This window comes from Ranitomeya variabilis, chromosome 6, assembly GCF_051348905.1.
Source record: "Ranitomeya variabilis isolate aRanVar5 chromosome 6, aRanVar5.hap1, whole genome shotgun sequence".
NCBI classification, from domain to species: Eukaryota; Metazoa; Chordata; class Amphibia; order Anura; family Dendrobatidae; genus Ranitomeya; species Ranitomeya variabilis.
The window spans coordinates 515,178,925-515,323,103 of NC_135237.1; the positions used below are offsets into that span (position 1 = coordinate 515,178,925).

General features: G+C 42.0%; 2 protein-coding genes across 2 annotated transcripts; both read right to left on the reverse strand.

The window, feature by feature from the left end:
• Positions 1–15,486: 15,486 nt before the first annotated feature.
• Positions 15,487–102,372, reverse strand: CDH17 (cadherin 17). The gene is made up of 17 exons (XM_077270965.1): positions 102,143–102,372; positions 96,090–96,173; positions 82,487–82,627; positions 78,545–78,683; positions 77,102–77,260; positions 70,660–70,847; positions 62,722–62,853; positions 61,078–61,228; positions 52,278–52,493; positions 43,739–43,815; positions 42,967–43,158; positions 42,642–42,886; positions 29,225–29,355; positions 28,090–28,332; positions 26,938–27,054; positions 24,013–24,129; positions 15,487–15,772 (listed from the first exon to the last, which is right to left on the reverse strand). The coding sequence occupies exons 1-17, from the start codon at positions 102,185–102,187 to the stop codon at positions 15,663–15,665; spliced, it is 2,487 nt and encodes an 828-aa protein (XP_077127080.1). The 5' UTR covers positions 102,188–102,372; the 3' UTR covers positions 15,487–15,662.
• A 6,911-nt stretch (positions 102,373–109,283) lies between these two features.
• GEM (GTP binding protein overexpressed in skeletal muscle) lies at positions 109,284–117,747 on the reverse strand. The gene is made up of 5 exons (XM_077270966.1): positions 117,617–117,747; positions 115,869–116,205; positions 111,578–111,654; positions 110,419–110,623; positions 109,284–109,703 (listed from the first exon to the last, which is right to left on the reverse strand). The coding sequence occupies exons 2-5, from the start codon at positions 116,194–116,196 to the stop codon at positions 109,426–109,428; spliced, it is 888 nt and encodes a 295-aa protein (XP_077127081.1). The 5' UTR covers positions 116,197–116,205; positions 117,617–117,747; the 3' UTR covers positions 109,284–109,425.
• Between the last annotated feature and the right edge of the window lie 26,432 nt (positions 117,748–144,179).

A 144,179-nucleotide genomic window follows, 5' to 3' on the forward strand; every position in this document is an offset into this window, starting at 1 on the left:
GTGTAATAAACCCTTTTAATATCAACCCCTTTATAGTTATATATAAATGGTTGTCTGAGCTTGGAAAAATGGTGTCACTTTTGTTAATAGGCTGTGTCTAAAACCAAAATAGGAGAAGAAAGGGAATTATCACACTTACTAACCCAAGCAACATCCACTGATAAATCTACCAAACGCCTCCTCCAATAACCACCAACTCCTATCCTCCCAGCCATGCAGCATAAGCTAACTCTGATGATGTGTGTCAGTCAAGACCCAGATTATAAAGGGGATAGGAGTAGCTAATCGTGCTCGGCTGAAAGCATAGCTCTCAGATCTCCCTGCAGAGCAAATTAATCCCTGCACTGCCAAAAGAAACGTACACAGTTTAATTGAAGAAATTTTAAGAAATTGAAGTGCAGTGCCCCAGAGTCCTGGTCGCTGCAGTAATGTCGCTCTTCCAGGGGGAGTGATGTTACGTCTGATGGTACTAAAGGAGTTCACCTGACCAGGTATCACAGTCACACACTACACTTCACACTCCAGTCCACTAGGGGGAGCAAAGGTGCTATTTACTAGGCCACTCCTCACACTCTGGTAAAACTGGTGGGTTGGATAGGAAGTTAGTCAGAAAGCTACCTGGGTTCGACCCAGAGAAGACCTGTTAGGCAGACAGGGGGAGAAGGAGGAACATCTGAGCTGCAGACAGAGGTCCCTGTCAGGGGTGGGATCCTGACAGAGACAGAGCACGAGATAGAACGTTACGGAGCTGCGCCTGCACTTCATTGCGGCAGCATCCTAAGAAAGGACACAAAGCGAAGTATATTGTGGAGAGTGAGAAACGAGATCACAGCACAAGGAGATAACACCGGGAGTACTTCTGCCTTAAGATCGGCAACATCCTTCTGAGGTGTGTAGCCGGTGGCCGGAACACCGAGGGAGTAATAGCTCTACACATTACTTTGAAACATGGCAGGGCAGTTAATTCCAAGTTGGCTGTCCAACCTTTACACCTATGAAGACAACGGAAGCAAATTGTGGGAGAGGGGCGTCACTAGGGTCCCTATAAAATAGCTCCAGGCCTACCCCATCATACGGGTCGTCCTAGCCATACCATCTGGGGGACGGAGAGAGAACATCAGAAACATCTACGAGAGTTGTGAGGACTATCCCGTGGTGCTCAGCAGGGAGGTACTACAACACACAGGCGCTAGTAGGAAGGCTACTGATTTCCACCTGCAAAGGGAACTCTGGATGTGCCTTCGGACCGGCTGGACTCAGCCAGCCCTGTGAACAGTGCTCTGGACTGTGGACGCTGAAGTCTTCAGTAAAAGGTAAAGAGACTGCAACCTTGTGTCCTCGTTATTTACTGCGACCTACCATCACCATCTACTCTACTGGGAAGCCCTGGGGACATACTTCACCTGTGGGAAGGTATACCATCTAGCTGCTATAACATCACCCCAGCGGACCCCTCAGCAGCGTCGGTCATCCTGACCAAATACCACAGGTGGCGTCACGAACACCGTACAAATTTCACCTTTAATTGGGCGCCCCTCAGAAGGGCCACGGACCGGGTCGGGCCACCGTGACATCCCCAGAACTGAGACAGAGATAGACCCGGTACCGGGTACCCCATTGCCCTTATGCGTGGGGGCGATCCAACTTTGGCGTCACAAACAGGGTCTACTTAAGCCTGAAAATCAGGTCATGTGTGCCTAAGAACTGTATTGGAACTGTGATTTACTTGAGACCGTGTATTGCCATTTGCCGCACAAATTCCCGCCAAAACCGCCGCCATTACAGCGCCACGAGGAGCGCAGGAGAAGAAGGGCATGGAGTTGTGGGCGTGAACGAACTGAGAAGCGCGAAGAACAATGGCCGCCCAGTCTAAATATTTCTGTACCTAGAGGACGTGTCCGTCAGCAGCCGAGATCCGCCTCCTGATCCTCAATGGCGGGCGGAGACAATGAAAACGGAACCGCCCATGAAGGAGAGAGCGGGAAAAAGACCAGGAAGGAGCCAGCCACGTGAAGGACGCCATGGCCAGCCGCCCAGGACCAGAGCATGGGGTCAGAGCAGAGGACTCCCCCAGCCTCCTGGAGAGACACTGCGGCCAGGCATCACCCGTTGTCCCTGACTTCCTGCAGGCCAGGGTGGAAGAGCTCAGCGACCAACTCCTGGGGACGCAGCTGAGCACTGAGGCCGGGTGGAAGAAGACCTTCATCGGGAGCCTCCCCAGATGCTGTCATGTCGGACACTGTTCAGACCAGGTCGTCTGACAGACAGCGGTAATTCTGCGTTTGACCACTGTTTGCTCATTGGCATCGGCTAGTTTTCGTCTGGCTGCTCCGGGGTTAATTTATCTGATCCTCGGATTGGAAGCTGGGCCATGCCCATTACCTTTAAATGGTTCTCCTGATCTTTGGGCGTCGCTGATTATAGCTTCTGTCTTATCCGTAGTTATCTCGGTCTGGAGTGGAGAGCTGGTTGTTGGAGAATCGTTGCTGGTGGTGTATTTTCCTTGTCTTATTTACTCCTTCCTATATTTGTATTTATTTTGCCCTGCACCGTTATAGTGTATTCCTGATTGACTGCGGCGTGGTGTATATTTTCCTTTATCCTTGTTTGTTATAACTGTGGGTATTGGTCTATTGGTACACTGGCGTGGTTATGGGCCTGAGGAGAGGTCCTGGGTACCAGCCTCGGACATTCATGCGGATCGGCTGGTCAGGTGTTTTCATCGTCGCCATCCGGACAAGCCGGGTCCTATAAGCCGTGAGGGCCCTAGGGTCCCTCGTAGAAGGCGGGGTACTGTCATGCCGGACACTGTTCAGACCAGGTCGTCTAACAGACAGCGGTAATTCCGCGTTTGACCACTCATTGGCGTCGGCTAGTTTTCGTCTGGCTGCTCCGGGGTTAATTTATCTGATCCTCGGATTGGAAGCTGGGCCATGCCCATTTCCTTTAAATGGTTCTCCTGATCTTTGGGCGTTGCCGATTATAGCTTCTGTCTTATCTGTAGTTATCTCGGTCCGGAGTGGAGAGCTGGTTGTTGGAGAATTGTTGCTGGTGGTGTATTTTCCTTGTCTTATTTACTCCTTCCTATATTTGTATTTATTTTGCCCTGCACCGTTATAGTGTATTCCTGATTGACTGTGGCGTTGTGTATATTTTCCTTTATCCTTGTTTGTTATAACTGTGGGTATTGGTCTATTGCATTCACTGGGTGGTGGGCGGTGGTATTCAGTCTAGGGCTGAATTAGGAGTCAGGGTGAGGGTGGAGGCCTGAACATGCACACCTTCAGTGTAAACTTCAGGTAGAGGGTCAGACAGGGTTTCCCTAGTCTGAGGGAAATTGCAGGGGCCCGGGTTATTAGCTCTCGCCCTCCTTGTATCCCCGTGACAGATGCCTGTCGGCAGCCTCGTCTGGGCCGGAGCAAGAAAGAAGTTCCAGCGCTCCGAAGCCAGAAAGCAAGGCCCTGCCGGAAAGCGAGATGCTGCAAACAGAGATGACAACGCTGCAGCACAAGGCCCTGCAACCAGCGTTCCAGACCCCAGCGGATACAGAGCGGGCCGGCACCGGAGGGACCGCATCTGAAGCAGGTATGAAGAACGACCCTGCCCTTATGACCGACACCACTCCAGCGACTGCTCGTGCCACCGCTACTGACTCCGTTCCAGTGACTGATCTTGCAGCAGCTGCTACCTTTGCTTCAGCAAATGCCCATACTCAAGCTACGCAGACCTCCATCGCTGCTCATGGCTTAACACTCCATGAAAGACAAACCAATGGTGTTTATCCAGCTCCGGGTGTAACCCTGGACCTCACCCTTCCCAGGCCAAGAAGGGTTATGTGCCAGGTGCAGCCCTGGAAGCCATCCAACTAAACCTCGAAATCCCGAAAACTGTAAATAGTTAACTGTTCCTTTCCTTTTTTGCTGCTAAAACCCGTCCAGGGTTATCCTTCTTAAAGGGATCCCTTAGTTTACCCCGGATCCCTATTGTTTCTAAGTTTTGCACAAGTTAAGTTTTCTACGTTTATCAAAGGACTGCCGAATCATGGACGGTGAATGGTTCACAAACTGTCGTTGTATATAGTTTGCACCTTCTTAAAGGTGCTCCCTACTGGTTTTACAAAGAAGAGCTTTTTGAAGAGACTGTTCTGGATTACAGCGTGAAAGTTCTTGCTTGAAAGTTAATAACTGACTTGTTGAGTGTTTGCACTACCTCAGAAGAGACTTGATTTCCTCTTAAAGGGAATGTTTAGTTGTTGCACTTCGCCTGAAAGTGATAATGTTGCCTTAACTAGTTAGATGGTAATAATGTTCTTACATAGTAATATTATGTAGTTAGGAGTAGGAATGTTAATGATGTTCTTTGAATAAAAATTGAAGTTAAAGTAAATATTAGAATTTTATGAGAGGAAGCTAAGGGAAGATGCAGTAGGCCCGTAGGGGTAGACAGACAGTCCTGCATACGTAAAGTGGAAGAGAAATAAAGAGAATGTTGATTTGCACTTTTGAATTTTATGGTATACCTTTAGTGGGTACACGCCCTTAAAGGAAAAGTACTGTTTTTGTAGATAGTATACCTGTATGGGTAATAATGATTATTCATAGTTAGTTAAATAAGAGTTATTTAAATTTATACGCACAATGTAAATATGCTTTTGTTTGCAACGTTCAAGTGATCTCACCTCACATAAAGGGAAGCATTGTTATATTTACTTGTTAACAGCATTCCAAAAATGTAGTATGTCTTTTGCTAACATGTATTGTTGTTCTTCTTTTCCCAGTTCGGGAGTACTGGATTTAACGGGGGGGGGGGGGAGTGCAGCACCCCAGAGTCCTGGTCATTGCAGTAATGTCGCTCTTCCACCAGGGGGAGTGATGTTACATCTGATTGTACTAAAGGAGTTCACCTGACCAGGTATCACAGTCACACACTACACTTCACACTCCAGTCCACCAGGGGAAGGAAAGGTGCTATTTACTAGGCCACTCCTCACACTCTGGTAAAACTGGTGGGTTGGATAGGAAGTTAGTTAGAAAGCTACCTGGGTTCGACCCAGAGAAGACCTGTCAGGCAGACAGGGGGAGAAGGAGGAACATCTGAGCTGCAGACAGAGGTCCCTGTCGGGTGGGATCCTGACCGAGACAGAGCACGAGATAGAACATTACGGAGTTGTGCCTGCACTTCATTGCGGCAGCATCCTAAGAAAGGACACGAAGCGAAGTATATTGTGGAGAGTGAGAAACGAGATCACAGCACAAGGAGATAACACCGGGAGGAGTTCTGCCTTAAGATCGGCAACATCCTTCTGAGGCGCGTAGCCGGTGGCCGGAACACCGAGGGAGTAATAGCTCTACGCATTACTTTGAAATACGGCAGGGCAGTTAATTCCAAGCTGGCTGTCCAACCTTTACACCTATGAAGACAACGGAGGCAAATTGTGGGAGAGGGGCGTCACTAGGGTCCCTATAAAATAGCTCCAGGCCTGCCCCGTCATACGGGTCGTCCTAGCCATACCATCTGGGGGACGGAGAGAGAACATCAGAAACATCTACGAGAGTTGTGAGGACTATCCCGTGGTGCTCAGCAGGGAGGTACTACAACACACAGGCGCTAGTAGGAAGGCTACTGATTTCCACCTGCAAAGGGAACTCTGGATGTGCCTTCGGACCGGCCGGACTCAGCCAGCCCTGTGAACAGTGCTCTGGACTGCGGACGCTGAAGTCTTCAGTAAAAGGTAAAGAGACTGCAACCTTGTTTCCTCGTTATTTACTGCGATCTACCATCACCATCTACTCTACTGGGAAGCCCTAGGGACATACTTCACCTGTGGGAAGGTATACCATCTAGCTGTTATAACATTACCCCAGCGGACCCCTCAGCAGCGTCGGTCATCCTGACCAAATACCACAGGTGGCGTCACTAACACCGTACAAATTTCACCTTTAATTAGGCGCCCCTCAGAAGGGCCACGGACCGGGTCGGGCCACCGTGACGTCCCCAGAACCGAGACAGAGATAGACCCGGTACCGGGTACCCCATTGCCCTTACGCGTGGGGGCGATCCAGAAGTGCTTCTATTCAGCGCAGGAGTAGGAACAATCAGACCCTGTAGTCTTCTGGCTCCTCTCTGTCGCTGTAACCCCGCGACAGGTAGTTAAAATTAAATGGGGTCTATACTTTTTGTAACGTTGTATAAATCAATAGTACCTTTGAATATAAGAAAGTTTGTAATATATCTTATAAGAGAAATCTTCTTTATCCTCTTCCCTCGCACCCTCCATGTCTCTTGAACTTATCGTTCACTCAAAAAATAGCTCAAATCAGTCTTGCTTATGATGGACTGCAGCACAATGAAGCGTCAGATTACAGACCATTTTGGAGTCTTTGGTGGAGGAGAAGGAGAGAGGAGCAAAGCCAGACATAAGTGCAGAAACACATGGTGCCATAGCTTTATAGCAAGTATAGTTTATGCCAGAGCTGGAGTTACTGCTACACTGCTCAGTACTGGTGTGTAATTTACTGTTTCAGTCTATAAGTTCTCAAAGAAAAGAAGAGCAATAATCCCTCATCTCTCAGTGTTTGGGAGACATCATGGAAGCTAGTTATTCTTAACTAGGTCCGTGTCAATTGCGATTTAGAGATAGAACCCGCAGAGAGGGAAAATGGTGAAAATTACATGATATAAGTCGTGAAATGGCCATAAATATTGTTTTTCTCATGTATACACATATTGCAGCTTAATCTGAAAAGTTACATGCAAGTATAGTTGTCCATTAAGTTTGCTGTTCACTATATGTTTACTGACGTTTACTATCTATGTTTCCAGTTCCCTGTAGTAGCTGTTTTAGCCAAGATCGATGTTATTTCCAATGTACCTCAATTAAATTGTATTTAACCCTAAAAATGTTTGCATATTGTTAGGTTGACACTAAACATGACTATGACTACAGTGAATATAAAAAATCTACATTCAAATGCCAGATTTTTGTCAATTATAAAATCATACCAAGAAGAATTATTTTAGTACTTTTTCCACCTTTAATGTCATCCTTAATCTGTACAAATCCATTGAGAAACAAACTGAAATCCTTTTGACCGGGAAAATAAAAATAATAAATCTAAAATTATGTGATTACATAAGTGTGAAGAAAACAAGGTTTTCGTATCATGTTAGCCAGTTGAAAAAAAAATTAATTGTTCTCAGTGGAAGAAGCAAAGTAATAATCTTGTAGGTTTGATACCTTTTAATGGATAACAAAAGTAAAATAAGTGACCTGACATAATAAATGAACATTTACTGGAAATGCACAACAGAAAATGCAGCATTATTATGCAACACTGCAGTTGTAAGGTGGCCAGCGAGGTTGTCGTGGCAACGAGCTGTAGTGTTCCCACACCCTGGCGCCCCACAGATGAAACATAATGTCCCTTCTGCTGTATTCGCAGTATGCGCAATAGAGCACTCACATTTACTGTCGGAGTCCCCTCTGCTTCCATCATTCCAGCTTCAGCTCCAAGAGTCTCACAAACAGCTCCACAGACAGAGTCCATTCTTAACAGGTTAACTTTACTTATCAGCAGGGTTTTCAATACAGATGCGGCACAGTGTATACAGAGTGACATATCTTTGGCTTTCCTGTCTTCCTCGCAATCGCTGCTCTTCCTGGACAATCCCTGTCCCGTCTTGACAATCACTGCCCTTCCTGGACAATCTCTGTCCTGTTCCAGCAATCACTGCTCTTCCTGGACAATCCCTGTCCCATCTGTGCCTTTAGGCCCACCAGCTTCCTACCATTCCCTTGTTCGGCTTCAAAAGGAAAAGGTACCAGGCTCGCCATCTCAGCTTCACCTGCCCCGGTCGTAGACCCCAGATCCTCTTTGGGTTGGTTACTATTCAAGCTGGTGACTGCCTACAAGATACTCAGCCTTGGGCCCCTTCTTGCCAAAGCAACTCTATCCCCATGGCTGTCCGACTGTCCTTATGTGAGCAGGTTGCAGGATGCAGTAATGGACAGGAGATGGAGCAAGAGTTAACTTGGTTTACTGGAACCTGGGTATACTCCATGTAGGGAGGAGGTAGGATAAAACTGTGGTTTAACAGTTGGTATACGGGATTGGGTAAAGTATATAATAGAGATAACAACAGTTCTCAAGGGTTAACTTATCAGTCTTATCAGACTGTTGCCTGACTGAAGAGTCCACAATCAGTACGGTGGCGCCAACACGGTCAGCACGGGATGGATCCGGTGTCGTCCATGAGTCGAATCCCGACGGCAGCGGCTTGTCCTCAGCGTCTTTAGTGAGTTTCTTGGTCTGGGGTTTGCTGCGCGGGGTGCAGTACAGTCCACAATACTAACGGAGCCTAACGTGGCTCGAAAGATGTATACCGGGGGTAAGAGCATAGTTGTCGGTGAGTCACCCAGTCCTTCTTAGCGGTGCGCATGTGTTACTCATGGACCCGGAGCGTCTGGGACCGCTTGTCGCAGGAGCCAGTGGGCACACGGCAAGATACTGGTCACAGTCTTTGTGAGTTACTGCAGGGAAGCACGAGCACGGGCGTGCGCTATTTTGGGTCTCAGTAGTCAGAGCACTCTCTTGTCCCTACCACGAGCTGTTTCTTCCCGCCAAGTCTGTCTGCTTATGCGCATGCTCAGGCTTTTTCTTAGTAGCCTCGCCCTCTGCTCTGTCATGCAAAGGTCAATCCGGGTATCGAAGCTTTCCCTCGGACAACAGAGGGGACAGCCCCGACAGCTCTGGACCCGGCACAAGACCTGTACCCCTTGTCCAGTCATTCTTCTTACACTTACTGCTGCATCTGCACCGAACACTAACCAGGAAGTCCCTGCCCTAAACCCTATTGCCCTGCCCTACACTACTCTGTAAACTCCTCCCAGTCTGGCAAACCCCTATGCTGACTATACCTAAGCTAATACTCTTTTTCCCTATATCTAATATGCCCCCTCTATTCTAATCCCACTATAATCCTATACTACCTTCTATTCTATGCCTAATTCTGTACATAAACACACATTAAATACATTTACATTGCAGTACAGAGACACAGTAACATTACATGAACACATTAACATTGGTAAACGATAAGGTACCGCACGTGATACATGTGAACAGTGTGCAAAGAGGGGGAGACATATGATGACATTTGTCACCTCCTTACACAGTCATACCTAATAGGCAACAAGTAAGAGAAACTCCACAGACTGTGATTGAAAGTAGGATTGTATTCAAGCACCAATCAAGTCCCCCCTAGCACAACAGCAAGGAGCAAAACTGCCAGAAGACCACAGGTACAGTCAGATGTGTTATTAATTTGTTATCTCACAAACCCACTAATCTAGAACTCTATGTGCTTTCCAAAGGTCTCACATTTTGTCCTACAAAACCTCTAGACAAAACATAAATATGTAGTGACATGGAACATTATTTCAGGAGACTGAGATTGAATGAGTTCTTCTTTCATGGTAAAGGTGACTTGGGGCTTCTAAGTAGCCAAATACAAGTCAGACTAGAGGACAAGAAAAAATCTGACTGGACACCACTATGACTGGCCACAAAACCACTATGGACCAATATAATGACTCATTTAGACATTTGGTGCAGACCACAATATTGGATAAACAGAGAAAGGAAACATCTAATATCAGTGTGCAGGAAAAAGGCAATTCATAGCCTGAAGAATAACAACGAGATCACTATTAAGCCTGGGGACAATGGTGACACCATAGTCCTCCTCAATACATTAATGCATTAAGCAAGCTCACAGAGAGCTGCCAGACAGACAGTACTATACCCAACTGGATGATGATCCAACTCTAAAATATATGAGGCAGGTTAAAAGGGTTTTCAGAGGCCTGTACAGATTCCATAAACCTTTTGGACTTTATACCTGAGAATCCTGTAAAGGTGGAGAAGATTCTCTGAAAACACTGTTATTGTATGGTATTTTATGTGAAACGTATTTTACTGTATGTGTTTTACCACCTTATGGGCCGCACTGTACCGTCAGTCAGGGAGGACAGTGTTAACTGTAGGGCCAGCCCATAGTTGATGAGAAGTTGAGTTGGGGCTGATAGAAAAGTTCCTGGTTTTATCTAGAGAAGAGATAGGAGTCTCAGAGCTGTATCTTGGTGTGTGCTGAAGACAGCCAGCATTGCGAAGAAGTATCAACCCTTACAAAAGACAAGCAACAGGGACAGCGGAATCACTTCTCAGCAAGACATGTTGGGGAACCAGACCTGGAGATCCGCAGTGAAGCAATATGTGGTCAGCCAGGCAGGAGCACGTCAGTAAGGTGGTAGCTAGAGAGAGCTCCCTTACTTCGTTCACACTTAGTGTTCTTAGGGTATAGTGGTCACAATGAAACACATTGACCCATGTGGCCCTCTACTAGGAAGATGGTGATCCTCAACGTAGCCTGCTGTACACCAGCAATGTTCACCACATGTTATGTGGCACCGTCTATAACCGCCTCATATGTGCCTCTGTCCTGGGAGACAGACAGAAGAAAATATATTCAAGGACTCTACCTGCTACTATCTGTATGTAGTTCCAACACTTAATAAAGAAGAGTTTATTTTTCTAAAACCATCTGGCTTATTCTACAAGAATGCGAAGGTCCCCAGCTCCAACGTGACACTGCAGAATCCACCTTGAGGTCAGGATCACACACAGCGAGATACGGCCGAGTATCACAGGTTAAAACCAAGCTCTGGCACCGGCACTCCAGAGCGGAGCGTGAGGCCGCATAGCAATACATGGAGCCGCACGCTCCGCTCCGGAGTGCCGGTGCCAGAGCTTGTTTTTAACCTGCGAGACTCGGCCGTATCTCACTGTAGTGTGACTCCGGCCTGAAAGTGAGGTTTACCGTAAAGAATATTAGTGCACACACCCAGGGACCCCTAAGTAAGGTGTTTAGATGCACAGAGATAGATGTCCGCAGAATTCCCCCCTTACAATCCTAGAATAGGAATTTTCTATATTCCGCCCAAGATTAAAAAGCCAGGCAACCCAGGGAGGCCAATCATCTCACGGGTGGGAACACTCACTGAGAAAATCTCAGGATGGGTAGAGAATGTTCTTAAACCACTGATAAGAAATGCAGCCAGCTATTTACAGGACATCACGGACCTTTTGAAAAAGCAATCTATAATAGTTCCCTCCCCAAGCGAGAAGACAAACTGCCAAAAAACATCACCATATCCTACACAAACTTGACTGGCTAAAAACATATTGAAAGACCCTCCCTTGCTATGCTATAGACAACCTCCAAATTTAATAAATATTATGGTCCGAACTTAGTTCAATGCAATCTAATACACCAAGAGGAACCTATCCTTGCAATGTGAAGATTTCCAAAACCTACACTCATGTAATGAGTTAGTTATACCTTGCCTGAATGAAGAGACCTACAAAGTCTTGAAAGCATGTTTTGGAACATCACTTATTTTATTTTTGTTAGCTATTGTTAGCTATCATAACTAAAGGTATCATAACTAGAAGATTATCATTTTGATTTTCCCACTAAGAACAATCAATCTTTTGACATACTGTAAGTGTGAACACCCTCTTATAATTGGGGATGTGGTTATGTTCAGAATTAACAAGTCACATTTGAACTCGTGTGAAATAGTAGTCAGCACACAGCTGCCATCATTTACAGTGATTCCGATAAAAAGTTTAGCTGTTCTAGTTGGATTTTCCTGCCAGTTTCTTATTTTCATTATACAGCAAAACACGTGCTCCATAAACAGCTTACAATACAGCAAAGGGATCTCATAACTGAAATTAATCAGGAGAAGGGTACAAAAAATTTCCAAAGAATTTCATATACGATGGAATTCTGTGAAGATAATTATCAAAAACTGGCTTAAATTTGGCACAATGGTGACATTACCTAGAAATGGAATGGATGGAAGGCATTAGAGTGACCGTGATACTGCATTAGAGTAAGAATCCAGACTTCAGGATAGTTTAGAAGTAGTTTTAATACACATTTCAGGCTTGGAATGAGCCCTTTTTCAAATATAAAATAGTAATAATGTGGACCCCTGTTATGTGCCACCTTGCATACCATTCTACTCTATGTACACTTTTGTCTCTTTTTTTCTATTATCTAGAACTGGACATGTCTCAAAATTGATGAAAAGACAAGAGGAAAATCGGTGAAGAAGGCTGCTATTAGGCCTAAAGCACCATTTAAGGAGCTGCAGGAATTTCTACAAGTACAGGTTGTGTACTGCAGGTGAAAAAAATCTCCTATATTTCTCATATTCTGGCCTGTGAGACAGAGTGACAACATGGAATCTTTTTCTTACAAAGAAAAACATCCAAACCCAGTTACATTTTGCCAAAACCAACATCAAGTCTGTCAAAAGCATGTGGCAAAATGTATAATGGTCTGATAAGGCCCAAGTTGAACTTTTTGTCTATAATTCCAAAAGGTATGTTTGGTACAAAGCCAACACTGCGCAGCACCAAAAGATCATCATACCCACAGTGAAGCACGGTGGAAGCAGCATTATGGTTTGGGGCTATTTTGTGGCAGCTGGAACTCTTGTTTTTGTCAAGGTGGAGAAAATTATGAACAGTTACAAATATCAGTCAATTTTGCAATGAAACCTTCAGCTAAAAAGCTGAATATGAAGAGGAATTTAATCTTTCAGCTCCACAACAACCCTAAGCAAACCTCCAAATCACCAAAAGAATGTCTCCAGCAAAAGAAGTTGTAGGTTTTGAATTGCCCAGCCAGAGCCAAGAACTGAATGCAATTAAAAATTTGTGGGTAACCTGGAGAGGATGCTGTACACAGGATATGCCTCAGCAATCTGACAAATTTGGAGCTACTGCAAGGGAGAGTGGGCAATCCTATCTGTGCCATGCTGATAGGCTCCTTCCTAAAAAGACTGAATGCTGTCATAAATTCAAAATGTACTTCAACAAAGTATTAATTAAAGGATGCGCTATTTATGCAACAATATTATTTTAGTTCTTTATTTTTATGTTTCCACCCGAAAAGATTTTAGTTTATTTCCCAATTGTGAATTGTACAGATTATAGGAGATATTAGAGGTGGAAAAAGTTCTGAAAGGATTCGTTTTGGTATGATATTTTTTACATGACAAAAGCATGGTATTTTAACAGGAGTGTATAAGCTTTTTATTTGCAATTTATATGAAAACTAAAAAAAAAAACCTGGAAATTTCAAGGCACATACTGAGATCTTCTATGCTTATTTTCCCCGTCATTTTACAAGTATTTAGAAAAGAAGAACTGAATTTCAAAATGTGAGAAAGGTCACAACTGCAATCTTCATACTTTCCATGGGCCTCATCATTTTAGCAGTTTGGCAGCAAGTCTTGGCAAGCGTCCTCGAAGCAATAATTTGTGAAGCTAAAGAAAACTATCAGAGGTGTTTGAAAAGATAAAGTTTCATATCCAACTAATGAGCCCGAGCTCTGAAGGGAAGATTTTCCACAACACAAAGATCATGTGGTTTACCCTTGTAGTGTAGGAGAATGTACCTATGAGGATGTTTTACCTGCCCTACTAATGATCTGAGATAAAAACCAAAAACTGAAGGGCACAAACGCCATCTCCTATTTCTTTCTAAGGTGGAATGTTTTCAGGGGCCGCAACAAAGCTGTGTGTTTTTCTATGTAGATGTGCAAATGTTTTTTGTTTTTTTTTTTACTTTTTAACTTTTGACCCTCTACATCCAATAGCTGTTAAAAATATCATTTTTTTAAATAAGCTTTTTTCATTATACAGGAAAGATAACACTTTGGGGGCTATTCATTAAGATTAGCCTAAGTGAAGTGCTTGCTGGGGGCTGGCATACATTTCTGGACTACGTTGTGCCACTTTATAGGTGTAAGTTATGATGAATTTGACAGGCGAACGTAATCACTCCCCATCCAGCCCATTTTACACCCATGCCATGCCCATATTGTCATAGTTGGCAAGGACTAGCGTATAGATGCCAAAAGTTTGAATATTTTTGTGCAACTGCCAAGTTACCTCAAAATACTTTGACTCCCACATTATGCAGTTTGCATAATATGATACCCTGACAGTTGCCCTACACAAAATCAAGACCTCACAGTTCCTCCACACTGTATGATGTCCCCAACCAAAGTTTCTCCACACATATTGAGAGGATCCACTGTGCCCTCTACAAGTACTAATATATATATATATATATATATATATATATATATATATATATATACACTCACTGGCCACTTTATTAGGTACACCTGTCCAACTTCTTGTTAACACTTAATTTCTAATCAGCCAATCACATGGCGGCAACTCAGTGCATTTAGGCATGTAGACATGGTCAAGACAATCTCCTGCAGTTCAAACCGAGCATCAGTATGGGGAAGAAAGGTGATTTGAGTGCCTTTGAACGTGGCATGGTTGTTGGTGCCAGAAGGGCTGGTCTGAGTATTTCAGAAACTGCTGATCTACTGGGATTTTCACGCACAACCATCTCTAGGGTTTACAGAGAATGGTCCGAAAAAGAAAAAAAATCCAGTGAGCGGCAGTTCTGTGGGCGGAAATGCCTTGTTGATGCCAGAGGTCAGAGGAGAATGGGCAGACTGGTTCGAGCTGATAGAAAGGCAACAGTGACTCAAATCGCCACCCGTTACAACCAAGGTAGGCCTAAGAGCATCTCTGAACGCACAGTGCGTCGAACTTTGAGGCAGATGGGCTACAGCAGCAGAAGACCACACCGGGTACCACTCCTTTCAGCTAAGAACAGGAAACTGAGGCTACAATTTGTACAAGCTCATCGAAATTGGACAGTAGAAGATTGGAAAAACGTTGCTTGGTCTGATGAGTCTCGATTTCTGCTGCGACATTCGGATGGTAGGGTCAGAATTTGGCGTAAACAACATGAAAGCATGGATCCATCCTGCCTTGTATGGAGCATCTTTGGGATGTGCAGCCGACAAATCTGCGGCAACTGTGTGATGCCATCATGTCAATATGGACCAAAATCTCTGAGGAATGCTTCCAGCACCTTGTTGAATCTATGCCACGAAGAATTGAGGCAGTTCTGAAGGCAAAAGGGGGTCCAACCCGTTACTAGCATGGTGTACCTAATAAAGTGGCCGGTGAGTGTATATATATAGAAAAATCCTAATCGCCTAGCCTCCGGTCTCTGTTGTGTGCATGCTGAGGTTGTGTTGAAATCAAGATGTAAGAAGGTGGGGGCAACTCATGGGCCCTATAATGGCCACACAATCTGCCGCTAATGGTGTGCCATTGCTATTAACATCTCTTCTTGCCCAATCTCTTGCCTCTATCTCTGTTTTAAATCCATAAATTGCTTACCCATCAATCACCATCAGGCCACCTCAATCTGTTAGTAATATTTCAGATTTAAAGTCAATCAATTGTAAAGGACCAGATAACTTCTTTTCCAACTAAAATTATAATTATGGTGAAAAGAATTGAAATATTCTCATTATTCTCCAAAACAATGTTCCATTTATTAAAACACATACGGTAACTTTCTAATAAGTAAAAACATGCAGAGTAATAAACAGCCTTGTAGTCTTGTAGCGCGCCCCTTCAGGTATCGGAATGGAACTTTCAGGAGTTCAGACCTTGGAATCTTTAAAAAAATTCTAACAAGCTTTCTCAAGAGCTCAGGTTTACAGTCTCTGCAGGATTGGTAGCATCACCACGGCTTGTCTTCTTCTTCTTCTGCTTTTGGTTCATTGATATGAAAACAGCCCCAACTATTATACCTGGAAAAAAGAGAACTAGTTAAATACAGTTCTGGATTTAGGGTTTCTTGCTCATCTGACTTCTCCCAAATCACATCTATTGAGAGAAGCCAAACACGTCTAGTTGGCATATGATCGCAAATACGCAAATCACATACATCCGGTCATATGAAATCCCACTCACACCAGGGATGCCAATGAGTCGTGACAGCATGCACACTGTATGGAGTGGCGATTCGGCAGTCTACAGTCACATAGGATTACTGCGGATTTTTATCCCAAGCTTGGACAACTCCTTTACTATATATTATGTACAGTCGGTAAAATTACTTATTTTGTCCAGTTTCAGGCAACAACTTAATATTACCAGGATTTTTCCTTGAAAGGGTTGTCCATTAGTGATGAGCGAGAGTGCTCGCAACTCCTCGATATTTGATCGAGCTGGTTACTTGATCGGGTATAGCAGGTGCTTAAGCGCCATGCTCGAGTCCCCGTCACGCATGTTTTGTGGTTGTTAGAAAGCCAATAAACATGCAGGAATTGTCTGTCATATACGGTAATGCCGTAGCCATGTTGGCTATGGAGGAGTGGTCCCCCTATGACGAAGCTACATACAAAACAGCGAAACGAGCATAAGGGATTCACGGGGGCCTCGGTTCTTGGGCTGGCCTTGCCTTTGGCACTCTATATTTGGAATGTTCTGCTTATTTCCACTCTGATTTTACGTGCACTATTGCACTGTATCTGTTATGCTCCTTACATATTGTTACTATGTGGGACTGCCATCAGTGTCACTCATTTGAAGTCTGACCTAGCCTTGCATGGACGCATGTGGCTATTGGACCTACATGGATATTTATATAGGTTTCAGGCTGTTTACTGATTATATACCAGCTGCATGTGACAGCTCTGTCCATTGTCTTTGACCATTTTTTATATACTGTATGTGTGTTTAATAAAGGATTTTTTGTTAAATTTGAAACACTTTAGACTAGAAATTGTTCTCCTTTGTATATCACAGACTGTCATATGGAGTTTCTTCCAGGGTCAATTAGGATTTAGTTTTGTCCTATAATAATAATAATAATAATAATCATCTTTATTTATATAGCGCCAACATATTCCGCAGCGCTTTACAGTTTAACAGTTTCAAACACAACAGTCATAGGTAACAACGTTAACAATACAATAATAAAGCAAAATAAGACGCCCCTGCTTGTGAGAGCTTACAATCTACAATGAGGTGGGGGAGATACAAAGTACAGGTGTGTATTTACAGTGATGTATTTACAATGATGGTCCAGCCATCTTCAGGGGGTAAGGGGTGGATGGAGATAGTGAATGGGCTACACACACAAACATAAAATGACCTTGATTAGTTAACGTGGTAGGCCGCTCTGAACAAATGTGTTTTGAGGGAGTGCCTAAAACTATGCAAGTTGTGGATGGTAATAATATCTTGGGGTAGAGCATTCCAGAGGATTGGCGCAGCACGGAAGAAGTCTTGGAGTTGGGAGTGGGAGGTACGGATTAGAGCAGAGGTTAGTCGAAAGTCATTTGCAGAGCGCAGCGGTCGGCTAGACCGATAGACAGAAATGAGGGAGGAGATGTAAGGGGGTGCCGCACTGTGGAGAGCTTTGTGGGTGAGAACAAGTGCTTTGAATTGTATCCTGTAATGAATGGGCAGCCAGTGTAATGATTGGCGAAGAGCGGATGCATCTGAGTAACGATTAGCTAGATAGACAAAACTGGCTGCTGCATTAAGGATAGACTGGAGAGGGGAAAGTCGAGTAAGGGGGAGGCCAATTAATAGAACATTGCAGTAGTCCAGGCGGGAGTGGATTAGGGCGACAGTGAGGGTTTTTGTTGTCTCCATGGTGAGAAAAGGGCAGATTCTAGAGATGTTCTTTTAGGTGTAAGCGGCACGAGCGGGCAAGAGATTGTATATGGGATGTGAAGGAGAGATCGGAGTCAAACGTAACACCCAGACAGCGTGCCTGCTGCCGGGGTGTTATTATGGTGCCACCTACGGAGAGGGAAATGTCAGATTTAGGGAGGTTAGTAGATGGTGGGAGCAGAAGAAGTTCAGTTTTGGAGAGGTTGAGTTTCAGATAGAGAGAGGACATGGTGTTGGAGACTGCAGACAGACAGTCAGTGGCGTTCTGTATTACAGCGGGGGTAGGGTCAGGGAATGACATGTATAGTTGTGTGTCATCAACATAAAGATGGTACTGAAAGCCAAATCTGCTGATGGTCTGTCCAATTGGGGCTGTGTAGAGGGAGAAGAGAAGAGGGCCAAGGACTGAGCCCTGAGGTACCCCAACAGTGAGAGGAAGAGGAGATGAAGTGGAGCCAGAGAACAGAACACTGAAGGAGCGGTCAGAAAGGTAGGAGGAGAACCAGGAGAGAGCAGTGTCCTTAATGCCTAGAGACTGGAGCCTAGAGAGTAGGGAGGGTGGTCAACAGTGTCAAAAGCTGCAGAAAGGTCGAGGAGAATGAGCAGAGAGTGGTGACCGTTACATTTTGCTGTCAGAAGGTCATTGGTCACCTTGATGAGTGCAGTTTCTGTCGCATGTAGGGGGCAGAAACCGGACTGTGAAGGGTCTAGGAGGGAATGAGTGGAGAGGTAACGGGTAAAGGTACCTTCACACGAAACGACGCTGCAGCGATAGCGACAACGATGCCGATCGCTGCAGCGTCGCTGTTTGATCGCTGGAGAGCTGTCACACAGACCGCTCTCCAGCGACCAACGGTGCCGAGGTCCCCGGGTAACCAGGGTAAACATCGGGTTACTAAGCGCAGGGCCGCGCTTAGTAACCCGATGTTTACCCTGGTTACCATCGTAAAAGTAAAAAAAAAACAAACAGTACATACTCACCATCTGATGTCCGTCAGGTCCCTTGCCGTCTGCTTCCTGCTCTGACTGAGTGCCGCCGTACAGTGAGAGCAGAGCACAGCGGTGACGTCACCGCTGTGCTGTACTTTCACTTTCACTTTGCGGCGCTCAGTCAGTATGGGAAGCAGATGGCAAGGGACCTGACGGACATCAGATGGTGAGTATGTACTGTTTGGTTTTTTTTACGTTTACGCTGGTAACCAGGGTAAACATCGGGTTACTAAGCGCAGGGCCTGGACTGACCCAGACTTCTTAACCCCACCAGATGACAGAAGCTAATTCAAATGTTCCTTTTGTTTCTGGTGAATTCCTGTGTACCACTTCACACTCAAAAAAGGGTATATAGTTCATGGCTTCCTTTTCTTGTCCTCCTCCTCCTCATACACCATATCGACATGTGGCTCATGCTCCAAATTTTTTATTGGGTCATCATGCGGCCCTCGCTCATAATTTTTAGAGGGTAGAAAGGCAGCTCATGCTCCTAATTTTTAGAGGGTTATCATGCGGCCCTCACTCATAATTTTTAGAGGGTAATCAGTTGGCCCTCGCTCATAATTTTTAGAGGGTAGGCAGAGAACCCTCACACATAATTTTTAGAGGGTCATCAGGCGGCCCTCGCTCAATTTTTAGAGGGTCATCATGGGACCCTCGCTCATAATTTTCCCAGGGTGTGTATGATGCCCTCCTTCATAATTTACACAGGATGTGCATGAGGTTTACCTCTAAAATTCTCTTACATATATATATGTATACTGTGACAGATAGAGGCTACACTGTTGATTTAGAATCCAGTGGCTATAGGGGTTAAAATGGTTATAGCAGACAAGGAGTGGTTAGCTCAACCCCAGGGGATATTGGAAAAGTTGTTATTGTGTCCAGGACATCCAAGAGAAAGGTGTGTGTTAGAGAGTCACCTGTCACACTGAAATCAGACAAGCTGTATAGACCAGTTCTTCCAGGGAAGCAATTTCTGTAATCATAAAAACAATCAGGACAGCCAGGAGCATCTTTATTACCTCAAGATAGAGGTGAGAGAGCTAAAGCACCAGACTCATCCCCTCCCCACACCTCACTGCATGAGCAAGGTATAGTTCTGCTTAGGTTAATACACAGTGTATGTGAAGAGAAGTTATTTGAGAAGATATTATATATGTTATATATGTTGATGAAGCATTGCATCAAGAGAAGTGATTCTGTGTGATGGAAATAAGCTTTAATAAAACCCTATAATCAACTCCAGCTCTTAACTGTGTCATAACTGTATGGTTGTAAACCGTTACCTCCCCTCTACTTTGAAGATTTATAATTAATGGGCGCCCTGAGTAAGATTTCCCCAGGATTCCAAAAAGAACTCATGTTTCCTTTGTATTGCCCTCATATTCTGAGTGGCGCGCATGCAACAATGCTCCCTGGATGAAATGCTTTTCAGCCCTTGCACTTAGTGCATAGGCTTTATGAGTCTTGGAATTCCACTACTACAATGTTAACAGAATGAGTATAATGCCCTCCTTTGTGTCTATACAGGGTGTATCAAAGTCCCTCTTCCTACTAATTTTTTGCCATTCTTGCACTGTCTGAATAGGCTTTGTGAGTTTCAGAGCCCTCCTTCATAAATTAAACAGGTTTATCTGACCATGTCACACTTACCACATTCCCAGATAAGGTAGCAAAATGTTAAAATTACATTTACCGGTGACTACCGTTGGGTGTAATTTTATTTTAGCGCCTACTATGTCATCTACTGCATTCATAGGCGACTGAGAAATACAGTGAGCGATGGCCCAGCTATTAAGACGTGGAGCATGCATTTCTTTTTCTCTTTTTAATTTTGCCTTATATACAAGTCATTATGCAAGAAAAAATGTTTCCTAACATTTTTTCCTGTAAAATCCATTTTATCTTCAGCTTTGTTTGTTTTATTGTCATTCCGTAAAAGTGGTATAATACTCTGACAACATTGCTACTAGCAGTGACCTGGGAGTCAGAGATGTGTCCAAGCGTCTTCCCCATGCTGTTCCCATTCTATTTGAGCGCTGTTTCCATCCATTTCCGAGATTTTCGCGCCCCCCCTCCAGCCCTCCTGCTAGGGTCTTCCAGAAAAATGCTCAAGTTTCCCATTGACTTCCAATATACTTGGTACTTGAGTTTAGCCCGTCTGAGCGTCTGACAAGCTCAATTCAAGTAGCAAGCACTTCAGCTTTTTAGTGCTTGCTCATCACTATTATCCATCTAAAAAAATATGTTGTTAAGTCTGCTTAACTCAGTAAGTTATACAACTTAGTTCATGTCTAAAAGTTTCTCCAATCTTCATCTACAAGATCTGACACTATCAAGTCTTCTTAAAGGGGTTGTCCATAATTCGGAAAATCTTCTCAATCACTATGTTTCCCCCAACTAAAATAATAAAGTAATAATAGAATCCACAGCTTCACTTCTTTCGGATGTCAATTACGTCCAAAGGAGGGGAAGTGAAGTGGCCACTGATTGGCTGCAGGGATCGCGTAACATAACAGTGTCACACAAGCCCCGGGGAGCCAGTGCCAGAACCGGAGGTGAGTATAATTGTTATTATTTCACTTGTGGGAGATACAGTGGGGAAAAAAAGCATTTACTCAGCCACCAATTGTGCAAGTTAATGATGTCAATTATAGGTCTCTCTCATCTTTTTAAGTGGGAGAACTTGCACAATTGGTGTCTGACTAAATACTTTTTTCCCCACTGTATAGTGATTGAGAAAGGGTTGTCCGAGTAGTGGACAACCCTTTTAATGACTATGTTGGAGACAGGACATCATTTTCTGTGTGAACATGAGGAGTCACCAGGACCCGAACTTGTAGCTGAAGAGCCAGGTACCTTCCAGACAGGAACTATAAGTACTGTTAACAGATTTTGTTTTATCTTCAGTCCCCTCATCAATATTGCAGCAACTGGAGTCTTGACTTTACAAATGTGGTAATTATTTTTCTAGATCAGTAGGTGTCCTAGAGGTGTTATCCATTCCAATCAAACATTTTTAGAATATCCAGTGGATATGCCATAAATGTCTAAGATGGGAAACGCCTTTAGGCTGGAGTCACACATAACGTATAAAAAAAATCGGTCGGTTTTTCACGGCCGTGAATCGCACAAATGTTTCCTGAACAGTCATCCATATGTCATCCGTGTGCAGTGCGAGCATGCGATTTTCTCGCATGCGAAATGGACATATGATGGATCCATGGCCTCAAACATTCGTGAAAACATATATACAGTCTATACATATATAGAAGAGTTCAGAAATCAATATTTTTTGGAATAACCATGATTTTTAATCACAGCTTTCATGCGTCTTGGCATGCTTTCCACCAGCCTTTCACACTGCTTCTGGCACAAAAATGTAAGCAGTTCTTCTTTGTTTGATGGCTTGTGACCATCCATCATCCTCTTGATTACATTCCAGAGGTTTTCAATGGGGTTCAGGTCTGGAGATTGGACTGCCCATGACAGGGTTTTGATGTGGTGGTCTCTTAATTTTTGCCAGAGCTGTATATGTCAGTGAGACATTATATATATATATATATATATATATATATATATATATATATATATATATATATATATATCTTTATATTTCATACACAGTTAGATAACAGAATAGCCGATAATTCAATTCAGGATATGACACATGGTTTATATACAGTGTATTTTTAACCGATTAATACCTCTCCATTATTAACCAGGCTTAATGTCACCTTACAATAGCAAGGTGACATTAGCCCCTTATTACCCCATATGCCACCACTACTGGGCAGTGGGAAGAGAAAGGCTAAGTGCCGGAATAGGTGCATCTCTACAGATGCCACTTTTCTGGGGTATCTGGGGGCAGATGTTTTTAGCCGGGGGGGGGGGGCAATAACCATGGCCCCCTCTAGGCTATTAATATCTGCCCTCAGTCACTGGCATTCCCTCTCTGGTGGAGAAAATTGCGCGGGATCCCACGCCAGTTTTTTTCGTTAATTAATCATTTAATTTAACGCCTACAGCTCCAAAATTTTACACACACACACTACTAACATTATTAGTGAGGGACATATATAAATCTAACGGATATGCAATGGTTTACTGTATGTAAACCATGTGTCATATCCTGTCGGGTTCTGTAATGATTTTACAGAACCCGACAATTGAATTATCGGCTGCTATCTAACTCTCTATGAAATATAAAGATATATATATATATGTATGTCAATGACATATATATATATATATATATATATATATATCTACCTTTACTATAGGTAGACATTTATTTTATCTATTCTATTTTAACCTATCAGTGTGATTTTACATTACACCGCACTGAATTGCCGGCTTTTCTATAGGACACCCGTGAGTATTTCTCGCAAGTCACACTGATGGTCCGTGTGGTGTGCAAGTTCTTCTCGCACCCATAGACTTTCATTGGCGAGTCTCGGCCGATATACAGTGCAAATCGCAGCATCCTGTGATTGCTCTCGCACGTATAATACTGCCGAGAAGACAACGTATGATGGGAGCTGCCCCATAGATTAACATTGGTCCGAGTGCTATGCGATTTTTTATCGCATAGCACTCGTCCATATTACGCTCCAGTGTGACTCCGGCCTTAAAGGGAAGCTACCATCAGAAAATGACCTATTGTTTAAATCAAACTTAGGTGTTTCATGTAGATTTTAAACATTTTTGGTGATTTTTTTAATATCATTATCTTTAGTTTAATAAATATTTGATTTTTTTTTTGTGCCAATGGGGATTTTTTTTAGACACATACTTCCTGCCCTTTCTGGATGATTTTTCAGGAGATTACTTATCAGCAGAGGCAGGGCTATAATAACTGATAACACCTCCATAACAATGTAAAAGCTCCCCCTGCTTCCCCTCCCTTTACAATGACTTTTGCACATATTCATTTGATTCTTCAATACAAAAAATAGCGTCAGAGAATGTTCATTGCTGCTCATGTTCATGTGTTGTTTCCTGAAACTTGAAATTAGAGTCTAATAAGCCCCTGTGGCCGGTGTGAAATCAGTAAGATTTCTAATTTTTATTTTAAAAAAAATTTCAAACTGTTACATGAAAAAAAAAAACCACATTGTCAACATTATAACATTAACATTTAACATTAATATTTTAAAGAAAATACAAAAACTTGGTTTAAACAATAGGATATTTTCTGATGGTACCTTGAGTACATGGTTTTCTGCCGAATCTATGAAAAAAGGCTGTAATTGGCCAATACTAAACCGTTTTATGATTCTGATTTTACAGAAAGACAGGAAGTATTTCCTTGAGAAAAGATCATTTCCAGCATGGTCAAACGCATGACAAATCATTTAGGTAGACTAACCTATTACTGCCAGAGTGCCAAATAATATTCCAAGAGCCAATCCAATACTTGTTGTCCCAGAAATTTCTAGTGGCTCAATCTCACACTGGTTGTTAGACGTACAAGTGCAGATACGAACTGCAAAAGAAGACATGTTATCGATACAAGGTCTTAATATAACCAGGTTATCTTTCAGTGAAGCCAAATCTTGTAGCAAATGTTTAATTCTAACCTTTTATCTAAGTTATTAGCAGGAATTTTACCAGTTGTAGCGGCAGGTCAGCAGGCACCTCCAATCTCTGACATGACAACTAATTTTTGGTTATTGTGTCGATACTTCTGAAATTTTAAAACGTCCATTGTCTAGATCATAGGAATCAAAGTATTTGACACCTAATGGGTTAACTTTTATCAAGTCCAAGTGGGTGTTACAAATATTTTTCCACTGGTACCATGTACTTCTCCCTGTATGAATTGCCCAATCATAAGCCGGCACCAACACTGCAGATAATGAACATGCCCCCTATATCTTAGGTCCCTCAATGTGTGAGATGTAAAAGTTCTGATCTCCTGCTCTATTCTCCTCCTGCACTGTCAGCTCTGCTGTACTGTCCCTTCATCCACACTGCCTGTCTGGAGATGAGTCAGGAGAGGAGTTACATTTATGTCTATTTTGCTAAAGTCATTTTGCAACCACTCTGCAATGAGAGCACAATCCTGTGTGAGATGCAATTGCACCCAGCTCTGTTCTCACTCCAGAGCAATTACAAAATTGTGATTTCGACAGACATAAGTGTGAGACACCTTCAGACCAACACTGTGAGGAGATATGCAGTACAGCAGAGCTGACAGTGCTACGGGAGAAGGAGATCTGTTAAAAGGGTTTGGAATGTGACACAGCTAAACTCGGCTGCACTTTCAAATTATGCAGGAGTTTAGACCAGGCGATCGGAGCTGTATCAGTATGTCTCATATACTGAGAAACTTAAGCTATTGTGGGGAGTGTTCTTTTTCTGCTGTGTTGCTGTCTGCTTATAATTGATTAAATCATACAGAGAGAAGAAGTACACGCCTCCAGTGAAAATTATCTGATAGCTTTTGTTAAATCCAAGTGGATGTTAAGTCATTAGATGGCAAAAACTTTGATTGCTAATGTCTCCGCAATGGACAGGGGAAGTAAAAAATAAAACATTTTATTCCATATTATACTATGTGTAAAGCTTAACATGAAAATTTTGGTGAAACTTCCTCTTTAAAGACCTGAGTCATAATAGCATATATAGAAGACCAGAGCCATACTATTACAACGTTCAGAAACAAATGTTATATAGGCAATTTAACTTCCTAAATGTTGTGGTCAATATTGACTAGAGAACAGTGGGCCTTCTTCTGCAATGGCCCCAATATGCTGTGCATATTATATGTCTATCTCAGGTTTTGAAAAAGCCAATGGTTACATAATTTGTGCATTTTTTTATGTGACATTTAGGCTGCATTCACACATCTATGTGTCATGGACTGTGATCATGAATCGCCCACAGGTCTCCCTACTCGAATAGAGCAACCTTACATTCATTCATTAGGCTACCAAATTCAGGTCAGGAGACACACAGGTAGTTCATGCATCCAAGGGAGGACTGAGGCAGAAGAGGCAGATAGTTTTGCATGTAGTAGTGGGCTCCCTTTCCTCTTGTGCCATGTGCAGCTGTGCAGGTTGACTATAATATGTCCACCAATGCATACATTGCTATCTGTACTTGAACCGTCACACATGGAAGTGTGAGTTTGACCCTAGTTTGTTGAAATTATACACTACAGCACTTTGTGAAGGACACTTTGGATGGAACTCTATATCACAAATGGATTGTTTTGGTTAAACCCAACGTGTACATGTATTCCACGAGCAGTACGTTAACTGTAATAAGAATTGTGTAATGCTCCGTTTTCTCAGCTGTGACACTGCAGGACAATAAAATACTTGCTGCCATGATTCACCACAAATTACAACCGATTTTGCGAGATTTAGAAACAGAACATCTAGAACTCAGATTATTTGGGGGGAAAACTTAAACAAAAATGGACTGTCTAAAATGTAAATTCAGATTCTGGGCTAATCCAGCATCTTGCAATCTGCCATGGCATTTAAATATTGAGTATGGTATGCAAGAATAAGAGGGGTACCCCAAAAATCCTTCATGAACTGGAATTTTAAGCATAGTATCATAGGACTAATAGAAGGCATGTTGTCTAATACCTCTATAATCGCAAAATTATCAACATCTATCCCAGCTAGAGACCCCTAGCGATCTTATTTCTGTATTATATCCATGTTGCTGTAACAAAAATTAAATAATATTTAGTGTTGGAGATACGTTTTTATGACTAGATGCGATGAGTTTTGTTCGCCACTTTTGTTAGAAAAGTTCTTAAACTTAATGGGGAAGATGTGCTTATCCTGTCCGCTAATTAGACAGCATAAATAAAGCTGTCCATAGACAAGATAACTGTTGGCCAAGCTTTCATTCGGGCAGAACGTTATCTCTTCCGCCATACACAGGAGCCTATGGCAGGATGAAAAGTAAAAGGTGCTGACAGGCTACTATGGCAGCGGCTTCCTTCCCCTGAAAACAAAAGTGTCGCCCATTGAAATTTCAATTGCCCATTCCTTCTTTCTCCCTACATAATTTGCTCTATGAGAGTCAGGAGGCTCTATATACATTAGATGGTTAGAGGGTCCCGCTGAAATCAGTAGGTTCCGACAATGTTCTTCAAATGAAAACCAGCTATTAGGTGGCTTAGCACAAGAATTTTGGCACATGGCTCATTTGAGTTGGGAAAAAGTGTCTAAAACCCATGCACATGGAATGCATTCTTTTTGGAGTAAATTGTGCAGAACTTTAGTGCATTAAGTTTAATAAACATCACCCAGTGGAATTTTTTCCTTACCTGGTACAGAAACATCACTTTCCCGTGGTGGTCGTCCATTGTCCCTGATAAAGACTGGAACATAGATAGTTTGTTTTGGAAAGTCTGTATGTAGCATGGTCAGACGAGCAGACGTAGCTGTAGGAAATGTATAGAAGAACCTTTAGTCTCATATAGTACTACTCTCAAATTTTTTTTACATAACTAACATGTCTGGTTGGGAGCATTTAATAATGAATAGGACTTCTGCCTGCTCCGCAAGTCATCTCTACCTCGGTCTCCGCATAGTTACTCTGATCCTTCTCATTCAATGATTCCCCATCCTGCCTGTCTGAAAGTTTCTCTCAGTTTTGTTTCTATACTTGGCTTCTAAAAATTGTAAATTGAAGTCAAGTTGAATATTTTTTTGTGTGGTAGTCAAACCAATTGGGTTTTTTCCAGACCATTTGATGACAGGCTAAATACAAATTATGATTATTTGATGGTCTGTCAGCTAGCCAAAGAATCTCACCTTAGCTTTAGATAAAAATTGTGATTTGCTGATAAAGGGATCCCTATATTAGGTAGAAAAGGGCCTATATATTAGGGAAAAAAAGTCCTAAAAAAGATTTGTCAAAGATTTTTTTTAAATGTTTACAACCCCTGAGAAGCTATATTGGCCCAAAAGATCCTCTGATGGAACCAGGCGTTATGGGGTCAATTCATCAAGACTTACGTTTTGTACACCAGCTTTGATCCAGATTGCGTTAAAGTAAATTATGTCAAATTCATTAAGAGAGGCGCGCATTTGACGCATCCCACAGCCCGATGTGTTCAAACAGAAATATACTCTATTCATAGACTTGACCAATGTACCCCACTTTTTTGGGGTCAATTGTGGTGAATTTGTACAGCTCCTCCACAGCTAAGCTTTCCCACATTTCAAAAAGTTGGCAGAGGAGGCATAAAAAGATGTGGGTCTCAAAGTGATCGAAGAATCAAGTCATATTTGCAATATTGACTTGAGGATGAACAGTAGAAATCAGTTTTGGGGGTAAATTCAGGGACCCTAACTTTATGATGTGTCCTGTGTACAACCCTAACTTCAACGCTTTATTACCCAATTAAAAGTGGACCCAAGGACGCTGTTTTGACTCACTGCACTTTTATGCGATCTGGTTTCATGCCACTTACCATTCACATATTGAATGTTCCAATCCTTTGCTGTAGTTTGATTACCACCAAGACGAAATTTCAGTGCAATCCCCCAAGCAGGTCGATCATCATCTGTACCGCTAAATTCAAATGACTCTGGTTTTGTTAATGGATAACAGAAAAAGATATCTCCAAAATAATCCTTGGCCAATCGAGGACTATTGTCATTGACATCATTCAGGTACAAGTAGAAACTTACTTGTGACCTCATTTTTGAATTTTCTGTTAAAAACATAAATGTATAAAGAGTTAATTATCTGTGATCTGACTTAAAATGGGAAGATTTACTTTATAGAGGATATGCCGTGCAGTTGCGTCCTTCCATAGCTTTACTATTCACTCAACATGTTCCCATGTGGTTGGTGCGAGATGACCAGCTTTGAAAATAACCATAATTTTGTGATTGGAAGTTATTCATGCTAGCTGTGTCTATGTGGGTCACAAGGGTGGACACATGTGTAAATGGTCACTAGGTCCTGGTCCTACATCTAATGGCTCTTAGGACCAAATGGGTTCGATCTGCTTTTTCCATCATTCCCATAAACTTCAGTGAAGGGACCCTGCTAATGTACTTAAGCATGAACATCTCTTGGTTTTGATCTGTTTGGACAATGCATCCATGGTCTGGGACTCTCGGCAACCATGCACAAGTACTTGGCACAGTTCATTGGTGCAACCTGTGCACCCGTAAAGGACCTAAGGGGTTAGTGGGCACTTTTCCACCTCCAAAGCGGGAGGAATTGTGCATTTTTATGAACTATTGGACTGAAAAGGACCCATTTTCTGTTCTTATACAGGGGTCCTCATCTGTTTATGTCCACTCCTGGCACAGTTGATGCTGGGGAAGGTTTAGGAGAGTCTCTTGGATTTTTCTCCAGTAACTTATAAACTAGTCCAATCCCCAAATCTCAGTTTCGATACGGAAATTATTAAGTCATTAAACCCCAGCTGTATAATGAAGGCCAATGGTTTAGTGGCTCAAAACCCTTTAATGAATCTATAGGGGCATTTCTCTCCATGAACCACATGTGTTAGAGGGGCTACATATATAAATATAATCTTGTCAATCTCATATTACATATACAATGATCATGAAGTCTTGCATGGGGCTTACTTGATTCTGTAGCAACTACTTCCACTCTATATTGGTCGGCCCGTTCACGATCCAAATGGGCATTGGTGTAGATATCTCCAGTTTCTTTATTAATTCGCAGCCAATTAAATGTATTTTCTCTCAGTTCAAACCTGGTGAGAAATGTTGAAATGCAATGTGAGCGTACCAAATGTTATGTAAGTAAAGAAGGTCATGGTTGTCCCCAAAAAATTTGGCAATAATACATGTTCTAAAAAGAAACTATGAAAAGTCAGGACAGATTCTTATACCAATGGTTAGTAGAAGAGCAAACTATGGCCACTAGTTGCCTGGAGTCAGTGCCAACCAAGCTTTTCTTAAAGATAGCCACAGTTCTCATATATAAACTCGTTAACTACAGTAGTAAGATCATTTTTAATTTGTGCTTGTTCTTTCCATATTTCTGCTCTGTTTTAGGATACATAGTGCCAGAACTCACAAATGATGGCAAGTATTGACACCTGACAAACCCCCTTATAAAAACTCAACACGGCGAGTTGAGTTAATGCCAAAGACCTCAATTTTTGTCTCATCTGACCACAGCACCTTCTCCCAATCACTCACAGAATCATCCAGGTGTTCATTGGCAAACTTCAGACGGGCCTGCACATGTGCCTTCTTGAGCAGGGGGACCTTGCGGGCGCTGCAGTATTTTAAACCTTTACGGCGTAATGTGTTACCAATGGTTTTCTTAGTGACTGTGGTCCTGGTGCCTTGAGATCAATAACAAATTCTCCCCATGTAGTTTTAGGCTGATCTCTCACCTTCCTCATGATCAAGGATACTCCACGAGGTGAGATTTTGCATGGTGCCCCAGATCGATGTCGATTGACAGTCATTTTGTATTTCTTGCATTTGCTTACTATTGCACCAACAGTTGTCGCCTTCTTACCCTTCTTCTTACTTATGGTTTTGTAGCCCATTCCAGCTTTGTGCAGGTCTATGATCTTGTCCCTGACATCCTCCTAAAGTTCTTTGGTCTTGCCCATGTTGTAGATGTTAGAGTCTGACTGATTAATTGAGTCTGTGGACAGGAGTCTTTTATAAAGGTGACTATGTAAGACAGCTGTCTTTAATGCACGTAACGAGGTGATTAGGAGCGTCTACCTAGCCTGTAGGAGCCAGAACTCTTAATGGTTGGTAGGGGATCAAATACTTATTTCTCACTGCAAAATGCAAATAAATTTATATAATTTATACAATGTGATTTTCTGGATTTTATTTTTGATATTCTATCTCTCAATGTTAAAATTAGCCTACCCTTAAAATTATAGACTGTTCATGTCTTTGTCAGTGAGCAAACTTACAAAGTCAGCAAGGGATCAAATAATTATTTCTTTCTCTGTATCTGGAACATTTAAGTCATATTATTAGGATATGCCATAAATGGCAGATACAGTCGATGTTATTGCCACATTCTTGCTCGGCAAATTTTCAGCAATCTCAGAGAAATTGTCAGAAAAAGATGCATTATCAGCCACCTTCTCCATTCCATAAGTGCACAGTGTGGGGCCTCATTGTTGAGATAAGTGGGGGCCTACCAAAGGGACTTCAATTATTGGGCATTCATGCAATGTCTATCAACATGCCATGACAGTCTGAGATTAAAGGCTGAGTCACACATAATGATATCGTTAACGATATCGTTGCAACGTCACGCTTTTGGTGACGTAGCAACGATCCCCGCTAATGATCTCGTTATGTGTGACAGCGACCAACGATCAGGCCCCTGCTGGGAGATCGTTAGTCGATGGGAATGATCAGGACCATTTTTTGGTCGCTGATCACCCGCTGTCATCACTGGATCGGCGTGTGTGACGCCGATCCAGCGATGTGTTCACGTGTAACCAGGGTAAATATCGGGTTACTAAGCGCAGGGCCGCGCTTAGTACCCCGATATTTACCCTGGTTACCATTGTAAAAGTTAAAAAAAAAAACAGTACATACTCACATTCTGATGTCTGTCACGTCCCCCGACATCCACAGGGTTAAAACTGCTTTCGGCAAGAGCGCTGCTATAATGCACGCGCTGCTGCCGAGAGCTTCCCTGCACTGAATGTGTCAGCGCCGGCCGTAAAGCAGAGCACAGCGGTGACGTCACCGCTGTTACTGCCGGCGCTGACACATTCAGTGCAGGGAATCTCTCGGCAGCAGCGCGTGCATATTAGCAGCGCTCCTGCCGAAAGCAGTTTTAACCCTGTGGACGCCGGGGGACGTGACAGACATCAGAATGTGAGTATGTACTGTTTTTTTTTTTACTTTTACAATGGTAACCAGGGTAAATATCGGGTTACTAAGCGCGGCCCTGCACTTAGTAACCCGATGTTTACCCTGGTTACCCGGGTGCTGCAGGGGGACTTCGGCATCGTTGAAGACAGTTTCAACGATGCCGAAGTCGTTCCCCTGATCGTTGGTCGCTGGAGAGAGCTGTCTGTGTGACAGCTCCCCAGCGACCACACAACGACTTACCAACGATCACGGCCAGGTCGTATCGCTGGTCGTGATCGTTGGTAAGTCGTTTAGTGTAAAGGTACCTTAAGAAATTCTTGCATTTTAGGCAGAATCTGCAAATGGGGCTCAAGGCAGATATGAACAGAGCCTAAGAAACTCAACCAGGTCTTTCTATTTTATACTTTTATGACAGATTTGTTGAGCTAATACTTGAACACAAATCTCAGTAGACATAAAGTTGTGACATTATATTCTGTGTACTGCTAATTTGGTGTATATTCATTGTTTATGGCGCTAATGGAGAAAACCAAGCACTGTTCCTGGCTATTTCTGGTAGCCCCATTGAAAATTAGTGGAGTTGAGGCTGAGAATGCACGCCTCTGCTCCATTCAAGTTGGGAATGCAGAGCTCCATTCTCTTGATCGCGTGATGTTCCTAGTGGCCGCAATCCCAGTGATCAGTAAGTTAAACACTATTCTAAGAACAGGGGATAGCTTGTTTTTTTGGGAAATCCTTTATTACAGCATTTACTAACTATGTATTTGCTTTCCTGCTTTCTACTGAGAGGGGATATAAGGGTATGTGCAGACGATCAGTAAACGGTACGGGTTGGACGCTGCGTACTTGTGTAGCATCCAACCCGCAGCATCCAGATGTTACAGTATAGTGGACTGGATATCAAGAAAAATCCTATGCCCACTATGCGTTCAGAGATGCCCGTGGCTCACCCTCGGAGAACTGACATATGGCTTCTTTCTCCAGACTGCAGCATGTCTATTTCTCTTGCGGAGCCTCTAGTCTCCACAAGAGAAATTTCACCCATACAATGTATTGGACTCGGTGAATCCACACGGTTCAGTGAACACATGCAGAATCACCTACGTTCAATAGATGGCAGCACTTTGGACCCAGCGGACATGTGGAGCGCCCGCCAGGACCGTGGGGTACTCGGCACCGGGTTCGTTGGTTCTTAGGGGTTGTCACAGCAGCAGTAACCCGGTCCGTGGCCCTGGGCATCCAATAAAAAGTGATGTAAAGGGGAATAAAGTTTATTGGGGATTAGTTTGTGACGCCACCCATGGTGTTCGGCAATAAGAAGATGGCTGCGATTCAGGTACAATGGGGCAGTTGGTGATGCAGCTGAGATCTTACAGTTCTCCATGGGTAGAGATAGGCCCCAGGGCAGTTAAAGCGTTAAAGTCAATGATGAGCTGTTGTAGTGCATGGCAGATGACGCAACAAATAATTCTGAGGACACAGCAGGGTGCAGTTGTCACGTTTTACTCACAGTCTCCAGATTACAATCACCAGCCGAGTGCTGTGTCCTCTGAGCCAGTGGTCCAGCCAGCTCAAAGGTAATTTGGGGAGCACTTTTCCAGGACCCCCTTCTTGTGTACCTTTCTCAGCCGCTTTCCTGGGCTGGCTCTTGCCCTTCCTGCCCTGCGACTCACGCACAGTATCCCAAGCCAGCAGCCTCGGATCTGTCGGGCGACGTACTCCTAGTCCCCTTGATCCTATGTGGCCGCCTTTTCAGCGAATGTGTGCGGATTTGGCTATGGCACATACAGATACCACAGCCTCCGGTTTGCTAGCTGAGTCCTACAGTCTCTCCACTAGTCTGGGTCCGGTCCCCTACTGCGACTTGGTCCCTCCACCAGACTACTTTCGACGTGGATTAAGGCGCCATGGGTGTATTTTTCACTTCCCTGGTTCCTAGGACCCCTTCTTACTTTAGGAGCTTCTCTCCTCACCTCTGTACTCCTCTCATACTGACTGACTCTCTTCCAGAATCTTCCTGACTCCTCCTACTCACACTATCTCCACCTCACTCCCGTTTCCATGACAAAACTTCACTTCAGACTGTCACTCTACCTACAGGTCTCCTTCCTCCACCCACAACCTTTATCTAGTCTCCCCCCAGCCTGAAATAGGGCCCTCCTTAAATAGGGTCCGCCCAGATCCCCTGGCCTGGAGTGGTTGGCTGCTAGCATGTGGGTACCAGGTAGTGTCCCCTCCTTACCTCTGGCTGAGGTGCAGTACCTCTGTGGCGACTGGACCCTCAGGGGCGCCACACATGCGATATACGTCCAAAGCAGTGCCACTTCCAGATCGCGGGCACATAACCTAGTTGTATCTAGTCTTGACAATGCTCTATAAAGTAAATACATTTGCACCTGTAAAATGTTTTCTGATGCTTTGTTACAATGGGGCTGATTTACAATGCTATAACATGTAGTAGAGATCTGGTTTAGGAAGAATTTAGATGTCAGCGTATCATTGTATGACATCAGAAAGATGTGAAAAAAGAGTGGACCCTCTGGGTCACGGCACTGAGGCTCCAACGGATGAGCGAACCTGGGAACAACCCTTATACAGGGACTGTGAGGAGCAGGCCCGAGGGAGTCCGATGCCGCAACAGCTGGAACCAAGAGGGATGGCTCAGGAGAGAAAAATCACAGGACAGGGTAACAGCGATGCTAGTGTGAGAGAGGAAACAGGAATACAAGCACTGCCAAATAAACAGGACAGAACAGGGAACGGGCCAGAAGCACGTATGGAATGCACACGATAATCAGGTGCCGCCTGTTGTGAATTAGACTTTTTGGCTCCCTCTTGTGGTTACTAGTGATATGACTCTGGGATTTTCTTCCCTCAGTTTGTACCCAGCTGGGTCGTTACTTCAGGGGTGTTGCTATATAAACCTCCTGGAACCTTAGTCCAGTGCCTGGCATCGTTGTAATCAGACACATTCTGTTTGCTCCTATCTGCTGGTCCTGGTTCGTGCAAAATTAAGCTAAGTCCTGCTTCTTTGTTTTTTGGGTTATTTGCTTGCTCTCATTTTTGTCCAGCTTGTACTAAATGTGATTCCTGATCTTGCTGGAAGCTCTAGGGGGCTGGTGTTCTCCCCCCGGGCCGTTAGACGGTTCGGGGGTTCTTGAATTTCCAGTGTGGATATTTTTGATAGGGTTTTTGCTGACCATATAAGTTATCTTTCTATATTCTGCTATTAGCTAGTGGGCCTCTCTTTGCTAAATACCTAGCTCATTCTTATGTTTGTCTTTTCCTCTTGCCTCACCGTTATTATTTGTTGGGGGCTTGTATCCAACTTTTGGGGTCTATTCTCTGGAGGCAAGAAAGGTCTTTCTTTTCCCTTCTAGGGTTAGCTAGTTCTCCGGCTGGCGTGAGACGTCTAGAACCAACGTAGGAACGTTCCCCGGCTGCTGTTATTTGTGGTGCTAGGATTAGATATATGGTCAGCCCAGTTACCACTGCCCTATGAGCTGGTTTTTTGTGTTTGCAGACTTAGAAATTATTTCTGAGACCCTCTGCCATTGGGGTCATAACAGTATGCCAGGCCAACATTGAATGTTTAATGCATTGCAGAAGTGGGATAATAAGAAAGGAAATTCTGAGGTTTTTTTTTGTTTTTTTTTTCTTTCCTCTCTTCCTCCCCTTTACCTTGAGTGGCTTGTGCTTGCTGCAGACATGAATGTCCAGACCTTGATTACAAGTGTAGACCAGCTGGCAGCTCGTGTGCAGGGCATACAAGATTTTGTTACCAGTAGTCCTATGTCTGAACCTAAAATACCTATTCCGGAATTGTTTTCTGGAGACCGATTTAGGTTTAGGAATTTCAAGAATAATTGTAAATTGTTTCTTTCTCTGAGACCCCGTTCATCTGGAGATTCAGCTCAGCAAGTTAAAATTGTTATTTCTTTTTTACGGGGCGACCCTCAGGATTGGGCTTTCTCGCTAGCGCCAGGAGATCCGGCATTGGCAAATATTGATGCGTTTTTTCTGGCGCTCGGATTGCTTTACGAGGAACCCAATCTTGAAATTCAGGCAGAAAAAGCCTTGCTGGCTATTTCTCAGGGTCAGGATGAAGCTGAAGTGTATTGCCAAAAATTTCGGAAATGGTCCGTGCTTACTCAGTGGAATGAGTGTGCTCTGGCCGCAAATTTCAGAAATGGCCTTTCTGAAGCCATTAAGAATGTGATGGTGGGTTTCCCCATTCCTACAAGTCTGAATGATTCTATGGCGCTGGCTATTCAAATTGACCGGCGTTTGCGGGAGCGCAAAACTGCTAATCCTCTGGTGGTGTTGTCTGAACAAACACCTGATTTAATGCAATGTGATAGAATTCAGACTAGAAATGAGAGGAAAAATCATAGACGTCAGAATGGGTTGTGTTTTTACTGTGGTGATTCTACACATGTTATATCAGCATGCTCTAAACGCCTAACAAGGGTTGTTAGTCCTGTCGCCATTGGTAATTTGCAACCTAAATTTATTTTGTCTGTGACTTTAATTTGTTCTTTGTCTTCTTACCCTGTTATGGCGTTTGTGGATTCAGGTGCTGCCCTGAGTCTTATGGATCTGTCATTTGCCAAGCGCTGTGGTTTTGTTCTTGAACCGTTAGTAAATCCTATTCCTCTTAGAGGTATTGATGCTACGCCATTGGCGGAAAATAAACCGCAGTTTTGGACGCAGGTGACCATGTGCATGACTCCTGAACATCGGGAGGTGATTCGTTTTCTTGTTCTGCATAAAATGCATGATTTGGTCGTTTTGGGTCTGCCATGGTTACAGACCCACAATCCAGTCTTGGATTGGAAGGCAATGTCTGTGTCAAGTTGGGGCTGTCAGGGAATTCATGCTGATTCCCCGCCGGTGTCTATTGCTTCCTCTACTCCTTCGGAAGTTCCTGAGTATTTGTCTGATTATCAGGATGTATTCAGCGAGTCCAGATCCAGTGCTCTGCCTCCTCATAGGGACTGTGACTGCGCCATAGATTTGATCCCAGGTAGTAAATTTCCTAAGGGAAGATTATTTAATCTGTCTGTACCTGAGCATGCCGCAATGCGTTCGTATATCAAGGAGTCTCTGGAGAAGGGGCATATCCGTCCATCCTCTTCCCCTCTTGGTGCAGGATTCTTTTTTGTGGCCAAGAAGGACGGATCTTTGAGACCTTGTATTGACTATCGGCTACTGAATAAAATCACTGTAAAATTTCAGTATCCTTTGCCTCTGTTGTCGGACTTGTTTGCCCGGATTAAAGGTGCCAAGTGGTTCACCAAGATAGATCTTCGTGGTGCGTACAACCTTGTGAGCATTAAGCAAGGAGATGAATGGAAGACTGCATTTAATACGCCCGAAGGTCATTTTGAGTACTTGGTGATGCCTTTTGGGCTCTCTAATGCTCCCTCAGTGTTTCAGTCCTTAATGCATGATATTTTCCGGAAGTATCTGGATAAATTTATGATTGTTTATCTGGATGATATTCTGGTTTTCTCTGAAGATTGGGACTCACATGTGGAGCAGGTCAGGATGGTGTTTCAGGTTTTGCGTGAGAATGCTTTGTTTGTTAAAGGCTCAAAGTGTCTCTTTGGAGTACAGAAGGTTCCCTTTTTGGGGTTTATTTTTTCCCCTTCTGCTGTGGAGATGGACCCAGTCAAGGTCCGAGCTATTCATGAGTGGACTCAACCCACGTCAGTTAAGAGTCTTCAGAAGTTCTTGGGTTTTGCTAACTTCTACCGTCGTTTTATCGCTAATTTTTCTAGCGTTGTTAAACCTTTGACGGATATGACCAAGAAAGGTTCTGATGTTGCTAACTGGGCTCCTGCAGCTGTGGAGGCGTTCCAGGAGTTGAAGCGCCGGTTTACTTCGGCGCCTGTTTTGTGCCAGCCTGATGTCTCACTTCCTTTTCAGGTCGAAGTGGATGCTTCTGAGATTGGGGCAGGGGCTGTTTTGTCACAGAGAGGCCCTGGTTGCTCGGTAATGAGACCATGTGCTTTCTTCTCTAGGAAGTTTTCGCCTGCTGAGCGGAATTATGATGTTGGCAATCGGGAGTTACTGGCCATGAAGTGGGCATTTGAGGAGTGGCGTCATTGGCTCGAGGGTGCTAAGCATCGTGTGGTGGTCTTGACTGATCACAAAAATTTGATGTATCTCGAGTCTGCTAAACGCCTGAATCCTAGACAGGCCCGCTGGTCATTGTTTTTCTCCCGTTTTGACTTTGTGGTCTCGTATTTACCAGGTTCAAAGAATGTGAAGGCTGATGCTCTTTCAAGGAGCTTTGTGCCTGACTCTCCTGGAGTCACAGAACCTGTTGGTATTCTTAAAGAGGGAGTTATCTTGTCAGCCATTTCTCCTGATTTGCGACGTGTGTTGCAGAGATTTCAGGCTGGTAGACCTGACTCTTGTCCACCTGACAGACTGTTTGTTCCTGATAAGTGGACCAGCAGAGTCATTTCCGAGGTTCATTCCTCGGTGTTGGCAGGTCATCCGGGAATTTTTGGCACCAGAGATCTGGTGGCTAGGTCCTTTTGGTGGCCTTCCTTGTCACGGGATGTGCGGTCATTTGTGCAGTCCTGTGGGACTTGTGCTCGAGCTAAGCCTTGCTGTTCTCGTGCCAGCGGGTTGCTCTTGCCCTTGCCTGTCCCGAAGAGGCCTTGGACACACATTTCCATGGATTTCATTTCTGATCTCCCGGTGTCTCAGGGTATGTCTGTCATCTGGGTGGTATGTGATCGCTTTTCGAAAATGGTCCATTTGGTGCCTTTGCCTAAGCTGCCTTCCTCTTCCGATCTGGTTCCTGTGTTCCTTCAGAATGTGGTTCGTTTACACGGCATTCCTGAGAATATTGTGTCTGACAGAGGATCTCAGTTTGTTTCCAGGTTCTGGCGATCCTTTTGTGCTAGGATGGGCATTGATTTGTCGTTCTCGTCTGCCTTTCATCCTCAGACTAATGGACAAACTGAGCGAACTAATCAGACTCTGGAGGCTTACTTGAGGTGTTTTGTTTCGGCAGATCAGGATGATTGGGTGACCTTCTTGCCGTTGGCTGAGTTTGCCCTTAATAATCGGGCTAGTTCCGCTACTTTGGTTTCGCCATTTTTCTGCAACTCTGGTTTCCATCCTCGTTTTTCCTCGGGACATGTGGAGCCTTCTGACTGTCCTGGGGTGGATTCTGTGGTGGATAGGTTGCAGCAGATCTGGAATCATGTGGTGGACAACTTAAAATTGTCACTGGAGAAGGCTCAGCGTTTTGCCAACCGCCGCCGCGGTGTGGGTCCCCGACTTCGCGTTGGGGATTTGGTGTGGCTGTCTCCTCGATTTGTTCCTATGAAGGTCTCCTCTCCTAAATTTAAGCCTCGCTTCATCGGTCCTTACAAGATATTGGAAATCCTTAATCCAGTGTCCTTTCGCTTGGATCTTCCGGTTTCGTTTGCCATTCATAACGTGTTCCATAGGTCTTTGTTGCGACGCTACGTTGTGCCTGTGGTTCCTTCTGCTTAGCCTCCTGCTCCGGTGTTGGTTGAGGGCGAGTTGGAGTACGTGGTTGAGAAGATCTTGGATTCTCGTCTCTCCAGATGGAGGCTTCAGTATTTGGTCAAGTGGAAGGGCTATGGTCAGGAGGATAATTCCTGGGTGGTTGCCTCTGATGTGCATGCGGCCGATTTAGTTCTTGCCTTTCACGCTGCTTATCCTGATCGCCCTGGTGGTCTTGGTGAGGGTTCGGTGACCCCTCCTTAAGGGGGGGGTACTGTTGTGAATTAGACTTTTTGGCTCCCTCTTGTGGTTACTAGTGATATGACTCTGGGATTTTCTTCCCTCAGTTTGTACCCAGCTGGGTCGTTACTTCAGGGGTGTTGCTATATAAACCTCCTGGAACCTTAGTCCAGTGCCTGGCATCGTTGTAATCAGACACATTCTGTTTGCTCCTATCTGCTGGTCCTGGTTCGTGCAAAATTAAGCTAAGTCCTGCTTCTTTGTTTTTTGGGTTATTTGCTTGCTCTCATTTTTGTCCAGCTTGTACTAAATGTGATTCCTGATCTTGCTGGAAGCTCTAGGGGGCTGGTGTTCTCCCCCCGGGCCGTTAGACGGTTCGGGGGTTCTTGAATTTCCAGTGTGGATATTTTTGATAGGGTTTTTGCTGACCATATAAGTTATCTTTCTATATTCTGCTATTAGCTAGTGGGCCTCTCTTTGCTAAATACCTAGCTCATTCTTATGTTTGTCTTTTCCTCTTGCCTCACCGTTATTATTTGTTGGGGGCTTGTATCCAACTTTTGGGGTCTATTCTCTGGAGGCAAGAAAGGTCTTTCTTTTCCCTTCTAGGGTTAGCTAGTTCTCCGGCTGGCGCGAGACGTCTAGAACCAACGTAGGAACGTTCCCCGGCTGCTGTTATTTGTGGTGCTAGGATTAGATATATGGTCAACCCAGTTACCACTGCCCTATGAGCTGGTTTTTTGTGTTTGCAGACTTAGAAATTATTTCTGAGACCCTCTGCCATTGGGGTCATAACAGCCGCCATAATGGCGGAACTGCCTGATATATCCTGTGCTGAAGGCTGATTGGGAGAAAAGGGCTGCTGGGAAGAAACTGAAGGGGTTAACTGCAGGGAAGAGCGTGCGCTGGAAGGAAGGAGGCAGAGCAGAACCCCCGGGGACAGTGGCGGCAGAGACTGCAGCAGTGGAGATGGCGGCGAGGCATCCAGAGCGGCGAGGAGGAAGCGGGAGAGCGGACCCCAGAGCAGAAGGAGCGACCGCGACAGGAGCGACGACAGCGCGACGCCTGGAGAGGTAAGTAGCGGCAGAAGCGGAGGGAGCAGCGGCCATGACACATTGTCTGAGTATGGACCGCAATGCACTATCTGGCCGTGGATTTCCTGACCCGAACTTGACAGCTGCATATGTGGCTATGTATTATGGATGTCTGAATATAGCCTTAGTCTGTGTCTATATGCTTTAGACCACATTTATTCTGCATTTTAGATACATTCTATGCACTGTTTAGACATGCGTTATGTTATCTACCATAAAGTGGGCAGAGAAAGGGCATGGCCAAAACCAACATCCCATGGGATAAAAGTGTTGCATCACAAGTAATGACAGTCAGCAGAGTTTCGCGATGACCTAAGACATAACTTGACTGTGACACAAAGGTTAAACTTCTTGGACACTTAGTAGTAGGCCACTAGTAACATTGCCTGAATAGACTATAACGTACGTTGCATTACTTTGTTTTACAACGATGGGACTGACAAATATTTTTTGGTTCTGTGACTTTCTGAAACTTGTCATGCGACAAATCATTATTTAGACCTAGCCTTAGTTTCCAATGTATTATCCTGCTCATGTCCTATATAAAAGGGTACATCTATTAATGACAATTTCAGTCCATCAATGTACTATTAATGGGGTGTCTGCTTTGGCCAGTTTACAAAAAAAAAACTACAAACTGAGCTTTACATTCCTCCCCCCAGAAAGCGAGGTGCAAAAAGCCATGGAAAGTCATGACACCAGCTGAAATCTATCAATAATTAGAAAGCAATCCTGCGACTTATTGAAAAACAATATCAGCTGGTTCAATTGATGGCCTATTAAAAGATGTCTCATTACCAAAGTGCCACACAAGAAACATCTCATGATAGGTAAAACCAGTGAGCTGTCTCAAGACCTTTGCAACCTTATTGTTGCAAAACATTCTGATGGCATTGGTTACAGAAGAATTTCTAAACTTCTGAAGGTTCCAGTGGGCACTGTTACAACCATATTCCGAAAGTGGAAAGAACATCATTTCACCATAAACCGGTAACGAACAGGTGCTCTTCGCAAGATTTCAGACACCATGCCGGGCATGCTATACTGTCAACCCTGTTTGATATCGGCCTCCTGATGAATCATTTGGGTAAATGCGGTTACTAAAGCTATGTGCTGATGAGTATCATTCTTTTTCATTTTACCCTAATCTGCCTTTATATCTGAATCATCTTTTTATTCTAGTAAAAAAAAATCATTAATCCTGGGCTGTCTCTTGCTGCTGGCTAAATTATTTTGTCTAAACTTGTATTAACATATACAGTTATTAGGGCCTTGCAGGACATCTTAGGGATAGCTGTCGAGGAGCGGGGTCACTATTGTCGACCTCACATTAGGTTGTCAACCTACGCTGCTAGGCAGTATCAGAGATTAGGATATAAGATTTTAGGGTGATATAGTGCTCCTTTTCATTTGCCTGGCTTGACTATAGTGCCTTATCAATTCGGTGCCCTCAATTTATGTGGCCTGAATTTTCTGGGCTTTTTATAGGTGTTATGTGTGTTAGTACAGTTGTTTTTAAAGTATACCTAATAAATATATGTTTTTAAAGGTTTGTTTTCTTCTAATGTTAACCTTGCGCTTTGTGACCCCTGGTCATGGACCTACTCTCTGTTATACCACAATTCGGAAGTGGAAAGAACATAATTTCACTATAAACTGGCCACGATCAGATGCTCCCCTTAAGTTTTCAGACAGAGGAGTGAAAAGAATTATCAGAAGAGTTGTCCAAGAGTGAAGGATCACCTGTGGAGAACTACAGAAAGACCTGGAAACAGCAGACACAATTGTTTCAAAGAGCACAAAAAGTAATGCAGTCAACCTCCATGGCCTTTATGCACGCTCAACACACAAGACTCCATTGCTGAAAATAAAAGTATGTTCAAGCGCATTTAAAGTTTGCTCAACAACATTTAGGCATTTACTAGGACACTATAGTCTGGTCAGATGAGACAAAAAATGAACTCTTTGGATGCCATAATACACACCATGGAGGCCAATAGGCACTGCACATCATCCCAAAACACCATACCAACATTGAGGTTTTGAGGTGGGAACATCATGATGTGGGACTGTTTTTCAGTATACAGCACTGGCAAACTTAATCTATTTGAAGGAAGGAGGAATGGACAAATGTACCAGGATGATAAAAATTACACAAGAATGGACATTTCAGCAAGACAATGATCCCAAACACACAGCCAAGGAAGTTCTCAATTGGCTTCAGAGTCCCTAAAGGATTTTTCAAGTCTTAAAAACTAATGGCCTAGCCATGTTCCTACACTCATCTACAAAATACCTATGTAGATCAGAACATTAGGATACTTAGTTAATGAGCTACTTACAGGATTTCATCACCTTCAGGATCTGATGCATTTATTTTTATTAACCATGTATCAATAGGAATGTCTTCAGAGACCTGTACTTGGTATATTGGATTACTAAAAATTGGCTTCTCATCCACGTCAGTGACTATAACCTTTAAATGTGTGCTGGAGCTGGAATTATAATGGATTCCCGTAGCCAGGGGCTCTGGATTCCTCGCTTCTATCACTAGATCATGCTCCTCATATGATTCATAGTCTAGTTGCTGCGGGAGAGAAAAAGAAGGTTATGGGCCAGTGGAAAACTACAAAATCCAGGAAGAAGTATATCAGATCTGTCACTTACAGCGGCCACCTTGACATATCCACGATTATTTAAAGGATTTGTTTCAATGATGAACATCTCATCTGGATCTCCATCGACTATTCTGTAAAAAATAGAAGAGCTTCCTGTGTTCGGCTGGTCATCGTCTGTGGCCTGTATCTCCTTCACTACGGTTTGAAATGGAGTGTCTTCCCGTAAGGTTACATTCCCATACTAGAAGTATAAAAGACAGACATGAAATTATATAAAGCTAGATAGATATGTGTCAGACAGATAGAAGATTGATTTTAGTTGCAACTCTTTCGGACTATCCAAGAGGCTCCTGGAAAAATGGTAGACTTCCTTGACTCCCAGAAGAGCTGATAAGTCTCCCATGTCCTGCCGAAGTGTCCCAAGAAGCAGCACTTCTGAATGTTTCCTGTGCGCGGCATTGCGGTGCTAGGATGCAACATCATCAGAACCTGTCCCAGGATACCAACACATAGGGCTCATTCACACGATCAGTATCTGGTCAGTATTTTACATCAGTATTTGTAAGCCAAAATCAGGAGTGGAACAATCAGAGGAAAAGTTTAGTAGAAACACGTCACCACTTCTGCATTTTTCACCCACTCCTGGTGTTGTCTCATAAATACTAATGTAAAATACTGACCAAATACTGAACGTGTGACCGTGGACAAATATCTGACAGCACACAACATTTATACACTCATCTGCATGAGCCCCAAGTGTGGAAAGATAAGTCCAGGAACAAAATGCAATACAAGATATTACGATCTGTAAAAATACTTACATCTGAACTCTCAAATATCGGAATGTGATCATTGATGTCAATGACGTTTATTACCACCCAACACATTGTGCTAAGAGCTGTAAAGAGAAAACAAGGATTTATTGTAAGCTATCCCATTGGAAAAAAAAGTCTCAAGAAATAATTTCTCAAACACACATTTAAAACATATTGTACCTGCGTATTCTTTGCTCAGAATGTAGTGATTCTTGTAATTTTAATTATTATTAGACCTAATTAATCATATATTATTATGTCACACATTTTGGAGTAAGATGAATTTTGTGCAGAAATATACATCTTTTTTGTGTTTACTCCGCACTTTCCACTTTTTTTTAAAGTTTGTGGAGCGTAAGATGAGAGCACTTGATTTCTGCTGCTATTCAAATTTACATAGTTACATAGTTACATAGTTATTAAGGTTGAAGGAAGACTGTAAGTCCATCTAGTTCAACCCATAGCCTAACCTAACATGCCCTAACATGTTGATCCAGGGGAAGGCAAAAAAACCCCATGTGGCAAAGAGTAACTCCACCATGGGGAAAAAAATTCCTTCCCGACTCCACATACGGCAATCAGACTAGTTCCCTGGATCAACGCCTTATCAAGGAATCTAGTGTAAATACCCTGTAAGATTATACTTTTCCAGAAAGGTATCCAGTCCCCTCTTAAATTTAAGTAACGAATCACTCATTACAACATCATACGGCAGAGAGTTCCATAGTCTCACTGCTCTTACAGTAAAGAATCCGCGTCTGTTATTATGCTTAAACCTTCTTTCCTCCAGACGTAGAGGATGCCCCCTTGTCCCTGTCTCAGGTCTATGATTAAAAAGATCATCAGAAAGGTCTTTGTACTGTCCCCTCATATATTTATACATTAAAATAAGATCACCCCTTAGTCTTCATTTTTCCAAACTAAATAGCCCCAAGTGTAGTAACCTATCTTGGTATTGCAGACCCCCCAGTCCTCTTATAACCTTGGTCGCTCTTCTCTGCACCCGCTCTAGTTCAGCTATGTCTTTCTTATACACCGGAGACCAGAACTGTGCACAGTATTCTAAGTGTGGTCGAACTAGTGACTTGTATAGAGGTAAAATTATGTTCTCCTCATGAGCATCTATGCCTCTTTTAATACATCCCATTATTTTATTTGCCTTTGTAGCAGCTGCCTGACACTGGCCACTGAATATGAGTTTGTCATCCACCCATACACCCAGGTCTTTTTCATTGACGGTTTTGCCCAGAGTTTTAGAATTAAGCACATAGTTATACATCTTATTACTTCTACCCAAGTGCATGACCTTACATTTATCCCCATTAAAGCTCATTTGCCATTTATCAGCCCAAGCTTCTAGTTTACATAAATCAGCCTGTAATATAAAATTGTCCTCCCCTGTATTGATTACCCTGCAGAGTTTAGTGTCATCTGCAAATATTGAAATTCTACTCTGAATGCCCCCTACAAGGTCATTAATAAATATGTTAAAAAGAAGAGGGCCCAATACTGACCCCTGTGGTACCCCACTGCTAACCGTGACCCAGTCCGAGTGTGCTCCATTAATAACCACCCTTTGTTTCCTATCCCTGAGCCAGCTCTCAACCCACTTACACATATTTTCCCCTATCCCCATTACTCTCATTTTATGTAACAACCTTTTGTGTGGCACCGTATCAAAAGCTTTGGAAAAGTCCATATATACTACGTCCACTGGGTTCCCTTGGTCCAGTCCGGAACTTACCTCTTCATAGAAGCTGATCAAATTAGTCTGACATGAACGGTCCCTAGTAAACCCGTGCTGATACTGGGTCATGAGGTTATTCCTCTTCAGATACTCCAGCATAGCATCCCTTAGAATGCCCTCCAGGATTTTACCCACAGTAGAGGTTAAGCTTACTGGCCTATAATTACCGAGTTCAGTTTTTGCCCCTTTTTTGAATATTGGCACCACATTTGCTATACGCCAGTCCTGTGGTACAGACCCTGTTATTATGGAGTCTTTAAAGATTAAAAATAATGGTCTGTCAATGACTGTACTTAGTTCCTGCAGTACTCGGGGATGTATCCCATCCGGGCCCGGAGATTTGTCAATTTTAGTTATTTTTAGACGCCGCCGTACTTCCTGCTGGGTTAAGCAGGTGACATTTAATGGGGAATTTTTATCACTAGTCATTTTGTCTGCCATGGGATTTTCTTTTGTAAATACTGATGAAAAAAAGTCATTTAGCATATTGGCTTTTTCCTCATCCTCATCCACCATTTCACCCAGACTATTTTTAAGGGGGCCAACACTGTCATTTTTTAGTTTCTTACTATTTATATAGTTAAAGAATATTTTGGGATTATTTTTACTCTCTCTGGCAATGAGTCTCTCTGTCTCAATCTTTGCTGCCTTGATTTGCTTTTTACAGAATTTATTTAATTTTCTGTATTTATTTAATGCCTCCTCACTACCTACTTCCTTTAATTCTCTAAATGCTTTCTTTTTGTCCCTTATTGCGCCCCTTACAGCTCTATTTAGCCATATTGGTTTCCTCCTATTTCTAGTATGTTTATTCCCATACAGTATATACTGTGCACAGGTCCTATCCAGGATGCTAATAAATGTCTCCCATTTTCTTTGTGTATTTTTATGTCTCAGGATATCGTCCCAGTTAATTGCACCAAGATCCTCTCTCATCCGTTGGAAATTTGCCCTCCTGAAGTTTAGTGTCCTTGTCACCCCCCTACTACCCATCTTATTAAAGGTTACATGAAAACTTATTATTTTGTGATCACTATTCCCCAAGTGACCCCCAACCCTTATATTTGATATGCGGTCTGGCCTGTTGGTTAATATTAGGTCTAGCAGTGCCCCCCTCCTTGTTGGGTCCTGAACCAGTTGTGAAAGGTAATTGTCTCTCATAGTTGTCAAAAACCGATTACCTTTGCTGGAACTGCAGGTTTCTGTTCCCCAATCTATTTCAGGGTAGTTGAAGTCCCCCATAATAATGACTTCTCCTTGCAGCTTCATCTATTTGCTTTACGAGGATATTCTCCATTGCTTCCATTAGTTTTGGAGATTTATAACAAACCCCTATCAGTAATTTATTATTTTTTCCCCCTCCCCTTATCTCCACCCACAGGGACTCTACATTTTCATTAAATTCACCTATATTATCACGCAGGATGGGTTTTAAGGAAGATTTTAGATATAGACACACCCCTCCCCCTCGCTTATCTGTACGGTCATTTCTGAACAGGCTATAGCCCTGCAAGTTAACAGCCCAGTCATGGCTCTCATCCAGCCACGTCTCAGATATCCCCACCATGTCATAATTATGCTCCAACAACATTAGTTCTAATTCGTCCATTTTGTTGGCGAGGCTTCTGGCATTAGTATACATGCACTTGATGTTACTCTCTGTACCTCTATTCTTTCTTAAATTACTAACTGTTCTAACCCCACCCCCCATGCCTCCGCCACCCCCAACTTCCTTATTTGTGCCCAGGTCTCTATCTGCACTATCTTCCCCTCCTATAAAATGAATACCCTCCCCCCCAATCCCTAGTTTAAACACTCCTCCAACCTTCTAACCATTTTCTCCCCCAGCACAGCTGCACCTTCCCCATTGAGGTGCAGCCCGTCCCTAGCGTAGAGCCTGTAGCCAACTGAGAAGTCGGCCCAGTTCTGCAGGAACCCAAACCCCTCCTTCCTACACCAATTCTTGAGCCACTTATTAACCTCCCTAATCTCCCGTTGCCTCTCTGGCGTGGCACGTGGTACAGGCAGTATTTCGGAAAATACCACGTTGGAGGTCCTTGCTTTCAGCTTGCAGCCTAATTCCCTGAAATCATCTTTAAGGACCTTCCACCTACCTCTAACTTTGTCATTTGTGCCAATGTGCACCATGACCGCTGGGTCCTCACCAGCCCCTCCCAGTAATCTGTCCACCCGATCAGCGATGTGTCGGACTCGAGCGCCAGGTAGGCAGCACACCGTTCGACGATCCCTGTCTTTGTGACAGATTGCCCTATCTGTTCCCCTAATAATTGAGTCCCCCACTACCAGCACCTGTCTGGCCTGTACTGCTCTCCTATTTCCCTCCTTACTGAAGCAGTCACTCCTCCGGCTTTCAGAGGACATGCCTGGCTGCAGCAGTGCTACCCCTGTACTGGCACCCCCCTCATCTGCCAACTTAGCAAACTTATTGGGGTGTGCCAGATCAGGACTAGCCTCCCTGGCACTCTTCCCTCTACCCCGCCTTCTATCTGTCACCCAGCTAACTGCCACACTGTCCTGCAGCTCCATCCTACCATCCCCCTCCTCATCTATCCCATTGAGCGTCTGCTCTGTGAGCAGAAGACTCCTCTCCATATTGTCTATGGATCTCAGTGTTGCCAGCTGCACATTTAGATCCAGTATCTGGGTTTCCAAATGCACAATGTGCTCACATCTCGCACAGCAGTATGCACCCTCGACCGGCTGGTCAAGGACTGCATACATGTGGCAAGATGTACACTGTATGGCATTAACAATTGTGGAGCACATTTCCTAATGGGGATTGCAGCACACAGAAACGTTAATTAAAAATAAATACAAAGTATTAATTAAACCCCCCCCCAAAAAAACAGAAGCAATTCCTCCCTTGGAAACTCCCTGATTCCAAAGTCACTGAATCACAAGTCACACACTTACCGCCGTTCACACTTACGCTCAGGTCACACTCAGCTCGTTCACACTCGCTGTGCTGAAGATTTATAGATTTTTTATTTTTTTTTCCTCTCTCTATGGCCGGCGTCACACTTGGCGTAAGACAATACGCCACGTATTATACGTCCGTACTACGGCCGTAATACGGAGAAATGTTCCCAAAATAGTGATCCGTAGTCAGGGTGTGTCAGCGTATTTTGCGCATGGCATCCTCCGTATGTAATCCGTATGGCATCCGTACTGCGAGATTTTCGCGCAGGCTTGCAAAACCGACATCTAATGGATTTATGTGCTCAAATGTTCGGGAAAACATATATACAGTATATATATATATATATATATATATATATATATATATATGTCATTGTGACACATATATATATATTCTGTATTTAGATTTCAATCAGCGCGATATCTGTGAACAGCCGGTAATTCAATTGCCGGCTTTTCATTTCTCCTGCACAAACCCGACATGATATGAGACATGGTTTACATACAGTAAACCATCTCATATCCCCTCTTTTTTTGCATATTCCACACTACTAATGTTAGTAGTGTGTATGTGCAAAATTTCAGCGCTGTAGCTGCTAAAATAAAGGGTTAAATGGCGGAAAAAATTGGCGTGGGCTCCCGCGCAATTTTCTCCGCCAGAGCGGTAAAGCCAGTGACTGAGGGCAGATATTAATAGCCAGGAGAGGGTCCATGGATATTGGCCCCCCCGTGGCTAAAAACATCTGCCCCCAGCCACCCCAGAAAAGGCACATCTGGAAGATGCGCCTATTCTGGCACTTGGCCACTCTCTTCCCACTCCCTGTAGCGGTGGGATATGGGGTAATGAAGGGTTAATGCCACCTTGCTATTGTAAGGTGACATTAAGCCAGATTAATAATGGAGAGGCGTCAATTATGACACCTATCCATTATTAATCCAATTGTAGGAAAGGGTTAAAAAACACACACACACATGATTGAAAAGTATTTTAATGAAATAAACACAGCGGTTGTTGTAATAATTTATTGTTCTCTCAAATCCATTTGCAGTCCCTCGCTTGGCAACATAATAAACGCACAAGATACATACCTTCTGATGTACTGTCAGGTCCAACGATGTAATCCATCTGAAGGGGTTAACTAATATTACAGGCAGGAGCCCTGCTATAATGCAGCTGTGCTCCGTGCCTGTAATCCCCGGCGAATGAATGAAATCTAGGTCATTGACCTACATTTCCTTCAGTCGCGGTGATGCGCCCCCTGGTGGATGTCCTCATATGACCTGGAGCGTGGGAAAAAGTTCCCAGGCTGCAGTTCATGAGAACATCCACCAGAGGGCGCCTCACCGCGAATGAATGAAATGTAGGTCAATGACCTACATTTCATTCATTCGCAGGGGAATTACAAGCACGGAGCACAGCTGCATTATAGCAGGGCTCCTGCCTGTAATATTAGTTAACCCCTTCAGATGGATTACATCGTTGGACCTGACAGTACATCAGAAGGTATGTATCTTGTGCGTTTATTATGTTGCCAAGCGAGGGACTGCAAATGGATTTGAGAGAACAATAAATTATTACAACAACCGCTGTGTTTATTTCATTAAAATACTTTTCAATCATGTGTGTGTGTGTTTTTTTAACCCTTTCCTACAATTGGATTAATAATGGATAGGTGTCATAATTGACGCCTCTCCATCATTAATCTGGCTTAATGTCACCTTCCAATAGCAAGGTGGCATTAACCCTTCATTACCCCATATCCCACCGCTACAGGGAGTGGGAAGAGAGTGGCCAAGTGCCAGAATAGGCGCATCTTCCAGATGTGCCTTTTCTGGGGTGGCTGGGGGCAGATGTTTTTAGCCACGGGGGGGCCAATATCCATGGACCCTCTCCTGGCTATTAATATCTGCCCTCAGTCACTGGCTTTACCGCTCTGGCGGAGAAAATTGCGCGGGAGCCCACGCCAATTTTTTCCGCCATTTAACCCTTTATTTTAGCAGCTACAGCGCTGAAATTTTGCACATACACACTACTAACATTAGTAGTGTGGAATATGCAAAAAAAAGGGGGATATGAGATGGTTTACTGTATGTAAACCATGTCTCATATCCTGTCGGGTTTGTGCAGGAGAAATGAAAAGCCGGCAATTGAATTACCGACTTTTCACTAACACCGCTGCGTATTTCTCGCAAGTCACACTGCTGGTCCGTGTGGAATCCGTATTTTTCTCGCCCCCATAGACTTTCATTGGCGATTTTTTTGCGCAGTACGCTGACAAACGCAGCATGCTGCGAGTTTGTACGGCCGTAGAAAGCCGTATAATACTGAACCGTAATATACGGCTAATAGGAGCAGCCCCATTGAGAATAATTGTGCCGTATGTTATGCGAGTTTTACGGACGTAGTTTCTGCGCTCTTACGTCCGTAAAACTCGCCAGTGTGACGCCGGCCTATCTCCCCTCAACAGCAATCCACCTTGCTGTTCAGATGCACTTCCAAAAAGTTATTATACTTTACACTAGAAACTTGCCTAGATTTGCTTTTCTTGCTTTTGCTTTTCACAGACCAGCAAAGATGCAAAAAAAAATATTTTGTTGTGTCTACTCTCATGCATTAAGACTGGCAGAGAAACGTCAGTCTTTAAGTGAACCTGTCAAGTGAAATAAAAACGCTATTATCTAGCAGAAATGGGGTTAATCTGCAGGTTAATAGCATTCTGAATCTGCTTGACACCAAAACTGAGAGCCCCGCTGCCTGGAGGAAATTAGCTTTTTTCTCCCCAGCAGCATTCGGTTTCAGTAATGGGGGTGCACCGTCGCCTGTTCGTTAACCTCTGTGTATAGAGGGCGGCGGCTGTAACTGTGTACCCAGAATTGATTGACAACCAGCTCCAATGCTGATCCTGCTGTCAGTTGGTCTGAGGGGGTTACTGCCGCCACTCTCTATAAACATTACGGTAACTGAACCCATGCCGCTGCCGCCCATGTAACTGAACAACGAATGCTGCCTGGAGAAATAAAATTAATTTCCTCCTGGCAGTGGGGCTCTCAGAGAGGACACCAGGTAGGCTCAGAATGCTATTAACCTGCAGATTAACCCCATAACCCCAAGGTTAATAGCATTTTTCACATGATAGGTTCCCTTTAAGAGTGTCCCCAGTTGAGTACAGTCAGATTATTACAAATTTTAGACAGTTTTTGCACCAGTCTTTCTAAACCAAATGAAATTTTATCAGTGGTGTATATAATTTTTGCGGCACAAAATGCAAATGTATGGGGTGGAATAAGAAAAGGAAGCTGTCTAACATGTCTACAGACAAATATAAATTAGGGTGTGTGCACGCAACCGATTGTATCGGACGAGTGCTATATGTGGTTTTCACCGATAGCACCCGTACCCATGTTATTCTATCGGGCTGTGCACATGTCTGAGAGTCGGATCAAATTCGGCAATGCAAGTCTATGGGTCTGTGGAAAACAACCGAGTGTGATCCGATTTTCACGGACTGACATAATGGAGAAGATGAGGAAACTTTTTTTTCTCCTCCTCTGATTGTTGGGGGTGGTTGATATCAGACCGGCACAAATGTCATATTGATGACCTATTCCTATCAAAGCCATCTTAAAAAAAAATTGAAGCCCCCAATGCCCAGAGCAACCGATCTGACCTGAGCTTCTCCATCTAATCTTAATCCAATATGGAAATTTAGCACCTTGATTGACTGTTATGGGCAACATGAGCAATTTCTTTTTTATTGGACTATTTTTTTCTTATGTAATTGAGATCACATTGAAATTTCCTCCAGAATCTAAGACCATAAATCTAATTAATCTTTCACCATATTCCAAAATACTTACATGGCGTCCCTTCATCTGACACCTGTACTTTAAGTCTGTATTGTCTGTGGGTATTTACATCAGTATTACTCAGTTGAATGCTGCCATCGTACGTGCCGATTCGGAACATTTGTGGAGATGTTTGAGGCCATTGCTCAATGATTGTATATGTTAGCAATGAATTTGATGAACCGTGCTCGTCCTCATCTGTGGCTTTAAGCACATCTATAGCACTACCTGTAGGATAAAAAAAAATGTGTTAGTGACAAGCATCTTTAACGACAGTCTTTGATCCTGAAATTCACTTGCCATAAATGTGTAAGATTTCTTTTTTTCGCCTGGTGTAATTGCTGCTTTTTTCCTCAATCTGGCGTTTTCTTTCGTTCCTGTCCCTATCTGTTCCTGAGACATGGCCTCCTCTTCCTTGTATGTAAAGTATCTATGTAAAGTATTTTAACCCAAGTGGGTTTAGTCTTTAACTCTTCTCCATTGGAGTCTTTTTGAGGAGCACACCCAGTTGGCCAAAAAAGACTAGATTTACATACATTCACATATCAGGAATGGAGAGGGGCAGGAACAAAAGAAAAATGCAAGATTCAGGAGAACATCATCATTTACACCAGGCAGTAGCATAGCTACCAGGGAGGTCGAGGGGCGGTGACCCCAGGCCCCGCACTCTGAGGTGCCCTCCCAGAGCTATGCTACTGTTAACTGTATGGGTGTGCACAGCGTGCTCCTGCAGTTAAGCTCTGTGGCACAGCAGGGAGACTCGATCTCCGTGCACAGCCACCCAGGGTCCCCACCCATTATCGCAAGTTCATCTGTATCGGCTGGGTGCCCATACAGTTGAAAGCACTGATGAAACAGGGCCTATGGGGAGTGCATTATACTATACAGGCCTATAGGGAGTGCACTATACTATAGAAAAGCCTAAGGGGAGTGCATTATACTATAGAGGCCTTGGGGAGTGCATTATACTATAAAGAGTCTGCCTATGGGGAGTACATTATACTATATAGAATCTGCCTATGGGGAGTGCATTATGAGGAATGTATTATACTATATAGAGGCCTATGGGGAGTGCATTATGCTATATAAAGGCCTATGGTGAGTGCATTATACTGTAAAGAAGCCTATGGGGAATGTATTATACTGTATAGAGGCCTATGGTGAGTGCATTTTACTATAGAGACCTATGGGGTGCTTTATACTATATATAGGCATACAGGGATGGAGTGCTTTCTACTATATAGAGGCCTATGAAGAGTGCATTATATTGTAAGAAGGCCTATGGCGAATGCATTATACTATATTGAGGACTATTTCATGCATTATAATATATAAAGGCTATTTAGGGAGCCATCTAGTGTGGGGATTACAGTGAGGGGGCATCATACAGTGTGGGAGGTACTATACAGTGAGTGGGCATTATACTATGTAGAAGAGAACATCATACTCTGTATAGGGAAGCTGTGCAGGAAGGAGACTGGGGACATTATTAAATGTTAAGTGGGTACTTATTGTTATAGGGGAACTCAGGTTATTGTGACTGTCAAAGTGGCACAGAGAGGGAATTTTATTTTGTAGGGGGCAAAAAGTGGGCACTGTTTTCTAGTGAACTTGCACATGGCATTACTATATTTTAGAGGGTTGGTTTACCATTTAGAAGGCACACAGTACCACAAAGTAGGTGCAGTAATAGGGACATGGAACGCCCGCCAGGGCCGTGGGGTACTCGGTACCGGGTACTTGAAGGGGATGTCACAGCGGTGGCGACCTGGTCCGTGGCCCTCGGCACCCAAGTGAAAGGGAATGTCATTAAAGGAGTTTTGAATAAAGTTTGTGTTCGTGACGCTACCTGTGGTTCTCGGTCAGAGGTGACCGACGCTGCTTAAAGGGGTCCGCTGGGGTGATGTTATGGCAGCTAAGATGGTATAACTTCCCACAGGTGAAACTGGGTCCCCAGTGCTCCCGGTGTGTAGATGGAGATGGTGGGGATTGTAGAAAGAAACAGAGGACACAGGTTTGCAGTCTCTTTACCTGGTTTACTGAAGACTTCAGGCAGCCACAGTCCAGGGCACAAGATCACAGGTACAGGCAGGATCCAGCCGGCTTGGAAGCAAGTTCAGAGTCCCCTTTACCAGGTGGAGTTAGAAGCCTTCCTACTAGCGCTGTGGTGTAGTCCCTTGCTGCCTGTGGCTTCTGTCAAGGTCCTCACCTCTGCCCTCTGTAGGGAGGTAGCCCAGTCGTAGCTGTCCTCCCCAGTTCTCACTCTCCTGCGCTTCACTTCCCCTTCACTCTCACTACAATCTGTTCTACGTTCTGTTCTATCTTTTTCCTTTCAGGAGCTGCAGCACACTCGTGGCTGCACGGCCCCTCTCTCATACATTCTGCCTCAGTCTGCTCCAGTCTGCTGTCTGGCAATCACTGACTGACTTTCCATCCAGACCAGAATATATATAAGGGAGCCACCCACAAGCTGGATCAGAGCTCCCCCTTCTGGCCTGGAGTGTGAACATGTTGCATGCTTGTGTGTACCTGATAGAGAGGATCCTCCTTCGCTTCCAAGTGTGACATCACTCTCCCCGTGAGGAAAGCAATGCCACTGTGACAACCAGGAACCTGGGGTGTCACAGACACATACGGCAGCAGTGGCTCAGTATTGGGGTATCAGCAGGATGAGGAGTTTGTGTAGGTTTGGAATAGATTGGGGATGGCGCAGGAAATGTGAACAAATGTGTCTTTGTTGTAATCTCTGCAGCTGAGTCCTGGCTGTAGAAGTTGTTGTGTCGGTCTGGGCCAGATTGAAAAAACGTGAAAAGTGAATGATTCCATCAGAAAGAACATCAGCTGTCAGTCACTATCAGTAACTCTACTGTAATCTCTCACATGTTCTGCAGCACTGGAATCTACCACTATATGGTCACCATATAGCAGTAATATCAATGTTGGTCTTTTGTATAGAGTTTTTTTTAGTAACAACACGGTCATCTGCGGAGGTTCCCATATATCTACAATTAGGATGCACCACCATAGTTGTAATCAGGTTACCTGATTAGGGGCCCACTAGAAAGTTTCACCCCCCTTAATCAAACCCCTAACTACGCCTCTGACACCAGATACAAAATTACAAATTTATGGCAAGTGACATGTCCTCTTAAACCACTTAACCCCCAAGGGTGGTATGCATGTTAATGACTGGGCCAATTTTTACAATTCTGACCACCGTCCCTTTATGAGGTAATAACTAGTCTGGAACGCTTCCACGGATCCCTGTGATTCGGACAATGTTTTCTTGTGACATATTGTACCTCACGTTAGTGGTAAAATTTCTTTGATATGACTTGCATTTATTTGCGAAAAAATGGAAATTTGGCAAAGATTTTGAATTTTCATGCCCTTAAATCACAGAGATATGTCACACAAAATACTTAATAAGTAACATTTCCCACATGTCTACTTTACATCAGCACAATTTTGGAACCAAATTTTTTATTTGATAGGAAGTTATAAGGGTTAAAATTTACCAGTGATTTCTCATTTTTACAACACCATTTTTTTTTAGGGACCACATCACATTTGAAGTCACTTTGAAGGGTCTATATAATAGAAAATAACCAAGTGTGACACCGTTCTAAAAACTGCACCCCTCAAGGTGCTCAAAACCACATTCAAGAAGTTTATTAACCCTTAAGGTTCTTCACAGGAATTTTTGGAATGTTTTAAAAAAATGAACATTTAACTTTTTTCACAAAAAATGTACTTCAGATCCAATTTGTTTTATTTTACCAAGGGTAACAAGAAAAATTAGACCCCAAAAGTTGTTATACAATTTGTCCTGAGTATGCCGATACCGCATATGTGGGGGTAGGTAGACCACTGTTTGAGCGCATGGCAGAGCTTGGAAGGGAAGGGGCGCCATTTGACTTTTCAATGCATAATTGTCTGGAATTGAGATCGAACGCCATGTCGCCTTTGGAGAGCCCCTGATGTGCCTAAACAGTGGAAACACCCCAATTCTAACTCCAACCCTAACCTGAACACACCCTAACCCTAATCCCAACCCGAACCATAACCCTAACCACACCCCTAACCCGAACACGCCCCTAATCCCAACCCTAACCACACCCCTAACCCCAACACACTCCTAACCCCAAACCCTGACACACCCCTAGCCCTAATCCCAACCCTAACCCCAACCGTAAATGTAATCCAAACCCTAACCTCAACTCTAGTCCCAACCATAACCCTAACTTTAGCCCCAACCCTAACCCTATCTTTAGCCCCAACCCTAACCCTAATTTTAGCCCTAACCCTAACTTTAGCCCTAACCCTAACTTTAGCCCCAACCCTAACACTAACTTTAGCCCTAACCCTAACCCTAATGGGAAAATGGAAATAAATACATTTTTTTATTTTATTATTTTTCCCTAACTAAGGGGGTGATAAAGAGGGGTTTGATTTACTATTTATTGTGGGTTTTTATAGTGGTTTTTTATGATTGGCAGTTGTCACACACTAAAAGACGCTTTTTATTGCAAAAAATAGTTTTTGACACATTTTGAGAGCTATAATTTTTCCATATTTTGGCCCACAGAGTCATGTGAGTTCTTGTTTTTTGCGGAACAAGTTGACGTTTTTATTGGTACCATTTTTGGGCACATGCCATTTTTTGATCGCTTTTTATTATGATTTTTGGGAGGCAGAATGAACAAAAACCAGCAATTCATGAATTTCTTTTGGGTGGGGAGTTTATACCGTTCCGTGTGTGGTAAAATTGATATAGCAGTTTTATTCTTCGGGTTAGTATGATTACAGCGATACCTCATTTATTTTTTTTATGTTTTGGCGCTTTTATACAATAAAAACTATTTTATAGAAAAAATCATTATTTTTACATCGTTTTATTATGAGGACTATAACTTTTTATTTTTTCCCTGATGACGCTGTATGGTGACTCGTTTTTTGCAGGACAAGATGACGTTTTCAGCGGTACTATGTTTATTTATATCCATCTTTTTGATCGCGTGTTATTCCACTTTTTGTTCGGCGGTATGATGCTAAAGCATTGTTTTTTGCCTCGTTTTTTTTTTTTCTTTTTTACGGTGTTCACTGAAGGGGTTAACTAGTGGGACAGTTTTATAGGTCGGGTTGTTATTAAATATGTGTACTTTTATTTTTTTTTTTTCATTTACATAAAGAAATGCATTTATTGGCACAATATTTTTTTTTTCTCTATTTAGGAATTAAAAAAATATATTTTTATACAGTATATTTTTTTTTTACTTTTTTACATTGCAGGATGCACATCACTGTATAAATTCAGATCACTGATTTAACACTTTGCACAGCACTGTGTCAGTTCAGCGATCTGACAGGCAGTGAAGGAGGCTTCTCAGGTCCTGCTCTCAGCAGGCCCTGACAAGCCACCTCCCTGCAGGACCCGGAAGGACCCTGCGGCCATCTTGGATCTGGGGGTCTGCAGACAGGGAGAACCTCAGAACAACGCGATCACATCGCGTTGTTCTGAAGGTCTCAGGGAAGCATGTAGGGAGCCCACTCCCTGCGCGATGCTTCTCTATGCCACCGGACCACTGCGATCATGTTTGATCGCAGTGTCCCGGGGATTAAAGTGCCGGGAGTGGTCCGTGACCGCTCCTGGCACTTAGTGCGGGGTGTCAGATGTGAGAATCAGCTGACACCTGGCTGCGATTGGCCGCACTCCTCCGCATGAGCGCGGCTGATCGTATGTGACGTACTATTTCGTCCATGGGGATTAAGTCCCAGGTCACATGGACAGAAAAGTACGTCAGATGGCAGAAAGGGGTTAAAGGAAATCTGTCAATAAGATAAAATCCCATAAGCTGTCTATAAGGGGATGTAGGTCATAGGAAGCTGAATAAAATGATATCTGTAATCTGATGTCTTATTCCAGAGTAATTCACATTTTTCTTAATATGAAAATGAACTGTTAAGATCTATGGGACGGACAGAGATCTCCCCGAGAATTTGACTCCAGAGCTTGTTTACAGTGGAATACAGTGGAATCGTGATAGTGTGCGCATTACACACTGGCACAATTAGGCAATCTGCAGTCACAAGAGTAAATGCAAAGATTTGTCTAGAACCTTGAAAAACCCCTTCAGAGTCCTTTCACATTGCATTTTTGTCCTACATTTAGCATGTACCCTGCCAAAACCTCTCAATATATCCATCAAATATGTCTCTATTGCCAAATGAATGCCAAAAGAGTATCTTTTTGACCTCTGTTAGGACGGTATATGCTAGCATGCTGCCAAAAAAGGAATGTAATAGAGTACTAAAAGTATAATGTTTTTTTACATGATGTCTAGTGTGTGACAAATGTATGGCATCTGTCACAGGCATCTGTTCTTATCAATAACTTTCCATGATGGATCCATTAAAACAGCATGTGGGGTGATACATACATAACATGGATTCCTTAATAAGGCTACTTTCACACTAGCGTTAACTGCATTCCGTCACAATGCGTCGTTTTGCCGAAAAAAACGCATCCTGCAAAAGTGTTTGCAGGATGCGTTTTTTCACCATTGATTAACATTAAGCGACGCATTGTGACGGATTGCCACACGTCGCACCCGTCGTGCGACGGATGCGTCGTGCAGTGGCGGACCGTCGGGAGCAAAAAACGTTGCTTGCAACGTTTTTTGCTCCGTCGTAAACGTCTTTTCCGACCGCGCATGCGCGGCTGGAACTCCGCCCCCACCTCCCTGCACTTCCCCGCACCTCACAATGGGGCAGCGGATGCGCTGGAAAAATGCATCCGCTGCCCCCATTGTGCGGCGGAGACAACGCTAGCGTCGGGAACGTCGGCCCGACGCACAGCGACGGGCTGAGCCCGACGATAGTGTGAAAGTAGCCTAAGTCATCCATCGTCTATAGCTATAATGGCATCTTTTACACAGATCTATCATGAAAAAGCTCATGACATATCAGCAAAATGGAGTGGGGAATCTATTTGTGCTCTAACTCCTCCCACAAAGTATGTCCTGATGCTGGCTCTGATGTCAGGACGGAATCCTTCATTGTACTCGCCTCAGCATTCAGTAGTACACGCTGCATGCTGATGGTCACAGACCGAGGAGAAATTAATGGGCTGGCGGCCTTCCAAATGCAGCTGCCAGCCCAAGCACTGTGGTCTCCGGTGATAAAAGGTCATCCAGGGCTATAACCGGCCCATGGGTCTGAGGTTGCCCACCACTGCCATAAACTATGAGTGACGATGCCAGTTAGGCCAGATTCACATTGTGTTAACAGCAGCCCGTTTAACACATGCGTTAATGGGCTGCTGTTAACGCAAGTGCCGGTATGGCAGCGCGCTAGCGCAGATTAAGCATCTGCTAGCTCTATCTGCGCTAGCGGTGACGGACCCGGAAACGCTGCAGCTCAGGGTCCATCACTCAATGACAGCACATCGCTAGCGCACGCCCATTGTGGGCGTGCGCTAGCGATGCGTCCAACATACGGGTTAATGGCGGCGTTAACGGACTGCGTTACACCGCGTTATGCCGCGGTCTAACGTACTCCGTCTAACGGACGCCTCTAGTGCAATGTGAGCCTGGCCTTAAGCATCTGTCACAGCCTCCGTATACATTAGGAGCTTTTTCTGACATATGTGTTAAATTGAACCCACAATCACGATGCAAAAACTATCTAAGGCCCCTTCACAGATCCGTATAAAACCGGCACCAGAAAAAAACAGTATTGGTGTTATCAGTGCTTTGGATTAGTGTGCCACCAGTGTATCATCCGTGTTCCATATGTGCTCCATCAGTGTGTCATCAGTGTGCCCTTCGTGTTCCATCAATGTGTCAGTGTTACATCAGTGTGCCATCAGTGTCATCAGTGTGCCATCCATGTTCCATCAGTGTGTCATCAGTGTGTCATCAGTATGCCATCAGTGTGCCATCTTTATTTCATCAGTGTGCCATCCGTGTTCCACCAGTGTTCCATCAGTGTGTCATCAGTGTGCCATCCGTGTTCCACCAGTGTGTCATCAGTGTGCCATCCATGTGCCATCCGTGTTTCATCAGTGTTTCATCCATGTGCCATCCGTGTTTCATCAATGTGCCATCCGTGTTTCATCAATGTGCCATCCATGTTCCATCAGTGTGCCATCTGTGTTCATCAGTGTGTGTCATCCGTGTTCATCAGTGTGTCATCAGTGTGCCATCCGTGTTTCATCAGTGTGTCATCCATGTGCCAACTGTGTTGGTCGTGTTTTCCACGGACCTGTAGACTTGTATTGTATTGTCATTTGTGCTGCCAGAAAAAATAGACATGTCTCTGTGTGGTTCACACGGACCCACAGTCCCTGTAAACATACAGACATGTGCACAGCAGTGTAGGTTATCTGTGATAAAAACGGATGTCACATGATCGGCAAAAACGGAATGTGAAGGAGACCTAACTGAGAGGGGTGAAAGCGTTGCTTTTTGCTCCCATCACATATCCATGACCAATGTAACATGTCCTAATTTTTCTCAATTTGCAATAATTTGCCCAAATATGCAGGTCGATTCTTTTTATGGCAATTGTTGTTGGCGGTCATGACTCATGAGGTCCTGCACATTGTTATGTGGGCATGTATTGCTTCACTTAATGCAATTCTTCTGAAGAGCCCACATATTCCCTGGGCTATTTATAATGTTAGTGACTATTTTTGTTCCAGAGGGTAAAGGGGCTGTGTCTGCACCCCTTGTAGCTAGGCCCCTGTGTTTGTTCATCATTTCTAAAACAAATGGGGGGAATAATAGATGTACACGTGCTGCATTTTTACCAATGAATTCATTCTCTTGAACTTCAAAAGATGCCATTGCTGCTGGACATATTGGAGGGTTATCATTGATGTCCTCGACTGTTACTTCAATTTCCAGGGGCTTCGCCACAGCAACACCGTTGAAATTTTTTGCAAATGCGAAGAAAATATACTGAAAAATAATGAGTATATAGTATGTGAGTTTGTGAAAGATTATATATTAGATTGAGTATAGGTAAACTGTCAATAATACGTCCTGGTCTTCTTTAATAAAGTTAGATAAACAGGGTAGATTGAGGGCCAAATTGATGGAAGCTCAAGGCAAGAAATTTGAGGGGCCCTAACTGCAATAAAGACCTCTCCTGGTTGCCTGTGGTAACTTCATATAAGAGAATGGACTATTCATATGTGTGTGTGGTCCTGTACTTTGAGGTCTATAAGAGATATGGAGATAGCCGAGCAAGTAGCCCTCTTAGACTACTAGTTGCACACATCCAACATTCATGGTCTTAAAGGAGGAGCATGTGATTAAGGTTTCCGAGGTCCCTAAGGTGGCAGAGCCCCTGGGGTTTGTGCGCTATCTATCTATCTATCTATCTATCTATCTATCTATCTATCTATCTATCTATCTATCTATCTTAAAAATCTAATTATCCATCTTATGATGTCTTCTCCAAACAGGTCCACTCAGAAACCTTGGCTAAAAAAAGCTCCTAGAAAATGCTCAAAAGAATGGCCATTTGCATTTCTATGTAAAAAATGACTTGATGTGCATACTGTATGTTTAGGCTTTTGAGTGTCTTTTAACAACTTCATGTTTCCCAAGATGCCAAGCGGTTAAAAGAAGATTTCCGACTAGTGATGATTTCTCGAGCACGCTGCAAGAAAAACTAAAACTCTGAGCACTAAAAAATACTCGGAGGACCCCCAAGCGTGCTCGAGAAATCTCGAGTAGGCCGGAGTCACACACAGCGAGATATGGCCGAGTCTCGCAGGTTAAAACCAAGCTCTGGCACTCCAGAGCGGAGCGAGCGGCCGCACAGCAATACATGGAGCCACACGCTCCGCTCCGGAGTGCCGGTGCCAGAGCTTGTTTTTAACCTGCGAGACTCGGCCGTATCTCGCTGTAGTGTGACTCCGGCCGTAAAGAGTATATTCGCTCATCACTAGTTCTGACCATTCTTCACAATTTTCTGCTCCAAAGACGCTCTGTACTTTACAATACAAATCAACGGGAAGATTCAAAAGTTGCCGGAAGATGCCTGGGCATCTTTTTGAACGTTTTACCTGAGGTTTTGCTAGGAAAAATCTCTGGTGGTTCTTTTGTTGTTGAATTTAGTTTAAAACTCTGGAAAATGCCAGTATAAACACTGGGAAACGCTAAAAAAAAACCCAGCTAGTGCCCAAAACTGTAAAAAAACTGCGCTTAGGAAACATTTTCGAAAAAGACATGTACACACAGGCCAAGTAAGAATTTTGTCAATCAACTTATAAAGCCTCTCTATGTATGTAAACTGTAGATTAAAAGGTTTCGCTGCTTTTACTGGAATAGATTAGAACTCATATATGTTTTTACCACTGAAGCCTTTCGGGACGGACGCCGTGGTAGACCGATGTTAGCAAGACAGGACTTGTTACAATATTGTAGCCCGATCTGGATCTTACCTTATCCTGCTCCTCTCTGTCCAGCGGTTCCGTGACATTAATAGTTCCATTATTATCAATAGTAAATGGAAATCTCGGAAATTTTTCTCTTTGGTGCAGTTCATAAATGACATTGGGATCATTCCAAGTGACCTAAATACAAAGAAAATTGCTATGTTTACTGCACTCGGTAAATTTCTAAATCAACGAGAATTTCATTTTGTTTTCTTGATGACCTTTTCTATTCACATTGAACATATAGGGCCCGATTCATCAAGATTAACATTGGTTAGTCCCCGCTGGAGCACGGTTTGTGGGACAACGAAAGCCATCCCTTGTCATGAATTTGTCTCCCACTTTGTCGGAGCTGAGCAAAATTGATGTGAGAACGCCAAAAGTCACAACATTTTAGCACAATCTTCAATTGCACCAAACTTATGCTACTATTAAAAGCTTTTTACACCAGAATACTAGAGTAATAGCTTTGATGAATCTGGCTTAAAAAGTTTAGCCAGTGTTCGACTACCTGTGATAGATATACAGTGGCTTGTAAAAGTTTGGGCACCCCTGGTCAAAGTCACTGTTAGGCTATGTGCACACGATGCGGATTTGTTGTGGATCCCCAGCATTTTTCTCTGCGCGGAAGTCCACAAAGGATTACTAGAGCAACGTTAATCAGTGGTAATCCAGAATTGTTGTGCACACGTTGTGGAAAATTCTGTCCTTATTCGCAGCATTTTATTTTCCGCAGCATGTCAATTTTTTTTGCAGATCTGCAGAGTTTTCCCCCCATTGACTACCATTAAGTCACTCAAATCTGCAACAAAAGTGCAGGTGTAAAAAGGTTTGCGGATTTGATGTGGATTTGGAGCTAAAAAATACAGCGGATTTGCAAAATTATGTCAGAAGGAGGAAGAGTGTGTGGGTGGAGAATCTGGAATAGAGAATATCTTGGTTAAAACACATCAACAATGGAGGTTGGACTTGAAAATGACTTTTTTACATTAAAATATCTTTATTGAGCTTCCAAATGTGCAAACAAAGCCACATACAAATCCGCATGTAAATCCGCGTCAAAAACGCATGAAATCCGCACAAAAAACACGAGGAATTTACACTGAGTTTTCTGCCAAGAGATGCAGAATCCACACAGGCAAATCAGCAATGTGCGCACATAGCCTTATTGTGAACAGTTAAGCAAGTTGAAGATGAAACGATCCTTAAAAAGCCTAAAGTTAAAGATGACACATTTCATTTCTATTTTAGGGAAAAAATGTATGCATAAAGTATATATTTTCATCTTCTATATTTTAAAAATTACAAAAAGAAAAATGGGCCGATGCCAAAGTTTGGGCACCCTGCATGGTTAGTACTTAGTAGCATCCCTTTTGCAAGTATCACAGCTTGTAAATGCTTTTTGTAGCCAGACAAGAGTCTTTCAATTCTTGTTTGAGAGATTTTCATCCATTCTTCCTTGGGAAACTGTGCCAGTTTTGTGAGATTCCCGGGTCGTCTTGCATCCTCTGCTATTTTGAGGTTTAGCCACAAATTTTCAATGATGTTCAGATCAGGGGGACTGTGAGGGCCATTTTAAAACCTTCAGCTTGAGCCTTTTGAGGTAGTCTATTGTGGACTTTTATCTGAGTGTAGGATCATTATTGATTTGTAGAAGCCATCTCTTTTCAACTTCAGCTTTTTTACAGATGGTGTTAGGTTTGCATCAAGAATTTGTTGCAATTTCATTGAATCCATTCTTCCCTCTACCAGTGAAATGTTCCCAGTGCTACTGGCTGCAACACAACCCCAAAGTATTGTTGATCCACCCCCATGCTTAAACCCCTTAACCCCCAGAGGTATTTTCGGTTTTGCGTTTTCCCCTCCTACCCAGAGCCATAACTTTTTTATTTTTCCGTTTGTTTTTTGTGGGACAAGTTGTACTTTTGAACAACACCATTGGTTTTACCATGTCATATACTAGAAAACGTGGAAAAAAATCCATGTGCGGTGAAATTGCAAGAAAAGTGCACTTCTACATTGTTTTTTTTCTATGGCTTTTTTACTAGGTTCACTAAATGCTAAAACTAACCTTCCATTATGATTCTCCGGGTCATTACGAGTTTATAGACACCAAACCTGTCTAGGTTCTTTTTTATCTAAGTGATGAAAAAATTTTCCAAACTTTGCTAAACAAAATTGCTCCATTTTCCAACACCCATAGCGTCTCCATTTTTTGGGATCTGGGGTTGTGTGAGGGCTTCTTTTTTGCATGCCGAGCTGACGTTTTTTAATTATACCATTTTGTTGCAGATGCGATCTTTTAATCACCCGTTATTGCATTTTAATGCAATGTTGCAGCGACCAAAAAAACGTAATTCTGGTGTTTTTACTTTTTTTCTCGCTACGCCGTTTAGCGATCAGGTTACTCCTTTTTTTTATTGATAGATTGGGCAATTCTGAACGCAGCGATACCAGACATGTGTATGTTTCATTTTTTTTATTTTGAATGGAGTGAAAGAGGAGTGATTTGAACTTTTATATTTTTTTATTTTTTTACATTTTTAAAAACATTTTTTTTACTTTTGGCATGCTTCAATTATCTCTATGGGAGACTAGAAGCTGTCACAACCCAATCGGTTCTGCTACATAGATGATCAGATCGCCTCTATGTAGAATTACTCACTTGCTATGAGCGCCGACCACTGGGTGGCGCCCACATCAATCCGGCAGTGACAACCATAGAGGTCTCCAGGAGACCTCTGGTTGTCATGCCAATGAACTGGTGACCCGCGGTCACGTGACGGGTGTCACCGGTGGGTGAGTTTCCGGCCCGATGGCCAGAAGCCAGAGTTAAATGCCGCTGTCAGCGTTTGACAGCGGCATTTAGCAGGTTAATAGCAGCGGGTGGATCGTGATTCCACCCGCGGCTATTCCGGGCACATGTCAGCTGTTCAAAACAGTTGATATGCGCCGAGAAAGATGTGGGCTCACCGCCAGAGCTCACATCAAAGGGAGAGTGTCCGACATCTGCATCAATATACTCCCGATCCCGGAAAGGGGTTAATGGTTGGCAAGATGTTCTTTTCCTGAAATTCTGTGCCCTTTTTTCTCCACGCATACTGTACCTTTGATCATTGTGGTCAAAGAGTTCTATTTTAACATAATTAGTCCACAGGACTTGTTTCCAAAATGCATCAGGCTTGTTTACATGTTCTTTTGCATACTTCTAATGCTGAATTTTATGGTGAGGATGCAGGAGAGGTTTTCTTCTGATAACTCTTCCATGAAGGCCATATTTGTGCAGGTATTTCTGAGCAGTAGAACATTGTACCACAACTCCAGAGTCTGCTAAATATTTCTGAAGGTCTTTTGCAGTCAAGCAGGGGTTCTAATTTGCCTCTCTAGCAAACTTATGAGCAGCTCTCACTGAAATTTTACTTAGTCTTCCAGACCTTATTTTGCCCTCAACTGTTCCTGTTAACTGCAATTTCTTATTTACAATTCGAACTAAGGAGAGGGCAACTTGAAAACACTTTGCTATCTTCTTTTGGCTTTCTCCTGCTTTGTGGACTCTCACCATTTTCATTTTCAGAGTTCTAGGCAGCTGCTTAGAAGAACCCATAGCTGGTGTTTTTTTTTGGCACAAGGTTAGAGGAGGCTGGGTTTTTATAAAGCTGGGAAATTTGCATCACCAGGGCTTTCCTACCGATGATAGTGAACAAGCCATAACCCTAACAGGCTAATTAAGGTCTAAAATCCTTGCTCAAAGTTATCTGAGCACACAAATCACCAAGGCTGCCAAAACTTTTGCATCGGCCCATTTTCCTTTTTTTAATTTTTAAAATATAAAAGATGAATATATATTGTTTTGCTTAGAACACAAAGGAAACCTGTCATCTTTAACTTTAAGCCTTTTAGAGATTATTTGATCTTCAACTTGCTTAACTGTTCACAATATCAGTAATTTTGACCAAGGATGCCCAAACTTTTACATGTCACTGTAAGGAGCTGTGGTGTCATGCAGGACCATTGGTTCATTTAAAGAAAACCTGTCAATTGTGTCAAGTTTCTGCTCTTGCTTAATTCCCGCTGCTCCTCCGAGTATTCTGATGTTTGTTTTTAATTCTTTATGCAGTTCCAAAGTTATGGACCTTTTATATTTTTATGATCTTACCAAGTGGGAGTTGCTCAGATGATCCTCTTCAGACTGTTCATTTTTAAACCAAAAGGAAGTACAGGAAGAAAAATCCTCTTTTAGGCTATGTGCACACCATGTCTGTTCATAATCCGACTGATAAAACGCTTCAAAAGTGACCTTTGGAATAAACATAATGCACAGCAATATCAAAACGACATTGTTGTGCACATGTTTTGTCTTATGTCACTTCTTTTATCTACTTAAGGGTTCGGAAACCCTGAGTGGTTAAAAAATGTGACATTCTCAGTCTTCAAGTCGCTTCTACTCGAAAGTCGCCAGCTCTCTATACTGCACAGTGTTGAGAGAAAGATGCTGACGCAAGAACGACGCCGTGTGCACATACCCTTAGGTATAGAGAGGAAGTTGATGGCAGGGTAGCTGTTGCAAGAACAACGTTGCAGCCGTCTCAGGAAAATGACTGCCAGTGTTTTCCTGAAGCGGCTTCACCAGGGAAGATTTGGTGGCTTGCTGGCATCTAAATGACATTGTGTGAACAAATCATTAGGTATACAGAGAATAACGTCAGCTCTGGAAAGCTGTATCAGGCAATCAATGGCTAATGTTTTCCTTTGAAAGAAACTCGGCATCTAAGGATATTTGCACTTTCCCGAAGTTGCTTCAGGAAAAAGCCACTGTTTTCTCTCCTGAAGCAGTTCTGCCGGGAGGAATCCGCCTGAAAAAGAAAGCGTTCTTCATACATTCCCTTAGGCTCGGTGCCCACACAGTCTTTTTGCTGAGTTTTCAAAGCAATAACTCCAAGAGCCTGATTCATCATTGCATTACCTACATTTTTGGGGGCCAGGATACCTCTCAATGAGGGACTTTTTCATTTGTGACAAACGCATTGCCCCCTTTTTCAAAGTTGTCTTTTTCCAGATGTTTTAGACAAAGACTCGAAAAACTCTGTGCTCAGAAAGCCTCACACTTCTGTTTACTCACACAATGGCCTTCAGGTCAAGGAGCCTCTTCATACAAAGAATTGTGAATTGGCTGAATTTGAAACATCATTATTTTCCTTGTAAATGTTCTTACTCATCATGTTTAGGAAACATCCTGGGAATGGGTGAACAATGGAATAGCTGAGTCTTTGCTCTCTAAGGTTGAATGGGTTAAAATGCTGTTCTTTTCACAAAGCATTAATAGTATCAGCGTTCAGGCCGCCTTGGCTCTTGGTTATATTTTCCATTGCGTGGATTATTTTACAAACTCTGTTCTGAAATATCATAACATTACAGCCCTTCTCTGTGTTAATGTTGTATGTAACACGCTTCCCGAGAGCCTTCTCAATAGTGTTCTCCATTGTGTTATTGAATTATTACTGCTAAATTTTGCAATATGGGTTTTGGTTTTATTGGGTTGAGCAGAATAATAGTATGATTTATGATGAGAATTTGTCCCAGAGAACATTCAGGGAACAAACTTACAATAGTACACATGATTAGCTTGATGCTTGCATATACAGAGCCCCTAAGTAGTAGAAGAGCAGAATCACCCTCAAGTGACCCCATTTTGGAAATTATACCCATTTATCTACAGGTGTTGTGACTATTTTGACTCCATGGATGTCTTCCAGAAACAAGCAGCAGTGGATGTTGCTGAGTGAAAATTGCAAACTGCTATTGCTGTGCTCAGTACGTTGTAGTGACCAGTACGTTGTAGTGACCAGTACGTTGTAGTGACCAGTACGTTGTAGTCACCAGTACGTTGTAGTGTCCAGTACGTTGTAGTCACCAGTACGTTGTAGTCACCAGTACGTTGTAGTGTCCATTACGTTGTAGTGCCCACCTCATGCTTCTGGTGACATACACCTGTAAACTAGACTGGCCGATCATGGGTGTTGCTACAGGGTGTCAGCTCTCCTATAGAGCTGACACCCCCATTTGATTACGGCGGCGCACAGCGTGAGCCCGTGCAATCACAAAGATGAATATATACGGCGGTTTGCGGGAACACTGCTTCCGCTGCGCCATACATATACGGCACATGTCAGGAAGGGGTTAAACAGTAAAAACGAACAATACTTGGATGACACACAGATATAATCTGCGTACAATTAGTTTATTATCACGTACCCAATAATTGCAATGGGAACGTTTGGATAATAAACAGACATTTCTTTTTGGGGGGTGGAAGGACAACACCAAAAAACATGGACATGTGAACAGTCCCATAGACTCTAATAGAGACAAGGTATTTTTCATGGACAGAACACGTATGTAAAAAAATGGACAACTGAATGAGGCTTTATTCAACAAGAAGCTTTTTCTTTTTTTAAAGTGCATTGGAAGTGATTTTTTATGTGGATTTTAGAAAAGAATTTCATGTAAAAAAAACATTTGTGTGTGAACATGTCCTTATCTAGACCAGTGGTATATCTCCATCACCTGGAGCAATGCATCAGTTCATTGATGTAGCCCTGTATCTGCCGTACATGAAAATAAAACCATAGAAATGAGCCGAAGCCTAATGGAGGTCAGACAGTGTCCAAAATGATTCCGTTGACCTCATAATAGTGGGGTGGGGGCTCTTTTGTGAGTCTCTTAGGGTTTCTGTCGGAATTCTGTTTTTCGAGGATTTTGGTGAAAAACCTGACACAATACTCAGCAGAGAGCTCTGTACGTGTGCGAACCTGACCTTACTATTGGCACCCAGCAGCCAAGGTCCTTAATGTGCCATTGCCTTGTACACATTGGGCACGTGCCGTACAGCAAGTTGTTCTGTAACGCTGGACATAAATGTAGCCGGGCACAGTAAACCTAGCTGGCAGTACCAGCCAACAATGCGTACATGAGAAGGCTGTTAGTGACAGGGTGTCACTACCTAAATGCCTCTTTATGATGAGTATTTGGGGAGTTTTTGATGTTGCAGATTTTCTGCACCTATTAGGTAAATCAGGTTACTAGCATTTTTTTTTCATTGCATTTTTAAGGGCTGTTTTATCGTATTTTTAGCTCGTTTTTGACTGCGTGGGTTCTGTCTCTTTTTGCTATGTCTTGTTTTAGGCAAAGCTGTTTTTGTTATACTTTCTGGTAACTGGCTTTGACAAAACTTTATTGAAACGGTCATGTGCAAATTACATGAGTTTTTAGTGCGTTTCTGCAGCAAAATTGCTCTAATAACGCATGTCTGTTTTTTACTTGGGAATTTTCTTCATCTAATTCAAGTCTATGGGTAAATTCCGCACAGTGTATCGGCACGAGAACGTGCTGCGGATTTCTAACGCGCCCCGCAGGTCAGTGTACACAGCATTAAAAGAGTAGTTGGCATAAGATTTCTACAAATCCCATCCACTTTTTTGTAACTGTAGTCGTGCTTTCACGCTGCGTTCTTTGCTACGTTCAGTGGTCCCGTCTTGACTCACATCGAAAGTCCCCGCAATATGAGATTAGGGCCGGCGGGGCCATTGACTATAACAGTGCAGATGGAGTCACCATGTGCTTTGTCGTGCATCATTTTCGGGTGAATATGTTTTGTGGGGATTCAGTCATAAGCCCCAACAGGACCATTAAACAGGGCAAAGAACACAATGTGAGACCACCATAAGATACTACTTTTTTGTGTAGTGAAAATATGAAGTGTCAAAAACTCTACGAATACTCATGATACATTGCATACAGTCAGCGCCATTTTAAATAGTTATTTTTGCAACTTGGCCGCATTACACTTTGCATAGAGGTAAGTTTAGAGACATTGTCCATTCCTGTAATGACGCAGGGTGGTGGTTTAGATCCATTTAATACACATACAATTTTACAAGTCAGTACCTTGGTAATACTGTATGGGTGTACGTCTGTGGAGTTTTCCGTTATGGTAATTGGTTTTGGTGCTTTCCAAAGATTTTCCAAGATGGAAATATACACCTTCGCGTTATGACTGAAGGGTCTCTCTGCAAGGTCTGAGACTTCCAACAGAAGTTCATATTGCTTATCCCCAAACTTCAGAAACTGACTTCCTGCAAGAAAAAAGATAAAAAGCTCGAAAACTGTATATAAAACTGCAAACATGAAACCTACTATACGCAAAAAAACACAGACATACGTGTGATGAATGAAGTTTTTCATAAAGTTCCCTTTCAGGGCTCGTTCATAAGAGCGTATAATCGGTCTGTGTGGTGTCCAAGTGAGTCACAAACAGCACACAGAGAGCAGACAGACCATTATATAGCTGTGCCGGTGCACATGGCCAATTTTCTATGCCGACCGGTGGTCTGCGTGGAAAAAAAATCACAGCATGCTCTACTTTGGTCCGTTTTACAAGCCAGAATAATGCATTCAATGTAAAGACAGCTCTTGCCTATGTCCGCAAGGCAGATGAGCGCACAGAGCTGGGCACTTCTGCATTTTGCCGTTGCGACTGAAATGACAACTCATTAAAGGCAATTTTTACCAGCTTATTTCCCCATATATTTATGTTTATACTGTATATATATATATACATATATATATATATATATATATATATATATATACACACAATTAAAAATTCACAATTGTACTTTCTACAGGGAAAAAAAATTATATATATATTTTTTTTTTTCCTGAAGAAAGTACAATCGCACAATTTTAAACAAAAGGGGAAAGTGATGGCTAAGGGTCTAGGAGACCAGTACTTGAGATACAAATATCAGGTAGGAAAATTCAACTCAGCTTCCAAAAGATGTTATAAACCACGGTTAATTTATGTTTTAAGGGAGTGCAATCACTTTTTCAAACAGGACCCTGAAGGTTTGGATTTCTTTTTCCCTTAATAATAAAAACCTTCATTTATAAACTGCATTTTGAGATTACTTGTGTTATCTTTTCCTAATATTTATATTTGTTTGGTGATCTGAACAAAGGTGTATCTAGCCTTTCCTGCACCCGGGGCAAAGGATCAGTTTGGCGCCCCCCCCCCCCCAACCTCCCCCATTTGAACCTTAACTCTATTGAAACTGTATGACCAAGCCAAGGTACATTCCTGAATCCCCATAATGTTACAATAGATACCAATAACAGTAAAATTAATTGAGACAGCGGTAGGTTAAGTGTTTTTGAATATCCATATTGAATCAGGAGCCCCATAGAACCCTGCATTATGGTTAATAATGGCCCCATAAGATCCTCCATAGACACATTTGCTCAATATAGTGCTCCACAAACATTGATTATGGCCCCATAAGATGCTCCATAAATATATTTGCCCCATATAGTGCTACGGAAATGTTTATTATGCCCCATAAGATGCCCCATAAATATATTTGCGCCATATAATGCTGCACAAACGTTAATTATGGCCCCATAAGATGCTCCATAAATATATTTGCCCCATATAGTGCTGCACAAACGTTGATTATGCCCCATAAGATGCTCCATAAATATATTTGCCCCATATAGTGCTGCAGAAGCATTGATTATGCCCCATAAGATGCTCCATAAATATATTTGCCCCATATAGTGCTGCAGAAACGTTGATTATGGCCCCATAAGATGCTCCATAAATACATTTGCCCCATATAGTGCTGCACAAACGTTGATTATGGCCCCATAAGATGCTCTATACAGACACTTGCCCCATATAGTGCTGCACAAACGTTATGGCCCCATAAGATGCTCCATACAGACACTTGCCCCATTTGCTGTTGCTGTGATGAAAAAAAAAAATCACATACTCACCTCTCCATCGCTCTCGCTCAGGCCCCCAGCACTTTCAATATTCACCTGCTCCTCGTTCCGGGCGCCGCTCCATCTTCAGCATCTTCTACACTGACGTTCAGGCAGCGGGCACGCTCTAACCACGTCACCGTGCCCTCTGACCTCAGCATCACTGCAGAAGACAGAGCGGTGCCGTAACGAGGAACAGGTGAATATCTTGCAGCGCTGCGCTCCCCTCCCCGTTATACTCACCTGCTCCTAGCGCTGTGCAGTCCCTGCTTCCCCGGCGCCGGCAGCTTCTTCCTGTATTGAGCGTTCACCGTTACCGCTCATTACAGTAATGAATAAGCGGCTCCACCCCTAAGGGAGGTGGAGCAGCATATTCATTACTGTAATGAGCGGTACCATGTGACCGCTCAGTACAGGAAGAAGCTGCGGCGTTGGGGAACCAGAGACCTGCAGGGACCACGCCGCCAGGAGTAGGTGAGTATCTCAGTGTGGGAGCGGCAGAATGCCGCTGACGTGGAGCCTCCTTGGACCGCCGCATTATCAGGCAGCCCGCTGGCGCCCCCCTGTCGGCTGCGCCCGGGGCACATGCCCCGGCTGCCTCCCCCTTGATACGCCACTGGATCTGAAACATTTAGGTGTGACAAACATGCAAAAGAATAGGAAATCAGGAAGGGGGCAAACACTTTTTCACACAACTGAATATAATGACCCTTTATAATCAGATACTTTTGACCCCAAAACACAATGAGAAATTTTTATCATAACTGTTTTCAGTATCCAAGTCTTTAGCACTGCAACTGTTTTTCTAGATTATTCGCATCAGTTTTGTGGATTTTACTATTACTTATCAGAAATAGCGGTATGAAATTATATACAATGTCTTAGATTATTTTAGAATACATTGTAAGATATGCAATGCAGGGTTCCTGCTCCTTGGAAGATGGAATTTTTTTGGAAAACACTCCGGGTTAGCAACATATGCAAATCATGTGGTGAGGCTCATTAGAAGATCGAATATTGACTTATATAGCAGTTATCTCCAATAGGTGGCGCTAGAGAGACAGATAATTTGCACAACCATTCCCCAGGGACCATTGCTTGGCCTATAAGGATATGTTCAGAAGGATTTTGTAGGATTTTTTGGAGTAAATCTACTACTAAAATGATTCCTGTTCACTTGATGTTAATCGTCTTTGCTGTTCATATAAGTGGGTTTTTAAAGCTTTTTTTCTTATTCATTTCAGGTTTTGTAAAACGCTTGGTGAAAAAAAAAAAAAGGAACTTCTTTGAAGCGGATCCTGATGAAATTTGCTCCAAACTTGGAACAGTCCAATCATAAGACTGCAAAAACACGGCAGCAAGAAGAAAACCTAACCCACTTCAAAACTGCTTGTGGAAAATAAATACTCCAAAAAAAGTCCCTAAAAAGTGAATGTTTCCTGAATGGTTTTTGAATACTTATAAAATATTCTGTTTGTACATAGCCTACGTCTCTACGCCAGCTTGGTGGGCTCTACAAGGAGAATTGGCATCTCCTACACTGGTCATGGACTCACCACTACTGCTCTTTGAGGACCGTCTCTTGCCATTCTTGTGAAAATGATTTATAATAAGTTTTAGGAGATAAATCTTTTCAAATAATCAGAATTTATGTAATAAGAAACACAGCTGACACACATAAACACGATGATTATAGGAACTGGGAACCAAACGTGGTTGTTATCCCTCCGTGACCTTAATCTCTTCTGTTTGTGCAAACATTCAATTTATTAAATGTGTCCAAGAAAGAAATGTGGAATATAAACATCCGGAAGAAAAAAGCAAATCTCCACTGTTGCAAACAGAAGGCCAACATAATGCTCCCGAGTCCCAGTGTAAAATCTGTAAGAGGAGCTCCCACCTAAATGTGTTTACATCTACAATAAATGAACGGACCCGATTTATTGGGCAATTAAATGCAATTACTACAATACAATTCATCTTTAGCACCCCTCCCCTTCCCACAGAATCTACTAAATAATTGGAATAGGCTTATAGGGTTTTTCTAAAAATTGAAGTTAACCCCTATCATTAGGATTGGGGATGATTTGCTGATTGGAGCCGCTGAGAGTGTGGTCGGCCTCTGCTCCATTCATTGTCCATGGGACTGCTGGTGATAGCTTTCTCAGGCAGTTCAATAGACAATGAATGAAGTGCAGGTCGAGTATACGCATCTCCTGTCCATTTAAGGTGGACCCGTTCCCAGTGTTTCAGAGCCCCATGATTGTTGCTGTCCCACCATTCAAATCCCAGGTGATCAGCAAGTTATTTCATGTTCTGTGGATAGGGATAACTCGGGATTCTCGGAAAACCCCTTTAAAGATTACATAATTCCTCCTTGGTTTTCTCCAACTTGGGCCCACTGATTACTAAATCCTTATGGGCCATTCAATTCTTGGGATCACTATCCCTAAATCAGACAAATGTACATCATGATTTAATAAATGGAGGATGAGAGATAAGGGAGAAAGCCCAAGAACTCTAGTCTTTTTCTTACAGCACATATAGATGCACCTCCATATATAATGGGCCCCATATGATGGTCCATATATAATGGGCCCCATATAATGCTCCATATATAAGGGGCCCCATATGATGCTCCATATATAATGGGCCCCATATAATGCTCTATATATAATGGGCCCTACATAATTCTCCATATATAATGCACCACATATAATGCTCCAAATATAATGGGCCCCATAGGATGCTCTATATATAATGGGCCCCATATAATGCTTCATATATAATGGGACCCATATGATACTCCAGGATATGAAAGGCCCCATATATGATGCTCCAGTATATGATAAGCCTCATATAATTCTCCAAATATAGCGGGCCCCATATATGATGCTCCAGTGTATAATGGGCCCCATATATTGCTCCAAACATAAAAAAATTAAATACTCCCTCTCCTCACTGATCACTGCTCTGCTCCGGACTCCATCTGACCTAAAAGTCATGGTCAGAGGACAGAAAAGATGCTGCAGTGGTGGAGCGGGGTGAAGTAAATAGTGAAAGTTCCAGGGCCCTGAGAAGGTAGGGGGGCCCACTCACGGCGAGTCCCCGATGGCGAGTGGGCACTTGCCTGGGTGCTGACGCTGGCTCTGCCAGTGTCTCCCTCTGAATGGACACTGCATGGGTCAGCTAGGAGAAGCTGAGCAGTCTGTTTGGGGATTCAGGATTCAATCTGGTGACCTATTGTTTCCTGGTCAGTTCTTCTGCTTGTTGAGCCAAAGCTCTTTTCCTTCCCTGTCCAAATGCTGATTCTTCCTTTGTCCTTATTCTCCCTTCTTGGTTTGCTCCTTTCCAGGTGTCTTCCATTATACCATTTTGGTTTGTCCTATCACATTCAGGGTGCGGCTTTGCATAGTGCCCCTTCTCTGCACTTCCTCGCTGGCTATATTTCTCCTGGTGGATGTATTCTTAGCAGTTCTAGCTCTTTACATTAGGGGTTTACCTTGCTGGGCAAACTCCAGTTATATTCTTGTTGCAAGTTGGTGTGCTTTCCTTCCCAGTACCTTATCCTTTTACCACTGTTAGGTTCTTGTTTTTTTAACCTTCACCCCCCACCTTATTTGTGTGTCTAAAAAATCTCACCTTGAGTTCTGGTATCTCGTCTCACACTTTTGTTTTTCCCCTTGTTGTAGTGTGTTGCGGCCTCCATTCTGGTTTGTCAGGAGGTATGAGAAACCCCTCAACGGCAGTTTAGGGAGTTAGGCTTGAGGTGGTGTTTCTAAGTTTGTGTGACTAGGGTCTTTCTAGTCTGTACAGGGACCAGTTGGGTGTAGGTGCAGCGTTTCACTGGTGTGAGTGTGAACAGAGTGGAAGCTGCAGCCTGTTCAGTGTGAATTTTGCCTGGAGTTGAACACTTCTTTTTTGCGCTGGAATCTGATAACGCTCAAGCTGATGACGCTAATCTGTTCGGGTGAGCCTGCATTAACATATATGCCCTGCTAAATGAACTATTTATTTGCTGTGATACCGCTGTGTCCAGAAGAGGCTGTTTTTGATTTTGAAAGCAATAAAACTGCGACTGTTTGGACCGAATTGCCTTGCTTGGGTGAACACTACCTTAAGCCTTTCTGAGACAGTGGATCCCTACTATATATATACGTATATATATATATATATATATATATATATATATATACATATATATAATATGCACAATATACACTATATATATATATATATATATATATATATATATATATATATATACATATATGTGTATTTGGAATAATGTAATTGGAATAATTTGGATATCAGATACTACTATATTGCAACACTACTACATAGACATAGCAGATCCAATACTTGAGATATTGTACTTATGTTAGTTACAAAAAGATTAACATTTTTCCATTGAACTAAAATAATCGGATGAGTGTGATTAAGTCCCACAATCTTTTTCAATGATAGACTTCCTTTTACAGCCAAAGCAATTAAAGCCAGCTGTTGGCTAAGTTAATGTTAAGCTGCCCGGAGCTTTCTTAGGATCCGATGATTGTTCTGTACGTACCATTTATAGTGGTGGAAATTTCCCCCGTTACATTTTTGATCTGGAAAAACATGACCTTGGCTGGATCTGGGATCTGTTGCTTGATTTTATAGACGAGTTGGGCATTGGGTGTTGATGGGTCATCATTATCTGTTGCAAACACTTTGACAAATGGTAGGCCTAAATTGGTCAAAATACAAAAAAAAATTGCAAAAAATGATTTTATGAATTCTAACATCGTCAGATTAATTTTCTTTTTGTACATTCAGTTTTGTATTAAGGAGTTTTAGGCAATTGAGAGCAACTATGCATAAACCATTCCCAAGATGTTGGAAAGACACGTATACCATGAAAGATGGCAGTCCTCCAGGTATCCAGTGCACTCCAATCACCCGATGAATGAGAAGCATTTTGCTAATTTGTTGGGTGATTGGTGACATATGACATATGAACTCTCGTCTACGCTGCTGATATATAAAAATGTAGATGATACATGCAGACACAGTATGTGACGCAAACATTTTATTTTCATACACATGTATATACACATAACATGCACATACACCGAAGAGCAAAAAGTTTTGAACTTTTGACTTTCAGGCTCCATATCTCACCATCCACTACTGCTTCGATCGTGAGACTACCATAATTTTATAGACAACCATCTTAGCTATCTCATATATAAATTTGACTTGCAAATATTTAGCAATGTATATAATTATTTATCCAGATTCCTGCTATGTCACTGCATTGTTACTGTTTTTCTCCTGATGGTGGAAAAATTGTTTTCTTCCCATATACTCCAAATTACAACCTGTTCATACATTCCCTAATAGCTCAGTGTGTTATTAGGTTGATTCCCAAGTGAACATTCATAGATACAGAAACATGTACACACAGAGCACATACATACAGGGACATGTATACACAGAGCACATACATACATAGACATGTATACACAGAGCACATACTTACAGAGACATGTATACACAGAGGACATACACACAGAGATATATAAAAACAGAGTACATACATACAGTGACATGTATACACAGAGCACATGCATACAGGGACATGAATACGCAGAACACATACTGTACAACATATACATATACATACACAACAGAATACTTACCAGCCTGTCTATCTCCTCTTCTCTTCTTCAATTCTTCTAGACTCCCGCATGGTACAGGACCTCTAGTGACATGATGGTCACATGACCATGATGTCACCACAGGTCCTTCTGTACTCTCAATGTCTGAAACTACACTGATAATGCAGAACTGCTATTCTTAATGTAGTTTCTGCAGCAAATGCTGGGGGCCGTGGGCAACTGTCAATTTTCCACCCCAACACCGGCCCTGGGTCCATAACACATGGATTGGAAAATGTTGTATTAGATGATAGAAACATAACAAGTAAGAAATAAGAAGCACTTAGTAACATGGATCTTTCTTCACCTACCGGGCCTGGACTGTTCTCTGACTCCACCATGATACTCGCTCTGGTTGAATACTGGTGCATTATTATTGATGTCTCCAACAATTATAATAACAGTAAATGGACCTTCAACGATCGATCCTCCACTGTCAACTGTTTTTACCTACAGATGAAGAACACAAATAATTCCGACAATTTCTATAAACATAATAACCGAATCATAGAAATCAACTATATAGGATAGTGAAGAAATTAATCTACTAAATTGTTTGGAGGGATAATATTGGCTGTATAGTGAGGAGACTTTAATATTAATTACTAGTGATGAGCGAGTGTACTCGTTGCTCAGGCTTTCCCTAGCACGCTCAGGTGGTCTCCGAGAATTTGTCAGTGTTCGAGAATTTAGTTTTCATCGCGGCAGCTGAATGATTTACAGCTACTAGCTACTTTTTTAAGTCTATTTTAACTGGGATTTTTTTTTAGTTCACCATTGTGGAAGTGGTTTAGGGCTTACAGATGTTTTCGCCTGATTCATAACTTGCAACTTTTCAAAAAGTCACAAAATTTGTTGCATTTTTTCTCTAGTCCTCCCTCCAGTATCATTTTATGCACATCCGCAATTTTTGTACAATCTTTGTTAAAAATTGTAAAACATGCAAATTTATGCTCTAGAAAGTAGCAAAAATTGTTAAATACAGAAAAAAATACCATTTTTTAACGTTGCACAAAATTCACAAACTGCGTACGACAGTTCCATGAAAATGGTACAAAAAATGTCAGCCACAGCCACAGGATCAAAGAAGAAAATAAACTTTAAAAAATGCAAATAATGAATCGGGCAGGGTATAGATCTCCCCGAGAGACACGTAGATCAGGAGAGTGGGCTATCAGTCATTACATGTCTCACATTGGTAAAGCTCCTTTCATTTAGTGAGCTGTGAAGATCTTTGAGCCGGACATATATCTCCCTCCAGAGCTCATTTAATCCCTTAACCCCCAGAGCTTTTTTCAGTTTTGCGTTTTCGTTTTTCGCTCCCCTTCTTCCCAGAGCCACAACTTTTTTATTTTTCCGTCAATATGGCCATGTGAGGGCTTGTTTTTTGTGGGACAAATTGTACTTTTGAAAGACACCATTGGTTTTACCATGTTATGTACTAGAAAACAGGAAAAACATTCCAAGTGCAGTGAAATAAAAAAGTGCAATCCCACACTAGTTTTTTGTTTGGCTTTCTTACTAGGTTAACTAAATGCTAAAACTGACCTTCAATTATGATTCTCCAGGTCATTACGAGTTCATAGACACCAAACATGTCTGTGTTCTCTTTTATCTAAGTGGTGAAAAAAAATCCAAACTTTGTCTAAAAAATAAATTGCGCCATTGTCCGATACTCGTAGCGTCTCCATTTTTTATGATCTCGGTTTACGTGAGGGCTTATTTTTTGCGTGCCAAGCTGACGTTTTCATTCATACCATTTTGGTGCAGATATGATATTTTGATCGCCTGTTATTGTATTTTAATGTAATGTCACGGCGACCAAAAAAACATAATTCTGACGTTTTTTCTCGCTATGCCGTTTAACGATCAGATTAAAGTTTTTTTTATTGATAGATCGATTCTGAACTCGGCAATACCAAATATGTGTATGTTCGATTTTATTTTTATTGTTTTATATTGATTGGGGCGAAAGGGGGGTGATTTGAACTTTTATATTTTCTTTTTTTTAGATGTTTAAAAACTTTTTTTTATTTTTGGCATGCTTCAATAGCCTCCATGGTAGACTGGAAGCTGCCATAGCCCAATCGGCTCTGCTACGTAGAGGCGATGTTCAGATCGCCTCTATAAGGGCTCATTTCCACTGGCGAGGAAAACGGACGAGTGCAATCCGATAAAAAATCGGATTGCACTCGGACCAATGTTATTCAATAGTTGTCTTTTCATTTGCGATTTTTTTCTCAGCCGAAATCGGACTGAGAAAAAAATCGCAGCATGCTGCGATTTGCTGCGAGTCTCGGACGAGACTCGCCAATGCAAGTCAATGGGTGCGAGAAAAAAATCGCACAGCACTCGCACCATGCGAGTTCTGTCCGATTTTTACGCACCGGTGTCCTTTGAAAAGCCGGCAATTCAGCGCGGTGTACAGTAAAATCACACTGACAGGTTAGAATAGACTAGATATATACACATAGAATAGGTATATATACATATATATATATATGTCAGTGAGACACCTATATATGTATATTTATATTTAATGCAGCGCAAGATAGCATTAAAGCCGCTAATTCAATTGCCGGCTTTACATTTCTCCTTCCCAAACCCGACATGATATGAGACATGGTTTACATACAGTAAACCATCTCATATCCCCCTTTTTTGTGCATATTCCACACTACTAATGTTAGTAGTGTGTATGCGCAAAATTTGGCCGCTGTAGCTGCTCAAATAAATGGTTAAATGGCGGAAAAAATTGGTGTGGGCTCCCGCGCAATTTTCTCCGCCAGAATGGTAAAGCCAGTGACTGAGGGCAGATATTAATAGCCAGGAGAGGGTCCATGGTTATTGGCCCCCCCGTGGCTAAAAACATCTGCCCCCATCCACCCCAGAAAAGGCACATCTGGAAGATGCGCCTATTCTGGCACTTGGCCACTCTCTTCCCACTCCCTGTAGCTGTAGGGGGGGCCAATAACCATGGACCCTCTCCTGGCTATTAATATCTGCCCTCAGTCACTGGCTTTACCACTCTGGCGGAGAAAATTGCGCGGGAGCCCACGCCAATTTTTTCCGCAATTTAACCCTTTAATTTCATAGCTAGAGACCCCAAATTTGACACACAGACACTTGTTACATTAGTGAAGAAGAATATGTAATAAAAGACGGGATATGAGATGGTTTACTGTATGTAAACCATGTCTCATATCCTGTCGGGTTTGTGAAGGAGAAGGAAAAAGCCGGCAATTGAATTAGTGGCTTTTATGCTATCTAGCGCTGCATTAAAAATAAATATACATATATAGGTGTCTCACTGACATATATATATGTATATATACCTATTCTATGTGTATATATCTACTCTATTCTAACCTGTCAGTGTGATTTTACTGTACACAGCGCTGATTTGCCGGCTTTTCAAAGGACACCGGGGCGTAAAAATCGGACAGCAATACGGATGTCATACGGATGTCAGACGGATGTTGCGATAAAAAATCGCATGACACTCGCATGACACTCGCATGACACTCGCATGATTTTCCTCCGTTTTTTCGGTCCGTTAATCGGACCGATTTGTCTCTCGCCAGTGGAAATGAGCCCTAAAGCAGATTTACTGACTTGCTATGAGCGCCGTCCACTGCGTGACGCTCACAGCAAGCCGGCACTGACAACCATAGAGGTCTGATGGAGACCTAAGGTTGTCATGCCAACACACCAGTGATCCGCGATCAAGTGACGGGGGTCACCGGTGTGCGTATTTCAGGCGCGATTGCTGGAAGCGTGATTTAACTGCCTCTGTCAGCGTTTGACAGCGGCATTTAAGGGGTTAATAGTTGCGGGTGGATCGCGATTCCACCCACGACTATTCCGGGCACATGTCAGCTGTTCAAAACAGCTGATATGTGCTGGGAAAGATGTGGGCTCACCGCCGGAGCACACATCAAATGGAGGGACTCCGACATCGGCGTACTATTACACCCGATGTCGGAAAGGGGTTAAAATGTTCCCATTGTTCCCATTCATTACAATGGGTGAAACATTTAGCAAAATCGCTGAAAGAATTGATATGCTACAGGTTTAAAAAAAAATACTCAGCAGCTCAAAAAAGTACATGAGACTTTTGAAATATCATTAACTTTTCTGGTAATGTAAAACGTAGCATTTTTCCAACAGAAAAAAAGCAGCAAAAAATGCAGCAAAAAAAACTCCACATGTGAACATACCCTTAGAATAGAAAATGCTCGTTTTCTTGTTACCTGTAATGTGTGGACTTTTCTCTTATCCCACCTCAGCGATTGCAATGTACGTAGAAGTCCATTATTAGGATCAATCTCAATGATATCGTCTTTCTCACCTTCCAGTAAAAAGGTTACAGACCTGGAATTGCTTTTCTCAAACTAAAAGAACACAGAAGAATATTCTTATTACATATTATTCTATTTGATACTGTTAGTTTGTAGTAGAAAATGCAGATATTTAAACAGAAATTAATTCTTCAAGTTAAGGCAGATTCTAAAAAGTTCTAGATATGATGGCCAATAAGCCATTCATTTTTCGTTTCCAATCGTAGAGAAAGAGTAGAGAGGTTTTCAAAGGACCATAGTGTCTTCTTGTTGGAAGCATTGATGGACACCCAAATGCGCTGCTGATAGCTTACACATGCTGCCCGAATCACTGGCAGCATGTATCAGACACTGGCTCTGTCATTTCAGGCAGGTCTCTTTTGCTCTAAAACATTGCGGCTATTCAAAAAATATATATATTTAAAAGTTGTCCGGGGACCATGTGACTCAGGTGATTAGTCCAAGGGGCCGGTCCCTTGTGACTCCTCCCCACCTTCTGACCTTGAGTGATAGAGCACTCCTTATACATATTGTACATTGGGAGAGAACTGTCACTCAAGATGAGAGGGGCAGGATAGGCCACAGGAGACCTGTCTCTTAAACTAGTCACCCAAGTGCCATGATCCTTGGCTGGTTCTTAAGTTTATGTATGACCTTGTAGTTTCAGAAGAAGGTTACATTCCCACAGTGAGTATTTAGTGAGCGTCCGCAGACAAAGATATATTGAAACTCGCATTTATTAGAAAAAAGTTAAAAAAGTAATAAGGATAATAGCCAATGTGGCATAGGACTCTTAAAGGGAGCCTGTCACATGAAAAAAGGCTATTAAGCTGTAGATATGGGGTTAATCTGCAGGTTAATAGCGTCCTAAACTTGCCCAGGGCCAGCACTGAGAGCCCCGCCGCCAGGAGGAAATTAACTTTATTCCTCCGGGTTTTAGTCACGTGGGCGGCACTGTCAGTCACCGGTTTTCAGGCTGTAATCACGCCCCCTGCACTGACTCACATTTCCTCCCAGCAGCGGCGGTCTACGTGTCAGCATCGGGCAAGTTCAGAATTCTACTAACCTGCAAATTTACCCAAAGTCTGGAGATTAATAGCGTTTTTTTCACACGGCAGGTTCCCTTTAATCATTACATGATTTTTTTTACTTTTTTTTCAAATAAATGTGAGTTTTAATATATCTTTAAAATTTAATCTACAAGCTGCTGAAAAATATCAGCAACAACAATGGATCAGCGGTGAGGATTTTATTCTGCAGCATGTCAATTTATGCTGCAGGTTTTGACTGCAGACTGGACTGCAAAGGGTAAAATTTGGGAAAAATTACCATGTTTCTGCCTTGAAATCAGGTACAGGAGATGCACAATTTGGTGCATTTATGGTACTGTTGAATGATACCACTGTATATTCATACTCTAATTTAGGGGAATCTTCACACAATACTTATCTGAACCAACATCTTCATGTTACATGTAGATTTTGTTGCAGATTTCACCTTTTTCAATGAAGGGTAAAGTTCACTATGAATTTCATGTAATTACTGTACCAAACTTTTGAGCAACATGAAAATAAAATTTGTTGAAATTTCATGCATTTAACTGGTTTTGTATTTCATTGCAGATTCTCCCCATGCAAATTCACGAAGAAAATAAGCACCAAATTTGCAATGTGTGAACACACACTCGACGCTGCCAGTAAATATCCAATATTTCAGACCAGTTGTAACAGGAACCAATTTTCTCTGCTCTCATATACATAATGGATATACATAATGTGAAACATATTTGACAATACCATGTACATACATAAAAAGTCAGGTTTATTTGGCTTTCTAACGAAATTTCAGGATGAACCTTAAATGCCCTCTAACCGTCCAACTGTTCAATATTTCAGTAGTTTTTGCACAACTTGCTGTTCTCTAACAAGGAGCTTAATGGCAAAAGTCACAACAGGTGTTTGATCCCTGGATCGGTCAATACATTTTGGGGTTCAGTTAGAATTGGTATTAACCAGTCCTCCTCATCTTGCTGGTTACATTTTGACATCATAAGACCAAGAAAACACCTAACAATTGATCAACAGGACCTCGCCATTGTGAGGCTTCAGGGAGGACGTTCTCAGGGGGAAGCGACCACTTAGCTGATAGCGTCATAAAGTCATCAGCAGGGTGCAACAGAGATACAGAGAGACTGGAAGAGTCATAGAAAAGGCAGAGAAGTGGACATCCTCTGCCACATCCCACACTGATGACTGCTTGAACAACGACCTTCAGAACCAGATGATGAATGTCACACAACTCCAGGCACATGTAAGGGAGGTGAGAAGCCCCCAAGTGTCACGTCAGAGGATTCAAAGCGGTTTACTTCAACATGGTCTGCGATCTAGATGACATGCAAGGGTACCTGATTGCACCACTAAGCACATCGTCTTGGATGGGCTAGGGAATATCTACACTGATACAGTACCAGTGGGCTTCAGTGCTGTTCATTGATCAAGGGTAATTCACGTTGAGCAGAAATGATGGCCGCCAATGATGATGGAGATGTCAAGGAGAGCGCTATGCATCAGCCACTGTTGCCTTTGGTGGTGGTGATGTTAGTGTGGGCAGATGTGTATAATCAATACAGGACACCTAAACTTTGTGAATGGTACAGTAAAAAGCCCCTACTACTTGTATAACGTCATTCATCCGGTCATTGTCTCTGCACGAACAACACAAGCCTAATTTCATCTTCATGGATGACAATGCTCCAGCTCATCAAGGTCTCATCATTAGGTAAAGGCTGCTGGAAACTGCAGTATCTCAAATGGAGCAATCTGCACTTTCTCCAGACCTGATTCCCATAGAAAACCTATGGGATCAGCTGTATCGCCATGTAGAGGCTCATAACTCTGTACCCCAGAACCTCAAGGACCTGAAGGCCGCCCTTCAAGAAGAGAGGGACACCATGTCTCAGCAGACAATAACTCCACTTGTGAACAGCAGAACACATTGTTGTCAGCTGTAATTGATGCTCAAGGCCACAGGACAAGTTATTGAGACAGTGACATTTTTTGTTGCGGTATACTCACCATATATCCACCACTGTTGTTGGCTTTTGTTTCAATAAATTTTTTGGGATGAGGAAATCACTACTTTCATGATAAAATATCACTGTAGCGTGAACTTTTTACATTTTCCATAAATTTTGCCGGAACGCCAAATATCCCTAACTTTTTGTGAGTAATGTATGTTGAAAAATTATATAACCAAAGTGTTAACCTGCTCTTAGGTCCACATTTACATTGACCTTTCCTTTTCCTGATTCACCCCTGATACAGGAAAATATATATACCCCTTTTTTGTTAGCCTTTAAGATGTGGATGCCGTATCATCTTGTGCCAATTTACTGACAGGAGCATGTATTATATCACTGAATAGATTTTATTAGATGGCCTCTACAATTGCAAATGCCGTATTAGGAGTGATGTCATATATACAAACTTATAAAAGTGATTTTTGGAACTCTTTCAGCAAATATGCTGTCAGCCAAAATAAAGGGGATGGGTTGCAGGTGAACAAATAAATGGAGGCGTTTTATGTATCCTATTTCCCCATATTTTTTCCTTTACATTTTTCTCTCTACCAAGAAAGCACAGGTCTGACACACCCAACATTTATGAGGCCAATAAATGAAACTGCCATACGCACGTTACAAAACCTCCACTGTCATAAACTGAGCTGAAAGAGTTTACAATGAGTTATTCTGTGAGGTCACATTACACGTTCAGGATTTTACATCAGTATTTGTAAGCCAAAACTAGGAGTGGAAGAATCAGAGGAAAACTATAATTGAAACACGTCACCACTTCTGTATTATTCACCCACTCCTGGTTTTGGTTTACAAATACTGATGTAAAATACTGACCAAATATTGAATGTGTGAACGTGGCTTCAGGGTCATAATCAGAGATTATATTGGTGAGAAGTAGTGATGAGTAGATACTCGTTACTCGAGATTTCCCGAGCATGCTCGGGTGGTCTCCAATAATTTCGGCGTGCTCAGAGATTTAGTTTATGTCGATGGAGCTGCATGATTTGCGGCTGCTAGACAGTTTGAATACAAGCTGGGGATTGCCTGTTTGTTAGACAATCCCCACATGTATTCAAGCTGACTAGCAATCTCCGAGCACGCCGAAATACTCAGAGACCACCCGAGCATGCTCGGGAAATCTCGAGTAACGAGTATACTCGCTCATCACTAGTGAGAAGCCCAACACAGTGGCGCCAATTTACTATTACGGTCTTAACATTGATCAGCTTAGGGGGCATTCACATGTCGTAGGCTTGGTGCACAATTTTCGGTCTGCAGTTCAATGTTTTAATTGCTCAAAGGAAGAATTTACCATTCCTTCTAGGATGATTTCCTGTTGTAAGCTATGCAAATGATTTTTAGCCAGATTTGTAAATAGCAAGTTTTTTAAAAAGTTGCAAACAAAATTTCAAACTAATATCAGGAAAGGGTTGGTGTACAATTTCTGGACGGAAATATAATATCTTAAGATGCACCAAATTTGCCAAACATTGTGTTTGATTCATTTGGAGCAAAAGCAGCAATGCAACCACAAGCAAAACTGACTTTTAACATTCCCCTCGTAATAATTTTCCCTCTTAATTATTTGGAACCCAAAGCGGAGACGTGTGTAAATTAATTTGGTGCATCCTATTCCACTGAGCTGTTTTTAGTTTCAATTTGTTTATTTGAAATTTTCAATATAACAAAAACCAAATGCAGATGCTCCTCCAAACATAGGAGAGAGGCAACACACATAAAGTACAAAATCTGTAAAATAGAGGAGACTATCGTACATCGGGTAAAATAACTAAAACATAAGATATCAATACAAAATAAGGAAGGTACAAGACAAGACAGACTGGGGGAAAGAACAAGAGGACTATGAGCTTCTTAACTGTAAACATCCCTACAGAAGGTATATAAAGAAACCAGATAATATGGCCCCAAATTTAAACATAATCATGTATCAAGCGGACAGACTTCATGAGCTGTATGAAAGATATACAATAAAAAAAAAAAAAAAAAAAAAAAAAAAAAAAGAAAGTGTGGCCAGGTCTAGAGGGTCAAGATGAACGGAATAACAAGGTTAATATATATCCCAGTTTTTATAAGAATTTACGGAGAAAGCGAGAGGGCCTGAGCAAGAGGAGAGCCCGGGTCCAGATCCATCCAAGAGCTCCAGGTCTTGAAGAAGACTTCCCATTCGTCATTTCTGGTGGCCTGGATTCGCTCACATAATAGGATCTCATCCATTCTATCCCTGACCAAAGATATAGACAATGAGTGGGATCTCCACTTGGCAGCGATATGAATTTTGGTCGCCATACATAAAGTGGTCACCAGTTTCTGCAAACAATTTGAGAACCCAGGGAGACTCTTGCCCAACAGGAAAACGGTGGGATCCATCGGGATGGTTTTACCATATAATTGTTCAATAAGTAGCTTAACTTCCCTCCATAAGGCCTCAACCACCGGACATCCCCACCAAATGTGTAAAAGGTCTCCCGGGACCGCACAACCCCTAAAGCAGCACTCAGATATATGTGGAAACATGGCATGGAGCTTTGTTGGAACATAATATGTTCGGTGCAAAACTTTAAGTGATGTCTCGGTCAGAGATGTCTGATGACAACCCCGAGACAGCGTGTCACAACAAGTGTGCCAAGTCTCTATGGGCATAGTAAATCCCAGATCCCTCTCCCACTGCAGCATATATTTTTGCTTACCTTCTACATGTGGTTTGTTAAGCAGAGAATATAGAAGGGATATAATTCCATTACCCAAAGGATCGTCAATGCACCTCTGTTCAAAATTGGTTGGACTGAATGGAACTCCACAGGGTGAATGCTGTCTGGCGAAATGGAGGATCTGGTTTATACGAAGGGCTTCCTTGGGTGGTGGCTCATATCTCTGGACAAATTCTTGTCCGGTAAGTAATAAATTGAATGGAGAGCAGAGATGTTTCAGCGTGGAGATATCCCTTAGGACCCACCAGGTAAAATGTGCTATTTCCAATCCCGGGGTGAACATAGGATTATGAAATAGGGGAGTGAGTGGGGACAGTTTGGACTGTAGGCCGCATTTGAATCTCACCTTTCTCCATAAGATGAGGGAGAGGGCTGAAAAGGGAGCTATAGTAAAGATATTTTGCGGGAGTTTCTCAGTGGACCACAAAAGACCTCTAAGCGAGTATGGTCTTAGAAAAAAGGATTCTAGATGAACCCACCTGGGACAAAAACTATTGGAATTGATTTTGGCCATTTGGGCTATTTGAGCAGACTCAAAGTATAACTTAAAATTGGGCAGTGATAGGCCACCTATCTTCCTGTGTAAAAACATGACGTTTTGCTTGATACGGGGTCTCTTACCGTTCCAGATAAACTTAGAGATGGTTGACTGGATGTCACGAAGGCATTTTGTAGGTACCATTATGGGAAGGGACCTGAATAAATAGAGAAATCTCGGAAGACAGACCATTTTAATAGTATGTAGACGGCCCAACCAAGACAATGCCATGCGTGACCACCTGGCAACATCTGCGTGAAAATTTCTAATTAGGGGGGCGTAGTTCCATTTGAAAAGGGATGACTTATGGGTTGTAAGATTAATACCCAGATAAGTTAAGGAGTGTTCTTTCTTTGTGAATCCGAATTGTGAAACTAAGTAATCCTGCTCTACCTTGGGGGTGTTGATAAACAAAGCCTCCGATTTATCCACATTGATTTTAAGGCCAGATATTTTTTCAAAAGTCCGGAGGAGAGAGAACAAGTTAGGGAGGGTGGAGTGGGGATTAGACAGTGTCAAAAGAAGGTCATCGGCGAAGAGACTAACTTTATATTGTGCGCCTAGTCCAGAGGGACCTAGTATATCTGGATTATTTCTTATAGCCTCTGCCAACGGCTCCATAACCAGTGCAAATAATGTGGGGGATAGAGGACAACCCTGTCGGGTGCCGCGTTGTATGGTTATTGGGGTAGGTTTTGTCGAAGGAAGTTTGAGATAGGCAGTCGGTTTATCATATATGAGCTGTAGGCATGTAATTAGCTTTTGTGGAAGGCCATATTTCGCTAGTACAGTAAAGAGGTAGGACCAAGAAACAGTATCGAATGCCTTTTCTATATCTAGGGCTAATACCATGAGAGGTTTTTGGGAATAATTTGCTGAGTGAATAATGTTAAGGTTCCTACGTATGTTATCAGGGCCCTGCCTTTTGGGAATGAAGCCAACCTGGTCTTGGTGAATTAGCGTAGGAATAATTTTGTTAAGTCTATCAGTGATAAGTGAAGTAAATATTTTTAAGTCGACATTTAATAATGAAATGGGCCTGTAATTTTTAACTAAAAGGTTGTCACGTTTTGGTTTAGGGATAACGGTCACATGTGCGACATAAAATTCAGGAGGCATCTGGGAACCCGTAAGGAGAGCATCACAGAAGTTTTTAATACGAGGAAGAAGGAGATTTCCAAACTTCCTATAGTATAGAGCAGAGAGCCCGTCTGGCCCCGGCGCACGACCTGTCTTTAACTTCTTAATTATTAAATTAATCTCCTCAAGTGAAGCTTCAGACTGCAGTTCCTGTGCTATGGAATCTGTAATTTTAGGGAGTTTTATACCCTGAAGAAACGAATTCAACAGGTTAGCAGGGTGCTCTGAAGGGGAAGAGTATAATTTCTGGTAGAATTCTTGGAAAACTCTATAAATGGTCTCTGGGTGTGCGGACGAATGTCCCTTGTTATCTTTAATGGAAGGGATGGTATTTACAAATTCTCTGGCTCTCAATTGGCGGGCGAGCATTCTGGATGGTTTGTTAGCCTGCTTATAGAAAGTGGCCCTGGTCCAAGCCAGAGCCTTCTCCGTTCTATTAGAGAGGATCACATCTAGCTGTTTTTTGACATCATATATTTGTTTTATTAAATAACGAGAAGTGGATAGTTGGTTCGCTTGTTCAAGCTTGAAGAGTTTGGTCTCCAATCTATTTTGGAGATCAGTTCTGCTTTTTTTACGAAATGAGGCTATTTTAATGAATGAGCCCGTAATAAACTTCTTATGAGCCATCCAGATATTTCCGGGGGTAGAGTCCTCAGTCTCATTGGCTTGGAAGAAGAATTTTAAATCTTCCTTTATTTGGGATTTGATTGAGGGATCCATAATTAGAGACTCATTTAAGCGCCATTTGAACAAGTTAGATGTAGCTATGTCAAATTTAAAAACCGACATGACTATATCATGGTCTGACCAAATCGAGGGGATGTGACGAGAGTATAAAACTGCTGCGAGCGTACTCGCATTCGTGATATGAAGGTCAATACGGGAATATGATTTGTGGACAGGTGAGAAGAACGTATAGCCTCTCATAGGCCCGTTTACCTCTCTCCATATGTCCGCAAGCCTATTTTCTCTCATCATGTGTAGAATTTTTCTCCTGTCAGTCTTAGAGAGATCAGACCTTCGCAGAGCGGTACTATCGAGGCTCGGATTTAAAGTTAAATTAAAATCTCCACACCATACAATGTATTGGTATGAAATTGAGGAAAGTTTAGATATTATTTTTTTAAAAACTGACAATTGAGTATTGGCAGGAATATAACTATTTACTATACAGAAAGTTTTACCCTGAAGAGTCCCCTGCAAGATTATGAACCTACCCTCTGAGTCGGAATAGGAGTCAGTTAGATGGAAGGGGAAAGTATTTTTGAGAAATATCGCCACCCCTCTAGTTTTGCGGTCCCAGGAGGCCAAATAAAAGCGGGAGTAACCAGAGTCGAAAAACTTAGGAGCGGAGGCAGTAGAGAAATGCGTTTCTTGTAAACACAGAATATCAGGATTGTGTTTATGATAATTTAAAAATGCCTTCTTCCGTTTTGTAGGAGAATTCAGCCCTCTCACATTGTGAGATATTACCTTACACATAGTTGACCAAAAGTATCGCTATAGACCCGTAGACCCAGGCTCTCAGCCAGCTCAGCCAATGAAGAACCCCTTGCCGCAGGTGATGGGGTAGACAGCAATGAGAAGATCTAAGGGAGAACAATAGGAAGGAAACAATACAGGGGTAAATAAACACATAAAGCAATGAGGGACAATGAAACTGGGATCCAGTCCCAGAACACATGGCGATCCGGATTGCCATATTAAAAAGCTTTCCGGGAATCTCCAAAGTTGGGCAACATGTATGTGGCCCGAGGTCCAACCCATAACAATAAAGAGCCCTATTATAATATGGTAGAGGAGGAAAAAAGGGGGGGGGGTTTAGGGGGAAAGGTAGGGAGGGGAGGTAGGGGGGAGGAAGAGGGGGAGAGAGGTGGGGGAAGGGGAGGGGGGAAAGTAAGGGGGGGGATGAGGGGGGGGAGGTGGGGGATAGAAGAGGGGAAGGAGGGTAGGGGGGGGAGATGGGAGAGGAGAGGTGGGGGATAGGGGAGGGGAGGTAGGGGAGGGGAGGTGGGGAAAAGGGGGGGAAGGGGAGGGGGAGATAAGGGGGGAGAGGTGGGGGGTAGGGAGGGAGGGGGAGGGGGGGTAGGGGGTAGGGGGGAAAGCTAGTAATAATTCAGGCTCGCCGTAGTAAACATAGAACCGAAATGGTGTATTCCAGATAGAGGAACAGTAAGACTATCTCAATTTAGTAATTGCAACTCTAGGCAACAGAGTGGTAAAGGAAAACTATATCTTAGTGCCCTAGGGTATAAAAGAGACAGTCAAGTAATTTGTGAACGTTGGCTCCTGGTTCTCGGAACGGTCTGCCATTCTTTGATCGGTCGAGGTATTCTTTGAGGTTGAGGGGGAGGGGAGTCAAGGAAGGATATTCCAGCTTGCTCGAGGATCTTTTTTCCTTCTTCTAACGAACGACATATATGTAGTTCGCTGCCAAGGGTAAAAGATAGGGAAAAAGGAAAACCCCAACGATACTTGACTTGAGCCGATTGCAAGGCTAAAGTGACAGGTCTGAGAGCTCTCCTGCGGTAAAGCGTGGCCGGCGAAATGTCTGAAAAGAGGCGTACAGCATCAGGAAGACCAGGCAAAGTGGAGAGTGGTCTTGCAGCGTTCAAAATAAGGTCCCTGGACTCCTCATATTGCATTTTAAGGACCACATCTCGAGGGTTCGCAGGGGACCGTGGCTTACCCAAAGCTCTATGAACCCTAGTAATGTGTAGTGAAGAAGGGTCCATATCTGGTAGTAATGTCGTAAACAGGGAGGCACATGTCTCCTTTAGATTTACAAAAGATTCTGGAAGACCCCGTATTCTAATATTGCCCCTGCGGGACCTGTTTTCAAGGTCTTCATTCCTCAGCTCCAGTTCTGTGATACGGTCCGCATGGTGTTTCAGGGTCTCCTGATCTGCCTCTAGGGCCTCCGCTGTGACCTCCATCTTGTCTTCCAGGCTTGCTGTGCGCTGAGAAATATCCTGTAGCTGGGAGGATATGGTTTGCATAGCGGTGTGGAGCTCTGTACGGAAGGTGTCCTGAAGGGTCTTTAAAAGCGTTGCGGTGGAGACCACCGCTTCATCTCCGGTGGTAAGAGCGTCATCGCCCGCTCCCTCACTGATCTGTGGGGACGGGGCTGGAGTGGAGACAGGCGCGGCGGCCATTTTGCCTGCACCGCTGCCCGCCAAGAGCTCGGAGATCGAGCGACTCACCGGCTGTGCAGCTGCACCTTTTCTGGGCATTATAGTTCTCGGGAGTCTCAGGTACAAGGGGGTCTCGACCGCTATAAAATACCTCCGGTTCTGGTGCTTAGAGAGGGTATATATGGACGTCGGGCTGCGGAGCTTAGCAGAGCACGTCCAGCCCCATCAAAGCCCGCGCATGCGCCCACTGAGCTGTTTTTTTACTTTCAAAACAACAATTCTCCCCACATTGTAAAAATTCTGGCACATTTAGCTTAGTACAACTCACCACCATTTGTTTTGCTTCTTTATTGGTTATTCACTATCATAGAAATCCTAAAAATCAATCTAACAGCTGCTTGTCTGTGTCAAGCCCCAGCATAAATATACAGCCATAGGCCTCCTTCACATGTCCGTGTTTCCAGGACTTGTGGTATCAATTTTTTAGAGCATACCGCATTTACCCATTATAACCTGTGGTGCTGCTCACATGTTCGTGTTTTTACATGGACCATGTGTTCATGCAAAACCACACGGAAACATATCCATTTTTTGAGGCAGCACCAATGACAAGTCGATGGGTCCGTGAAAAACATATACTTAACATGGATGGCATCAGTGTGAAGTCTGTGTAACATTGCAAAGTATAGGAGAAGCTTTGTAATTTAATTATTTTTGTGTCCATACCGGAAAAACACTGATGACACACTGGTGGTAAAAACAGACACATGGATGACACACCGGTGACACACTGACGACACACTGATGGCACCCTTTCTTCAGAAGATCTATGTTCTGGACTTAAGCCATTGGGCTATCGGCTCCTTAAATTCTAAGTACACCTGGCTTTTATTTTCTTCAGTCCAATTATATAATAGTGACAGCTGGACATGACTACCATTACAGATCACCACTGGGGATGTCACAAGATTTCGCAGACTCCAGAATGGATAAGGTGGTTGGTAGAAATGCTTTTTGAGAATAATTTGCACGCCACAGTCAATTATTTGATTTCATTCTTTCTATGATGGTCTAGCTCAGTTTTATGGTGCCCATAAATAGTGCCTACCCTTTACAACTTCAAGTAGGCACCATAGAAAAAATACAGACAGCCATACACATTAGATGGCTAAAGGCCAAACGATGGTTCAGCCAATTGTTAGGTTAGCAGCCATCTCGGCCATCTCTCCCATACTTAGGAGCGCTTGTTTGGCGAGCACTCCTGTGTTCTCTATGATAGAGCTGTTGCCAGACTCCTCTGCTACCAGCTTAACTCCAGGAGAACAAAGTGATTGACAGATCAAAATTGGACAGGCCCGATTGACATCTCCACCTGCAATCAGTTGTCTCAGGCCACCATAAACACTAGACAGCTGTACTTATCGATAACAGTTCAATCTACTGACAAAAATGTGTAAGGGGGCTCAAGTGACCTAAAATTTTAACTCTAAAAATTTGTATCCTTAATCACAAATATAAGAGCAATTCTGAACCACAAACTACTTTTTTTTTTAAAAACCCTTGAACTGTGCTCTATCACGAAAGTGTGCTTAAAAAAGTAAAAAAGTAACAAGTGCAATGCATAAAAGTGCACTAGGATGCTGGCAACTGTAGTCCTCTCCCATAAACCATCCCGGTCCCTCCAAGCCACAAGGTTACAGCGAGGTTTAGGGACCAGTGGTCTCCCATAGCCAAAGCCTAGGGACACCCAAATCTTATTCTTAGTAACTCTTAGCATTCAGCTGGACTGCCACCCCAACAAAACTAGGAGATATCTAGGTCGGTTTCCCTTCTGAGAGAGGAGAACCAAGGGTTTTCAGGGGGGAGCAGAACTTTATGACCACAAACTTCCTTCCAGACTGATAAGGAGGGAAACTATAATATTGATTGGACCTTCAACTGAGAATTTTAAAAAATTCTCCATCCTAGCTAAAAGGTAAGGCAAATGGCACACTGTACCCAGTGTTTATGATGTATCACTCCACTTGGGCTTTTGTGCTCAAAACCACCTTTTTGAACGATACCTCACTTGATCTTAGCCAAAAGGCCTAAACCACAAACTGCTGCTATAAAAAGCAAAATGCTAAATGGAGGGATAGAAAAGTAGAATTCATGACTTAAAGGGGTTGCCTCATGAAGACAACACCCCTTTATATTCAAGTTGGTCAGGCCATTATCTGATCTGTATTGTAACATCTACTGCTAGGCATTTCAGCCATATAGATGGGCAACCATATAATATATGGGTTTTGCCAATTTTTCATAATTGACTAGTAAGAGATTCTGGATTATTGTGCACACAACATTGTAATTTTTACGAATAGCAACATCCCTTTTTCTAGGCAATACCCTGTTTCCTGTCCCCTGAATTTTCATCTGAAGGACAGTGCTCTGTCTGACTTAAAAGCATACGTGCACCTTGCCAAGTAAACCTTCTGGGAGTTTTGCTTTTTGGGAGCTACCGCAAGACTTTTGAGAGAACAGATAGATTTGTCAACTTTTTCAAGATTCAAGTAGATCTCCCTTTTGTCCAGGAGCTTCTCAGCTGTTCAAAGAGAGTTGGTATGTTGGAAAGGAGTTGTTGTAATGTTTTTCCATTTTTGTTGTCCATGTGATGATTATTCTAGATGGCAGGTATATTACATGCCTTAAGAGGACATTGGAAATGGGTTGGTTTAATGTTTTTTCCTGTTTTTTTTCACAGTATGAGCATTATTTTACTAATATTGGTTGTGCAGTTTTGCTCAGAAACTGTAAAGCATTGGACATGTTTTTCCAAATAACAAATCTCTTGAAGAAATCACTGAAGCATAGACCCCTGAAACAAAGAAAGTGTATTAAAGTGTCATATAAATACCTGATATATTGATATTTCGCCACTTCCTTCTTCAACATGAAAAGTCTTGCTTGTTAGAGGGCCCTTATCGACAGCTACTATTGCCTGAAAAAAATTATATTACGTAAATATTACTATTTCAATTTTTTTTGCCCATTCTTAGTATATGATGGTATAATTTAATAGTTAGACTATTCTAACTAAGTAAATGGGGAATAATTATTATTGTCATAAAATGCATAAAATTGTGCAAATTGCAACAAATTTACAAAATCGAAACCATTTCTAAAAATGATAAATTTGGCACCATCCAAGTTAGAGCCTTCAATAGAACAAGCTGGAATGCCTATGCTAAATAATGGTGTGCAATGTTTATACATTTTGCATAATTTATTACTTTTTTTTTTACCCATGTCCATTTTTTGAGATACCTGTCAAAACTGCCCTGAAAAGTGCTGAAAATGTTAAAAGCATACTACATTTGTCAAATACTTCACTATTTTGGTGCACTTTGCTTTATTACACAGCTCCATTCATTCCCTACAGAGCTGCCGAGCTGATCCAGCTTTTTCCGTTAGCCACATGGAGAATGAATGAAGCAGTGGTCAGACATGCACACTGCAGCATTATTCTAATGGAGATAACAGTTCCATGTTCTGCTGATTGGTGCTCATCCCTGCGGTCAGATCCCCACAATAATTTATCACCAATCATTAGTTTTCCAGAGAACCCCTTTTATTATGATACAGTGTCATTGCTTAGTTCAAGGGTGGTGCTTTGATAGTTGGTTGAAGTCTTAGCAAAGATTCTAAAGAATCTGCCCAAGATTAAAGGCAATTGTCGGCTGAACCCAGATTGACTGGCTATCTAATGTGTATAGGTTCTTCCCGACTATCCCCCAACAGATTATGTCAAGGAACATAAGGATCAAGCCGTTGGAATTCAATTGTCCAATCCTTTTGTTAAATGAGCAGCTAAGCACCCATCAGATGATTCTGGCAACAGTTCTCTCATAGAGAACACAAGATGACTCAGCTGAGCCAAGCGTTTCTTTTATGGAACAGTTGGGAGAGATAGTTGTCAACAAACGATCAACCAAGAGCTATCTAAATGTGTATAGCCATCTTAAGTTTGATTAGAGCACATCTTCCAACTATCCTAACAACAAACCCAATTCCTCATTAAACTCCCATGTGAGAAAAAGGACAAGGTCAGGATGTAAGAAAACTTTTACTCTGCATTACTGAGGCTCTAAGCTTCTATGAACCTTCAAAGAATATCTTGGGGGCATGCTGCTTTTGAGGAGCCCCTTTTGGCACCTAAGAGGTTTGACAACTCTTCTGGGAGTCCCAGAGGTCTCCCCATTTCTAGAACCATATCAGATCTTCCATGAAAGTTGACAAGTATGATGAAATATACTGCGCCTATACATTTCATGGCTCATAAATGAGAAAGACATAAAAGAATGCTCTATCATAAGCTGTTAGAGAGCAATGGACCCATGCACTGCTCTTGCCCTGAGACCCTTCGCTGTCTGTATTAAACCTCCAACCTCCAGAAAGCCTCTTCACCATAGTAACATAACAGAGAATTATTGTTGAGCAAACATTTCTCTTGCTTCTCTTCCAATATAACAGCTAGTAGGGTTTACTATCCATATTATGAAATGTCTTTATTGCTCTGCCAGATTCGTACCAGCTTAGTAATGGCCATGCCCAATTTATTGCAGAGGCCTCTTCCTTTAAATACACCTGACAAAGCCAGAGATTCGTAAAGTTCAAAGTCTACGATCGGTATCGAAGCAACACATATTCTCCCCTCTCTCATAGTAGTGTCAGGCTGTAAAAGTGTTAATGGTCTGTTTACCTATTACTCACTGTGAATTTTTACAGATAAAATAGCAAGGTTTTTAGAGCAATAAATCGATAATCTAGTCTCAAGACCAAGTAATATATATGTTATGGTACATGTATGCAGTATGTACAAGAAGTTAGTTGTGAGACATCACATACACCGTATATACAGTATTATAGTTAGTGTAATATTCTACATCCTTTAATAGTGTGGATATAAGTAATACAAATACTCTCGTTAAAGAAGAACGAGTATAATCTCAGTCAATAATTGTACGCTATCCAATGAACTATTGTAATAATTATAGGGGATAACTCAGGAGACTCTTTTCGTGGAACAAGACAACTACAGGACACAGTTTTATAAGTGGTAAAGTCTATATTGTCACACGGTGATTCAAACAGGTGCAGAGAGAAACTCAAGTCCACAACACTTGGTGCAAATAATAAACGCAGCTTAGCAGTCTATAGGAAACTTCAGAGAAAAATGCAATCAAGCAGAAAGTCTATGAAGCACAGTTATTCTTGAGGATACTTGACACGAATAAATCCTTGACTTAGTCCAGACACAGATAGATATGCTTATAAGGCAGTTCAAATAATATCTTAGCTCAACCAGGGAGGTCTGGGTAATAGTCTCAGGTTCTTGCAGAGCAGAAACAGCTTACATGTCCAGCAAATGCAGATGGAAGTAAACACGAGCAGCAGATGAAGGAGGATTACTGGAACTGGTGTATGCAGCAGGAACTCAGAGCAGAGTAGCAGGATAACCCCACAGGTTCACAGGAGCAGGTATATAGCCAGGGAGTCACCAGAGGTCAGGAGCTGGATGCAAGGCAGAATACTCTAGCACAGACTGAAGGCTGGGGTGGAGTTTTATAGCAGGAAGACACAGTGCACATGAGAACAAAGACGCCATCTTGGAAAAGGGCAGTAATGCACAAAAGGTAAAAAATGTTCAGAGTCCTGACAACTAGAAATTTCTTGATAAAAGATTTAGGGATGAGTATTATGCAGAATATTTTACAAAAGAGGAAGGAAAGGAGCTTCATGTAATTTTTGATTGAAATGAGGCTCAACGGAGAGGGAAGGATAGCGAAGCCTGGAAAGACTGAAAGAGATCCGCACACGGAGTGGCAGAATACGTGGGGAACTCTTTCCGCTCACCATTTTCCCCTTCCTTGCCAAACTCACTCAACTTAAAGAGAAAATGTCACCAGGTCAAAAGTTTCCAGATTTTTTGGCCTTTTTTCCATTCCCATTGATCCTCTGAATATTCTGTGCATTTTTTCCCTAAATCTGACATATCGCTCCAGAGATATGGGCCTTTTTATTTAGTGCTATGTTTCTTGGTGTTTACCAAGGGGGCACCGTTCATAGGGTAGTTATGCAGAGCAGCCCAAATACACGCCCCAGAGAAACTGGTGAGAGAAGTCCCAATGACCATAAAAATGTAATGTAATGATCATAAAAATTATAAGCAAATAAAACAGGGGAGATATCTCTGGAACTGTTTTGTGAACCAAAAAAAAATCTGAAAACTCAGGGGAGCAGTGGGAATGAAATAAAAGCAAAACCTGGCCACTTTGGACCTGGTGCCAGGTCCACTTTAACTCATCATAAAGATATTGGTTTGATTCTATTATGTCTTATTTATTTTTTATTTAGCAGGTATAGATTTATTGTTTGTACTAAATTGTGTTTGGTTTCCTAGATGATAAAGGTTATGCTAGATATTGCCTTAACTGTATGTCTTACGTCAGGGGGTTTGGGGAATGGGTTTTTGAACGCTTATCAGGACACTTGATAATTTTTAGACTGGATGTAATTTTTGGGTAATGTAAATTTATTTCCTGTTTGTGTTTTTTTTTACAAAGACTAGCAGTTGCTTCCTATTGTAGGATGGTAGTATCATTTTATTATTTTTGATAGGCAGTATTCTTGTAACACAGCCTCCAACTAGCAGACACAGACTGAAGAGGGCTCTTGTGCAAGAACAATATATGGGATTTTTGTAGTCCAATATTGCATCATAATGAACAACTGCACCTTCTTTGGATGGGGAAATGGGCCCTGTTGCCTCTTGTGGCACCAATGGTATGTCCATCTCTTCATCCTCCTTTTTGCTTTTAAATATAAAACATTTAGCAAGCGCACCCCAGGGCCGGAGTATAAACTAATGTGTCTAAGACTAAGACTTGACTAAGTTTTGCCTGCCTAACTATTGGACAAAGTGAATAAATGCGAGTCACAATTTTAAAACGGCGCATAGGAAAAGTTTCAAATGGATAGCTCCACTCGGGCATGGCTTGATTGACAGCTTCCCTTTTTATTTCTGCATTGGAAAAAAACTGTCAATCAACCAGAGTCTGGGAGGCAAAAACAGAAGGTGAGTCACCCCGCGGATACTTATCCCTGTGCCAGACTCTTTTTAAAATCATATTTCTTCATAAACTTTAAAGCACAAAACATAAGACCCAATTCGTCAAGTCTGACATGCTGTACCCAAGGCTTTACGAAGTTTGCACTGGAGTAAGATGTATCTATTTTATTATGAAGCGCCTCTTAATTAAATTGGTCCCCCTTTCAACTGCGGTGTTCCACAACCAGAAATATACTCCATTCAGGGGGCTGGGGTACATTTTTGGCGTAATTTGCACCACTCTTGCGGGGTAAATTATGATGACATTTTCGGGCCATCATGGCTGAGCCCCACATGCGCCCCACCTACTTTTAAGAAAGTTGGCAGAGCTGGCCAGGACTGCAGTAAAAACGCCAAAATATTCAAAATTCTAATGTTACCACATTTTAAGCAATTTTAAGCCAGAAAGGTAAAAATTCAATAAATTGATCACCAAGTTCTACCGCTGTCCTATTTAAATCCCAGCGTTACAGATTCAATCACCAACAAAGATAAAAATCCAACGATTGATTATCCATTTGTACTGCATCCCATTTACCCACCAGCCTTGCAGATTCAAGCCCCAACATTACAGATAAAAGTTAGTAGACACAGTGGGCATTTAAAAGAAATAATAAAAAAAAACTACGACTAAGCAATTGATTTCTCATCAATCAGTTGATCATTTAGCAGAATAAATTTCAACAATGCACCAAATATTTTGCAGAAGAATTAAAAATGCAAATATTGGATTTTTTTATTATTCCATGTGTGTGGCGTTCATTCAGTGTCCATTCAATGACTATAGTCATTCAATAAGAAGACGTAGGCAACAAGGTACATAAGAGATAAGACAGAACCACACCTTAGTCAGGATCTATCAGCCACTCCTTAGTCACTTAGCACCAAGTCAATCAATATGGCTTCCCACAGTCTAGTCTGTCCCTGTTGTTCACCTACATGACACAATAGCCTTATATATAAAAATAAAATAAACATTTACTGATGCCTTAAAAGCAATACTTACTCCATTTTCTATACAATATAAAGTCCAAAAGTAAAAAGATGGAACATCCTTGTTTCCTAATACTGTTTCTATTGAGCTCCTAGCAGGAAAAGGGGCCCAAAGGCCACAAATGAGGCCACCTGTCATGTAAACTGTAGACTATAGATGGAAACCTTGTTACACAATTTGCTTTGGGGTCTGGGAACTTCAGGTTACACCCCATGCACAAATGTCCCACGTCATAGCTGACTGTCTCATAAAGACCACTTCTTTGAGAAGACCACCTCTGATTTACGCAACACTTTGCTTGGGAGATTTTTATTGTTCCACCATTTCCTTTGTATTCCTATCACCTTATTTGATCTCTCTAGAAAACAATGTCTCAGGGCAATTTGGGGTAGATGTCTCAAAGAATATTCATTGCAAAAATGTTATTCAAATGCCCATTTTTTCATAACTCTAGACCTTCTTAACAAAAGACGATGATGAAATCTTTATTTTGCCACCATGGTAATGTTCTATATTCCAACTATTATTTCTTCAGTGTCAGAAATAAAATAAATTGTCAAAAACAAGTCAAAGACTTAGGTCTGGTATAGTTAGGATTTAGGCCAGGGTGATATTTTTCAAGGCAATGTAATTTACGTAAACTATAGTATCTGGGGAAGCCATCTCAGACAGATCAATGCTCACATCCACCCTTAAATCATAAAAGACAACGATGGGTCAAAGTCTTTTCTGCTCTAAGGTGAGGAATGAAAAGACCCGCCAATTCTTACAGTACAAGACATATATAAAAGTAAGGAACAATTACCTGAATACAGCATAACAGAATAAGAATATCTTTAAGCTTCGCCATCTTAAGTTACTTCATGGAAGTCCTAAAGAAAGAGGCATAGGTTAAGGGTAATCCGGAGACGTGTGCCTTTGAACGTTGACTCAAAAGAAGAAAGCCATCTATTGGTGAATCAAATACAACCCGGGTTCAAAAGTTGAGCTCGGAGAGGCTGGGTGAGCAGATATGTCTTAACATAGGCAACTATAAGGAAATGACAGTAAATGAATCCTATGAGCTGATCCCAGCCCAGAAGGCTAGTTATCCATTAATTTGTAGGGCGGGCGTGATCTACATAGCTAGTAACTGAGCAGTTCTTTGTGAATGTCTATAGCTTAAATTACCAGCTGATTCCAGGATTTTTACTTACTTAACCTTGTATGACATTTTTAATTAATATTAATGTAAATTTAAATTTTTATATTAATAGAATTAGAGAAATCTAATAATTTTATGGCTTTTTGGGCAAAAAATAAAATCGCAATTGTTTTATACTTCTTTTAGTCTTCATCATCAATTCTCAAATTTAATGGTGGGAACCCGGATGGACCTCGTTAAAATTAATGTGGTTGGTTTGGTGGGGCAAGTATTTGTTGTATGATGGATCGGTATAGCTTTCGGGCTTCCATTATGAACAGATATGAAAATATAGATGTGAACAAAGTGTAAAAACCTCTTTTATTTTTTATTTATTTCATTAATATATGAATTTCTCCTGGGTTCAGCTGTTAGGGGAGTACCCATTTCTTTTACTCAAAGAAAGAATAGGTATTGATAAGCAAGAGAGAATAATGCTATCTAAGTCATTTTGCATCTCAGAGTAGATCTGATCGTTCTGAACTCCCCCCATAGGGCATACCTGTTATCGGCAAATCGGCAACACATTTTGTTTTCTGGTTATCGACCTCTGTAAAAGATCCATAATTCTGCATGGACTTCACTAACACTAAGACAGTGGTCAGACAAATTTTCGAAATGCCCAGATAGTGCTAGATTTATCTCCAGGCACTGTGCCCAAGGCAGATATTTCAGAAATACTTCAAAACAGCCAGAATAATCATAAAACAGTTTTTACTGCATAGGATGTTGTATAAGTCAGGTTACGACCATCAGTAGTAGTGAGTCATGAGTTTTATCTCTCGAGACGAAGGAATAGATTCAGTCTTCTGAGAATAGGAGTGTCCCAAGTGCGGGTCAAGTGCCAGCTAGATATAGAAAAAAGAGGCTACTAAGGCAGTTTTCTATATCCTATCGCAATTTTTTTTTTTTTCACTGTTATTAGCCAAACTGAGATATATTTACAAGAGTAAGAGGTTTATGAAGATGTAGAAGAAATGTAGTAAGATAGGAAATATATGGGGAATGAATGAAGAGACAATCAATAAAAAGGACTGAGGTACGAAAGTCCCTATCTGAGAACCTGTAGTGCTATATTTATTTTACCTTTTAGTAGCATTTTAACTTAATGTGAAAAAAATAAAAGGTAAAATGTGCACGTGACAAATATATGTGTAATTTCTATCAAATATTTATGTAGTTATCTATCTTCAGGGAGGAAGTAAGGGACTACAGTAATTTAAATCTCCAGCTACTCTGCCACATATTGAAATCAAGTGTGCTGTCGGCACATAAATAAAGGTACTATACAGCATGGTATATTCACTTTTTTTTTTTCAATTCATAGCTCAAGGATCAATAACGCTTGCTAATGATTTAATAAAGGGACAAGAGAAGGGGAAGCTGGTCAGTAAGAGAACATAATCTACCAGTATTTAATACTAACTCTGTATACTTTTACTTCAGATCCTTCTTTGCATTGGAGACCATACTATACCACTATTACCCCATTATTAGTTTCTCAAAAATTTGATTATTATAGTCATTCGAACAGTTCACTGAGAAAAGGACAAAAATCAATAAAAGACATTACTTATAAAACAGCCATATTTGCAACACCTTGTCCACACATAATAGGATGCAGCAGACCCCCATGATAAAGGCGGGGTAGCACAGGTGCAAATGCTAATGGAACAACCACTAATTGTGGTGCTGGTACCTGTCCCCTCTGCTTCCGTTTCAGATGCCGGGTGACGCGGGTTGACTATAGAATACTCTGGATGAAAAAGAGAGGAAAGAATGCTATCACATCCACTGGTAAGTACAATGGTGGACTTCTTTATTAATTTAATTAATTAAAATATTACTCGTGTTGTTAAGACAAGACAACATTGGTAATATTTTGAGGGATTCAATTATTAAAGAAGTCTACAATTTTACTTACCAGTGGATGTGATAGAATTTCCTCCTTTCTTTTTCATCCATATTATACTGCAAGTTAGCAATTGGAATGGCACCCAAGATAATAGGCACAGAGTATACACATGGCGAGTTCAGCATTCTTTTTCTTTATTTTTATAGGTAGCTCAGCTTTACTATTGGGACTTGTGATTCTGCCCAGTCCAGAAGCTCGGAAGCTAGGAAGTTGATTCCTGGCTACTTAGTATTGCTGAGCAGAATTGTTCCCTACTTACTCTTGAGAGTAAGTGTCACGACTATGTTGTCGGGTGTCACAGGATCGGGGGCTCCTCCCCTGTCCCTAGCGCTAGGGGTGCCGTAGCTCGCCCTGTTGCCCAGATTACTTCTGATGGTGATGATGCCGGGACCACGTATCTTAGTTCCTGAATCCACCCTCAGTCTGTAACCTTCCCCCACTCAGGGAAGAGAGGAGTAGTAATGTACTGTAATGCAGCAACCAGACTAACAAGGTAACACAAACAGGGGTAACAAAAAATACCAAACATACAAATATACTCATACAACACATACAACAGAGGAATGCACCAGGGAGTGAAGGATGGGGTTAAACCAAAGTAAGAGAAGAAAAGGAATTATCACACACTCAAAACCTAGCAACAGTCACTGATAAATCCACCAAACTCCTTCTCCAATAATAACCACTAACAAGCTCTAGCCATGCAGCAAAAGCTATCTCTGACAATGAGTGCGAACCAGGGCCCAGGTTATATAGGAGATGGGAGTGGCTAACAGTGCCCAGCTGAGCTTAAATGGTGGAAAGCTTCCAGGAGCTCTTATCTAAGCAGATTAACCCCTGCACTGCTAAAAGAAACTTGCACCATTTAATATGAAGGTGAAGTGCTTCTAATCAGTACAGGAGTAGGAGAAATCAGATGCCAGATGCGGTCTTCTGGCTCCTCTGTCACGGTAAACCCGTGACAGTACGCTTACTGTACCAGTTATAGTGAATACCCTGTCTAGTTAACTGTTTTTTGTTTAGACCTTGTTCAGCCTGTATTATTCCTGTTCTGACATTGCCCCGTTTCCTGACCATGGTTCTTTCTTTCGATCTTGTACCATGTATGTCTTCCTAGATCTGAGTGTAAGATGTCCAAGCGAGGTAGTCGTAGGCGAGCTTCTGTTCCCACTCGCTTTGTCATCCTACAGACAACTCGTGTCCCAGCCCTAGTGTGCTCTTGCGTATGAGGTCCATCACACTTACTTTAGGGCTGCAGGTCTCTTCTTTTGAGTCCAGGAATCCCTCCTCTGGAACCAGATTGGCAAGTAATCTAGGAGACACAAGGTTCATAAAAACAACCAAACTTTTACTTGGTGAATGGCAGTAGTTACAGTTTTTACAGGCAAATATAGAGGATAAGGCCCAACCGGTTGTCATCTTTCCCACAGGTACCAGATACAACTTCAGCCCTGGTTTTTGGTATAGGTAGAATGTCCCTCTCACTGGCTTCTCTAGCCCTAGGAAATTCTCTCCACCTCTATCAGTATAATCGGATAGCAATACCTTCTGCCCCATGTAGTCTGAGTCTATCTTTCCCTGTAGCTTCACAGGCTGAGCGCGTCCCAGGCCTCTGACTTCCATCTCGAGGTTGCCTCAGGCCATTAGGCGGAATCACATGGATGGGTATTTTCGATAATCCACTGCCCCGAGAATTAGACCCACGCTGTCCCTGGCAGCCTCTGACTTAGGCCTGCTGAATCACATACTGCTCTCCACACACTGACTGACTCTGTCCCTTCCTGGACTTGCCACCAATTCTCTGCTCCCCCTCACAAACTGGGCAGGTCATTACGGTTAACACTGTCTAAGCTAACTGCAGCCTCAGTGGGTATCACATATATAAGCATCAAATACATTTAACCCGTTAGAATGCCAGGGAGCAAACCATCAGCTCCACCACTCAGTGACTACACTGAAGAATTATTGAAGGGCTCCTGTGAGACCACATCACTGTTAACAGGGGTTAGAGTGTAAAGGCCAGAGCTCTACTGGGACCTGATAGACGGAGAAACCAAGGAAAGCCTGCCTGTTTTTAGCCTTTTTTGAGCTGACAGACTCCCATTACGCAAAAAAAATGACATTTTAATGTATACATGGATTCTGTTTTTTCTCTATAGCTTTTTTGTAGATCCATGTCTTTCCATACAGACTACAAAACTCACTTTTATCATAAGGTAAGACCAAAACGCACTTAACCATGATGAAAAGTAACTTTAATTTGAACATTTTATTTCATAAAGTACAAAGTAAAAAAATCAGTTTATACAAAATCGACGTTAACAAAATATTAATAAGGAAAAGAAAACGAAATAAATAAGTATTTGTCGTACAATCCAAAGTGACGAACGCCGAGGCTGTAATGAAAGCTAAAAATAATAATATAATGGAACTGTCTAAGCACAAAAGGCAGAATGTCAATGAATAGCCAAACACTTGGATACATTTCATGACATCTAAGAGGTTTTTTATTTGATTGCTGACGTGGTGGCACTTGACGCCTTTGCTACAATTAAGCTAATGTTAAAAGAGGGGACACCTATGAAGATTATTGAATAATCACATAGCAACCGCAGATTTATGCTGTATTTTTGTAAGAATGTTCGAAAAATTACAGTTAGGCTATAACCGGTTACTAGGTTACAGAACCTTTATCCACGCAGTTACCCACGGAGTTACTTTAGAATCTAAATATATTCCAATGTGATCTGTCCAAATATAAAAAACCTGCATAATCTCTTCATTGGCAGGCAGTTTTGTAGTGATTATAATAATGTAAGGCACTTTGGAAAAAAAATACTATGCTAAAAGATGTTAAAACTCTACAGTAAGATACAGTGCTTATCCATGAAGCCAAGAACAAAGAAACCTCAAAATATCAGGTCGTATCATCCAACCTTCAATGGTTATTTTGGAGTTTCAGAGAATATGAACATATTGCATATATGACACTGTACATAGTCCATCGCATTGCCAGGATGTTTCTAAATAATGCCATAACATTGACCATCTCTTTAGTCCAAAATGATTTATAGTCCTTTTATGTATATGACGTTATGTTTGAATATACATTATATTTGCTTTTATCCATTCTGAATGGTTCCATCTACGAGGAATAGACTGGCTCACCAATGTACCCAAAGAGTCTTCACGGCAGTGGTGGACACAGAAACAAAAAGGGCCCATATGCAAGAACAGTAAATGGGCCCTTGCTGCTTTGGAGATGGTAGTGGCCCACCTTACCTCTTGGGCCTCTGTACGGCTGCACAGGCAGCACAAATGAAATATCCGCCCCTACTCCATAGGTCGGGCCCTGATACCACAATGGGTCAGGCTCTGACACCCTAATTGGCAAGCCCAAAGGTCCATTTGTAGTTGACTTTAGAACCACTCATTGGTCACCAGGGTCTATTTCTTATGGTATGATTCACAAATAACCTAATAGACCTGATTAATGAATCTGGTGTGATCAATGATGACAAAAAAAGATTCAATGCTATTAAAATTGGACATTTACATTTCCTAAAAAAATGAAGGGGGTCCTCAGACATGTTTCTTCTAGCCCCCCCCAAAAAAGACAGACACTAAACTAAAGTTGCAAAGAAATGATATTCAGTTGGTTGTATAGTCTTCTAAAAGAGTGAACCAGTAAAAACATTAGTCATCATTACTAATCCCATCAATAAATATTACAGATACCTGACTGGCATTCCATTAGGGCATATAATGGGACTCAAAATAGAGCAACTGCAATACCAGGCATCTCCCATGAGAAAGAGGGGCACTGTATCCCCTTCTAGCATTTAAGCATTCTAGCTGTGTGACTGCCCTTGTGAAGATTGTAATGGCAGCCATAGATGTCACAAAGAATAACTGGATAGAATTTTTAACAAATAGTTATGAGTCATATTTATTAGGAGCACATTGAAAAAATTTGTTTAATGCTGGTCAGCTTATAATAAGTAATCATGAGCAAAAATTGCAATATTTCGGGGAAATACGGTAAGTCTAGAATTACTATTAAATAATTCAATTAGCTAGAAAAAAAATGGAGAAAATACAAATATCCAACTGAATGGAACAAAACTGAAAGGGAGAAGATACCAATTAGATATTAGAAAAATGTTTTCACAGTGAGGGTGATCAATGAGTGGAACAGGCTGCCACGAGAGGTGGCGAGTTCTCCTTCAATGGAAGTCTTCAAACAGAGGCTGGTCAGACATCTGCCTGAGATGGTGTAGTGAATCCTGCATTGTGCAGGGGGTTGGACACGATGACCCTGGAGGTCCCTTCCAATTCTAAAATTCATGAACTGTAAATCTAATAAAATGATGTCAATGTAAGTGTATTGCCTGGCAAACAGTAATACCCTTGTACTGCATATCGTCTGTGTAGACATATTTTATACCTCTAATGTATCTATTTATATTGAATCCGTAGTTGAGACCATAAGCCACGATCTCCTACCTGTGCATAATAATGGCAAATCTATTTAGCCTTATTTCCACCCTTTCTACAACTACACTTTCCTGTATTGCTGACATACACAAGCCATATGAAAGAGGAAAGATTTGTTCTAAGTCACCTTAACTGAGTTCGTTTCGACCCTGTGGCTGTCACAGCATGCTGGAAATTGTAGATTTGCATCAGCTGGAGAGCCACAAGTTGGAGATCACAGACCATTTATACAGTAGAAAAAAGGGCAATACAAAGCAAAAAATCAACCACGTAGTGTAGACGAATATAAATCAGGCACATGGGGCCTTAATGCATATAAATATTAAAAAATCTTGTCCTTCTCATAAACAGTACAAATATCATCATGGCTGTGGAAAACACAATTCAATTGTGGCAATATTCAATCTAATATAGATTGCTTATGGTTCCCAAAATAGCCAAAGGTTGTCCATCAAGAGAACATAGTGAAAAAGTTGCAGAGTGTCCTCCGGGTCTATAATACGGAAAGGTCATGGCAAGATTTGGACTTTAACTTGAATGCCATGTTTTTGTTTTTCTTGGCTACGATCTTCCCCCAGAATCTCCTTGCCTTCTTTGGGATGCTTTCCCTCCTTTTCTGATAAGCCAACCTCTTTTCATTCTTCTCCTTACTGTCCCTCCTTAAACGCACTTGTCTCACAATCCCTTCGAATAATTCTTTCACATTGTGCTGGACTGCGGCTGATGTCTCAATAAATTTGCAGTCGAAGACTACAGCGCAGGCTCTTCCCTCTGGTAAAAGAGAACATAAGATCTCAGTCAGTATCGACGTAAAATTATGTTAAACTATGTGCATAAAAATTGAGGTGGGGTGCTAAGTATATACCAAGTCCTTTTACACAACACAACATAAAATCTGTAGTTTTTCATAGGACAGCATTCACGCATATTAAATTATCCTGAAGTAAATGCCTTTTTGTTGGAGGAACTTGGCACTTTTAACCATTTGGATGGTAGGTTAATATTAGCTTTGTCAATGCTTGGAGAGTGCTGCAGTACTGCAGGGGTTATTAGAGTACCCATGGCAGTACCTCATGCTCTGTGATCTGGCATTTCATTATTATCAAAGGAAGAGATACTGGTGGATTTTAATTATTTCTAATACTTTGAAGATTTATTTTTAAATGCAGTATGGCAGCAACATTCATTGTTCAAAAAAAGCAGTGGCTCAGCGCACCCTTGGCATGACCAAACAGTTCAGTGCATCTTCCCCTCCCTACTTGTTTTGTATCTATCTCCACCCCCTTTTCCTTAAATTGACAGCCTTGTCTTAACAGGATCCAGAAATGGCAGATATAGATGGAAAACTAGCAGGTTGGAAAGTGGCCTAAACTTGGCAGACAACCCAAGGGTGCACCAAGTGCCTCTAATGACTCCACCCTAGTTTATTATCACATAGATGGACCTTGTTACCAAAGCAATTAATAATTGTTCACACTCCCTATACCTGATATAGAGACTTCTCGGCATCGAACGAGGTCGCTCTTGTTGCCCACAAGTATGATAGGAATGTCTTCTGTCTGCCGTGCCCGGCGCAGCTGGATACGAAGTTCAGAGGCTTTTTCGAAGCTGGCTCTGTCTGTGATGGAATATACGATAAGGTAGGCATCTCCAACTTGCATGCAGTGATCCTGGATCCAGTTGTCTTGACTCTGCAAACAAGGAAAAGCAAGGTGGTTAGAGGTGATGCTTATGTTAGCTTTTTAAGCTCAATAATATTACAAAACCGGACAAGCAAAAAAAAAAATTAATTTTATGCACTAATCATTCCTCTGTAGGTTTGCATGCTTTTAATAAATACATATACATATATATACAAGCTTTAAAATGAATCCTACAAGGAACTTTTTCACCTGCGCCAGTTTTAATATTTTTCCTAATTATTATCCTACAAAAAATACTGTATGATTGTAAATTAAGCGCCCAAAATGTCTACACTTCCTATGCTAACTCTTCTAAACTTTATTTTTTTATTAGAATGTAAGATGTGACGTTAGAGAGGATGTTTCTACAAGACTATCCCTTTTTAAGTGAAACAAACAGGAAAAACGTTAGTCCAATCAATAGAAATCTATGCATTGTATGAACAGAAATAGTCCACCTACACCACTTTTTGGCTCTTAGAAGAGTTCCTAATGAAGTTTCTACTATCATCCATATGCCTTAATAGGACATACGAAAAAGGGCAGGCTTTATGAATTATAGTGAACATATTATGATTATTTTAATAATGGTATGGCTGTATGGGTTGTAGTACTACAACAATAATAATTATATCTGTCTTGTAGTAATCCGATGTGCCATCACGGAGAAATCAAGCTTTGCAGTCCCATGCAAATTGGCGTAGAACTGCACGGGGGAGTGTCTTGTCAATGTACCCCTAGTGCATCAACATGCACTTCCAGGCTAATATTTATGTGATTTCTCAGCACTGGAACATTGGATTACGACAAGACAGGTGCCATTTCTATTGTTGTTTTAGGACCTACAAAAATTTTATTTCAGCAGTAAATTGTATGTAACACTTGTTTCAGCAGTAAAATTGCCCTGATAGGTTCCCTTTAAGTAATGAAAGAATATCAATCAAATATTTCACAAGGTGATACCTTATTCTCCCACATGTCAAGCAGAATCAGTGTTGCACTTTCTCCGTCCACCATCAACGTTCTCTCGTATGTCTTCTCTACAAGACAAAAATTAAAAATATCTGTATATTACAAATAGTGAAAAAGTTACTGATTAACACTTTTTTTTAATGAGAATTGTGTATTTGCTTATACCATGTTCCTTCATTCAGGAGACCTCGTCTATATTATCCGACCACACGTCCATGCGCCATCTCTAGTACTGATGTATTCCTAAATTACTATAAAACCTTTCGACCACCTCAGGCATGACTGACAAGGTGAGATTGTTACCCGTATACCTCCCATGGCTGTCGCCATATAGGGTGCGTTTCATCACTTATTACATTAGCGACTACCGAAACAAGTTATTTCCTTAAAGCGTAACCGTCGTTTTAATTTTTATTTTATAAATCAATAGTACACAAGAAACTAAGAACTTTGTGATACACCTTATTAAAGAAATCTGCTTCTGTCTCCTCCTGGACAGATCATTAATTCTCAAAATTCTCAGTCCAGTAAATAGAGATTTTCCCATTATTGAGATAGAAATTGACAATTGGTGCTCATAAAGTTCTATGGAGAACTGTAACCTTTCGGTGAAAGAGAATTTACTGTCTGTAGCTCCTCCCCTCTCCATAGTAATTTAAAAGTACCAACAGTCATCTTCTATCTCAGTAATGGAGAAATCTGTCTTCACTGAATAGATTTTATCCATGAATTGAGAATAAATTGAGAATGAAAGATTAATACAGGAAGAGAAAGAAGCAGATTTCGCTGATAATACCTATTACAAAGTTTTTATTTTCAAGTGGACAATTGATTTATGAAATATAAAATTAAAACAATGACGGTTACTCTGACTACCTTGCAAGGCTTATTGCTCAAGGTATTGCTGCCTGTTTTAATTACATTAATTTAGAAAATTGCTTACAATGCACTTCCTTAATATAACTCAGCAAAACTTCCCCTGATCTAGACCACCCCGTGACTGATTTGGGATTACCTCTGGTCAAAGTTTTAACGAGGGGTCTCCGTATACTAGTGCAAAACCATTTTAATGCTATAGTACACAATCAGGGTTGGACTGGCTGACCAGAGAACCGGAGAATCCTCCGGTGGGCCCTGGCTGCTTCGCAAGGAGAGTTCATAGTGCAAACCTTGCAGCTTCTATTGGGCTTTTTAGTGGGGAAGAAAGGTGGGCCCTCAGAATAAAATTCTCGAGGGATACAGGCTGCTTTAGGTAACTTTTGCTTTGCTATATGATATAACCAGAACTCTAATTATGACTGGTGACTTGCGCTGAAGCCACCCTTTTTTTCTTGTTTCCACAGCACCCCCCGGCTGGAAAAGCTCCCATGGGTTTGTTTTTTTTTAAACATATTTTCCACATCTTCGTGAAATTAATCCACCACATGGAATAAAACATCATGATGAAGATTTGCAAATCCTCCTACTGTGGAGGGTGATAAACTCCAGATTTGTTCAGTAATGGAAAATACTTGCTCACAGAGCACAACATACTGTTAACCTCTCCGGTGCCAAATCAAAACTCTAAGTTCCTGCTTATCCCCTGTGGGGATTTATACTTCCTCAGCAGTTTAAGAATAAATGGAATCAGATCAAATATCTGGTAGCGATTTGCTATGATTTTAGTTTTTTGGGGGTTAATTCATTGCTATAGTTAACGTCGTTCTATAAAGCTGGTCATGGGCGCCAACAGAAAATCAAAAAAAATTATCTGCTTCAAAGTGCTTTTTCTTTTAAAGAAACGCCCCAGGCAACAACATGGACACAACTGAGCAGATTTATCAGAAAAGTCGTAATTTACGTAAAATCTTTTGTGTACTCATTTCAACTCCGCCACTCCATATTGATCAAATATCGCACCTTAAAGAGAAACTTGGCACAAATTACTCTTTTTAAGCATGTGGCACACTTCTTAAGGTTAGATAAGAGCCTGAGATCCAATTTTGTACAAAATTTGACTTTTTATGGATGTTAGTTGGTACTCTCTTCTCGATGAGAGAAAAGCGCACGTCAAATGCAAAATTGACTTTTTATTCACGTTAAAAATGGTTGTAACATAAATGTATTTCTCCCACTCTGTTTTTTTTAAGGCACCTATGACCTGTCAAGGATGTGCACATTTTTTAGCAGCTTTTATGTAGAAATGTGATCATAAATATTTTGCACTTCAGATAAAAAAAAAGGTTGAACCTTGTCCTGTTTTCTCATTATTTCTAACTGGTGAAGTAAAACATGAATAGGTTTACAACAATTAAAGGTCACAATTTGTGCAAAAATTTCAAATGTGATGAAAAATGTCCACCAATGTGTCTAAAAGAACCATTTGTCTTTGTTGCCTATAGCAACCCATCATTTTTCAGTTTTCATTTTACCACAGCAGTAGAGATGAGTAAAAAGGATAAAACTACTCCGGTCCAGGGTCCAAATTATTCCGCCATGGCAGTCGGTTTAGGGCATCGTTCACTTTTGCGTCAGCGATCCTCTGCCTCCAACGCTTACTAGGCCTCGATGTCGAGCACTGAGAGGCCTCAATGTCGCAGGGGCCTAGTAAGCGGAAGAAGTGTCCAGGATGTAAACCAGAGGACAACTGGCACAGAAATAAATGCTGCTCTTATCCGACTGCCATGGAGGAACAAACTGGACACTGGAGCAGAGTAGTTTGAATCTTTTCGCTCCTCTTTACAGAGCAGGTTAACAAGATAAAGCTGAGCTCTGACTGGTTGCTGTAGACAACAAGGACAGTCTACGTTTATGCACTATTGCCAGCTGAGGCCCACTCTGTTTAGGTCCTGAAGGGGCGTTATGTGATGAATGGATTCATTATTTGGTGTTCTTTAAATTCCGGTGTCAACCTCTGTCCCTCGAGCAAGGTTCTTGGTTTTGTCCAGGATTGGAAAAGCATGGCTGCCTTCTAGAAAAATTTTTAAAAAACAACAACCCGCCTTTCTATAACTTGTGTCAGCTACATTAAAGTGAATGGAGCAAAGCTACCAGACTAGAAACAACCAGACAGATGTGGCACAATTTTTGGAACAAGGCCGCCATATTTTTTTTCTCTAGCAACCATTTTAAACAAGTGTAAGAGTGTTTTTTTTAAAAAATATAAATGGATGGCGTCTATGCCCAGAATGGAAAATGATTGTCTTTGCAGACATAAATTGTAATGCGTATAGAAAATGGAAACATTTTTATAGGTATTTTTCTAGACAATAAAAGGAAAATTATTCTGTTTCTGACCAGGGAGAAAGTGAAAAAATCATGGATAGCTGTACCATGAAGCCATTGCTGAAGGGGGCGCTATGGTCAAAACTGCCCAAAGAAATGCCATCTTTGTTTCCGAAAGCAACCAATCAGAGGTCAGCTTCCATTTCTTAAACCGTTCTGCTAAAATTAAAACTGAATGGCGATTGGTTGTTGGGACAAATCATACCCTGTTATAGTTTGGAGCTAAGAAAGTGATCCACCATTCAGTACAGGAGAGGGAGAGTGACTATAAAGAGCCTCTCACTGGCTCTGGAGGACCTAGCACATATACATTACATGGACATCCCACTAATATTAGTGGGAAATGTGTAATACTAAATTTCCGCTGAGGTGGCACTTCAGGGAAACTGAACACTTGCTGCTGTTTGCCAGATAATCACCTAGAGATGCATCAGGAGATTACTTTGTGATCATCCTATCATTAGAGGCAGCGGCTTATCTTCAATGAAAATAAATTGATGAGGCATGCTGAAATCCAACATGCCCTATCCTTCTTTCTCTTGACAACTGCATTTTTGGGAGCATAAGGCCACTGCTATTCATATTAGATGATCATCCAGCCCAGCCAACATGGACGGATTCTTCCGACATGTGTAGACATAGACATAAGACTAACAAAATGATGTATAAGCAACTAGATAGGCAGTGACCACAAGCAAATATGGAGATCAGAACTATTAGATCAGTTATGTGACTACTTGCCATTACCTACTGACCAAGTCTAGTCAAGAAGACCTCAGCATTATTATCAGCAAGTTCTTGTATTGTAGTCAGGGTCTGTAAGACGTCAGACCTTCAGGCAATGTAAAATGGTAAAACAGCTGAATGGTCCTACAGACCTCCCTTCGGATCAGTCGATCAATGGAGAGGTTTATGGGATGCCACCATGTAGTGTGTAGTGACATCACTTGTCCTGGCCAGCTCTGATCTCTGATGTCACTCGACCATAAACTATATTAGCCATATAAGAAAAACTCACCTCCTAACATGTCACTGTCCAAAGTATCTGGCACACCGGCGAATATGCTGGCCAAGGTAGACTTGCCAACGCCATGCTCCCCGATGAGCACCACGCGGTAATATGTATTGCCAGATTCGGAGGAGATGACGGAGTCTGATGAGTCTGAGGACCAACTGCCCCGGTAGTACTCCTCCGGTCTCATTGCATGATTTATGGTGTAGTTTCGATTGAGGTGAACATTGGGATTTTTCTGGACATGAATATTCTTTCCATCGGCCGCGATGCTCCAGCGTTGCTGATTCTGCACCGTTGTGCTGCTGCGCCGCATTGTCACATTCAATGTCATCGTGTTTCCCTACAGATGGGAAAATAGATATTAAAAAAACATTTTATATTATGTGTATCCTGTAAGAATGTTATGCAAGGCTTGTATTGGGGAATTGGTGTTATTTCTGATCACTGGAGAATATATACAGATGGAATTCTGAGCAATAAGAATGAAACAAGCAGCAATGACTTCTCTCAATGGAAAGGAGCAACAGCCTCAAATGTACAACTCTATTAGCTAAAACTTTCACCCCTTGTTTTCATAGCTTGTCATCACACAGGGTGTCCGCTGGAGGCCGATGGAAAAAGTTCATAAATTCAACAGCCTGATAATGCAACAAATCACTGCAGCCAACAGGTTAGCCTTGGCTGTCTAAACACCGAGCTGCATCTGTGATGTGAACCTCCTGGACGTGGAGCACTCTCTACACTGCCTGCTTTTACTACCATGTTTAGTATGATCACTATCCAGGTGTCAATTACTAACTGACAGCAGAAAATCAGGCCATGCTTGTTATCTAATGACTGCATAATAACCAAATATGCTCATAAAGAGTCGCAACTATGAAAACAGATGGAGCAGAGCTGGAACCGCATAGTTTCTTATCTTAATATATGACAATTATGTAAAATTATATTTACCAGGAGTTCTGTGATACACCAGGATCGAAATTGTGAATGTTGTGCAAAATGAGAAGCTCCGCTCCGCTACATCTACCGGTATATTGAGATATATTGATACCGTAGCATAGAAATCATATAAAGCGGAGGTAAGGACTCGGTATCCAATAGTTTGGTAAGTACAGTACATAGCTGCATGCATTGCAAGGTGTAGCAGACATGATACATTATTTACTACAGTGTTATATATATACACATATATATATATATATATATATATATATATATATATATATATATAGTATAGAGTTTATATGCTTGTCAATCATGAGTATGCAAGACGTGGTAGACATAATACATTTATTACTATGGTATTTATATATACACACATACATAAAAACCATCAAATATGCAGGTTATTACTGTACTATACATATATATATATATATATATATATATATATATATATATTCATTTATATATATATATATATATATATATATATATACATACTATATATAGTTCTGCAGAGTTATAGACTGGCTAGACAATGAGAGGTTTAGCTCTGCTACATCTGTATGATTTCAACTAAACATTTCAATAAAATTATTATGTTGCACAAACATAAAAAAAAACTTTTATCGTAAATATTTTTTTATGCACATAAATCATTCATTAAAAAAAAGTATTTATTTCCCAAATAACAAACCTGTATCATTGAAATGACAAGGTAATAAGAATATTTGATATTACTAGCCCTGCATTTAGAAAATTGCTTATTACTCATTCATTAATTTATTGCACTATAGCAAACTTACCAGTAATTGAGTTTTGCTTGCAGCAAAGTCTTTGGAAAGTCAGATGTGCTTTCTGCAGATGAGTGGGATTCAGTGACACAGATGGATGAAGGTCTCTCCACTATTGTGCTCGGTCTTTCTCTAAATCTTTCTCAGCTCTTCTGGTTTATATTAAGCACAACTGTACAGAGACCGGTCTTTTCCGTGATGTCAGCTGCCTCTGCAACTGTAAGGTCCAGCCCACCGGAGAGAAAGTAGCCGTGGAGTGGAGAGATGGCGAGTGGGCTGTCAGGATAACACAACCACTTCATCCCATTCCTGTTTCATTTCTTATTTTTTTTAACGTTTCTCGTAAACTAATCCTAGAAGATATTTTTTCCAAATTTCAATCACATCACAAGATTAGAGACGTCGCAGTCATTAGCATCCTGGATGGAATAAAATACAATCTTAATAGAAATACAAGCAACTGTCAGATCATGGAGGATAAGGAGTGAGGAGTCCTTCAGACTGTACTTGGACCTCGTTAACTACCCATGCCCCTGTGGCCACCACCATAGTCCAGCCTGGCCAGTCTATAGTCATTCCCACAAGTTATAGCTGCCTTTGGTGCACATGCCAGTCTAATATATATAGGAACTGTCTTCATTCTCCTATTCTGTAATTTGCAATCCACTAAGTGGGTATTTTTTTCTGAACCAGTATTCAGCCCGCACTATTAGTACTGTGACTTCTTTCACCTCATTCCCCATCATGTATTATTCCTACCATTATCCAATGCCATGCCAGCCCGGAACTGAAAGCTAGCCTCTTTGTTATTTTCTGTATACAGTTTGACAGACAGGAGACCCAGAGAAAAGAGACAAATAATGAAGTTAAGTGACAATGACCACTTAAGGATCCCTATTGATATTTTTGTGTATCTCATGTCATGGCGACGACTTGATGGATGAACGATCTGTAGGAAGATCGATCCTGTGCTAGCCTAGATAGGTCCACCAGGGTCTTCTCCACCATTATGTTGATATTATCAAGCCAGCAGATTGCTGGTCTTCCTCTTTGCTATCTTCTTTCTATTCCCTGGTATCATGGTGGCGTTGGCGGAAGATCACGTGGCCTCTATGGTAATTCAGGGTAGCAAGGTGCCAGCATCTGAATCGGGCCCGCCCGCCAAGCATTGCACTTTCAACTGCATGACACAGTTGACAGCAATGATGCAGGAGGGAGAATCAACTGACACTCCTTTCTCTATCATTCTCCCTCTGACATCTCAGCTCAGCTCAGCGGGTGCATCGCTGTGACATCACCACAATGTGTTCACTGTGCCAAGCATTGCAGAGTTGCAGAAGACACGCTAATGGGATCGGAGCAGTGAGGGCCAGGGAGAGGTGAATAAATATATATATATTTACATATATATACTGTATATATATATATATATATATATATATATATATATATATATATATTTTTTTTATTTTTTTTTTAATCAATGGGTACATTGCATGGGCCATTATATTATACGAAGGGCTATGTGGTGGCACATATAATATGAAAGGCAATGTGGAGGCACATTATATTACATGGAAGGCAATGTGGGGCCATTATATTATATGAGAAGCAATATGGGGCCATTAAATTACATGGAAGGCTATGTGCGGCACATTATAGTCCATGGAAGGCTATGTGGGGGCACATTATATTATATGGAAGGCACTTTGGTGCACATTATTTAATATGAAAGGCAATGTGGGGTCATTATTTTATATGGAAGGAATTGTGGGTCCATTATGGAAGGCTATGTGGGGCCATTATAATATATGGAAGACAATGTGGGGCCATTATATTAAATGGAAGGCTATGTGGGGCTAAAGAATTTTATGGAGGACAATGTGAGGCATATTATATGGAAGGCTACATGGAGCACCTTTTATCATATGGAAGGCTATGTGGGAACCATTATATTCTATGGAAGGAAACGTGGGGTTATATATGAAAGGCTATGTACGGCGCATAATATTACATGGAAGGGTGTGTGGGGCACATTATATTATGTGGAAGGCTATATAAAGGCCATTATACCATTTGGAGGGCTATGTAGGGGGAATTATTCTATTTGGAGGGCTATATGTGGGTCATTATTCTGTTTACAGTGCTATGTGGGGTCATTATACTGTTTGGAGGTCTATGTGTGCAGTATTATACTGTTTGGAGGTCTATGTGTGCACTATTATACTGTTTGGAGGTCTATGTGTGCACTATTATACTGTTTGGGGGTCTATGTTTGGGCTATTGTACTGTTTGGAGGGCTATATGTGGGATATTATACTGATTGAAGGGCTCTGTGGGAGCCATTATATTGTTTGGAGGGTTGTGTGGGGGGAGGCATCATATTGTGTGGAGGGCTATGTTGGGGTCACAGTTGGGGCATCATAGTGTCTTGCTATACTTTGCTGTGTGGGTACAAAAGGGTCAGCATACTGTGTATGTGGAGGGTACTGTGTAGAAATTCACTGTGTGGGTATCATATTGTGTTTGTGGGGATGTTCCTTGATTTGGGAATCATACAGACAGTATTGCATTATCATTGTGTTGCTAGGTAGTGCTGTTTCATTGCTATGCAATAAGCTTTGCCCTCTTTAGAAGTTTGTCCTTCTGCTCTTACTGTCCCTTTTTCTCTGATTTAGCTCGGGTATCAGTAACTCCTCCCTTCTTCCTCATTCTTCTTCCTCATTCACCATCTATCAGCCATCTTAGAAGCTGATGTGCTGCAGCCCTGTTTCTGAAAAGTCTTTTTTACCTGCTGTATGTGTGTATATCTTCAGGAATTCAGCTGGAAAAATTAACCTTCTTCTGGAATCTTCATACGTGCATCTTACAGTCGAGTTAAAACTATCGGAGGACATCACTACTTGAGAGAGTACAGTTTAAAAGAGACAGCTTAGAAATGGCGTCCCACAGCGCCCTATGCTTGCAGCTCACTCATGCAGTCAGAATAGTGAAAAAGACTTTTGCCATATACATCTGTAAAGCCAGTATACAGCTTCTATAAAGCTACAGAACAGTCATCAGAGCCTCTGCTTTCAGCATACAAGAAATCATCCACTGTGTGTAAGTATGATATAAGTAGGTATAATAGAAAAGCCCGTCCTCCAGCTTCCAGAAACCAGCAGCTCTTCATCACAACTTCATTCTGCCTGTGAATTACAATGCCTGAAGGAAAGACTACATGATCTCTACCAGATCCACTGTTAGATGAAGAATGTATAGCATTTAATCCTCAGTACAGTGAAAGGACTAAACGTTCTACTAAACCTACATGGAAAGTTAGAGAGAATTTTGAATCCATTAAACATCAACATTCTTGTGCTATAGCAGATTTCTGGCAAAAAAAAATGCTGAGTCGCATTAACAGCATCTCCCAGCCTGCTTCTCTTGAACTACCTTTGATGGGAGCCCTAAGACAACTGTGCTCAGTTTATGAAACCTTTGCCAAAAAGACAAATGAATACATTATAGTTCTGCAAATGCTTAATACATCTGTTTCTCTGGAAGAGCTGCATGTTTTCCAACAGCTTAAATCTGAGAGAGAATGAATGCTTGATATTAAAGCTAGGCCGTCAAAACGATCACCCAAGTCACACTCTTCGAAATCTTCAACGCTCAGTGAACAGCTTATAAGAGCACGTGCAGAAGCTGAGGCTACTAAGGTACAATCCGCTTACACACAATAGAAATCTGAGATGGAAGTGGAAGCAGCTGAAGCAACGCGCAAGAAGGCAGAAATGCAAGGCAGCGCAGCACGCCAAAAGGCAGAAATACAGTTGTGCTCAAAAGTTTACATACCCCGGCAGAATCTTTGCTTTCTTGGCCTTTTTTCAGAGAATATGAATGATACCACCAAAACTTGTTTCTCCACTCATGGTTAGTGGTTGGGTGAAGCCATTTATTGTCAAACTACTGTGTTTTCTCTTTCTAAATCAAAATGACGACCCAAAACATCCAAATGACTCTGATCAAAAGTTCACATACCCTGGTGATTTTGGCCTGTTAACATGGACATAAGTTGACACAAATGGGTTTAAATGGCTACTAAAGGTAACATCCTCACCTGTGACCTGTTTGCTTGTAATCAGTGTGTTTGCATAAAAGCTGAGTGAGTTTCTGGGATCCAGACAGACTCTTGCATCTTTCATCCAGCCACTGACTTTTCTGGCTTGTGAGTCATGAGGAAAGTAAAATAATTGTTAATGGATCTATGGGAAAAGGTAGTTGAACTGTATGAAACAGGAAAGGGATACAAAAAGATATCCATGGAATTGATAATGCCAGTCAGCAGTGTTCAATCTGTGATTAACAAATGGAAAATCAGGGGCTCTGTAAAAACAAAACCACGGTCAGGTAGACCAACATAAATGTCATCCACAACTGCCAGGAAAATTGTTCGAAATGCTAAGAAAAACCCACAAATAACATCAGCTGAAATACAGGACTCTCTGAAAACCAGCGGTGTGGCTGATTCAAGATGCACAATAAGGAGGCACTTGAAGAAAAATGGGCTGCATGGTCGAGTCTCCAGAAGAAAGCCATTACTGCGCAAATGCCACAAAGTATACCTCCCACAATACGCAATACAGCAAAGAGAAAAGCCTCAAAACTTCTCTAACAAGATAATTTGGAGTGATGAGACCAAATTGAACTTTTTGGCCATAACCAAAAATGTTACACGTTACATTTGGTGAGAGGTCAACAAGGCCTATGATGAAAAGCACAGCATTCCTACTGTAAAGCACGGAGATGGATCGCTGATGTTTTGGGGATTTGTGAGCTACAAAAGCACAGGAAAGTTGGTCAAAGTTGAAGGAAAGATGAATGCAGCACATTATCAGCAAATACTGGAGGCAAATTTGCACTCATCAGCTCTGTGTCATGTCGGATGCTGTTCAGACCAGCTCGTTCGACAGACAGCGGTAATTCCGCTTTTGACCACTATGTGCTCATTGGCGTCGGCTAGATTTTATCTAGCTGGTCCGGGGTTAATTTACCTGATGCTCGGATTGGAAGCTGGGCCATGCCCATTGCCTTTAAATAGTTCTCCTGAACATTGGGCGTCGCCGATTATAGCTTCTGTCTTGTGCGTTGTTATCTCGGTCTGGAGTGGTGAGCTAGTAGTTGGAGTATCGTTGCTGGTGGTGTATTTCCCTTCGTCTTATTTACTCCTTCCTATATTTGTATTTATTTTGCCCAGCGCATTTATAGTGTTTTCCTGAGTGACTGCGGCGTGGTGTATATTTTCCGTTATCTTTGTCTGTTCTAACTGTGGGTATTGGTGTATGATCTTTTCACTGGGTGGTGGGCGGTGGTTTCAGCCTAGGGTTGAAACAGGAGACAGGGCGAGGGTCGAGGCCTAGACATGCACACCATCAGTGTAAACTCTAGGTAGAGGGTCAGTCAGGATTTCCCTAGTCTGAGGGAAATTGCAGGGGCCCGGGTTATTAGCTCTCACCCACCTAGTCTCCCCGTGACACTCTGAAGCTGAGCATGGGATGTACTTGGACATTCCAACATGACAACGATCCAAAACACAAGGCCAAGTCGACCTGTCATTGGCTACAGCAGAACAAAGTGAAGGTTCTGGAGTGGCCATCTCAGTCTCCTGACCTCAATATCATTGAGCTAAACTGGGGAGATCTCAAGCACGCAGTTCATGCTAGACAGCCCAGGAATTTACAGGAACTGAAGGCTTTTTGCCAAAAAGAGTGGGCAGCTTTACTATCTGAGAAAATAAAGAACCTCATCTACTACAACTACAAAAGACTTCAAACTGTCATTGATGTTAGAGGGTGCAATACATGTTATTAAGAAATGGGGTATGTAAACTTTTGATCAGGGTAATTTGTATGTTTTCGGTTGTCATTATGATTTAAAAAGAGAAAACACAGTAGTTTGACAATAAATGGCTTCACCCAACCACTAACCATGAGTGGAGAAAAAGTTTTGGTATTATTATTCATATTCTCTGAAAAAATGCCAAGAAAGAAAAAATTCTGCTGGGGGAAATAAACTTTTGAGCCCAATTGTAGAAGCGAGTGCAACACGCGAGAAGGTAGAAAAAGATGCCTTAGAGAAGGAATGTGAACACGACACAGCCATGGCAAGGTTAAAGGTCCTACAAGCTATCAATGGAACCAAAAACAGACAGCATCAGTTTAAGCGATTTTGATACTGAAGACCCTCTTAAGCGTACAAGAAAGTATGTACTAAGCCAAAATAGTGCACCCCTGACTACAACAATCATTCCTGACAGCACAGACAAGGCAGCAGGATGCAGATCATTCAACAGCATCCTGCATTCAAGGTCAGTACAACATGCTGCCAACCCTTCATCCTGAACCTCCCTCATACACCAGAATGTACCAGGCCCCTGCACCTCACCAAACCCTATACCTATGCTGCACCATACTTAACTGTGTTCCTAGGTCAAAACACCACAGGCGATATGAATAATACATATTTTTCAAAACAAAATTGACATGTCTGACTTTGCAAGGTACATGGTTCACCGAGAACTTACAAAGACCGGTCTCACAAGGTTCAGTGATCAACCTGAAAACTGCAGAGGTTTGAAATATGCCTTTAGAACCATAATTAGTGACCTCGGCACCATGAGTCAAGAGACTTAGATCTGTCCACATCAGTAATACAGCGGTTGGGCTCATGGCTGCTTGGGAGAGACTATAGTGGAACTATGATAGTCCTGATGCCATAGAAAATGCACTGTTCAAATGACTACAGGATTTTCCAAAACTATCTAGTAAAGACAGTTCAAAATTCCAAGATCTCAGTGACCTCCTGTTAGAGGTCCAGTTGGCACAAGTAGACACACACCAACTATCCTCAGCTACCTGGACACTGCTTGTGGGGTAAACACAATTGTTTCTAAACTACCGTACAATATTCAAGAAAAGTAGACCACACTTGGGTCAAGGTACTAAAAAAAACAAAGTCTCTTTTTCACCATTTTCTTACTTTTGTGAATTTATCAAAAATATTGCAGAGTCTAAGACTGACCCAAGATTTTCCTATGGTGAGCCTAGTGGCCCTGGTTTATTATCTCCTAAATTTGAAAGTCCACATCCTAATAACAGAAACTGCAGTGGTCCAATGTTACTCAAGAAGACTGATGTTCTTCCCATACCTTCATCATTTCCAGATAAAAGCAACAAAGGTGAAAAGGTTGAAAAGCCTAATTGACTGTGTCCTATTCATAAAAAGCCACATCCCCTAAAAAAGTGCATTGGTGTCAGGAAGAAACCCCTCCAGGAACGCAAAGAGATTCTAAAGAACTTTGGGGTATGTTACAGATGTTGTGCTTCCACTGAACACTTTGCTAAAGACTGTAAAATTATTAAGTGTTTATAGTGGGACAATGAGGACCACATACAAGCTCTCCATCTATCCCAACCTAACTCTGCAGCACTTACGCCTTCTCCCACTACAAGGCATGGCGGGGAGGATGCAGATCAAGCAGTGGGTCCTATCACAATATCTTTTTTATGCACAGAACTGCAGAGATGGCCTCTGGGACAAATCGTGTGCAAAGATATGCCTGATGAACGTACATCCCAAGGGTCAACGAGAGAAAACCGCAAAGGTGTAGTGCATCCTGGATGATCACAGTAACCAATCACTTGCGAGGTCAGAACTCTTTGATCTGTTTAACTTAAAGGGAAATGCTCATCCTTACACCCTGGGCACCTGCAGTGGTGTTGCGGAGGTCTCTGGGAAAAGGGCCAATGAACTCATAGTATCTTCTCTCAAAAATGAAGTGAAGATACCCCTACCCACTCTCATTGAGTACAACCAGATACCATCCCATGCAGCTTAGTCATGGAGTCAGAATAGGGTGCACTTTTGTTAGCATCATACTTTATGGGGACAACGAAAGGGAGATCTAGAGCTTCATTAGAAGGAAAATTACTTTGTAAAGGCTGCAACATTGTGAAGTGTGCTCTTATGTGCCCCACTGAATATTATTATTTTATCTTTTTTGGTGGGGAGGGGTGATTAGAACTGCTATGGGGCCCTATGATTTCTATTTACGCCTCTGCCTCTTTTAATGCAACCCTAGTGATGACAACTAACTACATAATCACCCACCCACTAAACACTGCCAAAGAATGGTCACTAGCCTCACAGCCATGCCTCAAGATCTGCGTATACCCATGCATACTCAGCGCACAACTCAACATGCCCAATCCTTTTTTACTTGAAATCTGTCATTAGGCTAAAATTGGAATACCATCCACAATAAATGGTTGGCCTATTCTTCTGAAATCTAGAATGCCAGTGTTCATCTAATATTTGCTGGAACTACCAGAGCAAAATGCCCACCATGTAACTTGCACTAGTGAATATATGTGTAAAACCTTATTACTCTTATTACTCTTTTTTTCTGAAGTCTAAGGGTACGTTCAGATGGGATAGCAGCGGTGCCAATGGCCACATGACAGCCACAGCAGCCGAAAGAGACAGTAGTCCTTACGCCGGAATCTGGACGCTTGAAGTCCCTTCGGCGAAGCCCTTACGTAGTCCTGGGGCCTGTATTGTGGTCCTTAAGTCCTGGGCAACAGATTCTATCCCCTCCTGGGGTCTGGCAATGCCCCGACTGTTGTTGAGCTTCTGCCCTTGGCAAACTTGCCCCAGGCTCTGACCAGGAAGCAGGAACTTCCTGCTCCCTAGAGGCTGCTGGCTCAGCCCACAAAGTAACCCTTTGCTATCCCTGCCTCTAACATGTACAGGACAACATAATACAGTTCAACTGTGATACATTACAGACTAAAAGAGACATCACACGCATGGGGAACTTAGCAAACACAGCATAATACATTAAGATTGTGTAGCATATATTTCAAGTGTTGCCATACACGGTAAATGCACATGAAACATAACACAAAAGAAGGGCCACATAAGTCCCGTGTGGGGGAGGGGCAAACGAGGGTCTCCGCCACCTCCTTACACCTGTATATGGGTGAATCAGGAGCGATAGCAGTCTGACCACTATTTAAGATGTTTGGGCACTTTAAGAGGAGGAAATTCCTTGCCCTTTGGTATAACGTCCCATTTAGATTTAGTCAACTCATTGTTACTTAAAGTGAATAATCATTTATACCCTCACCTACTGTATATTGAAAATTTTGTTGAAAATATTACACAGAAAATTCAAGTCTCATATTTGGCTTTGGGGTTCAGGATTTCATATATTCCAAGCTTTAAACCAGTAATTGTCACATGAAGTTGCATCATTGGATAACACTCATGGTGAAAATCCCACATCTGAGCATACTTTAGTTCTTAGGATGGTTAAATAAAACAAAATATTTTTGGACCATTGTACTCTAGCCTTTAATAGTCAAGTCTGAACCATTTTCGTCAAACCAAAGACTGGGTATGTACTTTTATTTCTGATTTCATCATTCGGCGGCTGGCATTGAACACAGGCTGTTCCATAACAATTATAAGCCGACTAGAAAACAGCAAGTATGGTACTTATTAAAGGAAGAACGTAAGGTGCGTCCTGTACCACAATAAAATGTGTTGATACGGTGCTGCACTCTATAAAAAGAGTGTATGGTATTTAACTCCTGGATATCCTGGTACTACCTAAAAAAATAACCATACTAAAAAAATGAAATATTTTGAATCAAATTTGGCAAAATTATTCAACATATATGGTAAGTTGGTAACACATGGTAAAAAAATAAATCCGCACAACTGTTAGAGTTGCACATCTTGCATTTCTCAGATTAGACAAGATAGAGGTGATGGAATATAATGGAGAAAAGATTATTTTGCAAACTATAAACAAATTCACAGATTTTTTTTTTCATAGTTTTATGATTGAAAGAAGACACGAGTCCATCGATGTCAACCTATAGCCTAACATGTTAATCCAGAGGAAAGTGAAAACTCCATGAAGCAGATGCTAATTTCCTCATATTAGAGGGAAAATTCCTTTCCGAGTCCACATACGGCAATCAGACTAGTTCCCTGGATCCATGACCCATTACACAATCTAGTGCCCATAACCTGTAATATTGTATTTTTCAAGAAAGACATCAGGACCTCCTTAAACTTTTTAAATCCTTTACTTTTACATAAACATATTAAATTAAGATCCCACAGTAGTAAAATGCGAAATAATGTGCAAAATTGAAATCTATACAGATCAAAAGAGTATATGGGTAAATGCCCTCACGATGATTTCTATGGAGGAGAAGAAACTAAGGAGTTGCCTGAATAGGTCATACTTATCAATGACATTATCTCACCACTGTTGGCTGAAATCTGCAGCAAATACCTGTAGGAACATTTGGAGCTATCTCCTAAAAATGATGACTACTCTTCGATGGTTCCTATTCCATTAAGCACCTTCCCTAGACTCTAATTGTTATGCTTTCCCCAAAGATGATGGGGACTTTTAGCAACAGGATGATAATGCAGTATTATTCACGTGCATAAAAGGCACCTTTAATTTAATTACTGGCACCATTCAAGCACATATCATTAATAAGGTCTAATATCCAAGATAATTTTTTTAGTGGACATTAATGCTGGGTCCACTGGAGATGCCACTGGTACTTTTGTGAAAAGTCCAACCTTACTATGGTAAGTACTTCAAAATAGTGGATAAATAGTTGTTTTGTTTTTTTCATTATAATATCTCAATGACTTGGAAAATATTTCAGGTAAGGTCTAAGTAGTAGAAGAAAAAAGATAACGTATATTAAGAAGCAAAAAAATAAACATCAATAATAGAAAAAAATCCCTTGATTACGTATTTTAATGCAGTACAGGCTCGTAATCATGTCTAAAGAGCTTCAAGTAGTGAAGGTAAGGATATTTTGCACGTGAGTCTAAACTCCAATACATTCAAAGTTTACTAAAGAAAGACTGTTCCTGTTTCACGCCCTATCACTAGGGGCGCTCCTGAGCAGAGCAACATAGCAGCGGGTGATTGGGAAGGCCTCTGTGCTAAAGGAGAAAAACTCAGAAGGCAAAACAGCACCTTAAGCTGTGCTGTGGCCTCTTCATTCTCAGGATTGGTAGGGTTCCCTTGGGCTACCAGTGATCAATTCATCAAATGGGAATACTCCATTTGGATATGCTCATGTGGAATTTTTTGGAACTTCTATTTGAGCAGATCCATTTACAATCCTCTCCCTAAAAAGAAAAAAATGCTTCAAAAAGCGCTTGAAAAATGTTTCCTATTCATATCAGTGGGAAATCCATTACGTTGCTCATGTGAGTTTTTTCAATGTTTTTTTTTTCCTGATAAGGTTTAGAAAAAAATTCTTGTGGAAAAAAAGAGCAGATACTTATGGAATCCACTTCAAATAAGGCACCGTCAAATCAAAGGGCTACAAAAAAAATGTTTCACGAGAAAAAGAAACTGTGACAAAACTCTTCAAAAACGTTTCAGGTAAAGAAAAACACCTCCAAATATCTAAAAAAGAAAAATATTTTTGAACATCAGCAGAGCAAACACTTGCATTTTACAGTACAGTATACACTCACCGGCCACTTTATTAGGTACACCATGCTAGTAACGGGTTGGACCCCCTTTTGCCTTCAGAACTGCCTCAATTCTTCGTGGCATAGATTCAACAAGGTGCTTGAAGCATTCCTCAGAGATTTTGGTCCATATTGACATGATGGCATCACACAGTTGCCGCAGATTTGTCGGCTGCACATCCCAAAGATGCTCCATACAAGGCAGGATGGATCCATGCTTTCATGTTGTTTACGCCAAATTCTGACCCTACCATCCGAATGTCGCAGCAGAAATCGAGACTCATCAGACCAAGCAACGTTTTTCCAATCTTCTACTGTCCAATTTCGGTGAGCTTGTGCAAATTGTAGCCTCAGTTTCCTGTTCTTAGCTGAAAGGAGTGGTACCCGGTGTGGTCTTCTGCTGCTGTAGCCCATCTGCCTCAAAGTTCGACGCACTGTGCGTTCAGAGATGCTCTTAGGCCTACCTTGGTTGTAACGGGTGGCGATTTGAGTCACTGTTGCCTTTCTATCAGCTCGAACCAGTCTGCCCATTCTCCTCTGACCTCTGGCATCAACAAGGCATTTCCGCCCACAGAACTGCCGCTCACTGGATTTTTTTTCTTTTTCGGACCATTCTCTGTAAACCCTAGAGATGGTTGTGCGTGAAAATCCCAGTAGATCAGCAGTTTCTGAAATACTCAGACCAGCCCTTCTGGCACCAACAACCATGCCACGTTCAAAGGCACTCAAATCACCTTTCTTCCCCATACTGATGCTCGGTTTGAACTGCAGGAGATTGTGTTGACCATGTCTACATGCCTAAATGCACTGAGTTGCCGCCATGTGATTGGCTGATTAGAAATTAAGTGTTAACAAGAAGTTGGACAGGTGTACCTAATAAAGTGGCCAGTGAGTGTATATACATATTCAGATTTTGCATTTAGCTCCCCCTTTTTGAAAATACATATCACAGCTTGTAAATGCTTTTTGTAGCCAGACAAGAGTCTTTCAGTTCTTGTTTGAGGGATTTTCATTCATTCTTCCTTGGAAAATTCTTCCAGTTCTCTGAGATTCCTGGGTGGTCTTACATTCTCTGCTATTTTGAGGGCTAACCACAGATTTTCAATAATGTTCAGATCAGGGGACTGTGAGGGCCATTGTAAAACCTTCAGCTTGCGCCTTTTGAGGTATTCTACTGTTGATTTTGACGTGTGTTTAGAATCAATATCGATTTGTAGAAGCCATCCTCTTTTCAACTTCAGCTTTTTTACACATGGTGTTATGTTTGCATCAAGAATTAGTTGAAATTTAATTGAACCCATTCTTCCCTTTACCTGTGAAATGTTCCCCGTACCATTGGCTGCAACACAAACCTAAAGAATGATTGATCCACGTCAAGCTTAATGGTTGGCGAGATGTTCTTTTCCTTAAATTCTGGGCCCATTTTTCTCTACACATTCCTTTGATCATTGTAGTTGAGTTCTATTTTAACCTCATCGGTCCACAGTACTTGTTTCCAAAATGCATCAGGCTTGTTTAGATGTTCTTTTACATACTTATGATGCTGAATTTTATGGTGAGTACGCCGGAGAGGTTTTCTCCTGATGACTCTTTCATGAAGGCCATATATTTGTGTAGGTGTCTCTGAACAGTAGAACAACATTTTCATTTTCAAGTACTAAGCAGCAGTTTAGAAGAACCCATGGCTACTGTTTTTTGGCACAAGGTTAGAGGAAGCTGGATTTTTATAAAGCTTAGAAATTCGCATCACCTGGCCTTTCCTAACAATGATAGTGCCAAGCAATAGTCCTAACAGACTAATTAAGGTCTGAAACCTTGGTCAAAGTTATCAGAGCACCCAAATCTCCAAAGGCGCCCAAACGTTTGCATTTTCCTTTTTGCAATTATTAAAATGTAAACAATGATAATATATATAAATGTATCTAAAATACAAATGAAATGCATCATCTTTAACTTTTGGCCTTTTAGAGATCATTTCATCTTCAACTTGCTTAACTGTTTACAATGACAGTAATTTTGATCAGAAACTTTTACATGTCACTGTAGTTGTTAAAATCCCTTCAACATGTCATAAGCCATAAACAAGAAATTTGTGCAATGAAGTTTTACCTTTAAAAATGAATTCTTGTTAATTGCGCATTCTATTTCAGGAAAGAAAATAGAAGAGGAATTCGAGGAGCTGCAAAAAGCATAATTCATAGGTCATACATAAGATGTACGTGGCATTTTAAGTCCTGTGGGTTAATAAAGTGTAGAGCTTTCCCTTTGCTTATAAAAGAATTGTTGCATCACTGCCAGCTTAATTTCATCAATCTTAATGAGATGAAATGAGACACCACCTGTCTCCGGATAAGAAGAGCAAGAATATAAGTGTAATGGAAGCTGAGCCGGTAGGAAAACGAGGAGTTCAGCAGGAGATTTTACCTTATTTAGGGCAAAATGTTTTCTGTAACCTGCTCAAATTAAACCCAGAAATGTAGCTAATCATCAACAAGCATGAAAAGTAAGGCCCTGTGTACACCAACGTATCATGGCGCCTGTCGCATTGCTTCCTAATAGGGCAGTGATGTTATCCTACAGAATTTGCAATATATCCGTCTGAAAAAAATTATGTGGTCAATTGGATGCAGCATTAACCAGTTTTCCTCATTCTTGTTATTGGACACAGAAGAAAAATTTCATCTGCACGCACAGTCATGTAAAAACCGATAGGTACCGTATATGCAGCAGTTTTCACAGTCAAACTGTTGGCCAAAAAGTTGAAAATACATTGAAACTTTCACTCAATGACAAGGAAAGTCAGGAGGAGAACTGAAGGTAGGCTAGGTAAGGAGAGGGAGACAGTATGTATCCCAGGGAGGCAGAATCAAAGTAGCAATCATATGCAGTGCCCAGTGACGTGAGGAAGTTGAAAACAACAAAAGAGTACAAATGGACAATGCCCAACAGTTACTAACAGATCACTCCTGCTTACCCATGATCAAAGGATAGCTCCCCCAACTTGCCCAGCGGCCCCTTGACGCACGTTTCGCGGTCCAGCTTTTTCAAAAGGGGTTGTATATTGACAGGTCTCTTAGCTTTAAATAGAAGTATTACCGGAAGTGCAGATGATTGCTGCGCACACGTCCAGGAATCCAAGCTTCACCTCACCTTCCGTCAATACGATGCGCGCATCCTCAGATGTGGGACCTTCACCTCTTCTGATGGGAGCAGGGAATACAAAATTCGGAATTTTATCTCATGTAACACCACACACGTGATTTACTATGCTACGTGTCCCTGCTCCCTCATATATGTTGGACTCACGTCCAGGGAATTGAAAGTGAGGGCACGTGAACACGTGCGAGACATCTTGGCTTCCAGAGATGTGTCGGACGCATCTACACTGAAAACATTACCCAGACACTTTAGGGTTTTTCATGGCTCTGATCCCAGTGGCTTGAAGGTGAGGGGTATTGATAAAATACATGGTAGTGCTAGGGGTGGCAATCTGTTCCATCCAATTGCTAGCACAACATGAGTGCAGATGGATTGTCACCCTTGACACATTGGCCCCTAATGACTTAATGAGAAATTAAGCTTTGTCCCCTTCTTGTGATCTGCCCCCTCCATTGCCCGTCCTTATTTATGTTATTTATGTCATCTATACGTATGTGCCGATTTTTAGAAAAAAGCTTGGGAAACTGAAAACGAATCCGAATGTGCAATGTGCAGAATTTGAGATTGGCCTACGCTTTCCAAACATGTCCTCTCTTCTCTACTCATCAGTATGATTATAGCGATACCAAACTTATCCAGGTTTTTAATTTAGTGGTTAAAAAAACAATTTCCATTTCCATTGCCATTTTACGAGACCTGTAATGATTTCATTTTTCGTGCTGTGTGAGAGCTTAATGTTTTTATTGATTCCATATTGCAATATATGGGGCCCATTGTACTGGATGGAGCAATATATGGGGCCCATTATTCTATTTGGTGCAATATATGGGGTCATTATACTGTGGAGCATTATCTGGGGCCTTCATATACTGTACGGAGCAATATATGTAGCCTATTATTCTGTATAGAGCAATATAAAGGACCCATTATACTGTATAGAGCACTATATAGGGTGTTGTGAATTCCGTTCTTGGGCTCCCTCTGGTGGTTTCTAGTGGAACTTAGCAGCTGCATTCACTAATCGGTTCCCTGGTCTTGTTAATTAACTAGGCTCTAGTCTGTAGTCAATGCCAGCTGTCAATGTTCCTCCTGTGGACTCAGTCCTTTCCTGGAAGTGCTCTGTTGGCCAGTTCATTTCAGCTTAAGATAAGTCAGCTAGTTTTTGGGGTATTTCCTTGCTTATGACCTTCAGTTCAAGTTAATGTTATGTCTTTTTGTCCAGCTTGCCAATATGAATTATTTCGGCTAGTTGGAAGCTCTGGGGTAGCAGATTTGCCCCTCCACACCGTGAGTCGGTGTGGAGGTTATTTTTGTAAACTCTGCGTGGATATTTAGTTTTTAATACTGACCGCACAGTAGCCTTTTCTATCTTTGTCTATTTAGATAGTTTTGGCCTCCTTTGCTAAAATCTAGTTTCATTCCTGAGTTTGTCATTTCCCTCTCCACTCACCGTCAATATTTGTGGGGGGCTATCTTTCCTTTGGGGGTTTCTCTGAGGCGAGATAGTTTTCCGTTTCCATCCGTTTCCATCTTCAGGGGTAGTTAGCTCTTAGGCTGTGAAGAGGCGTCTAGGCAGAGATAGGAACGCTCCACGGCTATTTCTAGTGTTGGTGTTAGGTGTAGGGCTTGCGGTCAGTAAAGTTACCACCTCCTCAGAGCTTGTACATGATTGGTTTACCCACCAGGTCATCTCAGTACTGCTTCGTAACCATCAGGTCATAACAATAGGGCCACTATATACTGTATGGAGCAATATAGGACCAATTATACTGTATGGAGCAATTATGGGACCCATTATACTGTATGGAGCAATATATGGGGCCATTATACAGTATGGATCATTATATGGGGCTAATATATACTGTATAGAGCATTATATGAGGCCCATGGAGAATTACATGGGGAAAATTATACTGTATGAAGCAACATTTGGGGCCCATTTTACTGTATGGAGCAATATATGGGTTCCATTATACTGTATAGAGCAATATATGGGGACCATTACACTGTATGAAGTAATATATGGGGCCATTAAACTATATGGAACATTATATGAGGCCATTATATACTGTACTGTATGGAGCACTATATTGGCAATAATATAGTGTATGTAGCAATATATGGGACCATTATACTGTATGGAGCATTATGTTGGGTCCATTAAACTGTATAGAGCAATGTACAGGGCCATTGTATACTGTTTGAAGCAATTTATGAGACCATTATACTATATGGAGTATTATATGGGGTCCATTATACTGTATGTAGCATTATATGGGGCCCATTATACTATATGGAGCAATATGTTGGGCCATTATATACTGTATGGAGCATTATATGGAGCCCATTATTTTGTAAGGAGCATTATATGGGGTCACTGTTAAGAGGACTATGTGGTGCCCATAATACTATTAAGAGGACTATGTGGTGCTTATTATATTGTATGGAGCAATATATGGGGCCCATAATACTGTGTGAAGGACTATGTGGTGACCATAATACTATCTGGAGGATTATGAATCCATTCAGGGCACACACTGTGCGTTGCGAAGAATCGCCGTTTTCCGATCTATTGTAAAAGCTACAATAGATATCACTCATGTAATGTAAGAAGTAAGTAAAATCTTTGGCATTGTACTATAACTATATTTCTTATCTGTACATTATGAATCATGGTATGTTTTGAAGTGGCCCCACTGAGACTCTTTTGCCTTGGGCCCATGAAAACCAGGAGCCGGCCCTGGTGCTTGACGATGCCAAAATTCCTCTGTACAACATAAGATGAAACTTGCATGACACATGGTAGGTGGGATGCCCTGATTTTGCAATTTTTGTTTCTGTCCCCTAGTCTTAAAGGGATCACAATATCTGAGTTCCTTTTAAAGGGAATAATTATATTAGGTTACTTTCCACCTAGTGGACTTATTAACTCATGAATTCACGGTGGTGGTTAATATAGTCGGGGACAATAAAAAGTCTGTTTCTACAGCATGAAGATGATGAGTCAACTCCTATGTCAGCTATAATATTTTTATGTACTGTAGCTGATGTAACAACATGCAAAGAAGCCAAGTATCCCATCACATATTAAATCAATGACGGAGGCCACAACAGTTTACAGTAAAATCCTGACACAAGTTCTGCGTTATTTTTTCTCTGATGACATTTGTGATGCTGGAAGGAAAAACACTTGTTGGGCATCATCAATCCATTAAATTGAGAAACTTGGAAAGTAATCAAAACAACTTGAAAGTTTGTTCATGAGGCCAACAAATCCGAGAATGTGGAAATTAGGCCAAGTGCCATGTTCTATCCGGGAGAATGAGCACCTTGTACCTCCAAAATCCCAGATATTATTAGAACGTATCGTAATACAATCCAAAACAAACTTATCTTTCTCAGAGCCATAAAGACTCGCCAAAATCTGATCTAGCAAAAAAAATAATGCTTACTAGTGTTGAGCGAATGTACTCGTTGCTCGGGTTTTCCCGAGCACGCTCGGGTGGTCTCCGAGTATTTGTGACTGCTCGGAGATTTAGTTTTTGTTGACCCAGCGGCATGATTTACAGCTGCTAGTCAGGCTGAGTACATGTGGGGGTTGCCTGATTGCTAGGGAATCCCTACATGTAATCAAGCTGTCTAGTAGCCGCAAATCATGCAGCTGCATCAACAAAAACTAAATCTCTGAGCAGTCACAAATACTCGGAGACCACCCGAGCGTGCTCGGGAAAACCCGAGCAACGAGTATACTCGCTCATCACTAATGCTTACATATGAAAGAAGATTTGTACTGCAGGGTGCACATATAGTTAATACCATGACTTGACTGTGATTTGTTTTGTCAGTTTAGCAGAAGCACTCTTTGCATCCACAAGTCTCTCCACAAGTCTCTCTTTTATCAGTATTTTTTCCCCTTAGCAGCAGCCCATCTTCTAAGTAGAAACACATCTCCCCTTTAAGACAAGTGCAGCGCCCCAGAGTCCTGGTCGTTGCAGTAACGTCGCTCTGCCACTAAGGGGAGTGATGTTACGTCTGATTGCACTAAAGGAGTTTCTCTGACCAGGTAACACTCACACTACACTTCACACTCCGGCCACCAGGGGGGGGGGGTTTCTATCTAGTAGGCCACTCCTCACACTCTGGTAAAACTGGGGGTTGGACAGGAAGATAGAGAGAAGTAACTGGGGAGAGCTAGTGAGAGGACCTGTCAGGGATGGGATCCTGGCAGACTCCTAAGAGCAGAACTAACCAGTGAACAACGGGAATACAGAAAAGAGGCATTAGAACCAGAAGGAGTCGTGCTGTTAGACCGAGGCAACATCCTTCTGAGGCGCAAACAGTCGGTGGCCTGAACGCCGAGCAAGTAAGAGACTCTAAGTACTACTGCAAACCACGGCCGGACAGTCAGTCATAGGCGGGCTGTCTCACACAAATCACCTAAGCAGACAACGGAGGCAGCTGTGGGAGAGGGGCAACTCTAGGGTCCCGGAAGAGCTCCAGGCCTACCCCATCATACGGGTGCGTCCTACCATATCACCTGGGGGACGGAGAGAACGAACATCAGAGACAGACAGAATCAGTTGTGAGGACTATCCTGGGAGCTCAGCAGGGAAGGACTACAACGCACAGCGCTAGAAGGTAGACACTGATTCCCACCTGTAAAGAGAACTCCTGATGTGCCTTTGGACCGGCCGGTCTCAAACAGCCCTGTTAACAGCGCTCTGGACTGAGGACTCTAAAACCTTCAGTAAAGAGGTAAAGAGACTGCAACCTGGTGTCCTCGTTATTTACTACGACCTACACTGCACCGCAATATCACCACCATTTACCACCACCTTTCACTGGACGCCCCTCAGCAGGGTCACGGACCGGGTCTAGCCACCGTGACAACCCCAGAACAGAGACTCAGAGGCCCGGTACCGGGTACCCCTCGGCCCTGCGGCAGTGGGGGCGCTCCACAAGCACATCTTCACCTTAGTAGAAGCAAATCTCCGTTTTAACAGCAGAACATCTCCATTTTAGCAGCAGCCAAGCTTCCCCTTAGTAGAAGCACTTTTTCATTTTAGGAGCAGCATATCTTCTCCTTATTAGAAATGCATTGTTTATAGCAGCAGCAGCAGCAGCACATCTTCCTCTTAGTAGCAGCACATCTTCATTTTTTTGCAGCACATCTTCTCCTTAGTAGAACTTCACCATTTTAACAGTACATATTCCCCTTAGTAGAAAAACATCTTCCTTTTAGCAACAACATATCTTCCCACTAGTTTTAGCAGCAGCACGTTTTCTCCTTAGTAGAAGTACATCTCCCCTTTAGCAGCAGCAAATCTCCTTTTTAGAAGCAGCACAATTTCCTCTTTGTAGAAACAATTCTCCGTTTTAGCAGTGGCACATTATTCCCTTAGTAGAAGCAACTCTCCTTTTCAGCAGCAGCACATCTTCGCCATAGTAGAAGCACATCTTCACCTTAGTAAAGGAACTTCTCCCCTTTAGCAGCAGCATATCTTTACCTTACTAGAAGTACGTCCCCTTTAGAAGCAGCATATATTCTCCTTAGTAGAAGCACATCTTTCTTTTTGCATCAGCACATCTTTCTTTTTGCATCAGCACATTTTCTCTTTAGTAGAAGCACATCTCCTCTTTCTACTTAGTAGAAGTACATGTCCATTTTACTAGCAGCACATCTTCCCCTTAGTAGAAGCACATCTCCCTTTTATCAGCAGCACATCTTCACCCTAGAAGAATCACATAGACATAGACATTCCAAAGACATACTGATAGGGAATTTAGATTGTGAGCCCCATCGGGGACAGCGATGATAATGTGTGCAAACTGTAAAGCGCTGCGGAATATGTTAGCGCTATATAAAAATAAAGATTATTATTATTAATCACATACAGCATCGGATGCTATATGCTGATGACCCTCGGCTCCATCTCTGCTGCGAGCGTGAGCCGTGTCAGTGCTCTGTGCTCCGATCCTCTTGAATGACCAGATCAGAGCACCGCTGCGGAGACTGAGAAATTAATTTCCTCCTCGCACCGCACTTGGGTGACATCCGAGCGCAGTGCAATGTCTCACAGGCACCCATATGGGTGCAATTCAGCCGAGTCTCGCAGCCATTCGCAGCAGTACTGCTGCAGCATGTGCTGCATATCCTGCACGTTCGTTTCTGCCTGTAACCCTGTGCAGAATGCAATCTGTCTGACTGATGAAGGTCATTGTAGGCCCGAAACGTTTCTCTATTTTTGGATTGCCTGCACAAAATAAAATTATTTTCTTAGAACATTTACCTGAGTGCCAAGTTTTCTACAAGATCCGCCACATCGGCATGAGAAAATAATTGCAGATCTGCACTGCCCCCAAAGAGTAACACTGGTCTGAGTACAATCCAATTTTTTAATCGGATTGCACTTGTCCGATTTATTCGCTCATGGGAACAAGCTCTTACAAGTATTACAGTGGGTACGGAAAGTATTCAGGCCCCTACATTTTTAACTCTTTGTTTCATTGCAGCCATTTGGTAAATTCAAACAAGTTCTTTTTTTTCTCAATGATGGACACCCTGCACCCCATCTTGACTGAAAAAAAACCAGAAATGTAGAAATTTTGGCAACTTTAATCAAAAAGAAAAACTGAAAGATCACATGGTCAGAAGTATTCAGACCCTTTGCTCAGACAATCATATTTAAGTCACATGCTGTCCATTTCCTTGTGATCTTCCTTGAGATGGTTCTACTCCTTCATTGGAGGCCAGCTGTGTTTAATTAAACTGATAGGACTTGATTTATAAGGGCACATACCTGTCCAAATAAGACCTCACAGCTCACAGGGCATGTCAGAGTAAATGAGAATCATGAGGTCAAAGGAACTGGCCAAGGAGCTCAGAGACAGAATTGTGGCAATGCACAGATCTGGCCAAGGTTACAACAGAATTTCTGCAGTACTCAAGGTTCTTAAGAGCACTGTGGCCTCCATAGTCCTTAAATGGAAGAAGTTTCGGACCACCAGAAGTCTTCCTAGACCTGGCCATCCAGCCAAACTGAGCAATCGTGGGAGAAGAGCCTTGGTGAGAGAGGTAAAGAAGAACCCCAAGATCACTGTGGCTGAGCTCCAGAGATGCAGTAGGGAGATGGGAGAAAGTTCCACAAAGTCAACTACCACTGCAGCCCTTCACCAGTTGGACCTTAATGGCAGAGTGGCCCAACGGAAGCCTTTCCTCAGTGCAAGACATATTAAAGCCTGCATAGAGTTAGCTAAAAAAACACATGAAGGACTCCCACACTATGAGAAATAAGACTCTCCGGTCTGATGAGACGAAAATAGACCTTTTTAGTGACAATTCTAAGCAGTATGTGTGGAGAAAACCAGGCACTGCTCATCACCTGCCCAATACAATCCCAAAGTGAAACATGGTGGTGGCAGCATCATGCTGTGGGGGTGTTTTTCAGCTGCAGGGACAGGACAAATGGTTGTCATTGAAGGAAACATGATTGCGGCCAAGTACAGAGCTATCCTGGATGAAAACCTCTTCCAGAGTGCTCTGAAACTTAGACTTGGCCTAAGGTTCACCTTCCAACAAGACAATGACCCTAAGCACCAGCTAAAATAACAAAGGAGTGGCTTCAGAACAACTCTGTGACCATTCTTGACTGGCCCAGCCACAACCCTGACCTAAACCCAATTGAGCATCTCTGGAGAGACCTGAAAATGGCTGTCCACCAACGTTCACCATCCAACCTGACGGAACTGGAGAGGAGCTGCAAGAAGAATGGCAGAGGATCCCCAAATCCAGATGTGAAAAACTTGTTGCATCATTCCCAAGATGACTTTGCTCAATACTGAGCAAAGGGTCTGAATACTTATGCCAATGTGATATTTCAGTTTTCTTTTTTAACAAATTTTAAAAAATTACTACATTTCTGTTTTTCTCAGTCAAGATGGGGTGCAGAGTGCACATTAATAAGAAAAAAAATGAACTTTTTTTTAATTTACCAAATGGCTTCAATGAAACAAAGACTGAAAAATGTAAAGGGGTCTGAATACTTTCCGTACCCCCTGTATATTTCACCTTGTTTCATTTCTTGCATTTCTTCTTAGCTGCAGCATATTTCTCCTTTTGACAACGCAGCACATCTTTCCCATAGCAGTAATATGCCTGTACCCTAACAGCAAGACCTCTCCTCCCCTGCAGTGCATCCCCCCTTATAAGCAGCTGTTGGCCTAATGCATATTGATCTGTATGTATTGCAACAACTATTGTTTGTTTAATATGATGTGATTTATATATCTGCATGCATATTGTTCAAATGTCAACAAAGTTAAAAAAAAAAAAAAGGAGTCCTCATTTACAGACAGGATGTTCCTCCTCCCCTTCCCTGTGAGCACATTCTAGTGTGTGCAGCTGAAGCTGAAGGTCACAGCAGATATCTCTCTCTCTCAGAAACCAGATTGATCCTGTTCTCATGTTGTAATGCTGGATTTTCTTAATTCTTAATAAATGAACATTCTCTGTTGCTCGTTGTGGATATCACGCTGATTAACCCGCTGCTAACAGCAGCACATGTAAATCTCTGCATAAGTAGCAGTACATCATTCCATATTAGCATGGCATCTCTTCTATAGTAGTGATACATCCTAGGCAGCCAAGGAAATCACATAAATGCTCAATTAACCTTATTGTAATTAAAATGGGTGTAATTACCATGGAAGAGGTAGAGAAAAATTGACAGGGCTCAGAGCAAAATACCACCATAACAACCATTACACACTCACAGATATTAATGGTAACTTTTCGAGTGCCGATTGCAAGTTCAACTACAGAAACTCCAAATCCTCTGTGCCCACAGTGCCTCATTTAAGTCATCTCAGCCAAAATCAGACTGCCATCAATAAACCTGGCTCTAATCCTACACAAGCAAAATTGGAGAGACAGGCACAATCCTTCTAACAAAAATACACTATTAAGCTATATTTATTTTAAGTAATGTGTCCAAGTGAAGCAGCAGAGTTTACACGATGAGAACAGAAGCATCAGGGAGAGGGAAAGGATTAGATTTTTTTATATTACCCTATACCTTTTTCCTCCCAGTCTATAAAAAAGCTGCCTCTGTAGACGGGCATCACTTCTGGGGGGTGTACCAGGGCATGTGTGGCAATGTATGCTTAGTTTAAGAGCACCGAAACCGAACATTTAATATAGTGCTGGCACTATTTCAAATAGTATGAATTGTGCAGTTACACTGCTTATACAGTCGTGCTCATCGGTATTGGCACCCATGAAGTTTAAGTACATAATACGGAACATCTCCTGAAAAAAATGAATCAAGTGAAACAGTTTTTTTTATATAGGGCAGTTGTGTTACATACAAAAGAGCAAATGATAAATAATAATTTCAAATAAAAAACAATGGGAAGGAAAAATAGAAAAATCTAAAGCTTGCTGTGACTCTGGTATTGGCAACCTTTACATTAAATTAGTATGGAAACACATTGTGACTCGCTTGTGGTAAATCATAAATGTGAATCACCTGTGAGTAGTGTTGAGCGATACCGTCCGATACTTGAAAGTATCGGTATCGGAAAGTATCGGCCGATACCGGCAAAGTATCGGATCCAATCCGATACCGATACCCGATACCAATACAAGTCAATGGGACTCAAGTATCGGACGGTATCCCTGATGGTTCCCAGGGTCTGAAGGAGAGGAAACTCTCCTTCAGACCCTGGGATCCATATAAATGTGTAAAATAAAGAATTAAAATAAAAAATATTGCTATACTCACCTGTCCGACGCAGCCTGGACCTCAGCGAGGGAACCGGCAGCGTTGTTTGTTTAAAATTCGCGCTTTTACTTGGTTACGTGAAGTCCCGGCTTGTGATTGGTCAGGGCGGCCATGTTGCCGGGACGCGGACCAATCACAGCAAGCCGTGACGAAATTACGTCACGGCTTGCTGTGATTGGTCCGCGTCCCGGCAACATGGCGCCGTGACCAATCATAAGCCGGGACGTCACTGGAGGCTGGACACGCGCGCTTTTTAAAATACGCGCATGTCCAGCCTCCCGTGACGTCACGGCTTGTGATTGGTTAATGGCGGCCATGTTGCCGGGACGCGGACCAATCACAGCAAGCCGTGACGTAATTTCGTCACGGCTTGCTGTGATTGGTCCGCGTCCCGGCAACATGGCGCCGTGACCAATCATAAGCCGGGACGTCACTGGAGGCTGGACACGCGCGCTTTTTAAAATACGCGCATGTCCAGCCTCCCGTGACGTCACGGCTTGTGATTGGTTAATGGCGGCCATGTTGCCGGGACGCGGACCAATCACAGCAAGCCGTGACGTAATTTCGTCACGGCTTGCTGTGATTGGTCCGCGTCCCGGCAACATGGCCGCCCTGACCAATCACAAGCCGGGACTTCACGTAACCAAGTAAAAGCGCGAAATTTAAACAAACAACGCTGCCGGTTCCCTCGCTGAGGTCCAGGCTGCGTCGGAGAGGTGAGTATAGCAATATTTTTTATTTTAATTCTCTCTTTTACACATTATTACATTAATGTTGTTGCGATACCCGATACCCGATACCACAAAAGTATCGGATCTTGGTATCGGAAATTCCGATACAGCAAATATCGGCCGATACCCGATACTTGCAGTATCGGAATGCTCAACACTACCTGTGAGTAATCGTCGGTGACCATGTGACACGAATTAGACAATAAATGATGACTTCAGTATTTTAAAAAGCCACATGGTAGGCCCGGTTACTTTGTCACAATGGTGAAGACATAGGAGCTGTCTGAGGACATCAGAAATGCTGTTATTAGCGTTATTAGCAAACACAAGACTTCCAAAGGTTACAAGGCTATCTCCAAAGACCTTGGTATCCCAGTTTCAACAGTGTGCATTGTTATTTAGAAGTTTGCCAAGCAAGCAACCGTCAAGATCCTCCCTGGATGTGAGGGAAAGAGGAAAATTGTCAAGAGATGTTTTCGAAGGTTGGTGTGAATGGTGGAAAAAAAGATCATGTCAAACATCCAAAGATCTGAAGGCCAACCTGGAACAGTCTGGTGTCATGGTTTCAACAAGTACCATATGCCCCACACTAAACCAAGCAGAGCTTTATGGGTGAAGGCCAAGGAAGAAATCATTGCTGAAGGAAAGACATAAAAAGGAACAACTGATCTTTGCCAAAGAGTACCTTGACGTGACGCCCGGGAGACCGAGGTACCCAGCACCAGATCAATGAGGTCCGTCTCTTGAGGGTGATGTCACTAGTGGCTTGACCCGGTGCTGTGGCCTCAGGCGATGCACAATGTAAGGGATATCATGAAGGAACAGACACTTACTTGATCAGCAGCAGGTCCTCTCAGCTGTGATGACCCCGATCCTGGATCGATGGCTATTGTCCAAATGAAAGACTGAGGCGCTGAAACGTTTAACCAGTTTACTTCAACAAAGAGGGATTTGCAACCAATACTGTCACCGGAGTCTGTTTAAGAACTCTGAATTACTTTGACCCTGTCAGGATTTCCACCTCTTATTATGCGCAGTTTCTGTATGGCCCTGCTGCTGTTTGTGAACTGGCTGCCGACCCAATCTGTCTCTTCTGTGCTCTGGTTCGACGGACAACCCGAGTCCTTTTTGTCGGCTTACCCCCTTTGGGAGTACCGCTGAACTCTGTGTCTGTTGCTGCGTCTTACCCTGGTGAAGCTGATATCACCTCACTTTCTTCCGGTTGCTGTATTATATATAACGAATATAGCCACGGATCCGGTATCCGTCTCTGCGCCTATTCTGGGTAGAGGTTATTGCTACCCGGTTCTCACAATGTCCTTTTTCTCTATTCCTCTT

Coding starts and splice junctions, on each gene's coding strand:
- CDH17 (XM_077270965.1), bottom strand. CDS start 102,187: ATGGCGAAGCTTAAAGATATTCTTATTCTGTTATGCTGTATTCAG. Junction 96,174..102,142: donor TTCTGTTATGCTGTATTCAG/GTAATTGTTCCT, acceptor AATTTTTTTCAG/GCAATAGTAGCTGTCGATAA. Junction 77,261..78,544: donor CAGAGAACAGTCCAGGCCCG/GTAGGTGAAGAA, acceptor TGACCAATTTAG/GCCTACCATTTGTCAAAGTG.
- GEM (XM_077270966.1), bottom strand. CDS start 116,196: ATGACATTGAATGTGACAATGCGGCGCAGCAGCACAACGGTGCAGAAT. Junction 110,624..111,577: donor TTGACATGTGGGAGAATAAG/GTATCACCTTGT, acceptor CCTTGTTTGCAG/AGTCAAGACAACTGGATCCA. Junction 109,704..110,418: donor CCGAGAAGTCTCTATATCAG/GTATAGGGAGTG, acceptor CTCTTTTACCAG/AGGGAAGAGCCTGCGCTGTA.